The sequence below is a fragment of the Python bivittatus genome, unplaced genomic scaffold (assembly GCF_059951505.1).
Source record: "Python bivittatus isolate LINGU-HERP-01145 unplaced genomic scaffold, Pbiv_v1 ctg000530_np1212, whole genome shotgun sequence".
NCBI lineage: Eukaryota > Metazoa > Chordata > Lepidosauria > Squamata > Pythonidae > Python > Python bivittatus.
The window spans coordinates 7,437,152-7,581,330 of record NW_028277085.1 but is presented as its reverse complement, the minus strand read 5'-3'; the positions used below and the strand labels follow the sequence as shown (position 1 = coordinate 7,581,330).

Here is a 144,179-nt window from a genome sequence, read left to right as displayed (position 1 = left end):
AGGGGGCCTTGCTTGCATTTTCCAGAGGAACCAACCATCCAATGGTGATGAATTGTGGGAATTTCAGATTTAAAAAGGGGCTTCACACAACACACAGCTGAATTATGGAATTCACTTCCTCAGGTGATGATTGAATGAATGAGGTACAGTATGTCTAGCATCCTTCATATACATGAAGGGATATCACAGAGAAGAAGGCTAAATCCTATTCTTGATCATCCCAAGATATAGGAGTAGAAAATGAATACAAAGTAAACTTAAGGAAAGAGAAGAGAATAGGAAGAGAGAATCAAAAGTGCAAGAAGAAAGAGAAAAAAGAAGAAAGAGAAAAGTGAGAATATAATAAAGAAAGAGAAAAAAATCTATAGACTTCCAATCTTCATCACAACAAGAATAAACAAATGTAGTGGCTCTCCACCCTTATAAGATTACAAGCAAGTATCTCTTCATCCTGTATCCCATCTCTTATCTATAGACAAATCCATAAAGCATCAACTTTTCAGGCCAGACATCAGCAAAAAGTCCATAAAGGGTTGCCAGCTGTGTAACAACATATGTTTTTTTTAATCATGATCAAATAAACCAACTTTATATTCCTTCCTTTTAGTTCTAACAGTCTTAATGTTTAGTTCATTCAAACATTGTCATAGGATTTGATTTCTCTCCAATTCTTCGTTGTCCCATTGCACAAATTTCTTCAAGGCTTTAATAAGACTCTTTTGTAAATACAATAAGAAAAAATCATCCAGGTCACTCTCTTGGTTTGTCATTTGTTGATTTTGATTTTTAAAACATCAGCCGGTTTCTTTTGTGTATCCAATACAGCATCCTTTCCCAAGTTGTTCTCTTGGTCTTTCATTTGTAAATCCACTTTTGGTACCACCTGTATCTTGTCAAACAAAATTGGTTCCACATCTATCATTTCTTCAATAATACCTTTTGGACATAGTCTATCTATAGAGGCAGACATCTTTACTGACATTGATGACATTGTGGCTACTAATTTCTGGCTCCATTCTTCAAAAGTTTCCTTTAATATTTTCAATGTTGTAGCATTTTACATCATTTTGTAAGTCTCAGTAAATAAAAGCAGGTTTGTATTTTTTTCCCCCCCTCTGCTTAGGGACTTTAGTTCCCTCTAGTGTCCAGTTTCTAAAATCATAAAATTACTTATCTTTATTATGTCTTGCAGTAACCAAAACAAATCTATTTCCCAAGAGAAGCTGTTTATTCTTTATAATTAATTCCAAAATCTTATAGTAAAAGTCAATATTCCAAATTTATCTGGACCCTTAATCCATTTATAACTTTCTTAGATCAAAATCTTATTTAGGTTTTTGCTGTTCATTTCAAATTCTTTAAGTTCTGAAGCTTATGATTAATTTTTCTTTTGTTCAGAGTTGAAGATACACTCACCCGATGTTTTTCAAATCTGTCCTTCCAAAGGTCTCTAATAGCTTTAAGACAGTTAGCAGGCAATTTCTGAAAGGGATTAAAAAGTGAGGTTTGAGTGTCCTTTAAAAGGCTTCGCCATAGTTGCAAGCAAGATGGCTGATCCCTTTGTCCCCCAGCACTGTCCTAGGTTCTCCTCGTGAGGCGTAGCCATCCGGAGTGCATGTGGGCAATCTCCTGTCCTCTCCTTGTCCAGAGAGATTCCAAGGAACCTGTCTACTGAGAGGTTCCTTGGTCTTTGCTGTGGTCATCAGCTCCACTTTCACAGAGCCATCTTCAGTTCACCATACCTTCCCTGGAAGCTTCAGGATTAGACAAATTCTTGAGGATAAAGCTATAATTAGCTACTATCCAGGACAGAAAAATGTTACCCATGTTGTCTTAGAATTCTGGAATTTGGAGATCCAAATATCTGGAGAGCATCAGGTTAGGAAAGAGAGATTTCCAGAACTAGGAGGGGAAAAAAAGATGTGGAGAATTGACATAACATCTCTTTGCAATGGAACATCTGATTTAAGTGGATAGCGAGAAAAAAGCTAACGTTGTAAGTGAAGCATCTAGAGAGTGCCAAAAAGCAAAGGTAGGAAATAGCTGAGGTGCAAGCCCTATGTATGGAGAGAAAGAAATATGAAATGACAACCACAAAAAAAATGTTTCATAGAAATTCAGACCTAAGTTGAGACCAAAAGACCCAAGAGATCTGGTCAGCGCTTCACTTTCTTTGGAGAAACAGGTCACATCCTGTATCAGTTCTTTTGACATGCATCAGTGCTCATCTGTAGCATTCGGTGAAAAGTTTGACAGCCTGACAGTTGCATGGAAGATGGTGCCTTTGAGTCAAGAACCTGGTAGCCTTTAGTTCACTGGGGAAGTTGCTGCATTCAAGGAAATGCCTCCTCCTTTGTCAAGACAGCAAGCCATAAATCTGTGCATGGTGAATGCTGCCTGCTTTTGCCAGCCAGCAGAGTTTTGTCACAAATCTTTGTTGGGGAGGGCCGATGCTGATTAAAGGACAGGTGGGCACAATTTGTTGCCTTGTTCCTGCCATTACCCAAGGACAGGCAATGATTAAAGGAATGTTGATATCAATTTGAGGCTGAACTTTTAAAACTGGGGGATTGCATTTGTCAAAGCAGGTTGGGAATTATTTATTGCTTTAAAAAAAAGAAGATTAATTGACGAAAAAGAAGGCAAAGAGAGGATGGGCAGGTATTAAAAATGTCTGTCAAACTCTCACTGTGGCTTTGTAGCATTTCTAGCGAAATTGCTGTGTTAATCCACTGCAGCGAGGCTCTTGTGGCATGATAAAGACAAACAGATCTGTTGCACTCCAAGATTTCATGACTGTGCTTCCATTGTAACCCATGCGTATGACGAAGTAGACTATTGTCCATGACAGCAATATTTTGTTAAATAATATAGTTACTTTAAGATGTGACCCAACACCAAAAGAGGAAGAGAGAGGAAGAAGATGGGACCCTGAAATCTAATTCTGGATTGGGTAGATGTTCCAGAGCAGCTTTAGTCAAATGGAGGCCTCCAGATAAGTTGCATGTCAAATCTCATATTTCCTAATTCCAATATGGTGGCCATCAGGTTAGGAAACATTATTCTAAACCAAGAGCAAGCAACCTTAAGCCTCTAGATATTTTGGACTATCACTTCCACAAGATTCACTCAAGATGGCCAGCGATCATGGATCATAGGAGTTGCAGTCCAAAGATCTCTAAACTACCTATCTTTATTCTAGTATATACTCAGGAAATGAATTATTGCCATTTTGGATGCATGAAAGTAGAGAAAGAGATCCATCTTTATAGCAACTCAGTTATAATTGTGCAAATATTACAAGCTATGTTGATCAGAAAAAAAAGCAGAGTCTAATACACTTTATTCACGTGTGCGCATACACGTTTCTGAAAATAGTTGTGGGAGTAATAATTTCCCTTTGTGATCTTTTCCCTAGGCATGTAAATGTAGTATGGGAAGGAAGCTGCAGGTCATGTCAGAGGTGCATATCTGAAATATTCTATCTCAGTTCTCACTGGAAAAGAAATCAAAATATTGAGAGGACGTTGTCATTTTTTTACATGTTTCTTTCACCATGAAGTCATCTCTCCAATGGTCTGCAGCCTTCCTGACTTTCCCCATTTCAATCTAACAGTCTCCAGCCTCCCTGGCTTTCCACACTTTGATTCAATCCCAAAGGCAGTCATCAGGAGGTGACTTGGAGCTTTCTCAGATCGTGGGCAGCCAAGGAGGCTTCAGAAAGATGGAAAGATGTATCACAGGATGTCTTTCTTTACAGTGGTCTATAGCCTCCATGGCTTCCCATATGTCTACTAAGTCCTAAAGGAAGTCATCAGGAAGGACCATCTCCCAGGAGACTTTTTCAGATTGTGGAAAGTGATGGCAGAGCAACCAATAGCAGCAAGAGCACCTGCTGGCACCTCCAACCAAAAAATTAAGCTCAGAAACTTCATGACAACAAATTCTAAAACATTCCATAATACTCAGAGAATGAAATAGGAGAAAATAAAGTTGTGGGGGTTTTTTGAGGAAGACAATTTGGGTGGAACCAGGTTTAGCCCATGTTAGATTGTGGGAGAAGTTCACCTCAGAACACTGAGTGTGGTATTGAAGGGTCACTTAAGATCTACTCTCTGATCATTCACACCACCCCTCAGGTTGAAGTGCTTCTACCCTACATATTCCGGGCATTTAGACCATTGTCTCTGCAGTTACCAAGATGGTTTATTCATTCATTAGTTGCCTGAATTTAAGGATTCCTTGGATCAGTGAGAGGGGATGCTCAGAACGGTTCCTCCAGTATTGGATTAAATAGTTATGCATTCAGGAATAAGAGGCCCAGTGATTAACAAGATTGGACAAGAAGAGGCGAGGTCAAAAGCAGTCACCAGAATGGAAAAAGAATTGCTTTGTTACAGGAGGCAAACCTTCTGTTCCTCATAGCAATTCTGCTTTCTCGACAATGGCTTCCGTACTTGTTGATTTCCTCCAACTCCCTGCTTCCCCTCCTTCTCACATCTTAATATCCTGTCCTTGACGGACCTCCTATGGTCAAAACGCTTCTTTCAGAGAAGTGCAATATTAACCAGCTCTTCGTATCAGTTCAGGCCCTTGTGAGCACGCCTCTGACTTGGCTATTAAAATTCAGGCAGGGTGACTGAGTGCTGTTCTGCCATGCAGGCCTTTCCACTTTTGTCCCTTTGCAAAATGCAACATGAAAGTTGTGTTTTGTTCTCAGCGCCAACACAAAGTGCAGCTTTGGGCTGAGGGACAAGGTTTGCATACCTTTGTGGTTTGCGGTTGATTTTTTTCCTCCTCTTTATATTACACCAAAACCAAAGTACATTATGATCAAGAGTGAGGCACGATTCAGCCCTTGGTCTCAAATCTTTGAGCTTTCTTCAGTGAAAGGCATTCAGGCTTCTCTTTTCTTCTGGATGCTGTAGAGGTAACATCAGGATTAAATTTAAATTATCCTATCTGCATAGCTGATTTATCATGTAAATGTCTGAGGAACATAATAAAGGGATTTCTTAATCAGTATTTTAAAACTTGGCATGATTCCATTGTGAGGTTAGATGCCACACCCGTTAACAGTGAAGTAGAACTTGCAGGTCCAAAGAGGTGTTCTGTACTAAAGATTTATTTCCCTATAATTTTATGTATAAATTAATTTATATCTCACCTTTCATTCAAGGTCACATATCCAGTGCTTCCTCCTCCTATTTTTTTCCACAAAAGCAACTCCATGACATAGGTTGGGCTGAAAGACAGCAGTGATCCAAGAAACTTCTTCTGTGGTTGAGGGGAAACTAGAACCTGGGCCTAACACCTTCACCACTATTCACCACCTTCTTCCTAAAAATGTTACCAATCAGGGCTATGAAAGCTTTCTTTCATGGATTAACTGCTTCCAGTCCAGGTTAATACCAGAAGCTGGAAAACTTTCAATATAAACTGTTTAAATTAAATTAAAAATTAAATCTTCCAATATTTGTACTTAAGGATATATGGCAAGAGATGGATGAATTATTGTATCATGTCTTGCTTATAGGTTTCAAGAAGTGTCTGGTTGATCCCATGGCAAACACAATGTGAGACTAGGCAGATCTTGATTCTGATCCAGCTGGGTTTTTCCAGCTGATTCTCTATATTGTAAGTATTTATTCGAGTTTGCAAGAATCTAAAAGATGGTTAAAGCAAAATAAAATGCAGAGTTTATAAATGTGCAACCTGTGCATGTAACGTGGTATTCTAAGCCTTTTTATGTGCCCTCCTGAGTTTGGGTCATTTAACATTAAAATGTGTGATTGTAGGATCTGATATAATGAGATTGGGTGGATTGGACAGAGGAAATTAATTCTGGGAAAAAAAGTAAATGGAGTTTTAAAAAAATGCATCCATTTACTTACTGTCAGCCCCACTAGGTAGATCAGACCAGAAAATCAGCTCTACAGAAGGCTAAAAGTACTTTTATTGAGATTAGCTATACAAGCTTGATTGTGCTGAACCTCCTCCTCCTCCTCCTTATATTCCTGTGAATTAGGGAGGTATCTGTTGAGCCTCTTCCAAACGTTATCTCTTTGCTCTAGACTTTAAAAATGTTTCAGCCCCTCTTGCCCAGGCAACAGTTCTTGCATATTTCCATCAAGGTCATCTTCCTTACTCCTCATACTTAACTATCTGATGAAAAAGGCGACATGGTTTTTAACTTGCTCACGAACAAAGTACCTACCTTCCTTTCTCAAATTCAAGACCACAAATCTCAGAAATACTAACTGTGCGCTGATTGTGTAAGCACAGATCAAGAGCTAATCCAGAATGTAAAGACAATCTGTTGGTTGTCTGAGAAACAAACTGCCAAACGCCAGAAAGGTCAGCAGTTCACAAATCCCCAAATTTCCCTCACATTTTTGGCAAGAGCCATTAAATATTCCCAAAGATGATTGGTGTCGGGCCGATGCATCCATCGAACCCAAAAACATCTTGATGCCTCTGGCAACTTGCTGTCTAACTGCTGAGTTGCAATTGGAACCCAATAAAATATTCATAATGACCTGGTTTCTTTTGGTGGCCAACTGCAGGGTCTCAAGATTCCTAGAAGATCCTGCTTATCCGTTGAGCACAACAGGCATGATGTGAGCAGGCAAGAGTGAGATCTGCCAATAGACCAGCATAAGATAGCATGAGACAGCTGGCAGAAGATAGGGAGTGACAGTGGAGTATTGCAGGAGAGAAGTGTGGATTCCCTGCACTGTCCATGCAAGCTTGTGCCCTTAATAGGGTGATATCCCTTGGCAGCACCAGTGATGTAAGATTCAACTCTCACTCTTGTTGGTTTCTGTGTCTGAAATGGGTATGTGCAACATTTGATGCATCACCTTAGGCATGACAAACCATATGAAAGCCTTGCAGTTGATCTCTGGCTGGAAATTGGAAGCTTTGCTATAGATAGACAACACACTCAGCCCTACGTTCAGGTGAACAAAACATGATTGCTGTATTCATATAGCATCCTGTACCCAAAGAAGTGTCATAATAGCTTAATATGATGGACTGGTTCACATGGCATGCTAGGCCAATGGTTAGGTTCCTTGCAATACTCTGAGCCACAAACTACCCTACAGCATTTTTAGCCTAATCTATCATGTAGAAACACAACCACAGTGTGGGAGATGATTTATAAAGAAGCCAATAAATCAGTGGAGGGGGTACATTTAACCCTACCGGAGAGGCCAGGAATTAAATCAGAGACTCTACATAATTCAGTTAGTGAGTTATGGGTCTTCCACAAAGCCAGCATTCTGTATGCTGCTTGATAAGCTAAGTAGAACTCAACAATGGTTGTTGAGGTTCTTCAGCTCCCAACCCAATCTGCTTAGTGCTTCTGTGAAGTCAGACCCCTGTCACAAAGCTGTGACTTTTGCTGAAACCCTGTGTACCCTTGTCTTTCCAAATCTGGGTTCAGTTCTGAAGAAACACCTTTTGAGTCAGGTTGTAAGATTCCCAGGAAGAAAATTAGAAAAGAAAACCCAAGCCAGAATGGGCCGGAGGCCAAATCAAAGAATGAAATCAAAGAACGCCAGTTCTAAACTAATTACGACCATTGAAGTGTTTAAAAAATAATTATCAAGGCCTATCAAGAATAATCCCAACTTGGCTCCAGGAAATAAAGACAATTTTTTTTCTTGGAAGAAAGCCCAGGAAATAATCACTAATTTTACTTTTTTTTAAAAGTCTTTTTATAGGGTTTAAATTATTATTGTCTGACAATCTAGGATAAAAAAAGCATAGACCTTTAGAAATCCTTGCTCAGAAACTTCCTTGAAAACCATTTTTAAAACAACAACACCCCAAAAACCCTCAAATCACAACAGAAAGAGGTTTTTAGGAGTTGCTTCTCAGGTTGCCAATAAACTCAGCAATTGCTTAGGAAGAGATACCCTATATTAACCTGATCAAAAGGAAACACTGCTGGCCCACATGGCTATCATTTTTAATACTTTCCATTAGGCCTTCTATCCCTTTACAAAAATCTCTTGTAGTGCAACTTACACATTTCTACTAAAAAATAAGCCCCACTGATTTCAGGGGGACTTTATGAAAAAAGAGGGAAATCTCTACTGAAATGCGTACAATATTTTGGAAGTACTTTTAAAACATGGGTTTCCATGTGCATCTTAGTACGTGTTGTTGTTTCACAAAGACATGTTCATGTGAGAGTCAGAGAGAGTAAGGGAGATGACTTTGATGGAATTACAGATAGTCCTCACTTAACAACCACAATAGGGACTGGAAAAGTGGCCATTAAACGGGGTGGTCATTAAGCAAGTCACATGACCAGACCCATTTTACAACCATTTTAATGATGGCTTGCGATGGTCGTAAGTGCGAGTACAGATCGTAAAGCACTTTTTCCAAGGCCGTTGTAACTTCGGACCATCATTAAACAGTTGTTAAGTGAGGACTACCTATATGCAAGTTATCTAGGCAAAGGGGGCCAAAATATTTTTTAAGTCCTGCGAAGCAAGATAATATTTGGAAACACCTCCAATAAACACCACCCTAATTCACCAGTGCATAAGAAGGAGGAAGAGGTCCAGCGTGCTCAGACTTGCAAGATTCGATTTTTATAGCCAATCTCAATAAAGTATAGTTCTAGTCTTTCTGTGGAGTTGATTTTCTGGTCTGGTGTACTTAGTGGGGCTGATAATACCTTGTGGGCACCTTGTGTGAATTCCGCAAGCATCTCCCGTGTTTCTCAATGGACACCCCTCTGAAACCATTTCACTTCTAGACTTACAAGGTAAGATGTTCGCCTGACTATATATGACACCGTCTCTCTTTTTCTGAGCTCTTCTACTTACTTATCTGAAAGCTTAAGCAGGTAATTCAGAAACCCGGTAGTCTGGATCAGCTAGCTGGGACTCACGCTGTGCAGAGAAATTCTTCTGCATTTTTTTCATCCATTCTCATTCAGTCCAAGAGGGGGGAAAGTGCTTTTCAAAATCTATTTCCCAGGACAAGAAAATTTCAGTACCTTTGTCTTGGGGTGGAATAGGGTTTCCGTGTTTATTTAGTAAGGAGAGGAACAAAGGTTCGGGAAAGTGTCCTACTTTCATTGTACAATCCGGTTTGCTTCGGTCCGCAACTTCTTCGTGATGGCAGCATGTGAAATTCAAGACCCCAAAAGCAGCGTTTGTGCCCACCAGCACCTCCAAGGAAAATAGTCAGCTCAGAAACGTCCAGTGCAAAAAATTAGATAGAAATTCTCAAGCATCCTGAGAATAAAGTAGAAAAACAAAAGCCTCAGGGGAAGAACATTGTTTTGCGAAATTGCAGGACGCATTATCTGATACTCACTCAATCCTCCCCATTACTGGAAACATTATTGATTGTGGGACTTGATGTAGAATCTGTTTCATTGTTCTATGGGCTCCCCTGTGCCCAGAGAAAGCAACCTGGACATGGCATAACAATTTTGCAATGCTACATAAATTAATCTCTGGGGACCAATTAACCCTGTAATGCCCCCTGCCCTGCAATTAGTCTCAATTGCTGAGCATCAACACTTGTAGCAAGGTCAAAAGCTCCTATGTCTTCGCCACTGTGTTTTCCAAAAGAATTCTGAAATTTGCTGGTAGGAGGAAAATGGTTCAGCCAAGTCTAACTCACATCAAAGTTGTCTCCAAGTGCTCTACTTTAAATTATGTGCCATCAAGTTGTTGTCAACTCTTAGCAATCACACAGACAGATTTTCTCCATGACAATCTGTCCCTAACCTGGTCTTTCAGGTCTTCTAATGGTACACTCCGTGAGTATCCTGCCTTTCAGGGTGCAAATCTCTCTCGCCTCACTGGTTTCTCTGGGTTCCATGAAATCACAGGTCAAAACATCTGGGGGGAACTCTTCTTAGGGGTTTCATTCAGTCCCAGGACAAGACATTATGAAGGAATTCCTCCAGGGTCTCTTCAGTGGGATGGAAAGAAGGGCTTTGGCAGAGAAGTGGGTCAAAAAAGTCAAGATGACTCACATAACAAAAGGGTAAGACACCATCTTGACTTTTTGGCCTTGCCCCCTGTGGATACCCCTGGGGAGAAGGCTCACAGAAAACAGAAGCAGCAGTTTTATCCTCCATCCCCTCCAATGATAACGTCAGCTGAGAAATTCCATCAAGAGAAATTCTAAAGAAATTGTAAAGCATCCTGAGAATAAAGCAGAAAAACAGAAGGGTCTTTTATGGGGCAGAGCGGAGCGAATGGTTTGAAGAAAATGAGCGACTGAAATTGGATTGATTCCAATAAATGCCCTCTTCCCTGCCCCATGGCTTCTCCTTCTATTATCCATGTTTTCATTTCCAAATGAAATGGCTATACTGAAGCTTAATAATCATTATTGTTATTAGTGCATAGCTAATAATTAGATATCTGAACATGAATAGAGTTGATTGGTACAAATCCTTTGTCTGCAAGTTGTGAAATCATTGCAGAGTCTGCTGACCTTCAAAGATAATTGCACATATTATTTTACACTGTTTTATTGTGTATCCCCCCCCCCTTCCATTTAAAGGAAATAATAGTTAGACATGCATTGTTATGACTTTCACTTCAAGCACCTCTCTTTGTCCCTTCCTTGTAGATTAAAGACAAAAAAGCTCAATCAGAGAAAACTATTTTGCATCAGACCTGACTATTACGAGTTTGAAGAGGATTGTCAAACATGCCCTCAGTTTAAAAAAAAAAAAAAAAAAAAAGCTTAATTTTTTTTCCTAAATTCCAAAATAGCAATAGTACAAAATTAGTGACAGCAGAAGCTGCTCAGGAAATTATTGTCACATTAGGTGAGCGCAGGAGTAGAGAAGAATGTGTTGCTTGGCAGAGCAACATATTTTAGAGTTGCCAGCCCACGCTGGAAGATTGCACGCTTTACCCTCCTCTCTGTGTACAAGAGCAAGGATTTAAGGCGTCCCTTCCTGGTTTATTCTATATTGCAATTGCCCGTTTGGTCTGAAAGCACAGTTAATTAGCAAGCAAATACTGATCAAACCAAGATTTTTCAGTTTAAAAGTCTCCAATGACAAACTCTCTTCGTAATTTCTCAAGTTCACTTTCCCTGCAAAAAACTAAAAGAGGAGGCGTCTGATTTTCTACCTTGTTGTCAGTAAGCTTTAGAATTTCGTTCAGCCTCCTTTGTTGTTGAGAGATGATCGTTTGACAGCCCCCATCACTCTGGCTGTCCTTGCTTCTTGATCTGAAATCACAATTCCTAAATCCTTAGCCCATTTTAATGTCCTTCGTACATCAGTCACAAAGGGGAATTCAACAAAATTCCCTATGTGGAGAGATTATGGTCCATGCAATGTCAGTGTGACCCCATATCAACAGTTCATATCTTCCTTTATTGCCAACTTTATAGTGTCATTCACCTCTGCCTTTTATACCTGTTGTTCACCAATTACCCCAGGCATTCACTCTTATTTTTCTTAAACCATCCATCTCTCTAAATATGGCAAAGTTTTGTTCTACTAGAATTTCCCCAAAATTTCCTTTTCCTTGGGAGGAAAAAAAAATCGAGACCAACTTCTTTTCCATCAAAATTCATATGAACGATTGAAACTAAAAAGCCAAACACTACTTTAAAACAAGCCAGGAACAGAATGATGAAATCTTTTTTGAACAAAAAGGTGATGGAATGTGTTAGCCTAAATCTCATGCCAGCTCAAATTTTGAAAAAATAATAATAATTGTTACATTTGAATACGCTCACATCTTTTCATTTGACCCACACGGGACACTGAAGACATATATAATATTTCTCTGTCTCCAAGAGCTGTGCAGATCTTGGAGAGGGGATGGAAGACCACCAGGAGAGTTTAGGCTGGAAAACTGAAAAACACCCCAGAAGGAGTTGATGACAAAGTCACTTCCATATTGTTTCCAGGAAATGGGCAAAGATGCAATCAGCAGGCACTAAATTTGACCTGATAGTTTTGCTTCATCATCAAAAGCAGGACACCTTCAGTGCTACTCAAGCAACACCACCCCATTATTTGGTTTCACTCTGCTTCTCTCTCTAATGAGCTTCCCTTTTACCAAAGCCAGAAGCATCTTCAAGCACTGCACTGAATCAAATCACAGTGGTGCCACTTCACTGCAATTGTAGCATTTTCAGAGCGTGACGTCCCCAATCAGGGAAAATTGGAGCGGCTTGCACAGCTAGGACACGTTTCTCGGCCTGGAAAAAAAAAGCGATTGCATGGCGTGGTGTTTGCCTGGCTCGTGCGTAACACTTCACTGCTTATGCATAGAGTTTAAGGTCATGACTTCTTAACCCAGACATAGATGGATGCTTTCTTAATGAACGATGCCCTGACAGCTAATTGAATTTCCTTTTGGCTCAAGAAGTGTTTTTGCAAATGCCTTAGAAACTGAAGCCTGGGGAGTATAAACATCTGTTGGTCAGAATCTCGTAACTGACACTGATTTTTCAGAAAGACCAGCCTTAATGTGCCAGGCTCCATCCTTTTCTTCCAGAGAACCTCAGATGTTCTCCTTCAATGAGGATCTTGAACTCCCACAATTCCAAATCGAGGGGCAATGATGACATGACCTCCATCTCTTGGAGGTGACATTTCACTTCTCTAGAATACAATCCAGTGCAGGTTTGTTTGTCTTTATGATGTGCAGAGATGCACCCATAGAAGTTAGGGAGTTGACATCCTGACTTCCCCTGTACTCTTGGAAATAACCCATCATAACCTTGGTTGCACGAACTTTTAAGTTTTTTCTCATTTCCCATGCATCTTATGAGGATGAGAGTCTCTTTTAATGTCAACTGTAATCGGGTGGCCTACTAAAACTCATGCACTGATACATGCCCGGCTATATTTTGTTTGTGGATAATGAATGATCTGGAAATGTGGCTTTTTCTTTTTTTTAGGGTAAGATATGGAAAGTCAGCATGCAAATACGTTGGGATAAGGTGTTATTCAGTAGGATTTGCCAGACACTGATTATTGGATGAGTTCAACCAGTATAACTATTCACACATTACATTACACTGGATTGTTTACCAGTGTTCAACCTTGGCAATTTTAAGATGTGTGGACTTCAACTCCCAGAATTCCCCAGAATACTGGGAGTTGAAGTCCACACATCTTAAAATTGCCAAGGTTGAGAAACACTGGTAAACAATCCATGTGTGAACTTCTTGTCAATCAGTGGACTAGGTTACCGTAGGGAGTGATGTCTTCCCCTTCACTGGAGGCTTTCAAACAGTGGCTGGACAGTCATCTCTCAGGTTTGGTGTAGTGAATCCTGCCGTGTCCAGGAGGTTGGACTGGAAGTCCTCTTAGGTCCTGTCCAACTCTATGATTCTATGACTCCAGGCTGGGGACAAGGTGAGGACCACATCACAAGGATAAGGGGAGGAGGGGGAGGAATAAACGTTTCAGGACACGATTCTGCTAGGAGTCAAAACAAGCAGAGATGCCATTTCTGCCAAGATAAGAAGCATTTCGACCCAAGGATGGTCATCCCTTATCCAGAGCTAGTAAGCTTGAGTCTCACCTCTGAGAACACACAGGACCCCAAGATCACTGAAGCTAATCAGGGTTCCTGTTCAGTTGAGCGTTTGGGTAGGAGATTCCGGAGTTATTCATCTGTCTTGTCTTGAGTTCCACGATGGGGGGTAAAACACAGAACAGGCACATCAAAACCCATATAGTCATTTCTATGGAGTTTACAGAAGGAACATGGAATGTGTTCCCAATTTCTTCTACGACTGCATGCCTGGTCTCAGTCTAAAGGCTAGGAGGCACGCAAGGAACCCATTTCTTAAAGAACATTTTTGAAAACCTGAAATCTTTGCACATCGAGTATATTCATCCTCCTCTCACTCATGCTGTGTAAATCAAAGCACGCACCTGTCCAAATCGCTGAGATCTTTTTCCCAAATCATGCACAAAACCAACACACAGCAGGACTCAGTGCCTAATTATTAATTCCAGCAGGGGAGTTTTGCATGCGTGAATAGTCTCTACATTAGTGAACTCCCTAATCCCAAAGTTAACCTTTTTCCCCTCTCTAATTTATCCAGAGCTTAGCCAGTTGGGTGTTTCATGCTGTATATTTTAGTTTCTAGAATCTGCTAACAAAAGCACTCCAAAGACATTTCCACATTTAGCAGGCTGCAGGGATAAAGCAGGATTGCACATCCCACCGCACATCTCACCACGGCTGTGTTCACATGACACACAAATCTATCATGAGATAAGATTAGGGCTTAACATGATGTGTAAAAGCCAACCATTATGGTTAGTAAACCTCAGATGATGGCTTAATGGTGTGTGAAGCTAGCTAACCGTGCTTTATCCAATAAACTGTGATTAAATACAGCACAGCTCTAGCATGATGTGTGAACACAGCCACCAGGGTGGGTAAACCCAAGATTATGACTTACAATGTTGTGTGAAGCCATCTGATGGTGGGTTATTCAATAAGCCATGTTAAAGGACTCTAGCATGATGCAAGATTCCAGTCAATCTTCAGCCAGTTCTCCTAGATGGGTCTTTCTCTGGTCAGAAGAATTCAGATTTCCAAATTTTTATGCCTCGTTTTGTGTTCATTCAAGCTGGCCCCCAAAATGTTGCAATAGGTGAACCTTGTGAAGTGTCCCAGAGATCAAGAGCTGTTCCTTTGGTTCTTGTTGTTCATCAGAGGCGGCTTCCAGTGGCAGTCCCCAAATTATTTCTTCCTGAACCTGGCAGAACTAGACCATTTTAGTCTTTCTCTTAAGTTTCGTTTTTCTCCTGCTCAGCTTCGTGCAGGTTCCCCTGCATTATAGTGTCAACTTTGGTGTGAGAACATGAGCAGATGTGAACCGTGGTGAAGCCAAACCATTTTCCCCCACAGGAGCTTTCAAAAGATGGGGGTGGGGGTGTGTATGAAAACCAGCCATGTTTAAATCTATTTGCTGAAGCGGTGGAGAATGGTAAATAAAACAAGGTCAGGACAATGGTTGACCTGAGCTGGCTGCTGAATAGAAATGAGCATCTTTGCAAATTTGGGGGCAGTAAGTCAAATCCGGGAGGATTTCTGATCCATCCCATTATTCCACCTGGCCAACTTTTCTGCATCCCCATTTTGAAGTCTTCCAGCATTTCCACTGCCCTCCATGGAGACCCAGGTTTCACAAATTAACTGCAGAGTTAAAGGAAATTATTTCAACCAGCTGATCCAACATGAGTCCTTCATTCTGCAGTTCTGTATTTAATAGCAGACTCTCAGTAGAAGAGGTCAAAGTCCTAAAAGCCATCTTGGCCCAACCTGGGTGACTTCTAGATGTGCTATTAATGAACTTTCCAGAGTTCTCAGCAGAACTGCAGTCATTACAGCTCCAACAGGTCTTGGGAACAAGAGAGAAGGAACATCACACATGTCAATCTTGTGGACACTCTTGCCAATTTTGCACAACACCCCTTGGATGCCACTGATATGACCCTACCTACTGCGCCTTATACACTGTCATCTGTGGCTTAATATTTATGTAAACCTTCTATATTTAAATTAACCATGGCTTAGCACACTTTATGAGCTCTGCTACAACCTCTTCAAAAAGTAAACCCTGCTACTCTTCCCTCAGTCTAGCATAGTTCATGCATCTTTTAACCATGGTTATTGAATATTGTAGTTGGCTGGGTAGATATCACTTTGTAAGAGATAAACCACAGTGGAGGCATCAGTATGGGGAATCCACAGCGTCAAAATGGCAGACGTGGCTGGGTAATCTAAGCCCCTTTTCAACCTGGGTTGCGTGCACTGCACACATGAAAAAGGGAGACGTTCAATTGGCCCAATTGCACTTGCCGTCTTGATGCTGTGGATTTATGGGTGGCTTGCTGGGCTTCCATTTTCAAACTTTTGCTATGGATTTGCCCTCCTCATCTCATGTCAAATCTCACCATCTGCTTTCCAAATCACTGGGTGGATACCTAAACTTCTTGGTGGAGCACATACCACTCATGGATGCTTCTGTGTGGTTTAATAGGCTGGTTTGCTTCAAATTGGTTTTGGATATTTTGTTTGGTCCTTATCTTGGTTATTTCTCCTGGCAGAGAAGTGGGTATTAAACTGCACCCCAAGGAGGCATCCACTCCAGAAAGCCTTTGGGAAGGCAAAATTCCTAAGAGGACTTCCTTTGTTTCCATCATGGAAACGACTTTGTGATAACACCGGCTATGCATTTTCAAACGCTAACCAATGTCTCTGTAGAAATAGATTTGTTCTTAGATATTGCATCTTTAAGATATTTTAGATTTTATGGTGCTTTGTTTTTATGTCAGCTCCTTTGAGTTTAGGAAACCAACTTAGATAAACAAATACAGTTAAGTATCTCTAAACAAATACACAAACGTCATTTGGTTTAAGAATCAAAGCAGCTCGCAGATACGAGAGTCAGAGAGTGCCCTCTGGTGGTCCCAGAGCAGCACAACAGTTGTCAAGATACAATACTGTCCTAACGACACAATCTTTGTGTGTGTTTAATCAGAAATAAGTTCCCCAACGTAAGTGCTGCATTACGTGCTGACCTCATGTAGCCTATCACAGAGGCAAGATTCGTAAAATGCATACCATGATCAACAGGGATTGCCCCCCCAAAGTTTGAAAAATGAAAACTTAAATGCCATTTGCATAGAGTAACGGACAGGCACGGGGTCCTTTGAGATTTGATCCCCTCATTATCCTGCAGGTTTGTTAACTCTGGATTATTGATCAAGTCACAGTTGGCTGGGTTCACTCAACCCAAAGCCAAATAAGCCACTTTTTACTCTAGTGTGTTGCCCAAACCCTATATGGTTTATTAAACCACATATTTATGTGTTGCATAAACTCTACATGATTAGTTTATAGTTGTGTATGCTGTGCAACCTCCATTGTTGGTTTAACTGAATAAACCAGGGCTAAGATAATTGTGGGTGTTTGACAAGCAAACACATCTTCTGACAATGTGGTGATCCAGGAAACCCTACTGGAGATCCACCACCACAATATCCTCAGAATCGAGCTCCTGTCTTCTTCCCTAGAGCAAAGTTGGGCACATGAGAGCCTACAGCCCTCAACCTAGATGAAGCCATAACTGCAATCCCAAGAACTTTCCAGTGGTAGCTTTGTTGACTGCTCTACTGAAGACTTCAGTCAAGGTATCATAGCAGGAAGTCCAAAAAAGTCAAGATGGCAGCCATGACCCCACATTCAAACCCCTTCCCCTTTTTTCTACAGGTCACAACATACATAAAAACAGGGTGGGGATTCAATCACACAGACATAGCTGCCTTCTGGACTTTCTGCAATACCACCACACAGATGTCCCTGGTTTAATCTACTCTGGATCGGTCCTGAAGTAACCACATTGGCTGTATTCACACCACATTCACACCAAGTTTTCTAGGCTAGCACAAATTCACCAAATGGGAAGAGTTCATACAACGTAGAAGGCCACCAGAAATGTAGCCAATGCTTCTCACGCATTGCAGGTTGACCGTATGGAGCCACGTGGGCTTTGGCTGGGCCGATGGAGTGTTGTTTAGACTGAGGCTGTGTGTGATGCCTCACCTGGTTCTCAGCTGTCTGGATTGCTTGCTTGATCGCTGACCCCTTGCTACTCATCCTGACATTTTCTTCTACAAGGAACATACCTGGGTTTAGCTTCAACAATGCTCCCTTTCCCTATCACGGTCATTGGCAGCTTTGAGAGTTTGGATCATGATTATTTCTTGGTTATGCTGAAAAAAAATATTTCAATGCATCTCTTAGTAGTGCCATATCAAAGCACTGCAGGAAGTTTAAATTATAAGCCAAAGCAAGGGGGTGCCATTTCCCCCCCCCCCCCCATGAAGAAAAAATGGCAAATCCCAGTGTTGCTTTTTCCAGTATAGGCTGCCTGTGCACAACCATTTCAAGCCATGGTTAACTGCATTGCAGTTTGCAGAATTGACCGACTTGGCTTGGGTCACATAGCCCCAGGTCAACCCAAGACCCTTTAACCTAGCTTGTCTTGCAAACCTGAACATTGGGAGTAGGAGCAGCGAGAACACAAAGGGAAGGAATTGTGTTGGTGAAATTGGATTTCTGGATGAAATGCATGTATGTGGCCACAGGATGGCACTGTTCCTCCACAGAAAGAACCCAAATGGCAGCCTTGAAGAAACTGCATTTTGAAAATATTCTGTGCGTTGCCACCTAAAACAATGATGCCTGGTTATAGAACAGCTTGGCCAGGTTCATCTTGGGCCACCAATGAGCCAAACAAGTCTTTGCTGTGGGAGCCAGGCTGTGGGTGAAATTATAGTTCCCCATGTAACTGAACAAACCAGGGGAAGGCCAATGAGACATGAAAAAGTGGATCTATGCAATCCCAGCCTACAAACTCTATTTTTAAACTGTTAGAATCCTCTTATACAGTTAAACTCTTGGAGAAAAATTAAGAATTTGATTTTTTTTTTTCCTTAAGAAAGAGGAAGAAACAATGGCTAAAGAGATTTGAACCTTGCTTGGTTCAAAGACAATAGTTATCGTGTTAACTCTATAGGGTTAACTAATATAACTGAACATAGAGTTACATTTATTGTTATTAGAAGAAATCCATGTATGTTATGAAGCTTGGGTATAGATAATCTTTTACAATCCAACATGGGGCAGCAGAACTCAGATCAAAGCTATAGTTGGACCAAGGACCAGTAGGGTGGCCAGCTGCACCCTCTTTTGAGCGAGCCCCAAATTTTGGACTTTTTTCAACTCTTATTAATTTTTTTTATTTTTTATTATTTTATTAGGCTTATATGCTGCTCCAGTCATTACTGAATGACATGGGCATCCACAGGGGAGGTCAAAAAATAAAGATGAGAAACACTGGTCTAAACTATAAGTGTAGCTCCAAGGGGAAGGAGTTGCTAGTTGGGTTCAGTGAAAGACTGTTTGGCCATCATTGGATGCTAACATTACATGTTGCATCACTGGATCATTGAATGCCAACTTAAAATATTGCATGCTTTAATTTGGACTCCTGCATTAAGCAGGAAGGGGGGATGGTCACAATCTCATACAACAAGGGAGACTAATTTTTCTTTGTCATCTCATGGATAAGCCCACTGCTTTCTCCTGCCCACTCCAACTGCGCTCTGACCTATTTCCTCCAGCAGCCTTCCTTCCCTTCGTGCGGCACGCCAAACCACAGCACGCTCACAGAGACTTCACCACATCTTGTGCCATGAGCAAATCGGACTTGAGACATATGGGACCTGGAATGCCAGCTGAGGTCAAGACTAGAGGGGGCACTTCAGAAAGCTAGAGGGGGAGAAACGCTCACCATTTCTATTTTTCAAAGAGAAACGTATCCCCAGGGCATCACTGCTGGAGGGAGACAAAGGGTTTAGGGGAGATACTATTTGCATTTTAAACTTAGTAATGTGTTTGGAATTGGATCTCCATTCCCACCTTTAAGCTGTACAATAGGTGTGAGAACACATGGTGATCTACTCACACCTTAGTTGCAATATTAATGCCTTCTCTCTGCTGCTTTGCATAGATATTGGAGAAATGTTGCCCAAGATGGAAAGCAAAAGATCTAGGCAATCACTGCAAAAAGAGGGAACTGCTAGTTGTTACATGGATGAAGGTAATAGACAATGTCCTCTTGGGTACCTTACATCTACAGCCTTCAAGTCAGTCTTGGATCCTGGCAACTACACGGACTTACCCATGCAGTTTTCTTGGCAATGAATTTTTCAGAAGTGGCTTGCCATTGTCTGCTTCCTAGGGCTGAGAGAGAGGGACTGGCCCAAGGTCACTCAGCTGGCTTCATGCCTAAGGCAGGCCTAAAATTCACATTTCCCAGTTCCTAATCTGGTGCCTTTAACCACTACACCAAACTGACTCTTCTTGTGTGTTTTAAGGCTGATTTTATTCTACCTTTACAGAAAGTCACCAAGTGTTTGAGATTAGGAAGGCATTTGTGACACCAGCTGCTAAATATTTCTAGTGATAGTTAAGGCATCAGGCCAGAAACTGGGAGTCAGTTTTAGTCCTACCTTAGGCACAAAGCCAGCTGGGTGACCTAGAGCCAGTCACTCTCTCTCAGCCCTAGGAAGCAGGCAATGGCAAACCACTTCCAAAATCTTCCCAAGAAAACTGTCCAGGCAGTCCTCAGGAGTCAACACTGATTCAAAGGCACACACACAAAAAAAAAGTTTAATAACATGTGAAAGTAACACGTACTTCCTACATTTTTGTTCTTAAAGCCATCTGAGAGGCCACTTAGATTAAAAGAATATCAGTTCGTTCCCAGATAAACTGTAATTTGGACTCTGGGTTTTCTCAGGTTGAACTGAATTCAGAAATTGGGGAATGAACTCTCTGGTCATTAAATAAATTCATATTTTTCCCCATGCAAAATATTCTTTTTTTTTTTAATCTGACCAATTATATAGGCAAGGATAAAGTTTAACGGCTAACTCTAAAGGACGATGTGAATCCCTTTCAGTAGCCTGCAGGGAGCGTGCTATATACAGTAATAGGATTATTCTAGAACATTAAGAGCATAAACATTATCAGCATTTAATCCCACAAAAAGTTTCAAGTTTTAAAAGTAAATATTTGGTTTCTTTACCACAAAGTGGAAACAAACTGGATTTCTTTACTGTTATTGATTAGTCATCTGACTCTATCAAAAAACTATAAAACCAATACAGAGAAAACAGTAGGATATTTTCGAAATAAATCATCACCCCTGCAGTCAACCCCAATCCATTCTAGGTAGTCAATCTTCTTTGAAGGATTTCTTTAATACCTGAGCAGAAGTTGGCATATCAAGCCAAACATTTTATTTGGCAAAATCCTGGAACTAAAAGATATATTTGCAAGGTACACCAGTTCCTCAGGAGAATTCCAACTGAAATGATAAGTTTTAAAGTGAAGTCATCAGACAAACATCTTCTGGAGTCTTCTATTTCCTAGAGGAAGGACACAGTTATGAATATAATGGCTGGTGTGGTCTTCCGGGCTGTATGGCCGTGTTCTGGAAGTTTTGGTTCCTAACGTTTCGCCAGCACCTGTGACCAGCATCTTCAGAGGGCAGGAGCACAGACAGGAGTTCTCTCTGTGCCCAGGATGAGGTGACCCTGTTGTGGGTATTTATAGAGCTATAAATTATTATTATAAATTAAAGCTCTATAAATACCCACAAAAGGATCACATCACCCTGGGCACAGAGAGAACTGCTCCTGTCTGTGCTCCTGCACTCTGAAGATGCCGGTCACAGATGCTGGCGAAACGTTAGGAAACAAAACTGCAAGAACACGGCCACACAGCCCGGAAGACCCACACCAGCCATCATATTCCCGCCGTGAAAGCCTTCGACAATACAGTTATGAATATACTTTGCTGTGGCTTTCTTTGTCTCCTTAACAAAAAAAATTTCTGGCCTCTCAGAAATGTCAACTGCAAATCCCCCCAGCAAAATTATTTTAAACACTTGCAACTTAGTTTTGCCAAATAACTATCACTAACTTATGTAAATCCAATCCCCCCAAAAAACCTCACATGAAAATATATGTACATCTTCCTTCCTTCCTTCCTTCCTTCCTTCCTTCCTTCCTTCCTTCCATCGTCTTTATGTTATTTATTCCTCCGGCCTTCAAAACAAATTCTCTGTGTGGCTTTCAAAACAATGATTAAAGATGGACCTTCCAGGCAAGAAATGGTGGACTGAAGACAGCTGCATGAAAAGTAGAGCCAGCAACCGCAGCGGAATGAAGAGCCGCCAAGTAGATTGACGCTTCATAATTCCTCTCTGGACAAGGAGAGGACTTGAGATCACCCACAAGTATTCCAGACAGTTGCTCCTCACGAGGAGACTGCAAGACAGCAGTCTCTGGCAGGTTTAGAGCTCTGGGAGACAAGGGAATAGCCATCTTGCTCAAACTGCGGTCGGTGCCTTTGAAAGGACGCTAAGTTTGCATACTTCCTTTTCTAATCACTTTTGGAAATTGCTTGTTAACTGCTTTTCAGCTATTAGGAACTTTTGGATCAACACGTTTTGCAGCACCGGGTGACTTTCCTTCAATCCTTAGCGAAAGAACTTTTAAATACAAGTTTAAGGACTTAAAAAAAATTTGGGGAATAAACAGCAAAAGAGTGATTAAAACTTTGATTTCAAAAAGTTACAAATGAACTAAGGGTCCAGATAATTTGAAATAAGATTTTGGAATTAATTATAAAGAACCCTTCCCGTGGGAAAATGCTTTTATTTTGAATTCTGTTAAAAAAATATTAATAATAACATAAGACTTTAAAAACTGGACACTAGAGGGAACTAGAAGAAGCTAAAGATTACAAGTAAAGAATAGGAACACTCAAACTTGACTTACAAATATGGAATGAAGCAAAATATTTTAACACTGGACATATTGAAGGATATTTGTTAACAGAAGCTAATTTCTGAAAGTGTCTGCCTCTGTAGACAGACTGTGTTTAAAAGATGTTATGGAAGAGGAACAAGTTTTACCTGACAAGATTGAGACTGATTTGAAAGTGGATTTAAAATGACAGGCTACAAGAATGACATGGAAAAAGATGTTACACTGGACGTACAAAAGAAATCAGCTGATATCTTGTATAAGGGATTGTATAACCCTTTTAATTATTAAGGGTTATACAAACCAAAGAGAGTGACCTGAAGAATTTTCCTATATTTAACAAAAGAGGCTTGTTAAAGCTTTGAAGAATTTTGTGAGAAATGACAAAGAAAAAAATGAAAGGATAGTTCTAGGACATTATTTATAAGTTATTTCTTTATATATTTCTTTTCTTTTTCTTTATTCTTATTTTTCTTTCTTTTCTATTTTCCTATTTTTTCTCTTTTTTTCTTTTCTGCACCTTCTATTTCTTCTTTTTCTTCTTTTATGTTTTTAGTTTCTATTGGTTTTTATTGTTTTAAACGCATTTTTAATAAAATTATTATTAAAAAAAACAAAACGATGATTGAAGCTGAGGAAATACCAAAAGTGAGGACATTGGGTCTGCATTCAGCAGCAAACTAAGTTGCCCTTCTAGTTGCAGAGGGCTAAAGGATCTTGGGTGAGCAGGAGTTAAACAGGAAACAACCTGGCTTTGGTGTAAGGCAAGAAAGGGAGGGAGAAACTTTCTATGTTCGCAGCAACTAGAAACCTTGGTGCACCGTAGGCTGGCCGCCTACCAGAGGAACAGTTCTGAGCCTCAGAGAAGCGCTGAGTCACGGAACAGACAGCGTTGCAGGACCTTGGACAGCTCCTATAGTTTCTCAGTGCCTGAAGTGTAATGGCGATCCGCCCTGGGAAAGACTGTAACTCTTGAGCCCTAAGAACAGAGCCCTGCAGGAGTTGCTGAACTACAATCCCCAGCACTTATCATAAGCTATGTAAGCCAGGGGTGTTGGGAGTTGTAGTTCTGCATCATTTGGAGAGCTACAGGTTCTCTACCCCTCCAGGTATGAACTTCTAGACTTTCTCTCCCTCATTTCTCAACCAGCTGTCACCTTGTATATTACCTGGGCTGACTATTGATTCTGATGAGAACTTAGTAAAAGCAGCCTGAGAAATCCGTTTGGGGATCTCAGTCTCCAGATCTGGGCTCAGCTCTTCCATAACTCCTAATCCAGCAGCTCTGCCCCCAAGATATCACTGCAGATTTGGGTTAGGGCAGTGGCAGGGGGACTCTGTTTTGGCTTGGCTAGGCTCAGTCCAGCTCAAAGCTGAAGGCCAATGTCTAAAGCTTAAAGCATTCAAGGAGTTTCCCCTAACTGCAGGACTTTAGTGAAAGCCCCAATCAGGAAAATTATCCTGCAGTGGAACTCTTGGCAAACATCTTCATTACTGAGTAAGAGAAACTGGGCTCAGCCCCAGCATCCTTGCTTCGCCCACGTGTGTGGAAAGAAGCAAGTCATTCTCACTATGGAGGGCCCCTGTGCCAAACACCCACAGTGCATTAGTAAGAGCACTCTTGCTAAGTGGAAGCCAATGTTGCTTATAATTCAGGTTTTTGCAAATTTGCTTGGGATCTGTTAATTCCAAGCCACAGCTTGGAAGAATGGAGAGACCTCCATTACAAGGAAGAGTATGCAAATGCTCTATCTTTCACTGTAGAATCATTTCTCCACCGGGGATCCTCCCTGATTATCCATGCTTCATTTCATTCCAAAGGAAGATAGAGAAAACTCTCCCCATGGGGCTTTTCCAGATTGGGAAATGGGGGGGGGGGAGCTTCAAAATAACAGAATGTTGTGTAACAAGAAACAGGTGCCATATGCCAGGACCCCCAGCATGCAAATTCAAAAACACTACCAAGAGAAATTGGGAAGGAATTCTCAAGCAATCTGAGAAGAAGCAAACATCTTTGGGGGGTGTCTTGTTTTTAGCCAAGGGAGAAAAAAAAATCTGGAAATGGGAGGATCAGTGTCAGCAAAATAGTTTCAAATCACAGCCCATCTTCAATCAACAATGGAAAACCTGTTAATCTGCATTGCATTGTAAGGCCCTGGCAATTCTCTTATTGAAGCATTTTTTTATCTTGATCAGTTAACTCTTCATTTGTTGTTGATGCTGCAAAGACAACATGCCTCATATGTTAAGGCTACATCATATTTTTTAAGTCCTTTATATAAACAAAGCCAGATTTGGGGCTTCTTTAAATATTTATCCAACAGCTGGCAAAAGAATGCATATCCTGAGAACAACCCTTGGGGGCTGTTTCTTCAGGAGCTTTAAAGGAGAAGCTGCTTCCTTCGTGCAACCACAGATAAATGTGATCAACCAGTAAACCACTCGAAAGTCCAAGTCAGAAACACCCAATTCTACATCTCCCCAGCATGAAGAAGGACTGGAAAAAAAACTCCATTATGAAACCCTGAATACCCACAGCCAGTTGCTGTAGGTACCATGGCCTACAGCAGTGTTGTCCAAACTTGGCCACTTTAAGACGAGTGGACTTCAACTCCCAGAATTCCCCAGCCAGCTATGAGTTGAAGTCCACTCATCTTAAAGTGGCCAAGTTTGGACAACACTGGCCTATAGGTACTCAGTTTCAGACCCAGCAGAAGAGAGTCCGGTATTTGTTTGATCCAGACCACCAGATTCTCCAGAGATGGTACACACTCCTTCAACAGGCACCAACATGCAACACGATGTAAACCTCTGATGACATTACTCTTCTATTTCCCAGCAAAGCCACATGAAATCAAATGGCTTCTATTCACTATAGCTGGATTAGTCCATGACATGTAGCCACCTCCTTTCTTAGGTTTATACTCTACCTTAACTCTTTGGATCAGTTACGGCCTCTCAGCCCAACCCACTTCATAAGGTTGGTTGGGAGAAAAACATGGAGGAGTCACTGCTGGGTAGGTTGCTTTTTGCTCCTGGAGGAAGCTAACAAAGAAAGGATTTGAGGTAGTGTACACCAGGGTTCCTCAACCTCAGCAACTTTAAGATGGGTGGACTTCAACTCATGGCTGGCTGGGGAATTCTGGGAGTTGATGTCCACCCGTCTTAAAGTTGCTGAGGTTGAGGAACCCCGGTGTACATAGCACTGGCTCCTTTGATGGTCTTCCTACCACAGCTCACTGTGAGGACTGTTGGGCTGAGAGATAGTGGCTGGTCCAAAAGTCACCCAATGACCTTCATGGCCAAGGGAAGATTTGAACTTGGAGTTTCCCAGCCCTGATCCCACCACGTCCAATCACTGCACCACGCTGGCTCTCTTCTGTGATATGCTAGAAGTTGGCTGTGCTATAGACACTGTTGTCTATAAACCAGAGTTTATTATTTAGTGCCTGGGCCTACACTTCATATTTTGGGAGGGCTGAAGGTCAGCGGTGGCTGAAACCACATCAGGATGTGGCAAAAACTCAGGAACCCGTCTAGCCCCTTTTCCAACATTTTATTCAAAGGCATCAGCTTTCCAGAGCTGCAGTTCACTTCATCAGCGCATCTCTGCAGCTGACAAAAGCTGATACCTTTTAATCAGATTTGTTACCCAGAAAAGGTGCCACAAGACTCCTGATTTTTTCCCACCAAAGATTAATACCGATCTCTTCCTACAAGATCACAAATGTGGATGGAGCTGGGTTTGGTGGGGAATGTCTTGGCTTCTTTTGAACCCGTGGTATTTAGGGCTTGAATGACAGTTTCCATCTGTTTCCTACCTCAGAAAGGAAGGAAACTGTCAACTTTGTTTCCATCAGCCATCTCAGAGGGTCTCCAACAGCTGCCAAAAGGAACTCGAAGCTGCACATTGCCTATCCTGGCTTAGTGTGTCCCGTGACCTCAGCTAATTTTGCTTATTAAATAAACCACCACGCAGCAACCCAAACCAGGAAGCCCAAGTGTGGGTAACAAGCCATAATATCCTCAAAATGACAACCTGCGTGATATTGGGGGAGATGGGCGGCATACAAATTTGAAAAATAAATAAATAAATAAATAAATAAATAAATAAATAAATAAATTACAGCATTGCACAAGTAATTTTGTGGTCGGACAGGCAATGCAAGTATGTAAGTCCAATCGTTTGCAAGAGGAAATCAGAATGCCCCGTTATTTGACCTCCCTTCGTGGACATCACAGCAGCCAGAGAAACTGGGCCAGATGACCACTGGGGGACCCTGAGGTGTGGCTGAACCTCTCGAAAACTTCCTGTTCTCTTGGGTCCAAGACAGAGGGTGAAATATGAACGTGCTTGTAACTGCTGTTAAGATTGGGAACTGTTTCTTTATAACTTCTTCTTTTCTTTCTCTTTCTTTCTTTGCACCTTTTTTCACCTACTTATCTATCCCTTTCCTTTCCTTTCCTTTCTCTGCTCTTTTTTGAAAACGTGCCTTGTTTTTATCTTTTCAACAATTTCTTGAATAAAAAGTATATTAAAAAACACCCTTCCTGTTCCTTCTCCCATCTCAGAAGTGTAGGACTGTTACCTGAAAGACACTTAGGTCGGGACAAGCCCCATCCTAGCAATGTTGGGGTTGTTTCTGGCCGCATGTTTTTCTGCTGGGGGGGAGCTCTTCAGTTAGGAAAAGTCTGAAGAAGCGGGGGGGGGGCATCATCCAAGGGCCTTTGGGGTTCCTCAGAAGCAAGGAAAGCCAAACTCCAAAGCCGTGGGGCCTTGCAAGCCGAGCGGTTCAACATTGGGGCTTGCTGTTGCTATCAAGAAGCCGTGTTGAATTGTTTTGGGGATCAGGGATTGATCCAGTGCTGCTCAACCTTGGCCGCTCTAAGATGGGTGGACTTCAACTCCCAGAATTCTTAGAGCGGCCAAGGTTGAGCAGCACTGGATTAGCTGGCCGGGGAATTCTGGGAACACAGCATGGCTGGCTGGGGCATTCTGGGAAATAGTCCACACATCTTAGAGCGTGCTGGCCGGGGCATTCTGGGAGTTGAAGTCCACACATCTGACAGCCGCCAAGGTCGAGCAACACTGGATTAATATATGGTTACGCCGGATCATGATGAGCTTGGCTCACCTTTCCTTTTTGCGAACGGCGAGGGTATTTTCCTCTCGTGCTGTCCCACTGCCTTCGTGGCTTGGGGGTGGCTTAGAGCCGCAAGGACCGAAGCGGCACGAAAGCCCCCGCAAAAGCGAAAAAGAAGAAGAAACAACCCACCCACCCCCGCACGCACGCCTGCCTGCCTGCCGCGGCGGACGGAGCGCAGCGGCTCGGAGCGCGCCGCGCAGCTTCTCCTCGGCTCCGCGCCCGTCTTTTCCGCTCGACTTCCCGGCGGCGCGCGCCCCGCTCGATCCCCCCCCGCGCGCGCCCGAGAGGGTTCCCCGGGGGAGCGGGCGCGCGCTTCCCCGCGCGCTACGCCCCGGCCCTCCCTCCGGACTTCCCCCGCGCGCCGCGCCGCGCCCGCGCGCCCCGTCTCTGCCGCTGCCGCTGCCGCTGCCGCTGGGAGCGCGCGCGCCGGGCCGCTGGCCAGCTCGCCTGGCTGCGCCGCGGTGGCCGCGAAGAGGCTCCCTCGTCCCTCCCTCCCTCGACGCCGCCGCCGCCGCCGCCGCCCCCCGCCCGCTCCTTCCCGGGCTCGTCCCGGGGGAGAAAGAGGGCGAGACCGACGCCCGCGGGCCTCGCCGGGTGGCCGCCGTCCTCCTCCGCGGCACGGGAGCGGGGCCGGCGCGGAGGGCGACCCTGCCCAGCTGCCGGTGCCCGGCTGGCGGCGGCGGCGAGCGAGGCCGGGCGCGATGCATCTGCACCAGGTGCTCACCGGGGCCGTCAACCCGGGCGACAACTGCTACTCGGTGGGCAGCGTCGAGGACACCCCCTTCACGGTGAGGCGGGCCCCGCGGCCGGCGGGGGCGAAGGGGCCGGGCGGGGGCGGGGGCGGGGGCGGCGGAGGCTTCGGACGAAGCGCTCCGAGGAGTCGCCTCGGCGGGGGCCTCTTCGCTGCTCGCCTGGCCAGCCCGCCGCGCCGCGCTCTCCTGGGGGCTGCAACCCAGGGCAGGGGGCGTTTGGCACCCCCCCCGGGTGGGAGAATTGGGGAAAGCCACGAAGGTGCGGGCCGGCCTTCTCCCCCTCCCCTCCCCTCCCCTCCCCTGCCGGGACACCCGGGGTGCAAGGCTAACGCACCCTGCGCTGACGTCTGCGCACGCGTGTGTGCGGAAAAACGTTGCGGGCATACGGGGGTGGAAGGTGCGTGCCTGCCCGGGTGGAATAGTGTGCCTGTGTCAGAATGTGTGTGTAACCCAGAGCCTCATGGGAAGGGGAAGTGTGCAGGTCAACTAAGCGTGTCATATAATACCTTGTATGTGGGAGAATTGCTTTTCTACGTGTGCATAGGCTCTCTTCCTGTTCCAGGGAAATTGTACACGCGGGTGTATTTGATTGTGAGAAATGGGGTTCAGCAAATGCGTATGCCTAGTCTCTCTCTGCCTGCACTTGCGTATCCATAATGCATAATATGTTGGGTGCAAGAGGGAAATTGGGCATGCACGATTATTTGTAAATAGCACCCTCCTATATAGAAAATATGATTAAATACATATTTTAAAAATATAAAAAATATATTTTTATAGAAAACATGGTTAAAATTTTCCCATCCCAAGAGGCTTACCCTGAGTGTACTTTTGCATTGTGTGTGTTTTTGGGGGGGGGGGGGGTTATCCGAAAAAGGTTTTGCTCTCCTGGTGCTGGAGAAAAGGTGGGATAATTTGGGAAGGAGGCAAGATCGGTGTGGGAGGGACTATCGCAATGTTGCCAGACGCCAAAAAAAAGACTCCAAGACCCAGAAATTGGGATCTGTTGGCAAACATGGCCTGGTGGTTTTCAAAAGGCTGGGCCAAGTGGGTGTTGGCCCGGGTGACAGTGTCTGCTGGTGGTTTGTGTGTCTCGTGACCTTTCCCCAGAAGAGGAATCACTATCTTTAGATAGGGGAAGGTAAATATTCATGAAGTTTGCAAAGGAGTCCTGCTGACCTCTTCCTTCTGGGCCAAATTTGTATAGGTAGAAAAATGGGATTCCCAGCTTTCAAAAAAACCCATTGGCCGAGGGGCATCGGGGTTAGTAAGACCAGGAACCAGGGGGTGCTGGTTGCTTGGGTTCCTTCCGTGGGGTTTCCTGATTCACAGAATGGACCCCCTGGTAAGTTATTACAGCTCCTCGGCGTGTGTTTCTAATACAGTAAAGACCCTGAGACTCGTGCGCTACATGGCCGTGACACCTAGGATCAGGCCTGGTTAGTGCTGGGGTGGGAGACCACCCCAAAAATCCAGAGTTGTAGCTAGATTGAAAAAAATCGCAAATGGAGACAATGGCAGACCATTTCTGTGTTGTTGCCAAGAAGGCTACAAGGACATGTCCATGTCGAGCTCAACTGGAAAAAAATACATACCTCCACATAAATCAAAATATGAAGGCATTTTCCTAAACGTAATAAGACTCTGTTTTAAATGCTGGCCAGAATGCAGCATTTTGTTTTAGTCTGTATGGTTTTTACTTGAGTTTTTATTCTCCGTTGCTCTGAGAGCTTTTCGCTGTAGCATAAAATAGTACATTTGAGAAATAATCAAGTCTGTACTTCTGATTTCGGCATTTAACGACCGGATCTAGGAGAATAGGAAGGATTTTATTTAGGTATTGAAGAAACGGCTTAATTCTGATTCTATAAAAAGACTGGCCTCTTTCCTAAGGAAGAGAGTTGGTGGCAACCATCTTCTCAACTGCCTCCTTCCCTGGCTGTGGATGAGTGGTTTCTGTGTGACATAAAATGGAATATTAATATTCCTTTCTAAAAATTAATGAAAAAGAGGGTAAAACCGCACTCTGAACAACTTCCCAACAGGCTTGGTTTCTAAGTATTTACTGGTTTGTAAAATTATACCAGTAAGAGCAGTCTTTAGAGCAGTGTTTCTCAATCTCAGCAACTTTAAGATGTGTGGACTTCAATTCCCAGAATTCCCCAGCCAGCATGCTGGCTGGGGAATTCTGGGAATTGGAGTCCACACATCTTAAAGTTGCTGAGATTGAGAAACACTGCTCTGGAGGATGAAGCAGGACCCTCTTGATGTGCTGTCCTTAAGCAAGGAAAGACCCCAGTAATTATTTTCAAAACTATGCAAAATATACTTTGCATACCTAAGTCAACCTGAGGGCCTCTTGATGAATTTTTGTAAGACTTTATGAGAGCAGTGTCTTTAAGAGTGATGAAAGAAAGCCACCGACATAATATTTGGGAGAGAAAAGGAACAAGTGGCAAATTATTGTGCTTTTTTGCTGCTCTGCAGCTCTGCTGACGTCGAAGGACGCTGGAGGACCGCTACCAAGTTGGGCATTCGTTAGCCCCTTGTGCCAGACGATGGCATCTCTTTTAACACGGGGCATTCGGCTCCAGTTCATAATATAAATGAACTGCATTGTGTAGTTGCTGGTGCCTCTTCTCTCCCCCCCCCCTTCTGGCTTGAATGCTTCCCCACATTTTTATCAGATCAAAACATGGAGACTCTATTGCAGCTCCAGACGATTGTTGTAGTGCCAATTTACTAACAGCAGGCCAGGAACTGAGACATCAGTTGCATTTCATCTCTCATTCTTAGCGTCAGTGTGGTAAGTGCATGGACATCTTGGCTCAAGAACTGGGCGGGTCTGAGGTTATGGTTAGAAAGTGTAAGCTAATTATGACACTGATATAATCTGTTGAGCCATAAAGGATAATACTGTTTCTCAAGGTCTTTGAGTTGTTTTTCTCTTTCAGTCATATTAGATTTTTGGTTCTGCTTGCTGGGCTTGATAGCGGTTATTATTCCTGTATAGCACGTCATCTCTGGTAGCAGAAACCTGGTCTTCTGGTAGTATTGAAGCTGCAGGTAATAGATTTTTAAATTTTATACTGGGCTAGAAGTCAGAATGCATAAGACATTAAAATGAGAGATGTAGAGCACACAACCTGGTTCTTTTCTAGAGTTATTGGACATCAGTTCCAATAATGATCAGCCAGCATGAGCCAATGATCAACATATTTTCCACACAGCTGCCAGAACAGTCGTTTCAAACTTGTGGAACCTGTTTGAGCCCTACATATGGCAATGTTGACAATATCTCTAGGAACAGATGTGCACTGAGAACATTTGATGACCCAGGTCTTTGGCGAGGCAAGTTCATTAGTTTTTCATATGAAGTCTGTACAGTCATTGAATTTGGATCTTGCCAACAAGGTGGCACTCAAAACCTGAAAAGCATGGGTGCTGCAGATACAGCTTAATTTGAATGAAAATTTCTCATGAACTTCAGAATTCAGCCAAGTCGCCCAAATCCTTTAAAACGTAGCCTGGACAGAATCTCAAGACATCTGAATAATTAAATCCATGGCACTAGAGAGCAATACGAAGACCTCAGGAGAGGTTAAGTCAGTAGCTTATCTCCTGTTACGTGAACTCAAGGTCACAAACCTGTGTACAAGCTTTTGAATTCTCCACAATGTCTCATGAGGCCAAAGATTGGGAGAGGACAAGGGGAAGGGATCAGCTACTATTGAAGCACTTCATCTGAAAGTGACCCTCCTCTGCTTCTTCAGTGCTTACTTCTGAAAAAACCTGCTTGCAGTGCTGAATATCTAAAAAGAACAGAGTTTAAAGCAGAGAGTAGGCAATCGGTGATCCCCAAATTCTTCTGGTTGAATGGACCTCAGGTTAGTGGACTTTGTATACAACAGACTAAATTTGAATCTGGTTTTCAACCCCGTTTAACTCTCCAGACTTACTGGATATCTGTTCAATGAGGATGAAGTGTGGAGTCAAATTTGGTAGGTGACATACATTTAGATTTAACAGATGTTTGGATTTTAATGGTCTCATTTTCCATTAAATGGTCCATTCAATCAAGATTTTACTAGTAGACATAGTTTAAAGCGATGGAGCGTTAGCAAAATATATTTCTCTTCTCCCATCTCAGTCTTATTTTAAGTCAGATAATCTAGATTTTCTACCATTATGCAACGCTTGGCTGATTACCTAGAATTTTATTCTTTACTTCTAGTAATAGGGCACTGGTCTACATTTGCTGCTCTGTGTTTGAAAATCATAATGGCTGTAGTAAGCCAAAACAAACCATACAAAACAAATCTTGAAGCCAAACAAACCATATCAGAGCACAGCATGACATCTGGGAATGGAGTCTTTTGTAACTGCTTGTTTGTGAGTTGAAGATCCAGTTTGGGACTGCTGCTGTCGTAAAACAACAAAATCTGAGGTTTCTTTGTTTTTTGGGATGAGAGTAATGACATATTTGAGACTGGGAAAAGTGGTAATTGCGTCAAACACTTTAAGGACCACTGCACTAGGTTTTTCTCTGTTTTCTATCCATCGTGATTTTATTGATGTCTGTCAATGTAATGGTATGTGGGAATGACCTTGGGAGACAGGAGGAAGAAGACAAGGTCAGATAAGAGGGAGCTTAGCCCACAGAAGAAAATGGGGTGTGGCAAACATCCCAAAAAGGACCCCCCTAGTTTCTTGGAGAAAGATGTACTTTCAGACTTGCAAGCTTCTATTAATGTAACCTTACAATAAAGATAGAGCTGATATTTTGGGGTGTGCTTCTTGTCTGGACTACCTCAAAGGGCTGACAGTCATGCTTTCCCTCCAAGCGAAAAACCACCCAATTTGGTAGTCTTCCCGTGTAGGAGAATAGATTTAGTTTCCTTCTCCTCTAGGTTGCTTTTCTTGGGCTTCCTCGAAGAGTTCTTATTTGTCCTGGGACAAGTAGAGGTTTTGGGGTCTCTGTACTATTTAAGATATGCTGTCCTTAGGGTGTTTTATTTATTTATAGCTACCTGTAATGCAGATGAGGCTGGGAAATTGAAACTTCCCAGAAGAAAGGAAATCACTTCTGAATTGCTGCCAAGAACGCTGCACAGATGTGAGCCTCTGGAAGTCAAGCCCAACTCAAAGACGCTTTCACTTTAGGGAAAGCAAGGTCATAGCAGCTGGTAGTGGATAGCCAACATTAGTCGATCCTGAAAAGGTTAAACCTAGATAATATTTGGACAGAGGACCAGCTGGGAAGGTTGCAAGTTAGTCTGTGAAGTCGGAAAAGCACCCAGAAAAAGACAATAGGAAATCACTTCTTTAATACTTCCCAGAAAAAAATGAATGAGCTCAATTGAAGAATGTCATTATCTTTTACTGCATGTGGACAGATCACCATCCTTGATTAGGATAGATCCACGGGCTTGGACTTGTTAAAGGTTTTGCAAAATACCATTTCCCCCACCTCTGAGGATCCTGCAAGTCATTCTCCTGCTTCTGGCAGCTTGCAAATTCCATCTCATTTTCAACTGTAGGTAGCCGAGCAACTAAAACTGGCATTAAATCTGTGTGGGTGGTACTAGGCTTCGTGCTTCATGCTTCTGAAAAGCCGTTTAGTCTGCAGAACCTGCCTGCTGCTGTCATAATGGTTGCAGAAAGACAATTCGACTTTCCTCCGGGCTTCTGTGTTTTGAAAATACCCTTAAGTTTCTCTCTCTCCCCCCCTCCAATCCCTTCCCACCACTGCCTTTGAAAATTTCTCCAAAATGTATCAGCCTTACTATTAAGGTGCCTAGGACTTATATAGAATGTGAAGAAGGAATGTCATGCTTAGAATTTCCTGCAGCCATGCAAATTTTGCGATTTTTTTTTTTTTAGCCCCTCGGTTTTTAACTGGCTTTGCATATGATGTGTACGTCCACGTGCTTGGCAAATGTGATTTTTGTTCACCCTTAAGCAGTCAACAAGTACTGCTTTTCTAACCTGATTTACTGCATTACAGCATCCTGAATATGATACTCGTTTTGATTTAATGTTAATGGTTGGAAGCTTAGCCAGCATTAGCAAATATCTTTTTATGCTGGTGGTAGCCTGGTTTTGATAGAATGAGACTCTCTCCTTAAAATATCACCACAGAAAAGGACCGTATTGATAATAACTCAGAACAGGCAGGCAGGAAAATGTCAACAGAAGCAGAGTGTTTTTGGCCTGAAAAATGACATTGCTGTAGTTCAAGGTTAGGCAAACAGGTTATATCCAGATGTTTTGATTTCAGGCCCTGTCGGCATGGCTAATAGCAAGGGATTGTGGGTATTGTAGTCTAAAGATTCTTCTGAGGACAAAGATGCCTGGCTTCGTAGGGTCCTTACAGAAATAGTTTATCAGAGTATCATAAATCAGTCTCTTGCCTTAAAGCATTTTGGTACATTGGATTTTGGTCTTAATCTTTCCATGCTTTGCTGATTCCCCCAAAGAATAGCACCCCCTTTGACTCAATATAACAGACAGAGGTGTTGATTCACTTTAAGGAGAACAGTAAAGCTAGAGGTTTCTATTCCTTTTTTTCTTTATGATTAGCAGATGTTGTTTTATAAAAAAAATAGCTAATTCATGAGAGCCTTACAAGGAACCAAATTAAATAGATTTTTTTATGCCTTTGTCCCTAGGTCCTTTTCAAGCAAATAAAGACAAGACATTTCTCTCCCTCTTCCTTTGCTTTTTTCTTTTAGGCTTATGGCTCTGGATGTGATATTGTCATCTTGGCAAATGACTTTGAATGTGTGCAAATTATTCCTGGTGCGAAGCATGGAAACATCCAGGTCAGCTGTGTGGAATGCTCTCAGCAAGGCAGGGTAAGAGACGTGAAGTGTTGGGGTGTTGTGCTGTTAAAAAGCAGCCCTGTTTTGAAATACTGAGGTTGAAGCTTGAAACAAGAGTTGCATCTCCTCTTTCAAAAGAGATCAGCTCATTCCTGGTTGAATCGTGCTTTGCTTCTATGGTTTTGTTAGGAAAAACATGTTGAATCTCTGGATGCTTTCTTTCTTTTAATTACTCCTGTTGTATTGTGTGTTTAAATGTGAATTCATCTTTTGCTTTTTCCCTCTGCTCAGATTGCAGCCTCTTACGGAAACACCGTGTGTATCTTTGAGCCCCTTGGGGTAAATTCTCATAAGAGAAATTGTGTAAGTGTTACGTGGTTTTTCTTTGTCTTTCTTACCTGCTATTGCCCGTGGATTCTTTCTTTTGGAACGTCATTTTTAAAGCCGGAATGACACATTTCACAGCCAACTCTCGTGCTCAACTCTTTTTGTCTGAAAAATAATGCTTTAAAGAGCAGAAGTTGCATTTTTTTAGCTGAGCTGCCTCCAGATCTTTCTCCAACTTCCCAGCTGCTTTCTTCCCAACCAGGGTCTCATATAAAATAAATCTATACCATCCCACATGCAGGTTTGGAAGCAAAGCTGAGGAGTACAAGGGAAAACAGGTGGGAAGAGATAGGATAAAGGATCATTACAGGTAGTTCTCATTTAATGACCACTCGTTCAGTGACCGTTCAACATTATGACGGTGCTGAATGAGTGGTACTTACAATTGGTCCTCATAATTGCAGCCAATGCTGTATCACCGCGGTCATGTGATCGTGATCCAGATGCTTAGTGACCAGCTCGCACTTACAACGTTGCAACATCTTGCAGTCACATGATCGCCATTTGCGACCTTCACTGACAGCTTCCAATAAGCAAAGTCAATGGGGAAGCAAGCAGGAGGTCCCAAATGGTGAACATGTGACATCACACTCAAAATGGCACAGGATTCACTTAACAGTGGCAACTGGAAGTGCTGGAACTGCTGTCACTAAGCAGTGTAGTCACGTGACATTGTGCTTTATGACCGTGTTGCTTAGCGATGGAAATTCCGGTACCAATTACCGTCATTAAGCGAGGACTACCTGTATGGGAAACATGTAGATTTTGCAATCTCTGTGCCCTCTAGATGTGTTGGACTTCCACTCCCATGAGCCTTTGACCATGTCTTACGAAAGTTGAACTTCAATACATGCGATGAGAAGGCTCCTTTATGATGTGGTCTGCAGGGGTATAGTATCAGCTGGTCTTTGACCGTAATAAAGATTTGATTGATAGTATCAGCTGGTAAGAGATGTGCCAAGTGAAATTGGCTGTAATAAAAGGTATAGGAGGTATTGGGAGCATGGAGTAAGAATATGCTGAATCCTCCCTCTGGCCATTGCTCCAGATCTAGAATGTTTGTGAAACTTATCCATCTGATCTAAAATTAGGTTTAAATATTTCTCAATGTTGTTAGGACAATAGATAATTGTCATTAACTAAGTCATACCATTGATCAGTTTATATTAGTTTAGGTAACACTGAATGGCAACATATGGGATTTTATTCCTTGCAACTCTACCAGAAGATGCTGGGTGTTGAATAGACAGATAAATGGACGGGTTTTTTATTGTAATCCTAGAACACTGCAAAACCAGGATATAATAAAATTTGCAACCAGCTCAATTATATGTGGGCATTCTTTATGTTAAGCAACTTTTCTACAATGAGCTTCAGTTGTCCTTAAGATAGTATTTTTGTAATCATCTTTTTGTGGCTGGGAATTCATGTCTATTTGTGTATGACTTCTCTATGCAAATCTTTAATTTCACTCCTCCTAATTAAGCAAGGGGGCATCAAGCTAATTTTCTCCGCCTTTTTCTTGATGTACTGAGAATTAGCTATTCATGGAGAACAGCGGGGTGTAGGCCCTTTTTTCCCTACTTGTTTTTATCTCAGAGCTGTGATTGCATTCCATTTCTGAAGGTGCTTAGTTTATGTATGTGGTTGGCATTAATTATTAGTGCTTAAGCATTCTCTTGGCCAACAGCGTGATTGCTTAATTTTGTCAGCCAAATGTGGTCCAAAAGAATGATGTCTGAAGCTGCCTCACTTGTCCCCAATGATTAATTTTTGCCATTGTCCTACAGCAACTGAAGTGTCAATGGCTGAAAACTGGACAGTTTTTCCTCAGTTCCATGACCTTCAACTTGGCATGGGATCCTCAAGGTAATCAGGTGTGAATGTGGTCACATCTCAGTGTGTAAAAGTACAAGAGGCTAACCTGGGGTATCCTCAGGGAAAAACCTGTTCAGCAATCCATATACATGTGGCTTTATACTCCTGATGCAGCAGACAGTGATCTGTGAAAGCTTCTACATTAATACATTTGTTAGCTTTCCTGGTGCCCCTTAAAAAATATTTTTAAGATATTTCTTGTCTGAAACAATAAAGAGCCATTTCCTGTTTTGGAAGATAACACTTCTGGAAATGCACAAACCACACCCCAGATATTCAAATGGAGTTGTTTTGGAGGACACATGAAGTTCTGAAGATAAACTACTCTGTGGCTGACTTTCATTGCATACAGTGATAACAAAACCACTCCTCGTGTTAGTAGAATTATTTTCTATACTGAAATGTATTTATTTTTTCCCAGTATTTTATTTCCTCCAATACTATCCCAAGCTATAACCAGTAACCAGGCTATTGTAGAAGCTGATATGTGTTAGATAATCTGTTCTGTGTCCCTTAAAACATCCTTCGCTTCCAGGTAATCGCTTGCTCACTGCAACGGATAATTTGCAACTGTGGGCCCCTCCAGCGAACGATGTGCTGGAAGAAGAAGAAGAGGAAGGGGAAGAAAATCCTGACATTGGGATCAAAGATGATAAAAACCATCCTGTTCTAAATGACTGGAAATGCATCTGGCAATGCAAGTAAGCAACCCGTGGTGGAAAGAGAAAAAGCAGTGATGTTGCTTCGGGAAACATTTGTGTATTTAGCTTACTAGCAATCTAGTTACCCAAGTGCTGTTTCAAATTTGCTGCTAGAAGGGCCAGTTCAGGGTAGCAAAAAACATCTATAGGAAAGGTAGCCAATTCCCAGTGCATTTCAAATTGCAAAGAGTTTTCTTCCAGAACAATGCTATTAAAAAACCCTGGCTTTTTCAGAAAGCCAAGGCGTAAAAACAAGCTGCAGGAACTTCTCTATCCACTTCCAGTTCTGTTAAAACTGTAGTTTGTGTGGATCTTCAACTCAGAAAAAGGTTGGAAGCCATAGTTTTAAGAGAGACTCTGGTTTAGGAACATGGAGGAAGAAGAACAAGCTATGTGTGAATACTTGGGACACTATATCAGCCTGTTTGTTTTTTAAGCTGGAAGAGAAGATACTTGATAAAGAAAGAAGTCAGTGGGGCTGCTCTTCAGTCTGCCAAACCATGGAGATTTTTCTGAAAAGTTCACAGATTAGCCTGATTGTATATTTAATCTTAGTTTGTTAAATAAACCACAGCTGGATGTAGGTTTACACAACATTCTCAATCCTTTCTTCTGTACCATTGACAGCAGTAGCAACAGATCTCTCAATGCTATTTGAGTGATGAGGGGTTAAAATTGCTAAAGTAACAAGGCACCATTTCACTATTCTACCAAGCCACCCAAAAAGATTTAGGGCGGATCCAGCTTTGATGATCTAATTCGTTTTTAAAAATGCATAATGTCATGCAGCAATTAATTCTGTGCAGGTAACAAGATTTTGAGCGTGTCCATGAGCATAGCCTGGCATAGATCACCTACCTTGACATTGTAAAGCTTTGTGATATTTATAGTAATGGCTACTTAAAACCACCATATCCCCTAAAGTTGAGAATTGCCTTCTTGGATTGTTTTTTAGGACAGCTGTTTCTGTACACTTGATGGAATGGTCCCCAGATGGTGAATACTTTGCAACAGCTGGGAAGGTAAAGGTTTTTTTTTTTAAAAAAATACTGTTTTGAGTCAGGCTCTGTGTCATATTACTTGTGGTCAGTAAAATAGAATTATTTTATGGTGGGTGTGGGTGTGTGTGTATGTATGTATGTATGTATGTATACTAATACATATAGTACTAAATAGGCATATGAAACTAATGCAGTGGAGGACATCTATAGAGAATTTGCTGGACTGCAGGTCCAGCACCTACAACTAGAAGAACCAGTGGCACGGGATTATGGGAGTAGTGGTTCATCAGCAGTCATCAACAGTTGGACCCATTGATACTGATTTCCTCTGTCCATCATGGGTTTGGTCAACCCAGGCTTCCACATGCCACTTTTTAATCAGATAAAGTTGTAGATTAAAGTTTAGTCATACTGTGCTACATGCTGGATTTCCTACTAACTGCATGGCAAACCAATGGCTACTGTTCACTTCCCACCAGCTAGGAGGTACATGGGGTGTCCTGACACACACTCAAGATGCAAGTTAGTTTGACCATGTAGGTCAACTAAGGCATGAACGACAAGACAAATAGATGAAGGAAGAGTGAATTGGTTAAGAGGTAGGGGAAAACTGAGAAAGGTGTGGTTGGATTAAGTTGCTGAGATCCTCAAAAGAAGAGAGGCGAGAAGTTGAAAGAGCAAAAGGAAGTCTATGAAGATGTCTGCAGATAAGGTAGAAACATGGATGGTGTGCAAGGATGGAATGGTATGGAGAGAGAGAAACTAAATGGTGCTGGAGTAAACTAGATTTAGCTATGTTTCCTTTTGGTTTGCTTTTCTTATTTCTTTTACATTTCTTTGGCTTGCTGTTTTTTACTCCTTTTCTCCACTGTGCGTAACATTGCTTACAGAGGAGGGAATAACACAATGGGTATGAATAGAGGTAGTTCATTAACATCTGTAGAGTGAAGATTTTCCACCCCTGCTCTAATTCACCAGTGTTGTGGGGTGCTTTGGATTCCGTTTCAAAAAGATGCTTCAGACTATGCTGATTTTGGTTGGTTGATTGGTTGGTTGATTGATTGATTGATGCTTCAGTGCTTGTGTGTGAATGTGGTTCCCGCCTATGACTCTTAAAAATTGCCATGTCATTTCCCAGTATCACATGACATTGCAGAAAACAGTCATAACTGCAGGAAAAGAGGTGGCTTCTTCAAAGGGTTGCAGAGAAGGGCCACCTTCATGCTCCTGTAGATTCCAAATGACCTCTTCCACATTATTTGCAAAGCACAGGGCAGGCCTTAATGCCCAACTTTTCAAGTAGTTCAAGGTGAAGCAATCTGTGGCTTTTCAGGGGATATTTCCCTGAATTCCAAACCATTGTTTGTTAAGGCTTATGGGAGTTGGAGCTCATGACAACTGCAGAGCAGTGATAGCTTGCTTCAGAACTATATTTTTGCTTGTGTGTGGCATCCTCTTAATATTGCATTTTATAAAGATTCTTGCTAGGAGCCCCTGACATAAAGGGAAGTTCCTAAAGCTCCTTTTCTCATTTGTTCCATCTGTTGCGAATGTTCATATGTAACTCCCAAGCGTTGTGATTAAATAACTACAGCAGATGGTCTTGGGAGCCAAATTCTGCTTTTGCCAGAGAAGGTTTCCACTCTAATTATTACTGTGCATAGCTTCATCTGACTTACCCTGGAGGTTGTGGCTCTTAGCTTAGCAGATAGATAATGCCGGTATACAAAAACAACAAACAGCCCACGTAATGCTCGATGATGAAATGCAGAAGTTCAGTAATGGAGCAGGAAAGACGAAACGTTGATCTTCTGGCTTGGAGAGGAAGTTGCTTTTTTGTGAGAGAATGGCAGGGAACTTCCTGAAGCAATGTCACAAGAAGCCCTGTTTGCAAGTAAGTTTACATGCCATCATACGTGATCAGCTGAACTCCTGAATTTCCATCTTCACTCAGATATGTCCCCTAGTTGCTTCAGTTGAGAACTAAAATAAACACTGTGGTACCACTGGTGGCAGATCATTTATGGATCCCTTGATTTGTATCTCTCTAGATGTGGTTTCTGACTTCATATATCTTATCTTCTGCCAGATATAACATCCGTTTCCTGAATATATTCAGCCAAGCGCTTGATCATTCACAGTCTGCCAGTCACATTTGATTAATCAGGTTCTCTTTGAAGGCAGGCTCTTCCCTTTTCACATGTGTTGTATTTGGGAAGTCTGTTTTGTTAGCTAGAGCTGTAGAATTTCTTTGAAACCTTGCCATCTTGCAAATGACCATTTAAGGTTGGAGTGCATAAGGTTTTGCTAACCCAAGGGCTGCATCAGCTTGGTGTAGCATGTCAACAAGGGTGGGGCCAAGACTTATTTGAAGGAAACGTTCGGGAACCCTCGGGGCTGAAATGGGTGCTTTAAGCTTTGGCAAGCTAAAAGCACCCATTTTGCACCACAGCCTACCTCTAACTTTAAAAAGACACACAGAAAAAAAGACCAACTCTTTTGGACAAAGCTATTCTGAAGCTGAAGGTGAAATGAAAAAGGAGAAGAGGATGACCAGCAGCAAGGTGGATAGACTCAGTTACAGTACTGATGAGTTGCACCCTTGGGAAGGCTGAAGGACTGGATTAGGGACAGATCATCATGGAGGAGATCTATCTGTGTGGTCACTAAGATTCGTCAATGGCTTGATGGCATGTAAACAATTCAGAGGATGTTCTGGGGACCACAGAAGGGATACAGGGCCTAGTAAGCAGCCCCTGAGGTATGCCTTTTGCTCTGTTTGTTTACCTGTACTTAATTCTGTTCTTCTTCTACCAGATGCTATAATATCCTCTGTGGGAACCAGAGTTTCAGCCAGCCAGCGTAGTGCTCCCTTGCATTTTGATGCTGTAGGGTTTTGTGGTTAGCTGAGCTCTTATTTTCCTTGCCTTGGAGCATGAACCACCTTGCCGAGGCTAAAAACAAGTGCAGGGTATTCAGCTTCTATAATGCGGTTGCTCCTAAGCGTTGGATACTAGAGCTCAGCCCTAGAATTGGCCTTTCTAAACTGCATTTCACTGAATTGTACTGGGCCTTTTGGACTTGGTCTCTCTCTTTAAGCCTGCAAGGATTATGATTTTGAAAATGATTGACGTAGAGCGGGGCCAGCGTCCATCCCATTTTCTGAACCCTGTGATAAACAACTTACTGTAATAAATGTTTGCAAATCCCGTAATCGGTTGAACTGGAAAAGGTTTCGTTTAATGTGCTTGACGCATGTGATTGACTTATCCAAATGCTCTGCATGAAACATTAGCAGCTTCTCTCGTGAGGCTAATTCACTAGCTGAAGGAGATTCTGTATCTAGCAATGATATTCAAATTGTTTATTGCAGCCACAAGGCCAGATACAGTAAAATACATGGATGGATGGATGGATGGATGGATGGATGGATGGATGGATGGATGGATGGATGGATGGATGGATGGAAAAACAATGAGTACAGTAAGATCTAAAGATAAATAAGTATAATAAAATAGAGTAATTTTTTTAGTTATTATGTAGTTATTATTTCTGTTTCGCAGATGGGAATGAGAAAAGCCTTGGGGCACTACCTCTGTTCTGTGCAGAACAAAAGCTTTCAATAAACTATCAGAAAACTATCAGAGAACCAACATTTTCATTTTTGCCCGACATTGTCATATGCCGGTGGCGTAGTGGCTTAATGACGCTGGAGTTGCTGGCCAGAAACGGTCGACGCTCCAGTGGTTCGAGCCCAGCTCCGCGTGATGGTGTGAGTTCCCATCATTCGTCCCTAGCCCCTGCCCACCTAGCAGTTCAAAAGCACGCCACCTGCGAGTAGATAAATAGGTACTCCCATTTCAGTGGGAGGAAACGCTGGCGGCGCTCTGTGCGGGGAGCAGGAACCAGTGCCAGACCTGCCTAGACGCGATTGGCAGAAAAAGATTGGCAGATGAAGAAAGCCCGGATGAGTCGACTTCCTGCGACCGCTGCTGGCAGAAACTAATAATTGTGTTGTGTTAATTAAAAATAATTAATGTTGTATGCCGCCCAGAGTCACTTGTGCAAGACGGGCAGTTAATAAATGTGATATATTAAAAAAACAAAATTCACAAATGGCAAATAAATGGGACTCCAATGGAGCAAGCGCTCATCCACAAAACAATGATATACTTGCCGATTTAAAAATTCTTCACTGTAAGAAAGGCCTGCTATGGGGCCGCAGCAGAAATAATTCCACTGAGTTTTTCTTGTTCTTTCTTTTTCCTGTTCTCCTACAATATTAGCAGCTGCTTTAGGATGAATGGAGATTTGGAGTGGCTAAAAGCATCAGAGAGGAAGGGTCCTCTCCATTTCCTTGGCTCCTGCAATGCAGCTTTAATCCAGTTCATGCAAGAGTTTGAAATGCAAATGTCCTTTTCTATATTTTGTTTTATTCAGGATGACTGTCTCTTAAAAGTCTGGTATGCAAAGATGGGCTGGAAATCATCTCTCCTTCCCCAGGAGGGAGATGAAACCCGAAAGACTTCTCCATCTGTCTATTTTGCATTTGTCTACCTTTCACATCCTCGAGCAGTGACGGGATTTTCCTGGCGACACACTAGCAAGTTTATGCCCAGGTTAGAATAACTCTGGAAGAAAATGGTACCCTCTCCCCCAAAAAAGAAGAGACATTTGAGTCCAATAACCTAGGGATCTCTGTGCTGATTGTGTTTGATTGGTGTCCTGACCAGGTGACATTCAAAGTGGATAACTTTTGTAAGTTGGCAAGCGCATGCAAGAGAAAGAATGGTTTCCTTATGTGCATTATTATCTGTATTAAGGCTTCTCTATTAAGGCTAGGAAAGCTACAGTGGATGGATCTGTGAAGTCACCGGGGATTGAGCACAACTCAAAGGAAACTTTCCTTTTCGATTCGTCTCTTTTTACATTCCTTTACATCACTTACTCTATCAAACATATATTGAAAGAGAATTAAGCTTCCTCAGCGGGGCTTACTCCCATAGGCTTATGCAGCTTGAATTACTCCCATGAAATTTTGTCTAACTGGCTTCAGTGCTGGATCAGAAAATGCTTTTTCTACATAATTCCTTTTTTTTTTTTCAAAAGCATTCTTCCATGGGGCATGAGTCTGGCTGTTGTTTGAAGAACTAGGGAAGAAACCATCCGTGGAAGCCACTTTCCGCTTCTTGGCCTGAATTTAATTAAGGGTTGGCCTTAGCAGGACTAAGCACCCATAATTCAACAGAGCTATGAACAACAGCAACAAAAGTCACTTCAGTTGTGAACTAAGTGCTGATAGAATTGGAAACAGAGAAATCTCACAGAAATCAGAGGAAAATATTAGCATGTTTGGAGGTGGTACGAACAAGGTTTTTTAAAGAACAATTAAGGGGTAAGCTTCCTGTGCAGATCAAGAAAAATAATGAAAAGTGAGCCTACACAAACCCTATGAAGTGGAGGAGGACAACAGGCTAAAATAGAGAAATAGCAGAAGGCCCCATATGGGGGAATAGCTTTCTAGATGGGACAGATTGCCCACCCTTGAAAAAGACCAAGGTGGGAAAAGGCAACCTGATGTCTTCCAGGTATTTGGAATCCCATGCTGTTGACCTTTGTGCTGGTTGGGATAGGTGTCCAAAACATCTGGAGAGTCTAGCTTGCCCATCCCTGCTCTGATATTTTGTGGCTGGCTGTTTTCATCTGTGGACAGGTCAGTTGTGGTCCAACATAGTCTTTTCCTTGTGCTTCTCAGGGGGTCTGTTTGCAACGTTCTCCTGACTTCGTGTCAGGATGGCATTTGCCGGCTCTGGGCGGAGACGTTGCTGCCTGAAGATACGCTTCTGGGGGAGCAGATCTGTGAAACAAGCACGTCGAGCATCAGCTCCAGCACCAGCTTCTCGCGTTCAGGAAGGCACAAGGACAACATTCAGCATGCTTTAGAAGTACGATGGAAGAAAGCATGGGGTGCCAGATATTCCCTTTTACTTCTCTGGTGTTAAAATCATCTCTTAGTAGCAGAGATTCAAAATTGGAATGTCAAAATCTATGAAAATGTATGCCTGCCTCCTTCCTTCCTTCCTCCCTCCCTGGGAGGTGACCTCAAACTAAAAGGGGGACAAGAGAAGACAGCAGGCAAAATAGCTACTGGACACTAGTTCTTAGTGACATCTTCTCTATTTTGACATTACTAGTTTGGCCCAATTTTAGCAAGAAAAGCGGCTTATGTTTGGGAGGTAAATGCTCCTGACTGAAATGACTTTCCTGATGGCGTTTTGTTCTGTTTTTTTTTTTAATTCTTTTTGTGGTCTTCTGTCCTGTTCTTTCTTCTCTTCCTCTGCTTCAGACAATCCATCATCTGAAAAACTTGAGGAAGGGTCAGCGAAGATCTTCGGTGCTTATCACTCACGCAGAAGACCTACCCAACCAATTGGGAATCCATGAAGTGCAGCGACATATTTCTCACCATGCTAACGCACTCTGCCATTTCCACATCGCAGCAAGCATTAATCCCAACACTGGTGAATTCAGTATTTGTATTTCCTGTCTATCCTGTGGAGTAAAAGTTTGTCAATTTTTTGGTTTTTGCACACTCAGTAGAAGAACTTAATTTTCTTTACAGGACAAGACCAGGCTTGTTGATTCTTCAAACTTTGTTATGAGCTTTGAAATTCTTTCATCTCTCTTGTATAATTTCCACAGTGCCTGAACTGGCAGACTTTAATTGGTCTTTGCATTATGAGTCAGAAATGGAAATTGTTGTTTAGGAGTAGCTTTTCCTTGTAGGCTTGGAGTGATGACTTTTTTAAAAAATTAAATGTTGCAAAGAAAAGAGTAAAACAATAGAAAAAGGTAAAAACAGGAACAGGAGAGGTGGAGAATATTATATATATAAAGGCTTCCCCTACCTACATATATTATATAGTTTTACATGCAGTCTCCATAAAAGATGGCCATATTTTATCGTAGTCATCCATACTTCATCAGCATAGTGGCTGTGGAAATAACCATAGAATGCTGAGTTTGATGGCATGGAGAATCTGTTTTGCATTAATTTCATCTTGAAAGGCAGGTTTGGAACTGGGGAAATGGTTCATTTCCAACCCTCTGAGCTAAGGTCATAACAATTCCAAGATGTTGTTATAGGTAGTTCTCAATATATGACCACAATTGGGACCAGAACTTCTGTCGCTAAGTGGAAAGGTTGTTAAGTGAGTCGTGCCTGATTTTATGACCTTTTTTTGCTGTGGTCGGTAAGCAATTTACGTGGTCGTTAAGCGAATCCGGCTTCCCCCATTGACTTTGCTTGTGGGAAGCGCCCTGGGAAGGTTGCAGATAGCAATCACATGACCCCAGGATGCTACAACTGTTGTAAATACAGTGGTACCTCGGGATACGAACTTAATCCGTTCCGTGACTCTGGTTGCAACTCGAGTTGGTCTCAAGTCGAGGTAAAGTTTCCCATAGGGTTCAATGTAAATCCGGTTAATCCGTTCCGCCCTCCGAATTTGGTCGCAACCCGAGGCAAATTTCCCCATAGGGTTCAATGTAAATCCGGTTAATCCATTCCGCCCTCCGCCCGAATTTGGTCGCAACCCGAGGCAATTTTCTCTTCAGAGCCTTACTCCCGCCAAGCCTGCTCTGCATTTTCTTTGGAGCCATGCTAACACGCACAGCAAAAACCTTCGCAAAACACCGCAAAACACACCACAAGCCTCACCAAACGTCTCCTTGCTACCACGACCTCGCCCACAGGAAGCCGCGACCGCGTGGCAGCAGGGAAAACGGCCGTAGATCCGGTTCGTAACTAGAGGCGAGTTCATAACCCGAGGTAAATTTTTCCTGCCGAAGCTGGTTGTAACCCGAAACGTCCGTTAGTAGAGGCGTTTGTATCCCGAGGTACCACTGTACATGCTAGTTGCCAAGCGCCCAAATTTTGATCACATGACCACAAGGACACTGCAACGATCATAAGTGCAAGGACCAGTCATAAGTCATTTTTTTCAGCACCATCATAACTTCAAATGGTCATTAAACGAATGGTCGTAAGTTGACGACTGTCTGTACATCCTTTTAGGCCAACTCATTTCCCAAGTACCTGAAACACTGAATAACGCTTTTAATATCTAAATCAAGCTCCTTTTTCAAAATGTCCCTTCTTCAGATATTCCACCAGCATTGGTGAAGACTGCTTTACATTTAGACGAAGGCAACGAAGGCTTTGTGGTTCATTGGCTAAATAATAAGGAATTCCATTTTACATCTTCAACGGAAATATTTATGCAGCACTTGCGAGAATTGACAGACCAGCAGATCAAAGGAGCAGAAGAAGATGCTGTTGAAAGAGAAGATGAAGAGAAAGAGAAAGGTTTACTCATGAAACTTGATCATGGTTAGTTATATGCATTTTTCCTTCCCTAACTCCACCCCAGTAGTTATAGCTGAGAAGTCAGAATGGTTACACGTGAACGACGATCTTGCTCTTGAGTTGTAATAGTGAGGAATGTTCAATGATACTTTGAAAGATTCAGATTTCCTGACCATGGTGCACTTTTATGAACAACCAGCTAAAGCTGTAACAAGTCAATGAAATAATAATGAAAATTGTTTCTTTCCTTGTTTCTCTGTATTCCCTATCAGAAGCTTGCATTGAACCTTTTCCACAGCAATCAATAATTCAGTGCTCAGAATGGGAAATGTTGAATGAGGCTAGCCTGGTATTTCGTATCCAAGATTCTTTCTTTTTTCTTGTCCACAAGCTTTGTTATGATACGACATCATGCAACACAATGGCTCCTGGTCTTTTGATCTTTTGTTTTAGAGTTGTCTCTCGACAGAGAATCTGAAACAGGGACTGGATCTTCAGATCATGATGATGGAGACAAGGAGGGAAGTCCCAAAATTATTTCTCCAGCTGCTTCACCGGTTCCACTTCCTACTATCTTACTCGACCGAAAGATCGAGTTGCTGCTTAAAGAGTGGAACCAGAATCCAGATATGCTCTTCACCATTCATCCCGTGGATGGTACCTTTCTAGTGTGGCATGTGAAACATCTAGATGAATACAACCCGGGCATCTTTCGACAAGTTCAGGTAGATGTATTTTCCAAGACATAATTCCTGTATTAAGAATGCAGGTACTTATTAACATACAAACATAAAACTTCAATATAGATCCAACCTTTTTGACAATCCAAAAAGTTGTTATATTAGTTAATACAGAACCAGGGATATTCCTCTATAAGAACTTTGTAATTCAGTTTATCATTTCCATTCCATCCATATCTGTTTTTCCTCCATCCTTTTTCCCTATGCCTTTTTGATCGAACACTCCACAGTGGAGACTGGTTGACTCTTCTTGATCTCTGTGAACTAGATGTGTGTAAAATGTTTCAGATCCAGAAGGGCTTTTTTGACTTGACAAGGTCCAACCTTATGGGGAGCGTTTCAAGCTTGGAACATGTCCAGTGAAGTCAGAAAGTATTGGACTGCTTTTTTTTTTTGACGTTAGGATAGCTGTGTTGAACCCAAAACATTTTGTATGCCTCTAAGTCAACCCATTCTTATACAGAGCAGAGTCAAAATGATTTAAGTAAATATCAAATGTTAGCATAAAGTTAAATAAACATTATTTTTTTAATTTATTGTGTTCAATGGATAGGTATATTATCCTGGGAAAAATCTCTTTGCTGAACACAAAACTGTCAGATTAGTAGATGTTCAACCTCTGCATATTGTTCCCCCAAAACCCATTGTTCTTTCAGATTTCAGGCAGACAGATTTTCCAATCTTACCAAGGAATTCTGAGAATTATTGTTATTGTTGTTATTATTATATTTATAATAATATTTATATTTATTGTGTTGGTCACACAGTCAGGTGTTTAGACTGGGTTATATTATTATTATGATGATTGGTCACACAGTCAGCCAGATATTTGGACTGGATTTGGCATTTTTATCCACCTATTGAGTCCTTCCCAGGGACCTGGGATAAGCAGATGTTGTTGTTTGATGGTTTGATGGTATTAAAGGTATCATCACAGGATATAAGCTGTTCCAAGTAAAGCGGTCTTTTGCAATTGACTGATGGTGGTTTTGTGAATGCCGATGGTGTTCAAGTGGTGCTCCAGATGTTTTGGGATTGCACCCAAGGCGCCTATTACTACTGGTACTATCTCTGCTTTCTTTTGCCACAGTCGTTCTATTTCTATTTGCAGGTACTGCTGTTGTTGTTGTTATTATTATTATTATTATTCAAAATGCATCCTCTACAGCTGAGCCATTGTCTCCCTCCTCTGAAATGGCCAGTGATGGGGCATTTCTTTCTAGTGCAAATTCCAGCTGCAGAACCACAGCAGAGAAAGAAAGAATTAAAATCCAGTTTCCTCTTGATGTGTTCTTTCCAGTTGATGCTATTTGCAGATTTTCTGAAGTGCATGTTAAAGATGACAGTGCATTTTACAGCCACATCTTGTTTTGTCCTAACGTTTAACAATTCATGGGATTTTCACATAACAGGGAAAGAGGCGGTTTGGCCTTAAAAAAGAGGATGTTTCTTCTGATCCTGTCCTGCCATTTCCTTCCCCTTTTTCTAGGTTTCGTTTTCTTCTCAGATCCCTGTGGCCTTTCCATCGGGCGACGCCAGCTCCCTCAGCAAACACATCATGATGTACGCCTGCCCGACCTTCGCAAAGGAAAGCAGCAGCGTCCCAGCACGGAAGAGAACTAGCATTTCGGGCAGCCTGTCTGGATGCAGACTGAGCAGGTTTCAAGATCGGTCAAGTGGAAACCTGTGCACTCCCACAGTCATGATGGTCTCCAAACACATCGATGGCTCGCTAAATCAGTGGGCGGTTTCTTTTGCAGATAAATCCGCCTTTACCGCTGTCCACACTGTAACTCACAAGTTCCGGTATTGCGGCCACCGGTTTCATCTCAACGGCCTGGCTTGCCATTCGGTGCTGCCGCTGCTGCTGACCTCATCCCACCACAATGCTCTCCTCACTCCCGAGGCGGATCCCCCGTGGGACTTGGGAGGATTAAATAAAACAGTGGATCCCACATATCCCATCCTGAGAGCCCCATCCAGGCAGCATTTGCAAAACGCAGCCACCCGTGCGTTCCACAACCCCGATGCAATCTACAGTGAGCTGATTCTCTGGCGAGTGGACCCCATCGGGCCTTTGTCCTACACAGGAGGAGTATCAGAACTGGCGCGCATTAATTCTCTCCATACCTCTGCTTTCTCGAACGTGGCCTGGCTCCCAACTCTTATCCCTAGTTATTGTCTGGGTCAGTATGATTATCTCGCATCTCCCAGCATAGGAAACCGGAGTGTTATTAATTTCCCCCTTCTGATAAATGAAGTCCTAAACTGTGAATGTAGAAGAGAGAGAACATGCTGGTTGTATGTCCCTGAAGCTTTCAGACTGGGAGCTGACATACCCATATTATTATTTTCTCTAAAAACAGATCCTTGCTTTATTTGTAAGAGGGGGAAAGACTGGTATACTTTGGCATTTAGATCTTTGGAATGTTTTCATTTGCCACACAGTAGGACATAACATAATAACATAAAGCTTTTCCAGCAATAGTTATTGAACGGTATGGCTCATATTCGGTGTTAAATGAACACTTCTTGTTGTCAAATTAGGGACATACTGCAATTCTGCCAGTGCCTGCTTTGTGGCATCAGATGGGAAGAACCTGAGGCTGTATCAGGCTGTGGTAGATGCCCGGAAGCTTTTAGATGAGCTCAGTGACCCCGGGGCCTCTGTAAGTTTCATGGGCTGTTTGACTTGACTTGACTTGACTTGACTTGACTTTGACTTTGACTTTGACTTTGACTTTGACTTTGACTTTGACTTTGACTTTGACTCTCTACACTCTACACTCTACACTCTACACTCTGCTCTACTCTGTTCTACTCTACTCTGCCCAAAATGTACCTTCAGACTCAGTGCTGTTGTTTCAGTTAAATTGGCCTTTAAATTGTTTTCCATCAGATTTACCCTAATAGGATGACTAGCCTAGTTATGGGAGAAGCCAGAGAAGGCGTTGTGGTTTGGAATGTGCTGAGTCCTTTGCCAATCTTGTTTTGAGACTATTTCAGAACATCTGCCCATCGCCTCAGTTTGCTGCCAGTTATAGCCTTCATTCTGTTCCTGCAGTAGATGGATTCAGATGCAGAGCAGTAAAGATGCCCCCTCCTTTACTCCATCTCTCCAGTCTTGGTACATACAGTAGTATTGATTTATTAAATTTAGAAGGCCACCCAACTCCATAATGACTCTGGCTGCAAATTATAGCAATAGCATCATTACTAAAAAAAAAAAAAGATGCAACTTAAACCAGAGGAATGTGAAAAAAGAAAGACCATGCATTCTAAAAATAATACAACACAGAGGAGCCACCATCCAGTCTAACCCAAGGCCTGGGGGAACAGCCAGGTTTTAAGGGCTCTTTTAAAAATGGTCAGTTGGGGGCCAGACAAATCTCAGTGTGGAATCAAAGTATCTAAGGTCAACTGGTGTTTTGGGCATATGAGGTAGGAAATCTCACAACTCCCTCTCTTAATTGTAATAAGAGGATCAGAGTACTTCCTGCTTTTCATTGGCACCAAAATCTGATGATTGGGACAATGCTTTACTTTGCCCAACAGTATGGCTGGATCCACTCTCAGTGTGAAAATGTTACGAGAAGAGGAATGTCTTAGTCATGATGATATAGATCTCTTCTGATGTGTCTTCCTGGAAGGCATTCTACAAATATAGAAAAGGCTCCCTTCCTTAAGTTAAGTAATAAGAAACTTGGGTGCTTAAGAGAGATACCCTGAGCAATGAATCTCAGAGTGCCCAGGCAGGTTTGTTTGTTTGTTTGTTTGTTTGTTTGTTTGTTTGTTTAATAGACTTGTCCCTGCCCATCTCCCCACAACGGGGGGCCCTTGATTTTATAAATGATAAAATTGACAAAGCACTATTATCATGGGATCTAGAAGGCCATGGTGCAATTAAGCATTAAAATAACTGACAATTCCAGGTTTGCTCATGTTTTCTGTTTTAGAAACTTATTGGAGAAGTGTTTAACATTGTAAGCCAGCAGTCAACAGCTCGACCAGGATGCATTATTGAACTGGATGTCATAACTGACCAGGTAAATAACTTACCCATTATAATATGGACTAATACCTTGAATTGTGCTGTAAATAATTACTTGGAAAGTTACAATTTGCTCATTTTTCTTGATGCTGCTTCTAGTGTGGTTCAAACACACAATTACTTCACGTCTTTCAAGAGGACTTCATTTTGGGATACAAGCCGCAGAAGGAAGAGGTGGAGCGGAAGGAAACAGAGATATTTTTCCAACCTTCTAAAGGTCTTGTGATGCTCTTTGTAAGCTAATTGTATCTGTAAACTCGGATTTCCAGAATGGTGGGGTTCATACATAATGCTAAACTATAATGTGGTTTGCTTACTGTGGCTTGATAGGAGGTATGAAGGCTACCATTGTGAATGTAAGCTTTATGTGAGATTTAGTGAGCAAATCATGACTGATTCAAAAACCATGATTTAAAAATTGCTGTGAACCCAGCCCACTGAGCCCTTGTGATGGCTGGAAAGGAGAAGAACTTGCTAATAGTAGAGAACATCTGTAGCTCAGGGTTGAACTGTGGAGTCCTTGGGGTTCTCTGAGCTGGGTTGTTTTCTTACAGTCATTTCAGTACCTGCCTAGGTAACATCTTCAGTGCTGTTCATATATGAAATGTATGTTCATATATGAAACAGAATCAAGAAAAGGTTATTTTAAGTTTGTTTCTCATGCTCCTTCTTTCCCAGGACTGAATTGTGATTTATTTTCTCTTACCTGTTCTAACAACTCTTGCACTGTTATTTTTTATAGGTAGGTAGGTAAGGTTAGGTTAGGTTAGGTTAGGTTAGGTTAGGTTAGGTTAGGTTAGGTTAGGTTAGGTTAGGTTAGGTTAGGATGGATGGATGGATGGATGGATGGATGGATGGATGGATGGATGGATGGATAGATAGATAGATAGATAGATAGATAGATAGATAGATAGATAGATAGATAGATAATGTTGTCTAATGAAAGGGCAATATACTTATTTTTTATTGCAATATCAAGTATGTAATGTATTTTATTTTTCAACAGGCTATCGGCCACCACCCTTCTCTGAAAAGTTTTACCTAATTGTAATTGAGAAGGACACCAATGGCTACTCAATACTTCACATGTGGCATTTACACCTTAAGTCTGTCCAAGCATGTTTAGGTGAGTGAAGCTGTTCCACATTAATACATCTGAATTCCTGATCTCCATAACTATAGGTATTCCATGCTTTATTTAAGCATTCTATCCTGTTTCTGATCTGAAAAAGGTCCCCTGCCCCCCAGCAATTTAGAAAACGAAAACAGAGCAGTAGAACGAATCAGGAAAACTCAAATGCAAAATCATTTTTCCCTTGTACTGAAATAAGAGCAGTGAAAGTACTGGGTGGGCTTGTCAAAGCAGAGGGCTCTGTAAGTGGGTCACTGGAACAGAAAAGATTGCTCCAAGCTTAAGGACAGTTGGAAAAAGCATTTAAAATATGCCTAAATTGGAAAAGGCAACATTTCCGGTCATGGGACCAAAGACTAGGAGAACATAAGAAATTCGTCTCTCTTGTTCCATATTGCTCACATTCATTGAAAAAATAAATCCAGAGTTTCAGCCTGGAGTATTTCCCAGCCCTACCTAGAGATGTTAGAAACTGAACTGGGATTTTCTTTCAAGCCAAATAAGCATTTCACGCTGAGTTTTAGCTGATCTCCCTAAGACACAGTTCACATGGTTTGTAAGAAAAAAACTCTCTTTTTCTGTTCAATCTTCCATCCTGTAACACAAAACAAAGAGTATGCTGCGATGGTCAATGTACTTTACTGTCTTGAATTTGATGAGCGTTTTAAGAAGAGTTATGGATCAAATAGGACTAGTGATGACTTGCAGGAAAGTCCTGTTAAATTTGAACATGATCAGGCTGCTGAGGTTCTCTTAGGCTACAATCCAGTGGTCATTAACCTAGGTCAGATTGTACCCAATGCACCTATGGAATGTTATTACCTCGATTGTAGTCTTATGCACGTGTATCAGGGGAATAACTTCCATTGAGCATAGTGTGAGCAAGGCTTAGTTCTCAGCATATAGATGGAAGTACAAGAAGCTCATCCATGAAGTATATCTGCAGATAGTTCAAAACCAATAACATAAATGGAATTAAACGGTTTTGTTTTGAACTGTTCACATATACCTTGAATGTTTGCCTTAAAAAATAATAAAAACAGTCTGTCCTTGTTCCACTAAAGTTGTTTGTCTATTATGCTTCTTTCAAGGACCATCTGCTGATGTTCATTCAGTGGGACACCAATTAGCTGTTCCTGGGCAACCAGTAGCTGATTCTTCTCCAGAGACTTCACCTGGCACAACTCCAATGCTGCGTTCTTCATCGGTGGCTAACCTTCAGACAGCTAGTAAACTTATACTGAGTTCTAGCCTGGTTTACAGTTACCCATTGGATCTGCCACCTGGTGTGGAGGTTGTACGAGCTACTCCTTCTGCAGGTAAAATGGGAGGACGGACAAACCAGTTAGTGATAACCCTTCTTGGATGGAAGCTTGAGATTTCCAACAAATTATGCAAATGCATAAATTTAACCACTATAAACTTATATAATAATGTCAGGGTCTGCATTCTCTCAGAGATAGTCTGGAATTATGCAGTAGGGCAATGTTGAAGCAAGTAATGAGTGGGATCAGAAGAAAGAGAAAGGTGAGGATGCACCATTTATGATCTGACACCTCTTTCTTCTCTTCCTGACATCCCTCTCCCAAACTTCAGGCTCCATCCATCTCAAGATGGTTAACGTTTTTTCTAATGAAAAATAAATCAGTATAGGGTTGGCACGCTGCAAAGCAAAACATTAGCCTCCAATATAAGTATTACAGCCGTGCCTTTTGTGCCCCAAAGATCTTATTGAGAGGGTGGGAAGCATCCTGTAGGGTTCAATCATTTTCTGGTAGGAGAGCTTTTCAGTTGGCTGGGTTCACCATGACAGCCCTTTTCTGAGTGTGTTCAATGTTTGAAATATGCCCTGACCCCAAAAAGGTTACCTACCCCTGATTTAATCTCATTTCTTACATGAGTTCTGTCTGCAGGGAACCCGTAGTAAGGCCTTCTCAATGGTGCCCCCTCCTGTAGAATAATTGGATGCCAGTTTCCTGATGAGTTTCTGCAGAAAAGTAAAAACCTGGTTTTGGGAGAGAACATTTGCAGGATGTTCAGTTCAGGATCTGCCCCTGCTGAATTATGCTATTATGATTTATGTTTTAAATTTGCTCTGCTATTTTTAATCCTCCTTTTGGCTGTACCTGGCTCAAAGCCACTTCAGGTGGAGCAGCTCAGAAACATGTGTAATAAATGATAATTTAAAAAGTGGTTTTGAAATTACCCAGAGAACCACATATGGACTCATACTTACCCTTGCTATAAATGGTATTTATAATAAATTAACTATTGATGCAATTGTCAGATCACTATATCAACAATTTCAGTTAGCCTAAACCCAAGATAGGCTTGCTTTGAAGTCTGCGTTCATGAAATTGTCATTCCGTGGGATCCTAACACTGAATAATTCTCTGATTTAATTCAGGGCATCTAAGCTCATCGTCCATCTATCCTGTCTGCCTGGCCCCTTACTTGTTGGTAACGTCTTGTTCAGACAACAAAGTACGATTCTGGAGGTGTTCCGTAGAGGCTACAGAAAACAGCCAAGGTGAAACAAAAGAAACCTATCACTGGAAACAGTGGCCTTTGATGAACGAAGAGCAAGAAGATGCCAGCAGCACCGTTTGCATAGTGGGAAGACCAGTAGCAGTTAGCTGTTCTTACACTGGTCGCTTGGCCGTAGCTTACAAGCAGCCAATTCAGCAGAGTGGATTTGTTTCCAAAGAATTTTCGATGCATGTGTGTATATTTGAGTGTGAATCTACTGGAGGATCAGAATGGGTTTTGGAGCAGACCATTCATCTGGATGACCTAGTTAAAGTTGGGAGCGTCCTGGATTCAAGGGTTAGTGTAGACAGTAACTTATTTGTGTACAGTAAATCCGAAATCTTTTTGAATAAGGACCGGTACCTTATACCAAACATCAAACATCTGGTACACTTGGACTGGGTTTCCAAGGAAGATGGTTCACATATACTTACAGTCGGGGTCGGTGCAAATATATTCATGTATGGACGGCTCTCGGGAATTGTGACTGAACAAACCAGCAGCAAGGATGGTCTGGCTGTCATTACTTTACCCCTAGGTGGGAGTATCAAACAAGGCATCAAGTCCAAATGGGTACTTCTGCGATCCATTGATTTGGTGTCTTCAGTAGATGGCACCCCGTCCTTGCCTGTTTCTCTTTCTTGGGTAAGAGATGGTATCCTGGTTGTGGGAATGGACTGTGAAATGCATGTCTATGCTCAGTGGAAGCATGCCATAAAATCAGGGAACGGGGAGAGCAATGGTTTTCTACCTGACAGTTCCCCTGCTAAGGACCCACTCAAGGCTAGCTTTCTAGCCAAAAAAACCAGCATCATTGATGGAGCAGGCATTGTGGATGATGTTTTTGGAACCCCCACCGTCATTCAGGATGGCGGCCTTTTTGAAGCAGCCCATGTTCTTTCACCAACCCTCCCACAGTATCATCCCACCCAGCTTCTAGAGCTGATGGACTTGGGGAAAGTTCGCAGAGCAAAAGCTATTCTGTCCCACCTTGTAAAATGCATTGCAGGGGAAGTTGCTATCGTGAAGGACCCAGAATCCACTGACGGTGGCTCCAAGCGCCATCTGTCCCGTACTATTAGTGTAAGCGGCAGCACGGCTAAAGATGCAGTCACCACCGGGAAAGAAGGCACGCGGGATTATACAGAGATTGATTCTATCCCCCCACTACCATTGTATGCCTTGCTTGCCGCAGATCAAGATTCCACATACAAAACTGAGGAAGCTCCTAAACAAATTCAGAACCTAGAAGATCGTACTAAGAGGAAGGCTGAGGATCAATACTCAGATCTTTTCCAGGTTCAGCAGGTTACAACAGATGACTTTGTAGATTTTGAGCCAGAGAGAAGAGAACATAAATCTAAAGTGATTAACCTTTCTCAGTATGGCCCAACATACTTTGGCCAAGGGCATGCAAGTGTGCTATCAAGCCATTTAATGCACTCAAGTTTACCTGGACTCACTCGCCTAGAGCAAATGTTTTTGGTAGCCCTAGCAGACACGGTAGCCACCACAAGTACTGAACTGGATGAAAACCGAGACAAGCACTACTCAGGTAAATAAGTGGTCTAATTTCTTAGGATGCTACATTGGTTTAGAAGAAATAAAAATGGGATGGGATGGGATGGGATGGGATGGGATGGGATGAGATGAGATGAGATGAGATGAGATGAGATGAGATGAGATGAGATGAGATGAGATGAGATGAGATGAGATGAGATGAGATGGAATTATGCAGGAACATTGGGTTTGTGAAAAGACAATCATAATGATCTTGGGGAACTGTACCTTCTTATACAATTCTCTGTTAATCATAGGTATCCACAGGGTGATAAATGTCATGTGTATCATGGTGAATTTGAGGTCATCATGGCATGTATGATGCTTTGATGGCTTTTAGCAGAGCCTTATCCTTTTAATCATCTAAAATGTCAATTGGGCCAGCTGACTCTAGCTCCTAAAATTGTTTGCAACACAATAGATAAAGCTTTTAGGAATTGATGGGGGTATCTTTAAGCTGCAGTTATATTTTCTGACTTGTGATTCAGTTTTAGGCACCTTTAATAAGCATATCATGAAGACTTATATGTGTGGGAGCATTTCCATGTCTTTGTCCAATTTCCCTATTAAACTAATATATGACCTTTCTTAGAAACAATTAAATCACTGATTATAATTTCATGCTTTGGATTGAATAGGACGCTATAGTTAACTGTTTTGGAACAAACTGAGATATGAACCTCTGGTTTGTTGATTAGCTATCCTTGCTTATTTCAAGACTTCCTAATTTGTTTACACAGTTGTGAGTGTCTATATGCATGTCTGCATATATAAGTTGCTCAGAAACTGTTGTATAACTAACTTAAACAAATCACACAGATCTTTGATTGCACCATAGTAAAATATTTTGTTTGCTTTTCCAGGGAGAGACACTTTAGATGAGTGTGGTCTGCGGTATTTATTAGCAATGCGCTTACATACCTGCCTTCTGACATCCCTTCCACCTTTATATCGTGTTCAGTTACTTCATCAAGGTAATAAGGAGTTACACTTTTTATGCTGGAACAATCCATTTTAAAACATGAGACATCAGCCTCAACAGCTGGGTTCTTGAGCGCCGCCTATCATGTTTGCCTGTTGACATCTATTACATTCTTTACCAGGGGCGTACAGGGCTCTGGATTCCGTTTCCAAAACGTACTTCAGAAATGTATGTGAGTACAAACTGAGCACATTTCTGCAACACCTGCAGCCCTGCCCTTTGCCAGGATCCACACATTTGCCTGTGCGTTTTGAAGAATCCTTTGGAGATCAAATCGGAAGCGTTGCACAGCCTTACTGTTTGCCACATTAGCGAACTTGGAAACGTTTCCTTGCTTTCTTAAATCTCGTTTCCTGTTCCATAATTAATCAGCAAGGTGGCAAGATTGTATCATTCTCAGCAAGTCACGAACAGCTGTGCTGATATGCCGGGTACAGGTAGTCCCTGTTTAAGAACAAGTTCCGTTCCCAAGGTCTGTCCTTAAGTCGAATTTGTATATAAGCCACAACAGTATTATTGTATAGTATGGTATAAGTGCTATTGTGTAATTAACTCAATCCATTGTGTAATGAACTCAAATCATTGTGTATTTAACTCAAATTTTGCTACAGTAGGCTCTGTTCCTAACTATGGGTTGTCTGTAACCCAGGCGTTCTTAACCCCAGGACTCCCTGTACATACATGGGTAAATAAATTAATACATTGTAGGAATAGTTTTTTACCTGTTCTTCCCCCTCTAGCCAGGTCTGATGCATTATTTTGCAATATTGGGGGGGGGGGGCAGGTTACTTTTGTTTTTAGCCATGTTTTTATGGATTGTTATGAGTCACCTAGAATCATTATATGGGATAGGCGGCCATATAAGTCCTGTAAATAAATATAATTTATCGGCGTTTTTTTTTTTAATTTTTTGGTAGAATTTTGGAATGCAATAGAAGTATAAAAAAGAAAAAGAAAAATAAGAAAAGAGAAGCTAGGAAAAAAGAAAAGATGAAGATAAAGAAAATATAGAATTCGGACTTCCGCCATTCTTCTATTGAGCAATTGCTCTTTCCCCTCCCTTTTTAACCCTTTCTAATCCCCAAATCCATAAATCATCAATTCAGTCTTTTTTTCTTTCACCCAAAAGTCCATAAAATGTTTCCAATCTTTCAAAGAAGTCCACATTGTTTTTCCCTGACCATAATTTACCAGGTTCTTCCTTTTTATATATATAAATGTTGTTCAAAGTTTTAAAGAGAAGATAAAAACTAACAGACCCTAATACAGAATGACGAACACAAAGAGAGAAAAAGGCACACGTGGAGGAAAAAAGATGAAAAGTAGTAGAAAAAGCTTCCGATTTCCTTTGCAGCTGTTACAAGTATAATTACAAAGCAATCTCTTACTCTGGGGTTACAAAAAAAACCTCACTTTTTTCTATTATCTTTTTTTTTTCCTAATCATCAAAACCACAAATCGTAAGTGCATTTTTTTCTGTTTCATGCAAAAACCTCCAGTTTTGGAAGGAAACAGAAGTTTCCAGTCAGCCATAAACGTAGACACTGTCATTTCTCTAATCCAGGAAGTCAATGTAGTCATCTCTGCAACTCTCATCATCTTCACCACCCGTTCCTCTGTTGTGGTAAGCTGGCAACGATTACTTACCAGCTCTTTCAAAGGTTTTGAAAACAGGTGTCCTTTTGTCGTTGTATAGGAGTTTCCACCTGCCACTTTGCTTGGGCTTTTCATTCGGAAGCAGAGGAAGAACTGATCAACATGATTCCCGCAATTCAAAGAGGAGACCCCCAGTGGTCCGAACTGAGAGCCATGGGGATCGGCTGGTGGGTCAGGAACATTAACACGCTTCGGCGGTGCATGGAAAAGGTAATGGCAGCTTCGCCTATCTCCACGTTCCATGAAAGTCCCTTAATCGGCCACCTGATTCAAAGACAACTCAAAGCACGTTTTCTTTTTAACCATGCATTTTTGTGACCTTCCATAGTAGCCTGATTTTGTACATCACCTTAAGATACCAACGTTAAGTTTGAGTTACCAAAAGCAAACTAACCATATGATGCTTATTGTGATTTATGATTCTCTGTAACCTCCTGCTTCAAGAGTTCTCAAACTTCGGACTCTCTTAAAAGGGTAACTGAACAGGACTAACTAAGGATTTCATGGCAGTTAGGACTGGCCAATAAATGTCTTTTCTTCTTTCAGCAAAAAGTCCATCTCTGCAAGCTCCATCAGTTTTATAATCCAATCCTCTACTGCGGGTATTTCATTATTCTTCCATCTTCATGCGTGCAATAACCTTGCCACATTTACCACCCGCATAACACATTAACTGGTACGAACTATGCATTGTGCATTGTTTTCCTGGAGGATGTAGAACCAGAGTATTTTCAGTTACAGTGGGGCAAAAAAGTATTTAGTCAGCCACCAATTGTGCAAGTTCTCCCACTTAAAAAGATGAAAGAGGCCTGTAATTTTCATCATAGGTATACCTCAACTATGAGAGACAAAATGAGAAAAAAAAATCCAGAAAATCACATTGTCTGATTTTTAAAGAATTTATTTGCAAATCATGGTGGAAAATAAGTATTTGGTCAAATATCAAAAGTTCATCTCAATACTTTGTTATATATCCTTTGTTGGCAATGTCAGAGGTCAAACATGTTCTGTAAGTCTTCACAAGGTTTTCACACACTGTTGCTGGTATTTTGGCCCATTCCTCCATGCAGATCTCCTCTAGAGCAGTGATGTTTTGGGGCTGTCGCTGGGCAACACGGACTTTCAACTCCCTCCAAAGGTTTTCCATGGGGTTGAGATCTGGAGACTGGCTAGGCCACTCCAGGACCTTGAAATGCTTCTTACGAAGCCACTCCTTCGTTGCCCGGGCGGTGTGTTTGGGATCATTGTCATGCTGAAAGACCCAGCCACGTTTCATCTTCAGTCCCCTTGCTGATGGAAGGAGGTGTTCACACAAAATCTCACGATACATGGCCCCATTCATTCTTTCCTTTACACGGATCAGTCGTCCTGGTCCCTTTGCAGAAAAACAGCCCCAAAGCATGATGTTTCCACCCCCATGCTTCACAGTAGGTATGGTGTTCTTTGGATGCAACTCAGCATTCTCTCTCCTCCAAACACGAGGAGTTGAGTTTAGACCAAAACGTTCTACTTTGGTTTCATCTGACCATATGACATTCTCCCAATCCTCTTCTGGATCATCCAAATGCTCTCTAGCAAACTTCAGACAGGCCCGGACATGTACTGGCTTAAGTAGGGGGACACGTCTGGCACTGCAGGATTTGAGTCCCTGGCGGCGTAGTGTGTTACTCATGGTAGCCTTTGTTACTTTGGTCCCAGCTCTCTGCAGGTCATTCACTAGGTCCCCCCATGTGGTTCTGGGATTTTTGCTCACCGTTCTTGTGATCATTTTGACCCCACGGGGTGAGATCTTGCGTGGAGCCCCAGATCGAGGGAGATTATCAGTGGTCTTGTATGTCTTCCATTTTCTAATTGCTCCCACAGTTGATTTCTTCACACCAAGCTGCTTGCCTATTGCAGATTCAGTCTTCCCAGCCACCAGGTTGCAGGTCTACAATTTTGTTTCTGGTGTCCTTCGACAGCTCTTTGGTCTTGGCCATAGTGGAGTTTGGAGTGTGACTGTTTGAGGTTGTGGACAGGTGTCTTTTATACTGATAACAAGGTCAAAGAGGTGCCATCACTACAGGTAACGAGTGGAGGACAGAGGAGCCTCTTAAAGAAGTAGTTACAGGTCTGTGAGAGCCAGACATCTTGCTTGTTTGTAGGTGACCAAATACTTATTTTCCACCATGATTTGCAAATAAATTCTTTAAAAATCAGACAATGTGATTTTCTGGATTTTTTTTTCTCATTTTGTCTCTCATAGTTGAGGTATACCTATGATGAAAATTACAGGCCTCTCTCATCTTTTTAAGTGGGAGAACTTGCACAATTGGTGGCTGACTAAATACTTTTTTGCCCCACTGTATCCGTGACCTGTACAGTTTAAGGACTGGTGGCTTGCCCTGCCTGACCCTGTCTGATGATGGCATGTGTCTTTGTTCCCTCCTTTTAAATACAACAGGTTGCAAAAGCCGCCTTCCAGAGGAACAATGATGCTCTGGATGCTGCTCTTTTCTATCTTGCCATGAAGAAGAAGGCTGTGGTGTGGGGACTATTTCGGTAAGTTCCCACATGGGAGGAGCTGGTCAGGTCTGGCATGGGTTGCAAGAAGCTTCTGCAAAATTATAGAAACTTGTGCTAGTTTTTGGTGCCAACAGTGGTGTAACCCAGGGTATGTTTACTCAGATGTGAATCCTGTTAAGCTCAGTGGAATCAAATATGCCTACTATCGCAGCTTGAAATGCAGCTGAGTCTCTTTTCATACAGTTCCCAGCACGATGAGAAAATGACCCAGTTCTTCAGCCATAACTTTGGTGAAGATAGATGGCGCAAAGCCGCCCTGAAGAATGCCTTTGCTCTTCTGGGGAAGCAACGCTTTGAACAGTCAGCAGCTTTTTTCTTATTAGCGGGGTCGTTAAAGGATGCTATAGAGGTATTGATTCAAATGCACGGTGCGCTCTGGGAGGGCGGGGTGGGTGGGTGGGATCGATGGATGAATGGATAGATGGGTGGGGTGGGGTGGGGTGGGGTGGGGTGGGGTGGGTTCATGAATGGGTGTGTGGATGGATGGATGGATGGATGGATGGATGGATGGATGGATGGGGTGGGTTCATGGATGGGTGCATATATGGATGGATCGGTGCATGGATGGATGGATGGATGGATGGATGGATGGATGGATGGATGGATGGATGGATGGATGGATATTGGGTTGAACACTCATGGACTGAAATAAGTATTTCAATCTTACGAAATAAGACCTTCACCTAACAGTACATCTTACAACAGTACAGCTATGGAAAAAAATGTGGGCCATCAGAAGCATTAGTCATTGCAAATCCATATAGTTGGGTTATGCCTTTTTAATTACATTCCAGTATACTGCTTCAGAAATGGCACAGCTGTTTATGCTGCCTCAATATAAGAAAAAAATTCAAGAGCGATTTGGCCTGATTGATTATTTGATTGTCATCTGGCTATGTCATGGTTGGTAATTGGCTGTTAAAAGATAACTCGCTGACCTCAGCAATAGTCCAAAGAAGGGTGGCCGACTTCAGCTACCTCCTGTCTTTGTGGCCAAATTTTAGATCATTCTGATCTAGCAAGGCTTTGTCTAACTTGGCTCAGGTGCATTTTAGGGTTTGAGTTAATCATGTAATCAGAGAATGGAATACATGATAGATTTACTGCATTGAGAAACAACCTGCTGCTCTCCAGCTTCTGACTTCAAAAGATTGTGGAATTGTAGTCCATCTGGAGGAGATTCACCTTCGTGAATTTAACTGAGAGATCAAGTGACCAGCGTGAGCATCCAATTGAAACAAATGATTTGTTTTAATTGTATTAGGGACATAGAGCAGACTTTCTTTTACTAATCTCTGTCCTTATTTTAATGCCGGCTTGTGCGTTATAATGTTGTGGTTTTTTTTAATAAATAAATGAAACAGTATTTAGGAGACCTTATTTGTACTCCCCTCCCCACCACCCAGGTGTGTCTTGAGAAGATGGAAGACATCCAGCTGGCTTTAATAATTGCTCGCTTGTATGAGTCCGAGTTTGAAATCTCGTCCACTTACACAGCCATCCTTTATGAAAAGATTTTGGGCTGTAAGAAAGATGGAACCGGGTTCTGTTGCACAAAATTGCATCCAGATCCTTTCCTGAGAAGTCTGGCCTACTGGGTAGTGAAAGAGTATTCAAGAGCCCTTGATACCTTACTGGAACAAACACCCAAGGAAGAAGATGAAAATACAGGTGAAGAAATGCCAGATTATTTGAAGAAGCTCAGTCTTGAATGGGGAATGTAGAAAGATATATTTCTTTTACTTGTACAAGATTCTGACAGTCATACTGTATATTCATCAGAGCACCTAGCGTGGTTTACTTTGCTAGTACTTTGCACTAACTCACTTAGATTTATGTAATTATGGGCCACTTCAGAGAAGATCCTTGGGGATCTTCCTTCTTAACTTTATAGAAGGGGTTCATTCATAAATGGGTTCAGAAACATACCTTAATCAACAGGTAGGTTCATGTGGGTGAAGGCCTACTGCATTGTCTACAGATCATCAGCCTTGCAGAATCTACCAGAACTGCAAGATTGTGTAATTAAACAACTAGCTATCTATCTGTCATAGATCATGCAGAGATCTTGCAGCACTTCCAAATAACAGTGTCTTTCTTGATTTGAACACATAGGACACAGTCCTGAAGGGGCACTGAGCTGCTAAATTCGATGTGACAGATGTTCAGTGTAAACCTCAACAACCTTGTTTCCATTTTCTCTAGTTATTGTCAAATCCTGCAATCCCGTGGTGTTCAGTTTCTACAACTACCTGCGTACCCACCCTTTGCTCATCCGAAGGAATTTCTGCTCACCCGATGGGACATTAGCTACTTTGGGATTGCAGGCAGAGAAAAATTTTGTTGACAAGATTAACCTCATTGAAAGAAAGCTCTTCTTCACCACTGCAAATGCTCATTTTAAAGTAGGTTGCCCTGTCCTAGCCCTGGAAGTCCTTTCAAAGCTTCCCAAAATAAGGAGCAAGTCCATGCTTTCACCCAAGAAAGAGGAATCCAGTCTGAGTCCAGTAATGCAGAATGGTGTGAAAATAGACCCAAAGGTATTAGATGAAGGTAGCACTGTAGGTTGGTCACAGCCAGTGGACACTACAGAATCTTCATCCCTGATTGACTGGAGCAAACCAGTGATAATGTTTGAAGATGAACCTCTGAAACTTGACTGGGAGAATGACCAAAGCAGTTTGCCTGAGGAGGAAGAGGAGGAAGGTTTGCTAATGAACGATTTGAAAGCAGACCTGGAAAGTAAAGAGCAAGAGGGAAAAAGCCCTGACCCCAGTCAAGGCGAGGAGGGTGAAGCCGACAAAATGGAGGTCGATGTGATTGCTGAACAGCTCAAGTTCCGGGCCTGTTTAAAAATCCTCATGACAGAGCTGAGAACGTTGGCCACCGGCTATGAAGTAGATGGTGGGAAACTCCGCTTCCAGTTGTACAACTGGCTGGAGAAAGAAATTGCTGCCTTGCATGAAATTTGCAACCACGAGGCCCAGGGCAAAGATGACTGTCAGACCGATAGCCAGGTCAGCGGGGATCTCTTAGGTCACCAAGAGATGGGGGAGAAGATGGCAATGGGCTCCTATGAGTGGCATCAGATTGAGCGGCGACGGTTACAAGCCAAGCGGGAGCATGCCGAGCGGCGGAAATGGTGGCTTCAGAAAAACCAGGCACTTCTCCGGGTTTTCCTAAGCTATTGCAGCCTTCATGGGGCACAAGGAGGTGGTCTGGCTTCCGTAAGAATGGAGCTGAAGTTCTTGTTGCAGGAGTCTCAGCAGGTAAGAAGGCTTATCCTAGATTTTAGTATCATCACTACATTTCTGCTTTGGTTCCAGGTTGGACGCTGGTGCTCGTTTCTGTTCCGACTGCAGCAATGGGAGGGGACATCAAAACAAACACCGATGGTCAGACGCCTCTTAGGCTGCCCAGAAGAGCAAAATTGTAGACTTAAGGCACATAGCATGCCAGTTGTAGATACATCCCATGGCAACATGATCCCCCAACTTTATTTTTTATCTAGATTTTCAATTTTGTTTTTAAAGATAATTGGGAAACCTATCTGCTACTCAGGAAAGCTTCAGCCTCTATCTCAGTCTTTATTTCCAAGAATACCTTTGGGCCTTGTTTAAAGATATTGTTCCCCAAAATGGACTTTTTTTTTTAGAAACATGCTCAAAAAAAAGGGCTAGAGTGGGTAGCAATAGGAGCCTTTCCATTTTATCTGCTCTTAGTGGTATTTTGTAATTGATCATGTTTTATACTTACATAATTTTATTTTATTTATTTATTTATTTAATTTGTCCCCGCCCATCTCCCCACAAAATTCTCCATAAACATTTCAGTGACCATAGTTCATTGTAAACATCCATAGCTAACTTACATCAATAAGTAATCGATTTGTACGTTGCCCAAAACATCAGTTTTGCAGACCATTGAGTATTTGGGGCCATATGCTAAAACATAAAATTTTTATTAGAGCTAACCCCCAAGAGTCACAAGATAGGGTGGTATATACCTTGATGGATTGAGTCAGTCAATCCATCAAACACGCATACATTGATTATCACCCCTTTCATCCATTCCTAAACAGCCATCTTACATTTGGAAGGAGATTAATCTGGATCTTACGTTCCTCTATTGTTGGTTTCCCACTTCGGCTTCTCAAATGTCCATCTTTTATGGAGAAAGGGTAGAGGGTTGGCCAAGAGAAGTGTTCAGCTGTGTGAGCATTCTAAAAACTGTAGTCCTTGTGCAGTGAGCTTGGCCATGTACATGGTTGAAAAAGCTTCATTTGAGAAAGTTTTTTTCATTTGAGTCTTGAGCACCAAACTCAATGAAGGAAGGAAAAGGGAACTCTATTTCACTGTTTTCTGAAATTTGAGAGATGTATTTATATCATCTAAGAGCAATGGTATATTCCCGGTTCTGCCATTTTATTTTTCTTGTTTTCCTCCTATCAGGAAACTACTGTCAAACAGCTACAGTCACCACTTCCACTCCCCACAACATTACCACTACTTTCAGCCAGCATTGCTTCCACAAAAACAGTGATCGCCAATCCCGTCCTCTACTTAAACAACCACATCCATGATATCCTCTACACTATTGTCCAGATGAAAATGCCCCCACATCCCAACGTCGAAGATGTCAAGGTAATAAAATGGGAAAATCTACCTTTAGCGTGGAAGGGACGTTGCAAAAATCATTATCTGCACAATGACATCACCACTCTGAATAGCTTTTCCAAGGTGAGGTCACCTAAGGTTAGGTTAGCTGGGCATGCTGGGAATGGCACACCCAAAATGTCTGGAAGGGGCAGATTCAAGAAAGTGGTCGTGGAGCTTCTATGTCTATGAGTTTGGGTGGGGTCTGCCTGATCTCTTCATGTTGCATTGTATCAAAAACAGGAAACACATGGTCTTCTGTGTATTGCTGAACTATAGCTCCCAGCATTCCTCATCATTGGCTATATGGGCAGGGGCTGCATGGAGCTGTAGTATTGGTACAGCTGAACCATAAAACCATAGGATTGGAAGGGACCTTGAAGGTTTTTTCATCCAATCTTCTGCTCAAAACAAAGATCCTCAGACTATCCCAGACAAGTGGCTGTTCAACCTTTGCTTGAAAACCTCCAGTGATGGAAACACCCCAGACTCCAAGAGGCAGGCTCCTTCACTGCTTAATAGCTCCCAAGGTCATGAAACTCCTCCTTATTTCAAGTTTGGATCTCTCTCCCTATAAAGCTTCCGCCAATTATTTCTCATCTTACCCTCGGGCACCCCAAAGAATAAATCCACACCCTCTTCCCTTAGGATAGCCCTTCAGGTATTGGAAAACTGCTCTCATATCTCCCCTTAGCCTTCTGCCTTAAACATACCCAGTTCTTTTAGCTGTTCCTCATAGGGTTTAGCCCCCAAGCCCCCCACAATCTTTTTTACTCTTCTCTGTCCTCTTTCCTGTTCCTTGGCGTCCTTCTTGTATTGTGGCAATCAGAATGGGATTCCAGGGGCCGTCTCACCAGAGCAGCCTAGAGTGGAAGTGTGACTTCCCTCTGGGCTCCAGTTTCCCAACCCTGACTTAGATTCCTTCTTTTCCCACCCTACCTCCAAAAAGGGTGGCTCACTTCACCCTCCTTATTTCTTCACCAGAGCCTTGAATGAAAGACTGAGAAAATGTAACCAGTCCAATCACCCAGCATTATTGTTACATACGATTTTGCATCCCTTCATTCCCGCTCCAAATCCAGGTTTCCAATCGATGCACCAGGTCAATTCCTATGAGGGATGCCATGCTCTAATAGGAAGCATAGATCCTGCTGCACTCTCACACTAGTCCGTGCACAAACACACCCACTTGCATCTTTTATGGAGCACTTTTGCTCGGAAAATCAAATTGTGCAAAAATTCATTGGAATGTATTCATCATATCCTAACCATTTTTCTGCCTCCTTTTTAGGTCCATACTCTCTATTCTTTAGCTGCTTCCCTTTCTGCATCTATTTATCAAGCCTTATGCGACAGCCATAGCTACAGGTAAGATTTTCTTTGCTCTTTCTTCTTCCCAGGATAGCTGTATTGTTCTCCTTTGTGGTTCAAAACATGAGGTTGCTACAGATTAGTTGTAATCCTAAACATGCTCACCTAGAGCTAAAGGCAGGATTTGATGGCTGGGAGGGTGGAAACCAAATTTTGCTTTTGGTTGAGTGGTAAACATGATCTAGTTTGATTTTTTAGTTTCATGAGTTGAGTTGATTTGGTTCAAATTCAAAGCAAAACAGGGATTCAGAGATTTGAAAAATATCTGTGCACCCTTCTAGTGGTGTCTGTAGTTGGTGGTCAAAATCTTCAGGATGGAAGGCATTGTGGCATTGTGATGCAAGCCCTGCCCTTTGGTATGCGCAATAAAAAGGGGTGTGACTTGAATTGTAACACCATGCCCCGCATCTTGCAGATTTTGACCCACCTAGTGGAAGCCTTACATGGAAATCCATTAGATCTTCTAATTAATTAGAAGGCATGCATTTGATTGAGACAAAGGTTGGGTTCAAAGGAATGTGTAATGGGCTGTGAATAACCTTGAGGAACAAGAAGAAGAGCCACAACCAAGACAATGATCAGTTAAGAGAAATCTGAGTCCAAAGCAGGAATGTAATTTCAGAACGTGTCTCAGACTTCACCCTTCCTAGTTCTCTTGAACATAAAGGCAGGGAGGGGAGTTGCACATTCTGACTTGCAAGGTTTTGTTACTATAACCTTATGATAAAAGGGGTATTAGCATTCATAACCTTGGTTTCCTGGTGTGGACTACCTGGAAGGGCTGGCAGGATGATGTAGTCAAATCACCTCTGAACAGAATCATCAGATCATAGCATTGCACATCCTAGTCAATGAACCAGTGGAGCCAGGTCTGTGGATGTTTCATCTGCTTCTGCTTGCAGAAATATGCAGGTTGCTTGCATTGATAATCATGAAGGATTCTGGCTTAGCACAACATGATAATGGAAAATGGGGAAAGGGGCTGGATCATCCAGGACAAGAGCAAAAAACCATACACACACACACACACACACGCATACATACATATACATATACACTCGTATGTGTATGGTTTTTTATTTTTTATATAATTAATAAATAAATAATCAATCAATCAATCTTCTTAAGGCCATTCTAGAGCTTTTGACTCAAGAGTCTTTGTGCTTAGACCACTGAAATACCCCCTGCAACTAATCTGCCAACTTTGCTTTGGTGTAAGATTTTCTATTCTGAGGTGAAGAAAAAATTAAAACTTCTTCTTAGCAGTCAGACAGAAACAAATCAGTTCACAGGAATGGTTTACCAAGGGCTACTGCTGAGCGACCGTCGCCGTCTGAGGACAGAGAGCATCGAAGAACACGTCACACCGAATTCGTTGCCTGCTCAGTGGCCTGGTAAGAAAAGCCATGCGTGTCTGTGATTCCATGGAAGTGTGTCTATGTCAGTCAGTTAGAATTTGAGCCGGCAGGAAAGTTCAGAAGATCAGCTCAGTCCTTTTGTATTGGAAGAAAGATCTGTATAGATTGATGTCTCTGGGAATACGGCAAACAGGACTTCAATGTGTTGCGTTCTCCCATTCGTAATATCTAGCAAGTAACAGTCAGAAACTAGCAAGTAACATTCAGAAACTAAAGATATGTGGCTAAGCCTTCAGTTAATATTTACACCATTTTGGAATCACAGCACAACAGAAAAATGTTTTATGACCGAACCCTGGATCTTAAATTACAAAACTGGAAACTGAATCTAACTGCATTCTTTATTTTCAAAAGAAGCAGGCTTGTAGAATTTCTTATGATGATATAAAGATGCTCTTCTTTGAAGATTTGTTGCCTTGCATTCTATCACTCCTTTGGGTGCTGAAATTCTAGGAGAATTAGGTTCCTATGGACTGCATTCGCCATGATCTTGCAGTGGCCAAATTATTTTCTTTCATTCATTCATTCGTTCATTCATTCATTCATTCATTCATTCATTCATTCATTCATTCATTCTGTTATTGCAGTTGCTTTTTGAGTATGGTGCAAAGGAGTCATTTCTTTGGCTCTCTTCCCATGACATAGATATTGCTGGTTCTTTCATAAATAGTTCAGCACCTCTATTCTTACAACTGCTTCTCTTATTGTGCATCTCTGAGCAAAACCAACTCACAGTGCAATCCAGTTCAGTGGGGTTTAATTGGACATAGGGGTCCGTTCATGCTAATAAGGTAGCTAAATCTTTTAGAACAAAGAACATTAGACAGCACAGTATACTATTTCATTATAACATATTCAATACTTGAATTTTTTTTAAATTTTAAATACCCCTGTGGCTTTTACAGGTTTGGGCTGAATGGCAGACACAAAACTGTTATTTCCCCATTTTTTAAGTCTAGAGTCATTGTTCATATAGTTTTTAGATGTAGACTGTTTCTGTGTTATGCCTGTTAATTCCATCTGTGTTTTTATTTTATTCTGGTCAAAGACCGAAATAAAGCTATCACGTTGCAGTGCTAATAAGGTTGAATTGCATTTTCTGTTCAACAAATTAATTTCTGGCACTGGGCATTGGCTGGGCTCCATGTCCCATCCTGTTGACCTGACGCTGTCCAGCACAGGTGTGTCACTGGCAGTCAATCCATCTTTGTTTTTGCTAAAGGAAAAATGCAGGCACATGGGAAATGCAGGCACTTGTTGGAGCCTGCTGCACATAGAGTGGAGGAAGAATAATACTTTGCTCCTAAAAAGAATTCCTTGCATACCCAAAGGTGTGGGAAGCAAAAGGGAGCAGTAAAGACACTGCTGAAGGATCAGTTCCACTTCAAAGGGGGTTTTAGGGCAGATGAATAACTGAGTTAAGCGTCATCTAAACACTGATCTGTATTCACAGAAGCTGCAGATAGACATGGGAAGCCATAGGTGGAGCAAGAGAACCACAGGTCATGGGAATCCCCAAATGGCCTGGGAAAGCCAAGAACAAGCCACGGCTCTTAGTCTTAACCACATCATAGCCATGTACTTGCATTTGCATGTGTAATGGCATGTGGGAAAGACCTTGGGAAACTGGGCAGAGACGCTGCCGAAGGAACAGTCAATTAAGAGACAGCATAGCCCACAGCTGGACACTGGGTGGGGCAAGAAGCTCAGAAGAGATCTTCTCTACTAGTTTCTTGAGCAGTAAAGGAGATGGTGGGGTGGGGGGAGAACTGTACTTTCAGACTTGCAAGATTCTGTCAAAATAGCATTACTATAAAGTCGAATTAGCTCATCTGGTTGCGATTCCTATCTGGCTTAACCCATGAGGCCGACATCAATCTTGCAAGTCTGAAAGTACAGTTCTCCCCTCCATCTCCTTTACTGCCCAAGAAACTAGGAAGAGTCTCTTCTGAGCCTCTTGCTGCACCCACTTTCCAGCTGTGGGCTATGCTGTCTCTTATCTGACCATTCTCTTGGCACTGTCTCTTTGCCCAGCCTCCCAAGGTCTTTCCCACATGCCATTACAGCATGCCATGCTAAATGGGAACACCGATTGTTTAGTTGATGGTGCAAACCTGGTCTGTCATCCAGTCCAGCATCCAGCCTTCACACATTCAGTAGGATGCTGCCCAAGAGCCCATTCAGTGGATGTGAAGGCCCTTCACTATTTTGAACTGGTAATGGTTCGAGCTGAAAACAAGTACTTTGAGCTGAACTAAAACCATTTTAAGCTCAGAACTTTCCCAATAAGATTGAATCAACTGTTTCAAGCTTGAAACATTTTGAATTTGAAACATTTGCCCACCCTTATTCTTATCTTCTTGATTGTTCAGTAGCATCCTTTAAACTTCCAAAGAGCTATTATGAAAAGGATCATTAATCGATCTATCTTCCATGAATTTATGCCACCCTGTTTTTGAATATGTGAAGCGTGTGTTTAACTCCCTTCTTTTGAAATGGGTGAGATTTTGAACGATGCTTTGGTGATGTCCTGTGGTTGTCCTTAGTGGCTAATATAGGTGAAAAAAATCACACCTAGACGCTCCCCATCAGAAGTTCTCCTGTTACCTTTTTGCAGGTGTGAGCTCCCTACTCAATCTTTTAAGTACAGCTCAGGATGAAGATCACCCAAAGTTAAATATCTTGCTCTGTGAAGCTGTGGTGGCCGTGTACCTGAGTCTTCTGATCCATGCTCTTGCAACAAATGCTTGCAATGAATTATTCCGGCTGGCAGCCCATCCTCTGAACAATCGAATGTGGGCAGCAGTCTTTGGAGGAGGAGTGAAACTTGTGATTAAACCCAGACGGCTATCAGAAAATATTCCAGGTAACTCTTCAAGGATTATGAATGTGGGAGAAGTTCTCACAATCAGAATAGAGCCCTTCCTAGTCCTGAAATCAAAGTTGAGCAATCTCCCTCCCCAGGGCTGTTTCGTTGTGGTCCCTTGACTCTTCTCCAGTTGTACCACCAAACTTTGACTTCTTGCTACACACATGCAAGTTGTAAAATATGCCTAAAATAAGGTGTGCACAGTTAGTAAAAACAGTATCTCCTTTTATTGGAGGAGATAGGAAACATGGAGCAGGCAGCAACCCTTTTAATCATTAATGCAATTTTTGAATTTTTTATTATTTTTTATTTTTTGAGGTGAATGAGTTTCATTTCATGCTACCTCCTCCTTGTAGTCTAGCCTCTTCTCAGTGTCCTGCCATGCAGGAGGAGGAAGCAGCAGGGAATGGGAGAAAATCAGGTGGGGCATCTGGCAAAAGCACCCATATAAGACACAGCGTAAATCAGGGTTAGACTTTGTTCAAATTTGGATGGGAGGACACTAGGAAACTGGAGGGCTATCAGCTGGTCTAGAGTTGAAAAAACTTCCTGGAAGAAGGCAGTGGGAAACCACAACCATATGTTTATGGAGAACTGATGTAGGGGTGAAGGTGTGAAACTAGTAACAGGGAGACCCAGGTTGAAGTCCACCTTAGTCATGGAAGCTTACTGGGGGACTTTGGACCTACTCCCAAGTCTTCTTGTTGTGGAAAAAATTGGAGGACTGTGTTCCACCATCATGAGCTCCTAGAGGAAGCTGAAAGAATAAACAATGCTGTCAATAAAATAATAGTGTCAACAGACTGTCAATCAAGGGAAATGTTAACTACTGTCAGAAGATAACAGTATTGGGTATGGAATTTACATATCATTTTTGTAAGTTTCTAGGCCATCTGGCAGTAAGCAAAAATTCATATAGAGGGAGTTGGTAGAACCTCAGAGGAAGCTAAGTAGGAAGTCCGGTGGGGTGGGCCACAACTGACATCATGCTAAGTCCTGTTTTCCTTAAGCGTGAGTTCTTAAGCAAGCCACAGCCTCCCAAACCACATTGTGGCTTAACTGAAATATTCTCTCCTAAACATCTGACAGAAGCAGGACAAAAGAGTCAGCACTTCGACATGCATCTTTGCTTTTCTTACTCTTAGAGAGAGTTTGTTGTTTGTATTGTCGAAGGCTTTCACGGCTGGAATACAATGGCTGATGGACAGGAGCACAGACAGGAGGGGCACAGAGAGAACTGCTCCTGTCTGTGCTCCTGTCCTCTGAAGATGCCGGTCACAGATGCTGGCGAAACGTTAGGAACCAAAACTTCCAGAACACAGCCACATAGCCCGGAAGACCCACATCAGTTTGTTGTTTGTTTATTTGTGGGGCGGAGAGATATTGAGTTTTTAACTGCTTGATCCCAACATCCCTATTTTCTGCCCGTTCTCACAATGCAAGCATGTACAGTTCCAACCTGCAGAGCTTCTTAGAATCATCCACCTTCTAATCTGTTCGATTCAGATAAACCGCAGCACTTCACCACCCACACAGAAACCATAGCGCCCTTTGCAAATCCAGAGTTACCCCAACACACTACTTTATCAAGCACCGACCAGATCACTGCTGGCTGTGGTAGTTGGCCTCTGCTCCAGCAGGATGGTGAGAAACCTGTGTGCTGGTGGGCATGTGGTTGATAGTTGTGTAAGAATAGGTCCAGTCCTGGATCTGTGGCATGGATTTTAATCTTTCCCTTTGTTTTGAGACGTGGCTGTTCTCCTTTATCTGTTGTTTTTTCTTTTTTTTTCATGAAGGGAGATTTGATGAGCCAAAATAGAGACTGTCTTCAAATCAAGAGATTGAGTTTGTTATCATTCTTGGTTCACTAGCAATCTTTTATTGTTCCTACATTATCACTTTTTTAAAATTAGATATTTTTTTTTTTAAATCGAACTGTCCCATTGGGGCATTCACAAAGGTCGCATTCCTTCCTTCAAACAGTACACTTAGATTTCAGTATTCCAGATCAGTGCAGCCTAATCCAGATTCAAGCCAAACACAGACTCAGCACCATAGGACAATCCTGATGCTGCAGAAACTCTCAAATTACAGAGATTGAATTAGTCAAGTGATGATTTTGACATGTGCTTCAACCAACGGCTTCTTTGCAGACTTTAACCCAAAAATGAGTGGTTCAGATGTAGCTTGGATTAAAGGGGATGCATCCTGAACACTGAGCTGAAAATATTGTCTGATATTTTTTAAGCTTTCACATTCAGTTTAATGAGAGACAGAGTTGCTTTTGAAAGAACGTTTTTAGTTAAATTTTCAGGGGCATAAAAGATGTGGCTGCCTATCTACCACAGCTGCAAGACATTGAAAGGGTATTTTCAAGGATGTTGAAAAGAGGTTTTTCAATTTAAAATCTCTCCAGTAGTCTATAGCCTTCTTGCTTTCTCTAATTTTGATTTAATCCTAAAGGAAGATTTCAGAAGGAAATTCTTCCTGTGGGCCTTTTCCAAATGGAGACATTTGCCCAACCAGGGAGGCTGTAGTAGCACACTCTTTTCCAACAACATAATTAGCTCATAAAACCCCTGAAAGAAATTGGAAGGAAATTCTCAGGAGGAAAAAAAAAAAGCTAGAAAAAGACCCCTTTTTCAAGAACAGAAGTATGGAGAAATCACAAGATCGATTTTGGGACAGCATGGCTGATTCTATTGACTGTTTAGCCATAGTTAAAAAAGATTTGAAACAGAGCATGGATTGCATGTTATTTTTCTATCCTTTCTCTTGCAAGAATCAATGGAGGTATCTAGGCTTTTCTTTCCTCTGAAATAGAGATTGGGATGGGTTAGCAAACCCTGACATATGATTAGACCATGCTTTCTGTTGACAAGGGATATGGGAAGTTCCAAGATGAATGTGTGAATTTGTCTTCATGTATCGGTGTAGCTCTTTGAACTCTCTCTCCCTTAGCCCCTCCAGTCCCTTCAGAAGACACAGATAAGCATCGCCGGAGATTCAACATGAGAATGCTGGTGCCTGGGAGACCTGTCAAGGAGAGCGTGGTCCCTCCCCCGGTCCCTGCAGAAAGACCTTCTTACAAAGAAAAATTCATCCCCCCAGAGCTCAGCATGTTAGACTATTTTGTGGCTAAGGTAAGCTCCCACTGAATATCAGAAGTAGGCCTGACTCAGTTCTGTGAAGCAGGAAGTCCATTCCCATTTCCCTTCCAACCCTTTTCATAGAATCCTAAAAGGTTAAGGGTTGGAAGGAAACTTAAGCTCGTCCAACCTCTTCCTAATGTAGGAATCCATGATCATGGTGTCCCTGACGGTCATGCAGCCGCTGAAGGAGAGTCCGCCATCTCCCAAGATACCTCTTCCACTGTTGAACAGCTCTTCCCATTAGGGAATTTTTTGTGACATCCAGAATCCTCCCATGTCTCTGAAATGAATGACTTGCGTGCAAGCGAGGTCTGGAACATGATGGAAGAGCCCATTTTGAAGCCTCTCTTTGTCCTTCCTTTACAGCCCTTCCTTCCTTTTTCAGACAGTGGGGTGATGTACGATTCTGACGAAAGCATTCATAGCGAGGACGAAGATGAGGATGCTTTCCTCTCTGATATGCAAATTCTGGAGCACAAGGATGCCAGTTCATACAGGTAGCAAACCCCCGAGCTGGAACATTCAGAAGTGCACCCAAGGCCTTCCGTTTTTCTCCTGCTGTAAACGATACATGCACTTGCCTTTCTAGCCCACCTTTGTGTTGTACACTTGGTGGCAGGAGTTGGAAACATGGCACCTGTAGATACAAGAGCATCAGTCATTCAAATGAATAAACATACATACTTTATGAGGCCAAAATATCACGAGGTTTCACTGGTTTTCCAGGAAATGTTGGAAGTCTCCCAAAGTTAAATTATCTAGCAAAGCTTCAATTTTGTTTTGTTTTTGGGGGCGAGGGACTTGGAAAGATCAAGTACAAATACTCCTCACTTATTGACCACTCGTTCAGTAACCATTCAAAGTTACAACAGCACTGAACAAGGAGACTTAGGACCAGTCCTCAAAGTTGTGGCCATCGCAGCATCCCCGCAGTCATGTCATCACCATTCTGGTGCTTGGCAACCAGCGCGTATTTACAGTGGTCACAGTGTCCCACAGTCATGTGATCACCATTCGTGACCTTCCCTGCCAGCTTCTGACAAGCAAAGTCAACGGGGAAGCTGGCAGCAAGTCGCAGTCATGTGACATTGCACTTAACGATCCGCGGTGATTGGCTTAACAACCACAGCCGGAACTGACAAACTGACATGATAAGTTGGGCGCAGTCAAGTGACTTTTCACTTTACAAGCACATTGGTTAGCGTCAGAGTCGCCAATCCCAACTGTGGTCAGTAAGTGAGGACTAGCTGTATCAGAATAGGTGGTTGCTGACAACACGTCCATTATGAAGCGCTAAGCATTGGCCAGACTGAAACCTGCTTAAGGGCTGTGAGGTTGTCACCTAACATGCTTCAAAGCCATCCTTTACTATAGCTGTATTCATAGGCTTGTGGTACCCTTGATAGTCAGCTTGGATAAATAATGATTTGTAGTAACTCCCACTGAGTTTTACAGGGTGTTTCCTTTATAACAAGTGCACTTTGTAATCCTTGATTCAGTTAATGTTGGAAAGTCAGTGTCTTGTGCTTCTGACACTTCTAGCTCTCTTCTTCAAATGTCTGGCTGATGGGTTTAATTTTTACAATTACAGTTTCCTTTCTCGGTCCAAGTATTGGAAGAGGATGATTTTTTTAAAAAAAGAAAATCTGGCTTCTTTTTGGTTTTTAGTTATTAAGATACAGTGACAAGGACATGTCAGTCAGTCAGTCAGACAAGGACATGTCCTTTTGATACTTCTACAAAACCACCTATTTTGCTACAGCCATATGTATATTCCCCTAGGAGAAAGCCTGTCTGTCAGCCAAAGTAGGTGGGTTGTAATTATTTAAGTTTGAAAAAGCCTGGTATATAGGATTGGGATGTTAATTAGCTTGTAAAAGATGGAACATCCAATCATAAGGCATAACCTTTTGGCAAGGGACCAAAATCTAACCTTAATATTCAATTTCTTCCTTTATTTATTTTTCCTTTCAAATGTGGTTGGGGTGATGACCCTTGAACACTGTATATATCTGATTTTTTTCCCCTCGCTACATAAACATTTATATTTCCTCTTTTCTGCAGCTGGGGCCTTATCCATTTGGCAATGGTAAAACTTGCTCTGAACAATATTAAGAACTTTTTCCCCATTACTGGCTTGGAATTATCTGGTGAGTTGCATTATCCTTCTGATGATCAGACGCACACACTCTGTATTCTTCAACCTGACAACTTAAATATAATGAATTCAGTGAAATTTGTGTATTATTTTTGTTTGTCCTGCATTACACTCAACCCAACGCCATCCTGAAGACCAGATTAAACTGCAAAGTAGAACAAACGCAAAATAATGGAGAAGAAGCCAGGCAGAGATATCTGCCGAAGGGGGTCAAAAAAGTCAACGTGGCAGTTGTAACTATACGATCAAACCCCTACCCCTTATTTACATGTATTGTGTATTTAATGCACATTAGAAAGGGTGGGATTTCGCCCACGGCCCTCCTGGCCACACCCTGTTCATGGCAATCATCTTGACTTTATGGACACACAGACACCGCTGCAACCAAGATGAAGCGGCCTCCACTAGTCCAATAATAAATTGTGTATTTGGAAAGAAGCCGTAAAATTAAAAGAATTCTAGGAAACAAAATAGGAACAAAGGAAAAAGCTTGAACTGGGCAGGGAAGAGAAAGAATATCCTCAAAGCCATAAATAAGCCTTGTCTGGCATCCAGGAGAATTTTTTAAAGAGATGTCAGAATTTCTTGTGCTTGATCAGGGAACGATCCACATGACCAGCTTGCCCCAGGATGAGTTTGAACCAGTGACCATTGGTCCATTTCTGCCCTCAGCAAACTGGGAATACCACCTCTGCTTGTCTTTCTGTTGTATGGCCACAGGACGGTTTCTGATTGGGCAAACCCTCCATTCAATTGGCTACTGTGCTCTGTGGCAGGAAGGCCCCTTCCCTCCCAGGCCCTGATCCCTGTCCTCCATGGCCCGTTTTTTGTTTTAATAATTTCATCCCTCAAACATTGGAAAACTGGGCTCCACCTGTCTCCCCCCCCCTTTTTTTTTCTTTAACAAGTTCATTGATGAAACAGTGAAACAACAGGTTCAGATTCATTGATGGAACAGTGAAACACCTGTCCTTTTTTTTTCTTCAAACCAGCTGAAATGGATAAGACTTCTGCCACTTTCCCCTTTAGCTTAAGTGACTAGAAAAAAAGTGGTAAAACTGGTGTTTTCTTTTTCTTTTGGACCGGTCTAGGAAAAGTAAAAGTAGGTAGGTCTACTTTATTGATTAGTCAGTGGACCATATCCAAGCCTGGACATCAGCCACAATAAGATACAATAAAATGGAGTGAAGTGTAATACAGTAAAATGAGATAAAATAGACTACGATGAGATAAAACAGATAAAATATAGTAAGTAGGAAAGGTAAAGGAGCAGGGGAATCCATCCATTAGGGGCTGTGGTAAACCTGGATAGAAAATTGGGCCATCACCGCAACCAAAGCAGAGGAAGGAGTAGAAATCCAAAGAAAGCTTTCATAAACCAGGTTTATTTCTAAGTGATATATCTATGAAAGGGAAATAGCTTGAGGCTGCAGCATGGAAAAGCCCTGAATCTTCCTCAAAAGGGGGTATCCAGAGCTGGATGCATGTTTTGTTTGGGATAAACAAACAGCAAAAACGTTCATGTTTCAGAGCTTCCCGTCACGTCACCTCTGGGTACTGCTGTGATTAAAAATTTGGAAAACTGGGAACAGATCCTGCAAGAACGAATGAACCACTTTGAAGGTCCCCCACCAGATTACATCAATACCTGTTTCCCTGAACTTGGGACGGGAGCCGGAGCAGCCGCAGCCCGAATTAAAGCAATGGTTGATCCTGAAAACACACCATTTAAGTATGAAACATTTTATTTCATATTTTATTTTATTTAAAGGAGGAGGAGACATTTCAGGCTGGTCTTCCAGATGTGTCATGTCTCCAATTTCCAGATTTCCTAGCTGACCTGGCTATGGCTATTTTCTCAGCACATCTGGAAGGGACTTGTTAAGGAAGCCTTTTCTAAGCTTTGATAAGAATCAACACTGTCCAATCATTCTTCTCCAGATGTATTGGAGATGCAGCTTCTAGAATTCCAATTAGCCTGGCCTTTGACCATAGTGGCTGGAAATATTGAGAAGTGTGAATGGTCTCAACACACTAGAAGGGTGCCAGATTGAGGAACATTGATCTAGGTTTCCAAGAACATTTGAACACTCAACCTGTAGTAACTTAACTCTTTTACTAGCAGATGTAAAGTCATGATTGAATGAAGACAGCTCATTAAAGTCATTTGTTTATGGAAATTCTTCGTAGTCAATCCCACTCTGGGGATGCTTAGAACTTCCTTATCAGCTTTGATCATTTGTGAAAGTACAACCTTCTTGATCTTGTGCAGGCAGGATCTTGATTTTTAGACCTAATTACCTCCAGTTATTTAATCTCATGCTTAGCAGTGAATGATAGCTTCTTAGATGAGACATTTCCAAAGAGGAAATGGTGTTTTTAACAGCAAAAAATAAGGACCATCCATGTTAAGAATTTGCGACAATTTGTAACTGTGTTTTATTCTGATTCTGTCCTTTCTTGACACGATTGAAGAAATAAAATACCGTGGTAACACCTTCTCTTCCTTCTACCACCTCATAGATCAAAAGATTATTCAGCATTGCCAGCTAAGAGACTGTGGCATTTTCTGGTGAAACAAGAACTATTGCAAGATACTTTCATTCGATACACATTCACCAAAAAGAGAAAGCAAAGTGAGGTTAGTGAAAGAAATCAACATATTAAGTTCTGTTTTGCAGTGACACTTTGTTTCACCCTTATTTATTTCAGTGGCTGTCCATTTAATTTACATTACACTATTCCCCAACTTGTTGTCCTCCAGATATTTTGGACATAATGCAGCTGTATCCTGGGTCTTCCCTGATGGATTATAAAACAGGAAATGGGTTGAGCATATTTTCATTAGAAGCATTTATTCTCCCTAGATTTCATTAGATTGCAGCACTAAACTTTCTGTGAGTCAGTGCTGGTTGACGGGGTGATAGAGCCAGGAAACAACATCTGAGGATTTGTGATTGGCATTGATATCCTATGATTTAAAGAAAAAAGGGGAAAAAAGTCTTCCTTCCAGCAACCTTCAGAAGTTTTCTTATAGTTTTGCTCCAGTCATCCTGTTGCAGGTGATACATTTATATGGCATCATTGGATTAAAGATGATAGGGAAATCATAGATCTGTATGGAAAGCCTCCTTGTGAGTTGTGATGGTTGTATGCATCTGAGCTAGGATGGTTAGGAGAAGAAATATTGGCAAAAGTTACTGGGCTAGAGCCACACAAGAACTTTAGGGATTTCCTAACACTCACCTTAAAATAAATTATAATAAATGCTTACAGTGACAATGCCCGAATCGCCCAACCATAAAGTTTGGCAGTAGGAACATGCTGTGTTTGCATTTTTGGCATAGTTTATCCAGTTTAGGGCACTCAGCACCCTTTCAGTTTCAGAAATAAATAACATATTAATCTTACACTTATTTAGGACAACGCTTCCTTTTTTAGCCACCCACAGTTTGAGTAAAACATGGGATACTGGTTCAATGTTATCCTCTTTATTCCTATATCAAAACGGAAGGAGAAAATTGATAGGTATGAGGGGCCCATATGTTGGGCAAATACATTGGGCAAAGTTTGGGAAACTACAGGTGCTCCTGAGTAACTCCCAAAAGTCCTAATCAGCCTGACCAGTAGTGAGGGATGCTAGAGTTCAGCAACATCTGGATGGCCTAAAACTCATCCTTCCTCCATCCAGATGAGCCGCTGAACGTTGGTTTGATGATACATTGGTTTGATGGAGGGCGTGCATCCTGCATGCAATCCATTCTCAGAACACGAAAATTGGGCCCAGCAAGACTATAGATTAAAACATCCTGCTAGGATGAAATTTGCCCATGTTATTTTGCTTCGTTTTGCTTGTTGTATCTTCTGAGTTTCCATTCATCCACCTGGCACTGCTTTCAAAATAAATCCATTTCAGTCCCCTTCTCCTTAAAAAAAAAAAAAAACACCATGGTCATCAAGAACAGGTATTATGAAGAACAAGGTGTCCATTTAACCACTGACATGGAAGGTTTTTCATTTTCTTTTCTTTTTATATATATATGTGTGTGTTTGTGCATGTGTTTTCATCTGTGACTGTGTGCTGTTGTGTAGTCTGTGGAAGACCGTGAGGAGCAGGTCACAAAACAGAGCAGCGTAGCAGAAGATGGCAAAGCCAAGGTATTATCCCATCTCCCTAAATGTTTACTATCACTTTTAAAAAACCGCACCGAGGCTCACTTTCCTGCCTTGCTTTTCCTAATGCAAAAATAACAAGCACGCTGAGATTCTCTCCCAGATGTTTAACCCCCTCTACTAACAATTGGAGGTGATACACGTGGGGGTCATGTGAAAACCAAGGATCGAGTCCTCTGCGTACCAGCCTGCATGCTGGAGCGTGGGATGGAAATGTCTTGGCTTCAGAGGAATACGTGCTGTGGAAAGACCCATTTCTCTGAAAAAGAGCCACAGCTGCTGGGCTTCTCTTGTGTGTCTCTTTCTAGACTGTCCGCTCGCTTCTGTGTTGTGTTTTAATGCACCTGTTGCAAAGGATGGTTTCTGTTTTCCAGGTGGAGGCAGAACTAGGCTACCCAGGAGGAAGAGCCAAAATTATACACAAGGAATCAGATATGATCCTGGCATTTGCAGTGAATAAGGTAATGCCCTCTGAAGGTTGCTACCTTTCTTGTGTTAACCTTTTGCTCAACTTAAACCCTCTAACACCTAAGCTTTGGCCTGGGGGGCTGGGGTTTTGTGCAGGCAAACATCAATGAGATCGTTTTAGCGTCTACCCACGATGTGCAAGAACTGGACGTCTCGGCTCTCTTGGCCGCGCAGCCATACATATGGATTGGAGAAGAGTTTGACAGGGAATCCAAAAGGTTGGATGGTCTCACCAGTTTTTACTGATGTTATCCTAATGGACCCACCCCCCTTTTCTTCATGGAGTTCAAGGGAAGGACTCCGCTCCTCTTGCCAGCCCTGTAAGGTAGCTTGGCCTGCTGGTCAGCCCACCAGTTCCATGGTCAAGCAGAGATCTGAACCCAGTTCTCCCTAGATGCAGTCCAACTTCTTAACTCTTACAAGTCTTAGGGAAATCTAATTAATACCTAAAGTGCAAAAGATACGACTTTCCAATCTTTTGTTTTGTCCACCACCATGTTCAAATTGCATCTTTGTCCTACTCTCGCTGTGCCTCCTCTCCTCCCAAAAAACTTAATTTTGGTCCAAATTAAACATTGGTCCTTTGTTTTCCCGAACTGTCCATTTTTTAAAGATGCTAAGCATTGCTTAGGCCCATGAAGTCTCACCAGTTACTGAATGCTCAATTTTGGTACTCTTTCAATCTCAGCCGTGTAAGATTCCAATATCCCATTTTCACCTTTTTTTGTAGTTCAGATGATGTTGATTTTCGCGGTTCCACCACCACACTTACCCAGCCTAGCGCTGCATCTTTTGCAGTGGCTCAGATGCAGCATGTTTCAAATTTGTCAACTTCGTCAATGCCGTGGTTGGGGAGTGGGCAGACTAGTACCGGAGCTGGTATAGTAAGTAACTTCACCTTTGCACGTTCTCCTCCATTTTAATACTGTCAAATATTTTTTTTTCCATCTTCTTTCCATAAATGAGAAAAAGATCTGGTACAGTGATCACTGGGAAGGTAAATCTCCCCCAAAGCAAACTCCAGTCTTGGTGACCCACATATTTTTTCTTGGCAACCATGTAAAAGAGGTTTACCAAAGACTTCTTCCATGTTTTTTGAGTTCTCAGTCCAACCCTGGGATCTCCAAGCACTAACTAGTCAAATCAAATCAAAACCTTTATTATGGCCTTTAGGGCAGAGAACACTACAATAAAAATACATAAACCTATAATTATGAACTATTGTTAATAAAACTAAAAAGTAGACATATAATACAATAACATTACCTAAAATACATTAATATAGTAACAGTAATACACATAACAGTGGCCATCACCAAAATTTGTACTAATCTTCAGTTGTAGGTGGGATGGATAGAACAAGATCAGGGGCAACCTGGAAAGATACATCAGGGTCCTGGTCAGATAGAAGTGACAGATAAGCATTGTGGGTAGTTCTTTAAAATGGGATAGATATACATAGGTTTTACGGGATTCCTTGTAAAGAACCTCAAAGGAGCCTATGGCTTAGGGATTCCACAGAGCCACCTCCACGTGGGCATAAATGCTGCTGAAAAGGAACATTTTTATACCGCCCCCATGGGATTGTAGAGGGTAGTGCATCGATCTGATCCTGTAATCTCATTGGGATTAGATGAGGTCTGCTAAATGCCATCACATGATATACATCTAGGAGTCACTAGATGGCACTAAGTACCAGATTCTTCCTTTTATCATTCGTGTCCCTGTCCTGATTATACAGGAGCTGTGTGCACTTTGCTTGTGTTAACAGAATCCACAAATTCAGAATGCATTTCTGTATGTTCATCCCTAAACTGTTCCTGTCTTTGCTGCTTAAAAGCTCAAGTAATCTCGGAGGGGTTTTAAAATATTTCAGTTGCACAGTTGCCTGGTGGTTGAGGGACACTTTGCACGCAAACTCATAGGGTCAGTACAGTTAAAACTCTTGTCTGAAATTTAGAGCATTGCTGACAGTGATTGGAGCTAAATTAGCTTCTTCTGCTCCATAACTTGCCCATGGAAAGTTGGGTCAATGGCCTGATCTAATGTGTACTCCGCCACCAAGTTGCAGTGTTTCAACACACAGTTCTGGATGGAGCACTCCAGACGTTTTGTCCACACTTCTGCAAGAGGCCCCCTTTGCCCCTGCCCTCCTCCCCAACCCTAATGCAAAAAATCTGGAAGTTGCTTTGATTCTTCGGTGGAGCATGTTTGCTCAGCAGTAAATAGCCCCAAGATCCACTTCAGTGTACATCAGGAATTCAGTATTAAATATTGCAAGGACGTACACTTTTTTTGCTGTGAAAGCAAGCTATTCTGTTGGCTGGGGAGCAACAAATCTGACTGTGATTTTAATTTCTTTTGCCTGCAGCTCATCAAACGGAATTTGAACAACGTCAAAAGAATGACTTCTCACCCGATCCATCAATATTGTAAGTATTTTTCTGATTGACAGCTCGAATGGCGGAGAGACAGTGTAGAATGTTGATGAAAGGGTCAAACCTAAACCCAGAGAGAGCCATTTGGTCACAGAGTTCACTGGGTGACCTGGGACTAATCACCCTCTTTCATCTCAGTCTACTTCTTAGAGATCAGATCAGGGAACTCGATGTAGGCCACCTTTAACTCTTGGAGAAAAGGTGGAATATCAGTTCAGTTAATTATAGCAGTCTAGTGAAGGGCCTTGAAGATAAGATCTGTTCATGTTTCTCCTTCCCTTTCACTAATTATGTGTTAATAACAACTTGTTTCTGCCCTTGGGACGGCTTTCCAGATCTTACTGGAGCCCAGGATGGCAGCGTCCGAATGTTTGAATGGACCAGACCCCAGCAGTTGGTGTGCTTCCGGCAAGCAGGCAACGCCAGGGTTACTAGAATGTATTTCAATTCTCAGGGCAATAAGGTAAGGGCTTTCAGTTGCAAAACAGTTATAGAGCCAGAGAGAGAGACAGAGGCAGACTGACTGACTGACTGACTCTGTGTTAGATCCCGTGGACAAAGGTTAAGACAATAACTGAGCAGAAAGGACCCTTTGAAATTCTCTAGCAGAGAAAGTAGTTGGATTTCTTTCAGCTTCTCAGCTGGAAAGAGAAATTCTCTAGCAAAGCAGCTCTCCCCCCACCTCCATGTTATTGCACCAAGAGGGCTGCTGGGAGGAGTTGACTGTTGATACCTTCCTTGGGGGTTGAAAGAAAGTGAGGAACCAGAGAAGCTGCAGACCCCTGTGGGGGAGACAGGACTGAAAGGCAGGACGATATCTCCCTCAGCCTTTGTTCAGACAACATCACAAAAATCAGTTCTGGAATATTATGCTCCCCCGCTGGGACTTTCTGTAAAATTCTCCTCTTCTTGAATGAATTTCTAAAGCAAATGGCTGGCTGGGGAATTCTGGGAGCTGAAGTCCACATATCTTAAAGTTGCCAAGGTTGAGAAACATGGATATAGAGGATGAACCCAGCACTGCATTAGCTGATAGGGACCTTAGATGTATTTGTTGGCCATGATGGGTAGTTAGAAATAGGTCCCACTGTTGATTTTTAAAAATATATATATTAGTAAAATTACCCTTGATGATTGAACATTGATGAGTGGCTCTTTGGAACATACTCACAGAGCCACTAATGTGTGAAATTTGTCTCCTACAGTGTGGGGTAGCCGATGGAGAGGGATTCTTGAGTATTTGGCAAGTAAACCAAACTTCAAGTAATCCTAAACCCTATCTGGTAAGTAATCAGGATAATTCTGCACCTTTTTATTTTCTACTTGTCTGTTTTGATTAAGGTGGGCATCAGCTGGATCAGGAAAGTAAGATTGCTGGGCAATTTATATTAAATCAGCATCATTTTCTGACTCCCTCCTGTGTAAGAACCATATAAAGACCCCCCTACCCACTCTCTGTGCTGCTGGAATCTAGATCTGGTGACTCCTGGGGATATCGCAGGTAATTGGCTGTTATTTTGAATTCCATTCTTTCCCGTCTGATAAAGTGTCCATTTGATGGACTTTGGAGGTCAGAAGACCATTGCGGAGGCTATACCTGTCCTAGTGAGGTACAGCTTCACTGGAAGATGTATACCTTTAATTTAAACCTTGTTGATAGAGTGCTGAAGATCTAGAGGAGCAAAAAATTGGGAAAATTCAAAGGAGGGAAGGAACGAATCACCCAGCATTGGAAGAAAAATGTTATTTCTCAGGTTTTTCTGCCTCCCCCCACTCAAAAAAATTCTTTGCTTGCTTGCTTATTTATCTGGGCTTTCATAACTCTCCATACGGACCCTATCTGCTACACAACTTACAGATGGCTAATTGTGCATTGATTTCTAATCCTTGAAATCCATTTAGATGGTACACAGAGATGAGGAAAAACATCTTGTCCTTTCCAAGTGTCAGATTTTAATTAGATTGCTAGCAATTGCAAAAAAAAGATAATTATAAATAAATGTGTTAATTAAGCTCCTTTTCATTTCCTGTACTTTACAGCTGATAATATACTGGCAATTTTTAATGGGTTTTCCAGCTGTTTGGCTTGAGAAGATATGATGGCTGGACAGTCTGAACTTCGTATTGGCAGTTTGTACCGTACCGCTGATCACCCTGTATCTGTTGCTGCTGTTCTTGTTTCTTTTACAGAGCTGGCAGTGCCACAGCAAAACCACAAGTGACTTTGCCTTCATTACCTCTTCAAGTCTAGTAGCCACATCTGGACAGTCCAATGACAACCGGTATGTTCAGAAAATAAAGTGCAGGGCAGCCAGTCATCCACCATGGGCTTGGTGACTGTTGAGTACTAACTGTATTTTTCTTGGGTATGTCTTCTTCTATAGGAATGTGTGCTTGTGGGACACCTTGGTGTCATCATCCAACAACCTCATACATGGTAGGTTTATTGCCGTATCTTGATGTAAGTAACGTGATCCAAAGTGAATCCTATGCTATTCGTAGGATCTTTCTGAAGGGCACAGTGAAGCCTTGCTTTGTCCTCAGCCAGATACTTTATGGAGATTTTCAGTCAAGACTGGCTATTTTCTTCAAGCGTGTTTTTCTCCTGTTCAGTTGGCCCGAGTCAACTGAAGCTTTCAAAAAAGCTGATTCTAGCCATGAGCTCTGAACATTCAACGCCTTCTCCCCTGTGACTTGCCATATGCAGTTAAGATAATTAATGGAGGGCTTGCTCTAATGCCATTGGTAATCAAGTCAGCTCTATGATGAGCAGGGCCTTCTCAGTAGCTGTTCCCACATCCTCCCGCCTCTTTAGGCATGTCAGGTCATTTAGTAGCGTTACAAAGAAACTGTTGTGGTTATTCCTGCCAGCATTTGAGGACAAGGAGCATTGTTTAGGTTTGGAAGCTAAGCAAGATTGGACATGGGAGACCCACTAGGAAGTTCCACAACATCTGGCTAGACTTAGAAGTTGAAAAGTATCCCAGGAAAAAGCAGTGGGAAACTCTTTCCATCATTTAGATGATTCACGGCACAATTCTACAGGTGTCTTCTCAGGAGTGTCCTATCAAGTCTTAAGGGACATGAAGCAGAGAATGGGGCCCAGGACTGCAACTTCTGTTAGATCTAATTGACTAAGAAGCTATCTCTGACCTGGGTGGAACAATGGAAAGTTTTCATCCTTTTTTCATTTTCATGAAGCATCCTGGATGGATGTTGTGTGTGCTGGTTTTGGGGCATCTGGCATCTAATAACAATACTTACTCTGCATTTAGCTAAAGAATCTTTGAAGTTAAGAGGACCTTGGCAAATCCCGTGTCAGCCAGTGTGAGAAGACTGCTGCCCAGTTCTGCAGTTATGCTGCAAATCAAGCATGGGGGTCCCCTTTTCCCAAATTGGCTTATAATTGTATGACAGCCCTAAATGGATAGTCATTGTTGCTTTGATGTAATTCAAAGCATTCAAAGCATTGTTGCTTTGATGTAAGTTTGGTGGCATATAAATCCTCTCAAATCAATAGGATATGTTGTAAAATGTCATTATAGAACTTGGCACATACCTACCGCCCCCTCTCCTCTCGTCTCCTCTCCTCTCCTTGAGCATGCCGTTACTTCGTGCCCCCCCCCCAGCCTGAAGAATGAAATGGCCTCAAGAGTTTGCAGAATTTGCCTGTCCCTGAGCTAGACTAAACATGAGCTAATCAGCTTGATAAGAGCCCAAACATGGCTAAACATGTAGGAGGACATAGTCTCTAGCACAATAATCCGTGCGTGGCCAGAGAATGTTAAAATTTATGAGAGCAACCAGGTGTCCGAAGAAAAGATGGCTGCTGGATTTTCTTCTGAAGATGCAGAAGAATTCAGTAGAAGCAGCAGCAGAGTGGACTCCAGGAATAAGCTCCATCTTCATTGATAACAAGTCTTTCAATTACACGTGGACCCTTTTTCCTTAAAAAAACCTCAGTGTGCAGGCTTACCCTGAGGCAGAAATGTATAGAATTAGAATGTATTCCTTTAAGCATCGTAGTCACGAGGCAGATCCATTTTTATTATTAATTTTTCTTGCTCCCTCAGCCTGGAATTTGCATTTTGGCACAGCTAATATTAGAAGAAAGGGGAGTATAAAATCTAACAGATACAGCAAATAGTCACACTATTATGTAACTTCAGCAATCTGACAGTACCCCTACCCCCAAATATTGGTTACCCATTTTTTTCCTACCTGCTAGCAAGTAGAATTGCCTTCTGCATGTAACCAGGTCCATAAAGCATCCTAAGCCATAAGGTGGGTTTGCTTGTTTGTAGATTTATGTGTTGTGTGAATCCTACCACTCTAGTTTATCATGGTTTATGGTTTAGTATGTTGTATGAACTCAGATTACTATGGTTTAATCAATAAATAATGGCTAAACAAGCCATGTTGTATGAATATTACCTCTGATTTATATTCCAAATATATTTCAAAGAAGTAGTTAGAAAAAAAAGATGGTTGGGAGAGATCATTTGGAAAATGGGAATACAGATTTCAGTGCTTGTTAGTGCATGGATCAACCTTTGTCAACATGCCACCCTCCAGATGTGTCAGGACTATTGTCCACAGACTATATGGCCCAAAGATGCTGGCTGCAGAATTCTGCAGGTTCTTTTTCCAACATATCTGAAGGATACCAGGATGGGAAAAGCTGATATAGATATACTAGTTCTACCCACTTGGCTATTCCCGATTTCTCTTGTTCCTAAGTTACTCAGCTGAGGCTAATAACAATTTGTAAGAACTGTCTGGGTGTTCGTCTTTCCTCTTAGCCTTCACATGTCATGAACATGGCGCCACAGTGCTTCAGTACGCACCAAAACATCAGCTGCTGATTTCTGGAGGCAGGAAAGGACACATATCCATCTTTGATATCCGGCAAAGGCAGGCCCTTCACACCTTTCAAGCCCATGATTCTGCAATCAAGGCCCTCGCGTTGGACTCCTCAGAAGAGTGTTTCTGCACAGGTTCTGCAGAAGGCAACGTAAAGGTGAGCTTGCCCTCTTTCCTGTCCAGGAAAGGCAACAAGAATGGTTGAGGGCTGGAAGCCAAGTCACAGGAAGGAAATTGAGGGAATTAGGGGAGTTTGGCTTTGGGAAGACCAAGATGGCACTTTTCATGTCCCTGAAGGGATGGCACGCAGAAGAAGGTCAAGACTTTCTACCAGTAAGAGCAATTTGATCATGGAACTAATTACAGGGAAGGTGACAGCCTCTTCTTTGGATATTTTCAAGCAGCTCTGATAAAGCCAACAGGTGCTTGGTCCTATTGATTAAACAATGTCACCTGGTGGGATTCAGGAAGCAGATCTTCTCCGTCATGGTGCCTGTTCTCTGGAACTCTATTCCTCCTGAAATTTGTACAGCCCCCATTCTGGTCCTATTTAAATGAGGCTCTTTAATTCCTGGGTCTGCCCCCAGGCCTAAAGTTAGAGTGGATGGCTGACCCTTGCCTGTTTTTTTGGTCTTTTGACTTTTTTCAGCAATCTATTTCATTGTTGTTGTTTGCAAGTCACCAAGAGTCATGACCAATTGGGGTGGCCTATAACTCTCATAAATAAATAAATAAATAAACTTGGCAGGAGGAGAAAGTTGTTAAAATATATGGGGAGTAATCCTATCAACTAGACTTACTGAAGTGAAACCAATTTTATTTCTCTGAGCTTCACCCTCAAAGGGAAAAGTTGCAAATTCCTGAATTTGGACAAAGAGAGGCCTGAATATGTGGAACTGCCTTGTTTGTTAGGCTGCCACAACCAGAAGTCCATATTGTGGTTTCTTTGAATATGACCAGTGGTGAATAGTGTTGGTTAAACATGGTTTATGGCTCGACATGAGGTCTGAACCAATCCAGCAAACAATAGTTAAACAATAGAAAAGAATATAAGTAGCTCAGGGTTGAATTGTGGAGTCCTTGGTGCTCTCTGAGCTTGGTTAACCACAAAAGTTAAACAACTCAGCTCCTAGATATTGACTATACCGTTATCTTACTGTAGGTCTGGAGACTAACTGGCTATGGTTTGATCCATTCCTTCAAACATGAACATGCTAAGCAGTCAATCTTCCGTAACCTGAGCACAGGCGTCATGCAGATCGAAATGGCCCAAGGCAATCGCATTTTCTCCTGTGGAGCAGACGGCACTCTCAAGATGCGGGTTTTACCCAACGCTTTCAATATTCCCTCAAACCTTTGCGACATTATGTAGCCTTTGCAGTTGTCCCATCAGAAGAAGGCCTGACCTTCCATCAAGAGTTAAAGGAATGCTTCCCTACAATTGGCTTTCCAAGAAATTATTGCAACATGTAATACCAGTATTGAATTAGCAGGAAGAGCAAGGTTTGGATTTACACACGCACGTTTGTCTTGGTCCAAGCACTGCAGCAGTGCTATGGGGTCTACCAAACAGAGGCTGGTGGGGAAAGCATGCCCTGTTTCAGAGTTAGATTTCCCAGGGGACCCATAGTTGGCCTTCTGACTCAAAGCCTTGTTCACTCACGTCAGCCCAAAGAGGCTTACAGTCTTGTAGTTGCAGCAAATATCTAAAATAAGCTTTTTTTTCTCAGTGTCCTTCTTTGAACTGTCAAATCCTACTCCCTCAATTGAAGCATGTCCGTTTCTTTTCTGGTTTTGAAAGGATATAAGGATGTTTTGAGGGAGTGCAGTTTTTAGGGTGTTCTTTTTATTCATAAACATTTCTTTGGGTCATATGACAATGTGATGAATGCACTATTTGTGGGCTAATGTGCAATGAGAAATGATCTGGTGGCTCATGAGCTTTTTTATTTAATGCTGAGATCCTTCCTCTTTTCCTCCAGTGACTCTCAATGCTGGGGTGCTCTACATCACGCAGTTCACAGAATCAATTTTGTGCAATATTTTGACATGAGCTGCCTCATTTCACCATGCCCTTGAGGGATAGAGCTGGAAATTAAGCACTGTAATACTCTCAAGAGAGGGATGTTATAGCAAATGTGATGCAGGAGAAGAGGACTTCTCTCTGTTCTGAAGACTCTTCATCTCATAGCACATTCCACTTTTTGGATTCCTCCTTTTCCCCCTATTTATTTTCAGCCTTTGCATCAGGAATGTATTATGGGCACCAAAAGTTTGCAAGAAACCAGAGCTTATTTCTCACCATCAGTTGAGTTTTATTTGGGCCAGAAAAAAAACACACACATACACACACACAACACTTTACTAAATAATGCTGTGGGAGAATCCAGTAGCAAACCCACCTAATGCACATTTGATAAACATCAGCCTTCCACACGGCCAGCTAGTAAGTAAAGAGTTGACAAATTTAAACCGATTTCCGCAGCATATTGTATAAACTATGCAGAGGTCAATCTTGTTTGCTTGTAATATATTAGCTCGTTTGTCAGATGTATTTTTCTCTGTTCTAAACAAGCCAACACATTCTTACTAAGATAAACAGCTGATGTCTGTGTATTTCAGTGTTGACGAATTGTATTTTTTTTCTTCTCGTGTTTGTGTCTGTGCCGTACTGTACAAGAGAAACAGAAGCCGATAGGATAAATTGCACCTTTGTCTAAAAGCAATTTTAACTGCAAGCTGTGAAGTATGTATATGAGAAGAACGCAAATCTCATTTGTTAGTTTTATCTTTGTAAGTTAAATAAATTCCTTTTATTTCACAGAACTCAGCTCGGGGGTGTGTAGCTGGCATTTTATCAGGAGGCTTTGGGCTATTTTAACACTAAGACCTGCTTTTGATGGGGTCCTTTTTGCCTAGAAAAAAAAAGTGAATTACTTACTTCAGAACCCCAGTTTGTTAATGGAATTCTTGCACCATTTTTATCCGCATGGGAGGTTTTGGGGGCAAAAACTTTCCTCTTATTAGGATAACCTTTCTACCTTAAACTTCTGCTTTTTATCAACTTCCAGCTGATACCATGTTAAACTGAAATTCCTTCTCCTGGTGATGCTATTTAGTTTTAGTGTTTATTTTTTTAAATATAGCTAGGTGCTGGAGGAAAGAAATATGCAAGCCTGCAAGCAGAAAGCTTTGAGCCAGTCTAAAGCAGATTGCTCCCAATATAGTACCCCCTACATGCTTACTGGAGAATTCTGGGACTTGTAGTCCCAACCTATTGGAAAGGAACCCAGCTGGAAAGGCTGGTCTACAGCAACTGGCAAGATGATGGAAGCTCCAAACTGATTTTTTTAAGTCATGGGCAAGAAGTCCTTGTAGGGAAAATAGGGGAGGAGGGAGTTTGACCAAAGAAGTCCAGAATTAAGGAGCATATCTTAAAGAGGCTCCTAATTGATAAAGAAAAGCCACTGGTGGTGTGTTTAACCCATGTGAATACAACTGCATGGTGGAGAAATTTGCTTTGACCAACATGCTCCCATGCCCTGGGGTGGGAAAAGCACATTTCTACAGAGCACTCCACTAATGCTTTAAGATTATTTCTTTTATCCCATCATAACCTTGGCTTTGTAGTTTGGTGTGTTGCAAGCATGTGGCCTTTGCGGCAACACAAACGCAAAGATACTTATTGGATGGCATATGCCTGCCTTGGATCATTCCCCTATCAGGCAACAGTAGGATTACAGAGTATGTTCATGTGAAATTCTTATCACAACTGCCTTAATAAGGGCTGATTGGTACAGATTCATCCTCTCTCTACAAACCAGGTCACGAGATCATCAAACTTGCTCTGCATCCTGACATAGATTTCTTCCAAGGGAAGGCCCAATGTTAGGGAAATTCAATTCTAGCCTGGTCCAACTAAGTTAGCTACAGAAACTGCAAACAAAACTCAACAGTTCAGTAAGAAAAGGAACCAAAAAGGACTTCTGCGAGCTCTTTCTCAAGGCTTATTCGCTGAGAGAGAAAGCTGCTTTTGGCAAAAACGGTATTCAAGACAACAAAGCTAAAAACCGAACTGTAATCACATATCTACAACATATGAATTAAAATGCATCAAATGCAGAACAACACCCAACTGGTTAGATGCAGACAAGCCACCTTAAATACCAAAAACCTGTCTGGATGAAAAAAAAACATTGTCTGCCAATGGAAAGGCTATGGGAAGGAAACTAGCCTTTCTGAGGAAATCTTTTCTCAAAGAGTTGGGAGCATGTACCAACATAGTCAGGTGGCCCTGTCTTACATTGGATGTGAGGAACTGGTGGGGCAAGAGCAGGACGCTCACCACAGATCAGCACTCAATTCCTAGATCTCTCTTTCAGTTGACTGGGGGTTCCCTGGTTTGTCTATTTCAAGCTACAGTTTGTTTGCCCTCATCCAGTCCATCCAACAGTCATTCAGAACAGCTTTCTGTTAAACTCTGAATTTAAAACCACTTTTTTCTAGACCAAGAATCACGCTTGGTCTTTGAGTGGCATGCCTGAAATTATCTCACACAAAATAGTGGGACCAGGACCAAAATCACAAGTAGATTCCATTGACATTTAAAGTTAATTAACATAAAATATAGTTAATAAAATGACCCTCCAAGCATGTGATGGATTGTTTTCCCCTTCTGTCTCAGGTGGTTAAATTGGTAACATTTTCTGGAAGATTTGGAAGGCCAGCAGCACCCAGGGTTGCTGAGCGCTTCACCCAACCTTGAAAACTCAGGTAATGGCCCTGAGATCTAACTACTCTCAATGGACACACCAGCAATTGTAATTTGCCCAGTCTGTATCCTGATACATTCCTTGTTTGTCTCTCTCGAACCAGGAGATGGGAATTAGAAGAGCAATTCTCAAAACAGGACCTCTACTTAACGGTAGAGGTGGATGACCCAGTGGCTGTCCCATCTTAATACTAGGTGTGTTCAGATGAGAAAGTGGACAGGGTACTGTATCAGAAACCCATGTTCCCAGGTATGTAGATGCTTATTCAACCAATTGTAGGAGAGCATGGCCAATACAGGCACAAAGGTTGCATTTGAGGCTGGAGACACTTTCTGCTCAAACCCTTCCAGGGAGAGGGACAGTTTCAGCTCGAAGCGGGCATCAAGCTGCTTCTCTCGCAAGAGGTCAAAAGCAAATGCCACATGCATGTGGTTCTTATCAGTGATATAGAGCACCCCGCAGGCAACGAAGGCATTGCCAGCCTTGGACTGCGGGTAGGTGGTATTGATGTGCCGCAGCACGGAAAATGTCTCCTCCTCAACTTCTGCCACCATGATGTGTTCATCAGGCCGGGAAAGGTACATCACCCAGAGTCCATTTTCATCTACCGCAATGCTGAAGTATGACTTGGAAGTACTGAAAAGATACATGCGCTCGTAGTACCAGGAGTTCTCAATGAACAATGCTTTGGATATCCCTGTTTCAAAGTCGTACCTGCAATGAACATTGGGGAAAAGAGCAAAGAACAATGACCCAAGAGGCTAGGAGAGCACACTGGTTTTAAAAACCAATGAAAGACACAACAAATGCACCTCTCACGAATTCCTTTCTATCTTCTTTAGATGTAAGTGAAGAGCCATAATGAATCAAAATCTATTTGTTTTGTTTTTCATCGAATCATTGTAAGAAAGGTCTTACAGGTCATCGAATAACAGTGTTTCCCAACCTTGGCAATCTCCAGCTGCGTATGGACTTCAACTCCCAGAATTCCACAGCCAGCAGGGTCATTGGTGAGAATGCTGGGAGTTGAAGTCCACACACCTGGAAGTGGCCATGGTTGGGAAGCACACAGATCACACAGTGCTCAGGAATTCAGCATGTGACTCCTAAATTTTCCTGTGAAACTCCCTTGGCTCAGAGCCGTATAGGAAGATTAAGGAGGCATAATACTCATCTTTAAAAAGAGGTGAACATAAGATACCTGTGAATAATTTTCCAGACATACTAAAACTTGGAACCTTCTTCAGTGTCTTGCCCCTCTATGCCCCATCTTCCTTGAAGTCATTGGGCAGCTCACAGACCAGCATCAGCACTTATGTTCTGGCCATGCTTCAGGGAAACTCCTCTGTCCCACCTTTCTGATGCCCTTGTGACGTAGCCTTGGGAAATACCAGTATCCTAAATGCTGCCATTATTGTTGCCCTTGAGAAAACTATTTCCCCAAAGGTCTTCAGCCCCCTACACTGGGGAGAAGAAACCTTCTGTTCTTCTTCCTGCAGAGAAGCTGAAATATCTGTAGGACTGGCTGGACTGGTTGGACTAGCAATTTCCAAGTTCTGTGAAATAGTCGAGGAGTAAAAATATTAACTCCTTCTAAGCAACTCCTGACTGTCACAGAAGGTGGCAAGACACATCCTCTCAAAATGGTTCACCGTGCCATTTTCTTAGCAACTGCTGAACATTGTCGATGCCTGAACAGCTGGAGATCTGCAAGCCACGAAACGCCATTCAAAAGATACTCAGCTGGAATTGGGTTGCACTATTTTAGGAGGCTTGCAAGCCTGGGCCTAATTTAAAGAGACAATCAGATCAGAACATTCTGAGAAGAGCCGATCTCGCAGCGCGAACCAAACCTGCTATTTAGCTTGCTAAGAAAAGAAAAAGCAAGCAATGCCAAACAAAGGAATCCTCTTGCATTTTTTTCCTACTTGAAAAGGTTTGGTCTCGAAATTTTATTTCCAAGGAAAGGAAAAGGGGAGGAAAATTCTCATGGGTGGGAGGGTGATATCATGGCACTTATGTATTGACAATGCAATCCAGGTGTGTGGATGAATATCCTGCTTGTCACTGCATTTATCCTCTTGCTGGCAGCTCTCCCTCACTTCTCAAGCTTCTAATAAATCCCAAGGAAAAACATAATGAATAAATTCCTCCCCAGGAGGTTTTTTAGACTGGGCTGTGAAGGCAGCCAGGTGGATTTCAGAGCGATTGAAAGATGCATCATAATAAACTCCACCTTGCCCCCCCCCAACTGGAAAATCAGCTCAGAAACTTCCTGAGAATCAGGTAGAAGATATGGTCCTTTCATGGAAGGGGGGTTGAGAAACAGCAGGGGAGGGTTTGGCTCAGCATTAAAAACAACACTTGGAGGACAGCTAAACATCTGAAACAGAGACAGCTCGTTTGTTCTTCTGAAGAATGCAGATTCTACCCAAAGCTTCACCCATTTGCTCTTCTGTGCCTCCTGGAACAATTTTACAAGTCTGAGAAGACACCAGTCTTCAAATGCGTCAAAATAACAGCAACCAAAACTTCCTGCTTCACATGAATCATTAATTTTTTGGCTGAAAATTCCTGTCTGCGGCTTCTTGCATGGCCAACTGGCAACCCCTTCTAAGAAGGCCAGGGATAACTAAAACATCTTGCTAAATAATCAAGTCTGCTTTCTAACAGATCAAATTAGGCTCTCAGGACCCTCCTTCATTTCTCTGCTAGGGCCCCCTCTCCAAGGGGAGAGACCTAGGAGTGACCCACACCTGCTTTCAAACTGGGCGATGTTGTTCTTGGCTCACACATCAAAAAGCGAGTAGAAAACTACTCATGTTTTGCACCTGAGACCTTGTGAGCCAGGAGCACTGAAGCCAGAGCTCATGAGCTGTCTCAGCTCCCACACAATTGCACACAGACAGATCAGCCCTGCTTGCTACATGGAGCTTTGAATCAACTGTAGAACGTCAACCCAACATTAAAAGAAGGGATGGATCTTTGGCAGTTATGGAACGAGGGGCAGGTTACAGCAAAGGGCATTCTTCTGGCTAAGCAAATGTACACTTCAGTAGAGAGACAGTTGGATATGTGGTAGTGACAGATGTGTTCTCTGCATAACCCAAATGATTCTGACATTTGGAATCTAAACTCAACCTCTGGAAGGAGATCCATAGGTTATATACATCAGGCCCAGGCTTGAGCACTTGAATATGGGGGAAGAAGTCTGTTCTGGATCATTTTTCCATCTAGTCTCAGCAGACTTCCAGGTTCTGATGCATGTTCAGTTTCTGCAGAGGAGGAAGCAATAATACTACACAAGCACATGGCCTCTCAGTGGACAATGGGACATAGAGTCACAAAGCTAGAAATGACCTCTTGAAGGCCACACAGTCCAAGAGAATAGGAACAGGAGAAGCTGCCTCACACTGAGTCTGATCAAGACTCCATTCAGTCCAGTATTGCCCACACTGACCAGCAGCATCTACCCAAGGTTTCTAGGCAAGTGTTTTACCTGGACATGCTGGGGGATGATACAGGATCTTCTGCAGACAAACAGGTACTTTATCATTAACAAATCTAGGATATCCCTGAATGAGACAGTCATATGACTACCCCCAACGCAACAGACTCACCAGTTGAACATTTGCCACTGCTTAAATAATGCTTTGGCACTATCTCCTGCCCCCTTCCAGAGATCCTCTCTTGCCTTACCTGTGATGGTCAAGCTATCACTGCTACTTACTTCACAACGATGTTGCGTCCCACCCGCTGGTAGTACAAGGCATTGTTATAGATGGTGTGGCCACATCCATAATATGGCCAGGGGAGTTCAATGGTGGTGTAGTTGCCATTCCACAAGGCATTGAGGTCCTGGTACTCCTTGATTATGTGTCCTGTTCACATAAAGTGTAGAAGTTGAGTAGGAGCTCATTGAAATCCCTAGGCTTTTCTAAGCCAAGATAAGATGTTGGTCTACCCTAGACCTAGGAAGGCCCAACCAAGTTCACCCTCAGATGAGGTAATGGTATGTGGGAATGACCTTGGGAGACAGTGGGAAATGGTCTGATAAAATATATTTAGTTCATCTGGGCATGCTTCCTATCTGGACTACCTTGCAAGGCTGACAGCTACAGAAACTCACTGAGTGACTTGAGGCCAAGTCAATCTCACATAGCCCACCTACCTCGCAGATTAATTGTTAGAGAGATCAAAGGGAAGGGAGATCCCTATACAAGTTATCTTCAGCTCCTGGGGGAAAAGCAGGATATAAATCTGGCAATACATACATAGCTCACCTACCAGAATTAAGCAGTTGATGCACATGTTCACATTGGCTCGCTTCACACATTGTACAAAGCAATGATTTGTCAAATAAGCCACAGTTGACAGCATTTATGCCACACCAGAGATGTGCAATTTGGACAGTATACAAATAATAAATGCTAAACCATAAATCATGGTTTATAAATCCCAATGGTGAGGTTTATCCATTATGCTTAACCAGGGTTTCTTGAATAAGTCATGATTGGTTGAGTTCACGCAGCATGCTAAGTCATAAATCATAGTTGACAAGCCCCAGTGGATGGACTCCCTCAATATTTTAAGACAAAAACCGGATTATGGCTTAGAGCGATGCATGAGCCTAGTAACTGAATGCAAAGGGGGAAACCAAGCATTAGATCTATGGCTTAGATCACTACCTGGAAAATGTAACTATTTTTTACTTTCTAGGAACAGGAGCACCAATGAATCTGGGCAACGTCTGCACTGTCCTGCTTCCACACTCATTAAGAATTTCTCTTCTTTTTGAAAAAAGGCATATTTTAAATCCCCTTCACGGATCACTGCCTTGTCGTGGCGAAGGGGCTTGCGTAATTCAGTGAAGCCATGAGCTATACCGTGCAGGGCCCCCCAAGACGGACAGGTCATGACAGAGAGTTCTGACAAAATGTGGTCCACTGGAGAAGGAAATGGCAACCCTCTCCAGTATCCTTGCCAAGAAAACCCCATGGACAATGTTAGAAGGCTAAAAGATATGACGCCGGAAGATGAGCCCCTCAGGTCGGAAGGTGTCCAATATGCTACTGGGGAAGAGCGGAGGGCATTTCCAAGTAGCTCCAGAAAGAGTGAAGCGGCTGGGCCAAAGCCGAAAGGACGTTCAGCTGTGGATGTATCTGGAAGCGAAAAGAAGGTCCGATGCTGTAAAGAACAATATTGTATAGGTACCTGGAATGTAAGATCTATGAACCAAGGCAAGCTGGATGTGGTCAAACATGAGATGACAAGACTGAACGTCGACATCTTGGGAATCAGCGAACTGAAATGGACGGGAATGGGTGAATTTAATTCGGGTGACCATTATATCTACTACTGTGGCCAAGAAACCCTTAGAAGAAATGGAGTTGCACTCATAGTGAATAAGAGAGTGGGAAAGGCAGTAATGGGGTACAACCTCAAAAACGACAGAATGATCTCAGTGCGTATCCAAGGCAAACCATTCAACATTACAGTAATCCAAGTCTATGCCCCAACCACTGATGCCGAAGAAGCTGAAGTTGACCGCTTCTATGAAGACCTACAACACCTTCTAGAACTAGCACCAAAAAAAGATGTCCTTTTCATCATAGGGGATTGGAATGCTAAAGTAGGAAGTCAAGGAGTAATCGGAATAACAGGCAAGTTTGGCCTTGGAGTACAAAATGAAGCAGGGCAAAGGCTAATAGAGTTCTGTCAAGAGAACAAGCTAGTCATAGCAAACACTCTTTTCCAACAACACAAGAGACGACTCTACACATGGACATCACCAGATGGTCAATACCGAAACCAGATTGATTATATACTTTGCAGCCAAAGATGGAGAAGCTCTATACAGGCAGCAAAAACAAGACCAGGAGCTGACTGTGGCTCAGATCATGAGCTTCTTACTGCAAAATTTAGGCTTAAATTGAAGAATGTAGGGAAAACCACTAGACCACTCAGGTATGACTTAGATCATATTCCTTGTGAGTGCACAGTGAAGGTGATGAATAGATTTAGAGGATTAGATTTGGTAGACAGAGTGCCTGAAGAACTATGGACGGAGGTCCGTAACATTGTACAGGAGGCAGCAACTAAAACCATCCCAAGGAAAAAGAAATGCAAGAAAGCAAAATGGCTGTCTGATGAGGCATTACAAATAGCTGTGGAAAGAAGGAATGTGAAAAGCAAGGGTGAAAGGGAAAGATATAAGCAACTGAATGCAGATTTCCAGAGAATAACAAGGAGAGATAAGAAGGCCTTCTTAAATGAACAGTGCAAAGAAATTGAGGAAAACAATAGAATGGGGAAGACTAGAGATCTCTTCAAGAAAATTGGAGATATCAAAGGAACGTTTAGTGCAAAGATGGGTATGATAAAGGACAAAAAAGGCAGGGACCTAACAGAAGCAGAAGAGATTAAGAAGAGGTGGCAAGAATACACAGAAGAACTATACAAGAAAGATCTTAATGTCCCTGATGTCCTTACTGGTGTGGTCACTGACCTTGAGCCAGACATCCTAGAGAGTGAAGTCAAGTGGGCCTTAGGAAGCATTGCTAACAACAAAGCTAGTGGAGATGACAGTATTCCAGCTGAGTTATTTAAAATACTAAAAGACGATGGTGTTAAAGTGCTACACTCAATATGCCAGCAAGTTTGGAAAACGCAACAGTGGCCACAGGATTGGAAAAGGTCAGTTTATGTTCCAATTCCAAAGAAGGGCAACGCCAAAGAATGCTCAAACTATCGCACAATTGCACTCATTTCACATGCTAGCAAGGTTATGCTCAAAATCCTACAAGCTAGGCTTCAGCAGTACGTGAACCGAGAACTACCGGATGTACAAGCTGGGTTTCGAAGAGGCAGAGGAACTAGAGATCAAATTGCCAACATTTGCTGGATCATGGAGAAAGCACGAGAGTTCCAGAAAAACATCTACTTCTGCTTCATTGACTGTGCAAAAGCCTTCGATTGTGTGGATAACAACAAACTGTGGCAAATTCTTAAAGAGATGGGGGTACCAGACCATCTTACCTGTCTCCTGAGAAATCTGTATGCGGGCCAAGAAGCAACAGTTAGAACCAGTCACGGAACAACCGATTGGTTCAAAATAGGGAAAGGAGTATGACAAGGCTGTATACTGTCACCCTGCTTATTTAACCTATATGCAGAGTACATCATGAGAAATGCCAGGTTGGAAGAATCACAAGCCGGAATTAAGATTGCAGGGAGAATCATCAATAACCTCAGATATGCAGACAATACCACCCTAATGGCAGAAAGTGAAGAAGAACTAAAGGGCCTCTTGATGAGGGTGAAGGAGGAGAGTGCAAAAGCTGGCTTGAAACTCAACATTAAAAAAACTAAGATCATGGCATCTGGACCCATCAATTCCTGGCAAATAGAAGGGGTAGAAATGGAAGCAGTAACAGACTTCATTTATTTGGGCTCCAAGATCACCGCAGACGGAGACTGCAGCCATGAAATTAAAAGACGCTTGCTCCTTGGGAGGAAAGCTATGGCAAACCTAGATAGCATATTAAAAAGCAGAGACGTCACCTTGCCGACAAAGATCCGCATAGTCAAAGCTATGGTTTTTCCAGTAGTAATGTATGGCTGTGAGAGCTGGACCATAAAGAAGGCTGAGCGCCGAAGAATTGATGCCTTTGAACTGTGGTGCTGGAGAAGACTCTTAAGAGTCCCCTGGACTGCTAGGAGGTCAAACCAGTCAATCTTAAAGGAAATCAACCCTGATTGCTCATTGGAAGGATCGATAATGAAGCTCAAGCTCAGATACTTTGGTCACCTAATGCGAAGAGAGATCTCTTTGGAGAAGACCCTGATGCTGGGAAAGATTGAAGGCAAAAGGAGAAGAGGACGGCAGAGGATGAGATGGTTAGATAGCATCACTGAAGCAATGAGCATGAAACTGAGCAAACTCAGGGAGGCAGTGAAGGACAGGAAGGCCTGGCGCAATATGGTTCATGGGGTCACGAAGAGTCGGATACGACTTAACGACTGAGCAACAACAAAGCAAATATTTTAAATCCCTGGGCTTTGAAAATAAAAAGGACTGTGTATTCTTCACATGATTTCTGAACAGCCCTTCTGAAAGCATAACCGGATATCCAATTTACAGGGCTGAGCAGGGACCCCAAGCTTACCCGTAAAATGCTCCGCGATCCAAATCTTCTCGTCGCTGCGGTTTCCGAGATCCATCATCCACGCTCCGTAACTCTGCCTCAGTTTGATGATCTCCTCAGGGCCTCCAATAGAGTCAATCATGTTGTCTAACAAGGAGAAAAGAGTCAGCACAAGAGGCAGGCGTCGACAAGCCCAAAAAGCTTTCAAGAGGGGTTTGGAATGAATTACCGGGTTTTCTGCGCTGATAGAGATGGCCTTTTTCTTTTGCTTTCCCCACCAGAGTATCATCATTTGGAATACTACATGCTTCCCCTAAAATGGTGGGCAGGAGAGAAAGACAGAGATTGCAGCTGAGTTTTTCAAAGAAAGGCATCGTTTCATGATGCTAAAAAAAGACTTTTTTTTTAAATGATTATAAAACTTTTTTCGACCCCCACCTTTCAGGTTTAAGAGCTTGACAGTTCACAGCATAGGTGCGCAACCCAGGGCCCTCAGCTCCTTTCTGGCCCCCCACGAAACCCCCAGAGTAGGCAGGGACACACATTCCAGCCCTTTGGCAGTGGTTGGAGATACAGGAGAGTGGGGGTCTTCTGAAGCATGCCCACTCGAAACTCCAGACTGAGAAACGGTTATTCCCCACCTCCACCCCCCAGTCTTGCACTCAGTATCTTCTGGCTTTGCTTACCCCAGCCTCTATTTTCGCTTCGTTGCTTCTCAATACCCAGTTTTCAGATTGTCTTTTGGGAATAAAGACCAATCAGGCCACTTTGCAATAAAGCAAACCAGGGAGCACACAACCCAAAAGATCTGTTCTGAGAACTGCCATTTGTTGATTACTGTTAATTGCTGATGATAGTCTACCTAATTCCCTTTTATACCATCCATTATCACATCCACACTGGCAGATGATCCAGTGAATGAATTCCAGGTTCCAACCTCATGTTGGGTCAAATCTCAGCTACCACCATTGGCTTGAGGGCCACATCTGACTTTGCCTAGCATATCAAGGGCCACATTCTGGTGAGGCTCAGACCTGTTTTGAGGGGCATTTAGGGGTTCAAGGGTGCCTTAAGCTTCTGGTCTGGAGGCCAAGGCTTATGGGCTGTATTCCCACAATATGCAAAGACCCACAATATGGGTCTTAGCCCATAATCCTAAGGTTCATTCTCTCACTGTACTGAGTGAGAACTTCCTTTTCCTGCTCATCAGTTTCATTGCACAACCCAAGCGACTTGTGCTTATAGGGGATGTAGGGGGTGAAATTTTTCTTGAGCCATTTTCCCCAATTCCTTTTCTTAGGAGGGCAAACAGCACCCTTTAAACCAACATTTTTATCTTTTTGTGTGGAAGAGTCAAGGCCCAAACTAGCATTCTCGCCAAAGACAAGAACAGGATTTGTGACTGGCCATAACCTTTAACGAAAAGAAACAGAAAGTCTAAGGCCGCCCATGTTTCCTTTGGAAATCCTCGACTTTGTGAGATAGCCTGGGCCATCTGTCTCGAACCAGAAGCAAGCTTCACACTTAGATAAGCTCTCCCACCCCCATCCCCACACCACACGCCACCTCGAGTTCAGGGTGAAGCAGTATTGTTTCAAGTAAGCCTCCATGAATCCCACTACAACTACTTCACAAGGCACACCGCATCCTCTCCTTGTACAGGAGCAGAACAGCCTGCAGATATGGAGTTCTCCTTGTGTATTGGAATCCCTGCCTCAGTAAAAGAACATTGTCAAGTGGTCCCCTTCTCACAAAGCACTTTGAAGCACCCTTAGGTGCTGCGAGTTTGCTCTAAGTGTCAGCTCTTCTCCTACTTTCCAGGTCTACCCTGATTGTCCATCAAAGCTGTTCTTCGGCCTAAAGGGAGGGGAGGGAGAGATGTTGCTGCATCTGATTCTGGGTTCACACATAACATTCTTTCAATCTCAGAAGTGATGCTAGAGGAACAGTCCAAACAAACCTCTAATGCCACTGCTCTAACCTAGTTCGGACCATCACTCCCTTCAAAGTAAGAAAACGTCAGTTCATGCAATCACAATTCTCTCCCCTCCTATTTCTAGCCTTCCTTGCTCTCAGAACTTGGTAGCTTCAGGCAAAAGAGGTAGAGGAAGAATCAGGGAACAGCTACTTTGACCCAAATCAGATCGTTCAGCCACATCTCTTAGTAGCCCCATCTTGACAGCAGCTCTCTGGGAATTCTCCCCCAAAAAGTTGTCCAACCCCTTCTTGGAGATGTCAGGACTGAACCTGAGAGCATTTACCCATAAAGTCTGAGCTGGACCATTTACTAATGGACCTTCCCTTCCATCAAATCAGGCTCTCCTGAGTTTCATACAAGGGTTTTGCCCAGCTTGTCCTGGAACTAGCTGGAACTGAGCCTGAATACAAAACTCTGTGCTCTATCACTCAGCTTATGGACTTAGAGATGGCTTTAGGCATTGGTCTGGGTTCATTTGAGTTCCCACAAACCAAGGCTTACCTTGCAAATGACTGCTCACATCCCTACCCACCCCCAATTATCTCCTCCTCGTCACATAAGATAAGACAGAAGCTAGACACAGCAGGAGATGGAAGCAGTAGGGCGCCAGCTCCTATGGCGAGCTAATCAGGCAGCCCCCAAAATAGTACAAAGAGGAGAGGGTGAAAGCAAGATTCCCTCCAGCATCCTTGAAGTGGCACGTTCTGTTCCAAGCATTGGAAGAGGGCCATGTACCCACTTCACAGGCTTGTTACAAAGTGAGCAGGGTTTACCTTCAGAAAAAAAGACAAAAAGGTGAGACCTACCAGAAACAGCAGAATCAAACTGAGCTTTTGGGGGGATGGGGGGGAAATGGGGGAGATACTTCACTGGAGCTACCTAAAAAATGATCCAGAAATGGAAAGAGGAGAACTTGGCCAAAGCTTGAAAGGAGAATGCAATTATGACAATAGCTCAAGAGGTCTATTTTCTCAGCCAGCCTGATCTGAAGACAATGGTGTAATCCTGGAAGATTTGGCCAGGACAGGGGCTGGAAGAGGGACTGTAAACCTGTTGCAATAACAGTCATTCCACTAGGACTGGAAGAGAAAAAGGCTTCATCAGATATCCTCATATCTACTCTCTCCACTTTGTTCCAAGGTTCTCCCCTCTCATTGGCACCCACTCTTTCTCTTCCCACTTTCCTTGCTACCCAGTTGCTGTCCTGGATCCCCAGAGCCAAATAATCCAACCCCAATAAGCTCCGAACCTACTTGGATGAAGGGATATAAGCAAGCAAAACCACTTAAACATGATACTACACAGAGAAGTCATCATCTAGCAGAGGCAAATAGTTTTGAGAGCCAGAAATCTCACCTCCAGTTTAGAGACCCTGCTCAGTCACAGAAGACTGAGAATTAAGAACATGTAATAACCAAAGGGTTCTGGCACCTCATTTTGTTTGCCACTCTATCAGCCAATCTTAGAAGGGGAGGAAAGGTTTGTTCTCAGCTACCCCAAGATTAGATCTTCTGGGTAAGCTATGGGAGGGAAGATGTCTGACATCCCAAGAACCCTTTAGATGGTAAGAGCACTTGGACAATGGCATTGACTGCAGGGCAAGGAAGCAGTCTTTAACTAGGTCCTCAAGTCAAAATTAACCAGAGACCAGATCACTTTAGATGCTCTGACTTGAGCAAAAGCTCCTGCCCTTTTGCACCAGTGAATTTGCCAAATTCACCCAACTGTCAAGAAGCTATGAGGTAGTGACATGGATTCTTCACTCAAACACAAGCTTAAAAAGGGATACATTTGTGGACCAAGCAGAGGACCACCAAGGGAGTTTTTCATTTTTGTACGACCATGGAGGTTCCAGACCTCTGGGTATAAACCTGAAAAACATTTCTGTTGTTGTTGCCAACACTTTGTCTCTACACAAACCAGTGTGTTCTGCATCCCCCATGCTGGCCAATCTTCCAGAGGATGTTCTAATGCTTATTTCTCCCCTCCAGCAAACATGTACCAATTGCTAACTTGATTCCCATTCAAAGATGTAAAGAAGAAGGTGGGGAAAGAGGTAATCAATCATGCTTTGCAAAATACTGGAAAAGAGAAAATTGAAGAGGAGGTGTGTATGAACATTGTAAACATCCATGAAGGGCTGCCATACCAAACAGTGTGAAGGCAAGACTAGAAAGAATCAGCTTACATTTCAGAAAGATTCATCTGGATTGAAATGTTAGGGGGAAAGTTCATGAAGAACTACAAATATGAAACCAAGCCCCAAAAGAGAAGGTGGACTTGCCCTCACTGCAGGACTTCAAGCAGAGACTGGAGAACTGCCTCATGGGCAATATCTGACTTGTGTGTGTGTGTGCCTGTGAGTCCATGTTGACTTTTGGCAACTGCCTGGACTAGTCCCCGCAGTTTTCTTGTCAAGGTTTTTTGGAAGTGGTTTGCCATTGCCTCCTTCCTAGGGCTGAGAGAGATGGACTGGTCCAGAGTCACCCAGTTGGCTTTGTGCCTAGGGTGGGACTAGAACTCACAGTCTCCTAGCTTGTTGCCTTAACCACTACTCCAAACTGGCTCTCTGACTTGGCACTGTGCAAAAGTTTGAATATGGTTGACGTGATATGCCTGGAACACCTGTGTCACCCTCCCTTTCATCACTTCCCTCAAGGCTCTGAATTTTCAGTAAATGAAACTGGATTAAAAACTATGTATTTTCTAAAAAAGGCCTTTTATGCATCCAGCCCTGGCCATTATAGCAAAGAGATAATCTGAAATCTGAATCAGAAACAAAGGGAAGAAAAAGAAATGGAGAGAAAAAGCAGCAGATGACCTGTAGGTGGCATCCAGAAATACTCACCTATGCATTCGGTGTTGTAGATCTTCTCCTCATTCTGGGACTTGGCTTTGCGCTTCCCTGGAATTCCTGGGGGACCTGGAGGTCCCTGAGGCCCTGGGGGACCTGGAGGTCCTGGAGGACCAGGTTCACCTTTCTTACCTAGAAGCATCAATCCAAAACAGTGAGAAAGAGTTACTCCTGCTGAGAGCTTTGCTTGCTGCTGTGATGGTCTCCTCTCCCTCCTCCTAGAATTTATCAGAACCCAGAGGCTATCAGCATCAATAAAAACAATGTGGCCAGCTCCACCGCCATCAGGGCTGCTCCAGACCATCTCTGCTATCACAGGAGTCACTTGAAAACAGTGGACTCCAGGGCAGCTCCAGAAAACCCCACCTTGTAAAGTTGCAAACTCCTACCTGCACCTTAGCTACTTCCAAACTAGTTCTCAAAAGCTGTTTTTTAATGAGCTGTAACAGCCTGCAGAAGAAGGGCATCCTGTCCTGAAGAAGGACCATCTGAACCCCACTCCCTAGCTCTGCTTTCCATGGAAAGGTCAAGAAGATGGCAACAGGTTTTCACTCAGGACCAAAATCCCTGAGAACCTCATCCTGTGAGGTCAGCCACCTGCTGCACTGCAGCCACTCTGAGAAGGTTCCACAAAGATGGAGAGCTAAGGGTAGCCAAGAACTAGTATCAGAGTTGTTTCTTTCCCAAATCCTTTTTCCTTTAATGATGTGCCCTTTTAACCACAAGCCCATTATTGCTGTTCCCTCTCTTGGCTGAACAACTGGATTTAAATAAAAGGAGACAGGTTGTTTCAAACAGATGCAAATCTGAGTCTTTAAGCAATAGTGAGAAAGGACCTTCTAGCCTGTTGGTGTCCAGCCCATGCACATCCTCAAAGCATCTTGGCTGACCACATTGGGGAACAAGCCTTTCCCACCCTGATGTCCTCCAGATGTGTTTCAATTACAAATCCTTTGAAGTCATAGTACCAACACATCTGGAAGGCATCAACTTGCAAAAGGCTGGTTTCCAACTCCACCACCACTATGCTTTTTTCAGACCAAAATGTCATCTTACCTTCTGAAACCAGTTCATTATTGGTCTCTCCTTTGTCACCCTTGGGCCCTCTGGAGCCCTTTTCACCTCGTCCCCCCTCTTTTCCAGGTAAGCCAATTTCACCAGGATCCCCTTTTTCACCTTTCTCTCCAGGGTCACCCTTAGGTCCTGGAAAAGACAGGAGAATATTAAACAAAAATGCAATTCAAAGGGTTGGAGGAGATTTTCATACAGACCCACAAAGGATATCTGAATTCAACCCATGATGTTTTTCCCCCCTGGGAGGAGTTTGCAGGGAGTTTCAAAAGGTCACCTGACCCCTTGAAGTTATCAGGGGCATAGTCTGGTCTTGAATCTCAAACCCCTACTGCTTTTGTTCCCCTGTAGTTGGCTCAAGAGAGAGGATCTGGATTCAAGTATCCACCTTCAACCTCCCACGGCACAGGCCTAACTATGACATTCAGTTTGTCGCTCCCCACAGAGAGGGTACATTCAATTTCAGGCAGCCTGCAGATAGCCAATCCTCCCCCAGAACTCTGAACTGGTACAGTCTCTGCCTGATTTGCCTGAAGTTCATCAATGGTTCCAAGGATTAAGCTGGAACAGAGAAGATGGATCAGTTTCGTAACTCATGTTTGTGAATATACCTGTCTTCCCTCTTTTTCCTGGTTCACCCCTTTGTCCAGGAATACCAGGAACACCATCAGATCCGTTCAAACCTGGCAATCCATCAATTCCAGGGGGACCTGATGAAGTCAAAGAAGATTTTTCAGTGTTCTGCCCCTTCCCAACAGAAAATCAGACACTGAAAGACAGAAGGAGGTACTTCCAAGTGAAGATGCACAGGACCATGTTAGTCCTTTACCAATGATGGTCATGGGCAGAAGGGGAGGAGGGGAGGGCCAATTTCTCCATTGCAACCAAGATCATCTGACCTTGTTATTCGCCCCCAGTGATGTGGTTTTCATATCAGGCTAAGCCATGGCGTGTTATGTTGCATAAACTGGTAGGATTCACATATACAACACATTAAACCGTCCACCATGGTTCAGAAGTTGTAAGGGTTTGATTCACCATAAGCCAAAAGCAAGTTTCATGGTTGTCACACCCAGCCATGGTTCAATAACATTATTCTTATTTTTGCTTCCATGGCGCTACCAGCATCCAGGGGTCATTCTGGAGTTCCAAGCAGCCAACTCTAGCAAATTTCTGACTGAAAATTCAGCAAAAGGGAAATAACAGAAGAATGAGAAAGAAAGTGAGAAAGCAGGAGAAAGAGAGGAGGAGTTTGGTGCTTCTTTTTTTTTCAGTAAGACCAAGACAATGGGGCCAGAAAAGAAAATATATATACTACCTGGTAATCCTGGTGGACCTAAACAGAGAACAAAAGAACAAATTACAAATCAAGACTAAACGTAACTTAATACTAAACCAAGAATACAAGTCTTAGGACGATGCCAACATCTTACAGAAAAGAAGAAAAATCTTTCAAAGAGGACACCCAGACTCAAGAGCCATTTAGACACTGGGTACATCTCACCTTCCCAAGCTAAGAACATATTTTTAACTGTCTTTGTACAGAACTCTATGTTCCCAACAGGGAAGGTTTAAAAAAAAAAAGCAAGAAGTTAAAGAGGTCCCTTTCCCTAATGTCAGTGCACTGAAAATCAATCTTTCAAAAGCAAGTAAGCAGACATCATCAAGCCCAAGACATACAACCTATGAAGCTGCATCAATTGCTCCTGGACAACCTCCACCCCTTGTCCTGAAATTCAGGTAATGGCTCCGCTAATTGGAGTGTATCAGCCTTATAAGGTAGTCCAGACAGGAAGCAGGCCCAGATGAGTTAATTCTATTTTATTGCAAGGTTACATTAACAGATTCTTGCAAGTCTGAAAGTACAATTCTTCCCCCATCTCCTTTATAGTCTGAGAAACTACAGAGGGTCCCTTCTGAGACATTTGCAACACTTCAATTCCTTCTGCAGGCTCAGCTGCCACTTATCCGACTGTTCCCCTGGCTGGGGCTCTTCCCCCTGTCCCCCAAGGTCATTCCCAAATAGCACTACAGAGTAAGAGAGACACACCATTACTTAACCCCAGCCAAAGTAACTCAGCAATTATGGAATGTGGGGTTGGAGTCCCCCTAAGAACTGCATAGGCTTATTAATTTGCATCAAATATAAAACAAGACATTAGATCTACATGTCGGGGAGAGAAAGGGAAAAAAACCTGATCTTGATGAAATACATTACAAAGATATGGGGACAAAAATTCATTATCCTGCCAAACTGGTTGACACAATGCAACACAGCATGTTTCATTCCCATCCCAGGTTCACCGAATGTAATCAATCTGCTCACGTAAGAAATAAGAAGAAATAATCCCTATTGTAGCCTAATGTGATGGTCTGGTTCATATATGTGAAAGCAAAGATTGGGTTCCCACCATAAGCTTGTCTAGACCAACAGGTTGTACAAACCCAGCATGTGTTTCATTTTTAACTGTGAGTCTTTCTAAGCTGTAAATAGGCACACAAAGAGATCAGGATGGGGCACCACACACATCAAAGGAAAATAACTCTTTCCTCCAAGACCACCATCACCCACGACCTTACCTGTTAAACACACTCCTTTTGTGCTGTTGCACAACTCAAGCATTACCCGGACCTAAAACAGTAAGACATTCCAAAGGTTATCTGCAATGCATGGGATTTGTAATCTGCACAGATATGTTAGGGAATGTAAATGTAAATCTAAATTTGGATTCCTAGCATCCAAATAATTTTAACAGTTGCAAATCTGTGGTTGTAATCTTGGCTCATGTGAGACTTTTTAAAATCCTATTTTGTACCTTTTGGGTGATGAAAGAAAAGGGTATAAATAAAGAATAACTCTCAGACTGGAGCCCTGCTCATACTTACAGTAGAAAATTCCAGCTTAGAAAGACTCATGCCCACACGTAAGGCAGTTTCATCTGAATTTTAATTCCTAGCAAGCAAGATTTAAGGTTTTTCTGAGCCTAAAGCTCTGGGAGGCTTCTGATTGTAAAGCTTCTGCATTGTGCTGGCAATGAGGGAGAAAATGTTTCTAAAATCCCACTTTTCTTTTAATTCAGGGCCAATTAATAATGATGAGTCCAGACCTTCTGGAAGGGGAAGAGCACTGCTCTTTGTACAGACAATATTGCTTACACTGAGAGAAAATGCAATGTCCCAAATGAGGACAAACGGGGCCCGTGTTCCAAGATGAGAGCCAGACTAACTTTCAAAGTAAGGCCACAGGTTGACCTTACCCACTAAGGTCATGGTGGAAAGAACAGGCAAAGACAGAAAGATTGTTTTAAAGCCAGTCATCATAATGATTAGGGACAATCCACTTCTCAAACTCTGCCCACTCCAAACGTATGTACTGGAGTAAAATCCCATCAACTCTCCAGTGTTGTGACTTGCGATGTTGTGGCTGGGAGCCTGGTGTTCTGTACACTCCAACCTAACTCCTTCTTTGCTCCTTTGTAGAACAGAGGTCCCTAGCATTGATCAGTAGAGTCACAAGGAGTTCTGCTAGAAACCACAGAGGGCTGTCGCATCTTGCCCAGGCCATTTCAATAGAGGTATCTTGAGAGAGAAAAGTAACACTTCTCACATCGATAGTTCTTGGAGAAAGGCCTCCCCTGAAGATCTGAATATGTAAGCAGAACGGTACGAAAGGGCAGTGGTCCCTCAAATATTTGGACCTCAAGCTCTATTTAAAAGATAATCATCAATAACTTGAACAGGACTCAGTAGCATTCCTTCAGAATTAGTATAAAGGAAGTCCTCCAAGAATTAATATAATGAAACCATATAGACCAGCCTTTTCCAGCATGGGTGCTTCTACGTGTGTGGACTTCAACTGCTAGAATTCTCCAGCCACAGCCTCATCTGATTCAGGTAACACTGAGAAACCCCATTGGGTGTCATCAACATATTGAGGATACCCTGGTTCAAATCCAAAGGTGACCTCAACCAGCAGATTCATCTCAGTCAGGAATTCATAACCTGCTTCCTCAGGATCACCTCTACCCACCAGCACCAAAGCCTTGGATGCAACTCCTTAGACCCTTTCAAAAGATGCTGCCCTTCCTGAATTTGACTGCATGAGGTCATGAACGTATAAGGTGCAATCGTACAAACTGCATTTAACTTCTGAATTGGAATGGAACTGAACATTAAATCAAAACTTATTTAGCCTTGGCTTCAGCCACTTCTTTGTCCTGTCTCTGCTCACTTTTGGGTGTGGCCCTGGGTGTAGCATTCAAAGGCCAAAGATGAACTTGAGCTTGAAAAAGTTGTCCAACTCCATATAGATGTCCCAAAATGGAAGCTGGCAGGATCATACAGCTGTGCAACTACGGAGGTACCCATCTGCAAGCAACAGGTAAGACTGGAACATACGCTCCCTTGGCCTCCTATTCTCAACCCACCAAGAAGACAATATACTATGATTGAGAAAATCAAAACTGGCTGAAAGATTAGGAGAAAAAAGCAGTGGGGTCATGCTCCTCTCTTTCCTCCCATACTGGCCATTCACTGACAGCCCAAACCTGTTTCAGAATCTTGGACTGTGGGTGGCTTAGAAGAGACAATGGTGCATTAGCAAGCTTGATTCAGTGAATAAGAAAAATGAATGGAGGTAGCGTGGGTGAACATTACATCCTGAATGTCCACAAAATTGTTTCTTCTGCACTGCACCCTGGGCTTTTCACTTGATCAACAATGGTTAATCATACCAATTTCATGTTTTGTTGCATCTTCCACCCTCATCCAATCCCAAGGCATGTCTGCTTGTGAAGACAGGGACACTCTCTGCCCCAGAATGTTTGTTTCCTTTCCTCCCCAAACAGCCAAGGCTTGGTGCCTAAAGAGAGATTAATTGCCCACTTTCTGCACCCAAAAGAAGACGGTGAGGAAGCTGTGCTATGAGTCATTAAGAGAAGACGCAATGAGAGGGAGGTAGAAATGGCATCTTCTTATATTACTTTGGCACAAACAACCAGGCCAGAACAAGAAAAGGCCCCTCACTTTTCCTTGTTCAGGCGTTTATCTCTGTACTAAAATCCAGCCAGAAAATTAACACGCTGCTATTGAAAACACAAGAAAAGAGGCAACATAGAAAACGTGAGAGGGTCTTCCAGCCTTCTGATCCCATTGCTCTGTGATAAAGCACAACGTAGAAGCAAAAATCTGCAAAACGTAAAACAGAATTGTACAGGAGTCTCTTTGAGCCAAGCTCAACTTGTGGCCTTCATAGACTCATCCATGTAGTTTGCTTAGTAATGATGTGGAATGGGGGGGGGGTACCACTGCCTCTGGGATTATTACTGTTGGTCACACAGTCAGACAGATGTTTAGACTGGATTTGGCATTTTTATCCACCTGTCAAGTCCTTCCCAAGGACTGGGATAGGCAGATGTCGTTGTTGGATGGCATTAAAGATATCGTTGCAGGATGTAAGCTGTTCCCAGTAAAGCTGTCTTTTGCAATTGACTGATGGTGATTTTGTCAATGCCGATGGTATTATTATTATTATTATTATTATTATTATTATTATTATTATTTCCCAGACTATCCAACAGCTCTATGATTTCCTAGAAGTCTCCCACCCAAGTACTAGCCAGGTCCAATCCTGCTTAGCTTCTGGGAAATCAGCCAAGGTCAGCCAGGTGCTGTGTTTAAATCGTTGGCATGAAGCTTGCTGAGTTGTCTACACCATAAGGCTATTAGAAAGATTAAAAAGCAGGTGGAGGAAAAGCACAGGACTCTGACAGGGGCAGATTAATTCAGGCAAATATTGATTAGCTAATGCAGACCAGACAAACTGGGGTCCTCCTTGAGATGAAGATGTCAGGTATCAAATGCTGGACATTCTGTGTGCAAAGCATCGGTGAGTGCTTTGAATAGCTCCGGGCACCAGAAAGGTTAGTATGCTAGTAGTAGGATAGACAGGTGATTGATTGATTGATTGATTGATTGATTGATTGACTGATTGATGATTATGTGCCATGAAGTTGGTGTTGACGCTTAGCAACCACATAAATAGTTTCTCTACAGGACAGCCGGTCCCAGTCCTTCAGCTCTTCCAATGACGCCCCATGGCCACTGTCATTGAGTCTAACCCCCTTGCTGCTGGTCATCCTCTTCTTCTCTTTCCTTCCACCTTTCCCAGCATTATAGGCATTTGAAGCTAGGTCTTCATGTTAGTTAATTGATTATGTGCCATGAAATTGTTTTTGACTCCTAGCGACCGCATAGATCGATTTTCTCCATGACAATCTATCCCTGACCTGGTCCCTCAGCTCTTCTAATGGCGCCCCATGGCCACTGCCATTGAGTCCACCCACCTCGCTGCTGGTTGTCCTTTTCTTCTCTTTCCTTCCACCTTTCCCAGCATTAGAGCCTTTTCCAGGGAGCTGGGTCTTTGCACAATGGGTCCCAACTATGAAAATTTGAGCCCGTTCATTCGTCTCTCAAGTGAGCTACTGCATACCTTGAACAATCATGGCTGACAGTTTTAGAAACATTGGTTACTTATTGATTATGGATTACTTCCAAGTAATCACTTCTGATTTTCTTTGGGGATACCAGCTAACTTGCAGCAACTAATGATCTATCCCAAAGCCAAGATGCAGGAAAAGAACATACTGACCGTGTTCTTTAAAGCAATCCTGGAAACTAGACTCTCGTACTGAACGTCAACAGTGAAGCTTTCAGCCTAACTGCCTCTCCAGCACAGAACAAGCAGCCCTGAGCAAGTGTTCTCAAGTGTGGCCACACCATCATCTAGAGAATCAATCTAGCTATAATTATATGGAGAACTGGAGCATCTCCCACTCATCTTTGGGGGGAATTTTCCAACCACTCCCTGCCTAGCCCACCTAAAATCCAGCAGGCTCCTGCAGAGAGAAGGGCACAGGAAGGAAAAAGAGGGCTGGTGAAGAGGATGGTGAGAGGTTAGGAGGAATCATTTAAATCAGCCTTTCTCAACCTCAGCAGCTTTAAGATGTGTGGACTTCAACTCCCAGCCAGCATGAATTCTGGGGGTTGAAGTCCACACATCTTAAAGCTGCTGAGGTTGAGAAAAACTGATTCTAAATCACCTCCAGCACTCAGATGCGGTTTTGATCGCGCTGATAGTCCTGCCACATCCATCAGAAGTGAAAGCTTTTCTACTCGAGGTCACCTCTTTCATGTGTGTGGGGGGAGGCTTCCCTGACTATGGCAGCACCTGGCCAGCTTCGGCTGTCTTGAAAAAACTGTAGAGAAGCAAGAAGAAAAGCTCCAGAAACTCAGCTGGACTCTTCCCACAGCCCCTGCCACGCACTGCCCTGCGGAGGAGGATTCCAAGAGCATCTTTGTTTTTCGATCACATGGAGGGCGTTTTTAGTTTCAAAGGGCTTTAATGCTCGGGTGGTTCTCTTGGGAAGCAAGATAGAAACGATGTAGGTTTGCACAGCAAGGAATCTCCCCCAGGTGTTCAAATCACTTTCGGGATCTAGTTTCACCATGCACAGCCTGTGATCCTCAGACAGAGGTTTCAACCGCTGCAGGGCAGCAAGGATTCAACAGGTGCAGCACAGGAGTGTTCAGCCGAGGGAAGGAAGCCACACCCCCTGCTCCTCTGCCTTTAAGAGAGCATGGAAGGGGAAGGCAAGACCTCCTTTCAAATGTGGTTTGACTCCAGGCACCAGAGAGGGTTTTTTTTGTAACAATGTGGGAGGGAAGTCAGTGGGTTGACCTTGCCTTTTTCCAGGAAGTTTTTCAGTTTAGCCTGTACTCTCCTGGTGGTCTCCCATCCAAATCCTAACCAGGCATGATCACAGTTTTTTCAAGACAGCAGAAGCTGGCCAGGTGCTGCCATAGTCAGGGAAGCCTCCCCCCCACACACACATGAAAGAGGTTCCCCCATTGTGTTTCTGGTCAAGGCACCGAAGCTTTTCATCAGTTCAGAAACAGCCACTTCCAACTTTGGGCAGGTTCAGCTGGGCGACTTTGGAATCGGCTCCAGAACGGTCTTGCTGCCCCCCAGATGCCCTGAGGAATGCCCCCATCCCCACTCAACAGGGGGCAGGGTTGGCAACTGTCGGCCGCCTGCCCGCTGCCTGCCCACCTGGAAGATGCAAAGTCCAGGGGAAACCCCCCTCCCAGCCTCGGCCCCGCTCGTCCGCCCAGGAACCACCTCCCGCCACAAAGCCCTGACTTCCGCAGAGCGCCCTACCGGCACCATCGAGTAGGTCATCATCATTAGCATCTCCTCGCTCTCGGCGCGGATGTGGCCCTTGGCGAGACCGCGCCGCCGCTGGTGGCTCCGCTTGGCCCGGCCGGCGGGGGCCGCGGCTGCGGGGGCCCCGCCGTCGGCGGGGGGCGCCAGGAAAGCCCGGAGCGCGCTCGAGGGGCCCCCGGAGGGCGGCGAGGGCGGCGGCCCCCGCAGCTGCCTCGCCTCCTCCTGCAGCTCCCGCAGCGCCGCGCTCAGCTCCCGCCACTGGCCCAGCAAGAAGAGGGTGCCGGCGGCGCTCAGCGCGGAGATCAGCCCGGCCGCGGCCAGCGCGCAGCGCAGCGCCCGGCCGGCCCCGCTGCCGCCGCCGCCGCCGCCGCCTCCCTGGCCCCGCATCGCGGCCTCTTTGCCCCTGGCGCCGGCCCGGAGAGGCTGTGCGCGTCCCGGGGCGGGGAAGCTTCGGCGGCTCGGCCCCGGGGCGGCTCTTATGGCCCGTGGGCGGCTGATTCGCCCGTGCGCCAGGAGGGCTGGCGGGCGGAAGGGGACGCGAGCCCTCCGGCCGGGCAGCGCGGGGTTGGGGCCGGCGCGGAGCGGGGACGGACGCCCGGCAGCCCGCGCCCCTTCCCGGCTCCAGAGGCGCGCACGGACGGGAGTCCGCACGCGGCGGGGCTCCGAAGCCCTAGGAGAGCCGCCGCTGGACTTGATCGGGATTAAACCGTGACCGGCCCACTAAACCATGGATTGCCGAAGAACCATGGCTTGTCGAAATTGGCTCCGTTGGCCCCACACGCTAAGCACAGTTTAGAAGCCGCTGTGGCTGAGCACGTTCGGGAGGCTAAGCCAAAACCTGCTTAGTGCAAGGTGTGAATGGTGCCTGTAGTACACTAAGTAGGAGAATATGAGCCGGTTTATTTTCCTCACCTCTTCATAGACCCTGGCTCAACTAGGTGGCATCATAGCCAGCCTAGCTGATTATAAAAAGCTGAGGAGCATCAGACCAGCCTAGGGTTTGGATGGGAGACCACCAGGAGATCCCCACCCCCTAGGCTAGACTAGAAAAATCCCAGAAGAAAGCTTTGGAAAACCAACAGAACTCCGTGGACATGTCTGCAGAAGTCACCAGGAATCAAACGTGAATAAGACTTCACCAAACATGTACACGTTCCAAATTAATTTGCAATATAAGCACTAATAGGCTATGTCAACCCAAAGAACATGACATGGTTAGAAGTCACATGGGTGAGATGGGTGGTTATATACATTTAATAAATAAATACATTTAATAAAAGCAACGTCAGAGCAATAAGGATCTTTCCAAGCAGATTTATGAAAGAGGAGGAAGGAATTCTGTAGTTCAATATCCGGCCCTGACACAGCCTGATTTATATTTGCAAGAAATGGGTCAGATCCTGGACTATTTGGCTGTGTTTGTTTGCTTGATCAGGCCTTGCAAAACAATGCTGGGAAAAACTGATGAAGATTTGTCCACTTCATCTGGCTGGTACCTTGCCAAAGATTCCATCTATGCCTTAACAGTTCTTAAGATCCTGGCTAAAATATATCTGCTTCACCAAACAGATTTCTTCTTAATTGGGAAATAACATATTCTCCATCCTTTTTTTTTTTCCCCTGCAAAAATTCAGGTGAACAATCTCCCACCCATCAGCACCAGCACATCAAAGAAATAAGATGCATTCTGGCATTAAATAAGATTTAGCACATCCTAAACGGACTAGGAAAGATATCCACTCTCACTCTTCAATACACACAAACATAGCACAGGTTTTTTTAAGTGGTCCCTGTTATTTCAGCTCGGACCTTATCCTTGCAAAAATACAAAGTCATGCTATCTTCCAAGCATGCAATAATCAAGCTATGTCAACAGCCAACACCAAGTTCTTGTAACGGCTAAAATGTGGCTTGGCTGATTCTGCTTTTCTTCCAATTATCTGATCTTACTGAGAAACAGAGTCCAGGATTTCAGTGGAACTGACTTTCAGTGAAGGGAGTATAAAACAACAGCCCAAAGGAATCGTCATCTTCCTTTATCGCCATTTGGGGCATAGCAGGAGGGGAAACACGTTCAAGTCTCCATCTGTACGATCCGGTGGGAGAGCTGGGCGATTAAACAAGGTGTTGTTATTCATTCTGCAGATTAAGAAACAACTGCTACTGAACCAACACTGCACAATTAGGTTAAGGCTGGAGCCAGACAGGCACTGAATAAGCCTTGAATAAGCCAACCCTATTTTAGACTGGCATGATGTTGGAACCCAGCATGTGTGAGTAACTTGTGAGTCACTACATGAGATGGGTGGCTATAAAAATGTGGTAAATAAATAAATAAAACTTATCAGTGAATCCACACTACACACACACACACACACACACCACCACCACCACCAAAATCAGGGCAAATAAATGATTTTTAATTTTTTTATTTTTTTTGGTCCCTTCAAGTCATTGTTGACTCCTGGTGACTGCCTGGACTGGTCCCTGCTGTTTTCTTGGCAAGATTTTTCAGAAATGGTTTGCCATGGCCTGCTTCCTAGGGCTGAGAGAGAGGGACTGGCCCAAGGTCACCCAATCAAAGGTGTGGCCAAAGCAGGACTAGAACTCATAGTCTCCCAGTTTCTAGTCCAATACCTTAACCACTAGACCAAACTGTCTCTACACGAAACTTAACCCCCATTTTGTTGTTCAGTCGTTAAGTCGTGTCCGACTCTACATGACCCCATGAACCATATCACGCCAGGCCTTCCTGTCCTTCACTGCCTCCCTGAGTTTGCTCAGTTTCATGCTCATTGCTTCAGTGATGCTAACTAACCATCTCATCCTCTGCCGTCCTCTTCTCCTTTTGCCTTCAATCTTTCCCAGCATCAGGATCTTTTCCAAGGACTCCTCTCTTCGCATTAGGTGACCAAAGTATCTGAGCTTGAGCTTCATTATCAGTCCTTCCAAAGAGCTTAACCTCCACACCAAACTGTTAAATGAACCATGAATAAACATTGTGCAAACTAGCCAGCATATGGCAATGGAAATGCTAGACGTACTGTAAGAAAACTAGGTTCAAGTCAGGTAGCTTGCTGGATAACCTTGAACTGGTCATTATCCATAGCCTACCTCATACAACTGTAATTTTTTATTATTGTTATTGTTATTAATTATGAATCATAAATAATTCAGAGCAATTCCCATTTCATTGGCTGGGTTGACCCTTGGTGCTCAGTCAAACTAGCCACAATTGCTAGTTTTAACCATGACTCAAAATCAAAGCCAGATGAGCCAACCAACTGGAGCTCTTTTGAGAACCCGAAGGCTGGTTTATGCATGTCCTTAAGCCATCGTGTGTTTGTTCACTTTGGGCTTAGCCTGTTGGGTGGAATCCAGCCAATGGTGGATTATTCAGTAATTCAAAGCCAATTATACCTTCACACACTGTGCAAAGTGGGCAATCAAGCTATGTGCAATGAAATGTGTCCACTCTGTACCCCTGGACCAGTAATGGACTGTACTATCTCTGCATCAATAACTAAATGGCTACAAAAAACACGTGAACAAAGAACCCTATTATTTCACCAGATACATCACGCTAGTGAAAGTTTGCTAGAGAGATACCTTGCCATCAGGAAAAAAAAACTTATCTAAAAAATAACTTCTCTTTTTTAAAAAAGGTCCCAATAAAATGTGCAAAGGCCTTTTTAAACAATGTTCCCAGAGGAACACAAGTGGGTGAGCATTTCTTGGGGATGTTGACCAGAAGGGCTACAGAGAAGAGTTGCAGGACAGAATATGCAGAAGTCCCAAAAGCCAAAATGGCAGCCTAAACAATGAAATCAAAGCCCCGCCCCTTTTAATGGGTGTAACGCATGTAAAAGGGGGGGGGTTCATTTGTACAGTCATGGCTGCCATCTTGACTTTATTGACTCCAGGTGCCCCAGGTTGCAGAAACAAAGAAACAAAACGGAGGGTTCCTGAAATGACCCTTAGCAATCTAGAACAAAACTCATCAAAGAAAGACTTCACCAACTGAGTCAGTATGTTATAGGAGGCCAGCCAGTAAGAGGACAATGAACCAATTCCTCTTCCTTCTTTTTAAAAAATAGCACACATGATTCATTTTTCAGTGAAATTTCAGGCATTTCCACCAGCTCCATTTGTACATACTAAGTACAAGTAGATTTCCAGATCTTTTAGAGAAACAACAGTAGCCATTTCCTTCCTTCCTTCCTTCCTTCCTTCCTTCCTTCCTTCCTTCCTTCCTTCCTTCCTTCCTTCCTTCCTGTGTGTGGCAAGAGTTCCTTGGATTTGTCTCTAGTACAACTCAAAACAAACTATTCAATAGCACAAGTGCCAGGAAAACACACATACACAAAATGGGCACACAGCTTGAAAGAAAATGATCGTCTCATTGGCCACCAGAGGACACTTCCCCCACAAACTTCTGCTGAATTTCTTTGAACAATCCCATGATTGTTTCTGGACAGGAAAAATGAATCAGAAGAGCCAGAGAACCCAGGGGGAGCAATCGAAGTGAACTAAAGGACATGATTCAAGTGAATGAATCAAGTAGGATGAAAAGAGAGTGATGATAACAAGCTATTCATTATGCAACCCAACAGGCTAACGTAGCTGCTGTACTACAGTAGATGAAAGCAGCTGACATGACTTTTGTGTGGTATCATGTACTTCACCCACATTGTGACCTGCTATATGGATTGCAAGTGATTCACAACAGCCTGGCCTGGAGAGCAATAGCTGTCACCAGAGACTAAGTCTTCTGTGTTGAGCATATCAATGGAGAATACAGTAACTGGAGTCAGTATCATATTGTTTTATAGAGACTTCTCCATCCAGATGTGGTCATTTGTGAGAATATCCCTGCTTAGCTATGAAGTTCAGTGGGTGACCTCATATCAACTGTTGGTTGAATTAACATATTACATTAAGCCATGGGTTGGTTGGCTTTGGTTTAGCAAGTTCTGGGAACCACTGTTTAGGCACTATGGCTTGCAAATTATGGTTTATAATACAGTGTCTTGTGCAAAGCCAACCATCAAATCATGGTGCAACACAATATGTGAACCTCATCAAAACGGAGACAAAGAGAAAGGCTTAAGAGAAGTGGAGAGGCTAAGAATTCTGAAGTGGAAAGATGGTGTAGGAATGACATGAAAAGATACAGTAAGTGAGGATCAGGTACAATGAGCTAATTTAGCAAGGGGCAACTTGGTCCCACTGAAGAGCACTTTGTCTGCAGAATTTATTCTTTGTGACCACCATTTCCTACCTGACATTCATTTTAAAAAAATCCCTGGGAAGCTGGCATTAGCTTTTATCCTTATCTTTGATTCCAAGGATGTCTTTAGACCACACATAGGCTCACAGGCAGTCTTAGAAAATAAGGATGAGTGGTTGAAACCCAAGGCTTTGTGTGGGAGTATCTCTACCTGCCCAGAAGAAAAGATAACTGGGTGATGAAGCACATCCTTGCAGGGGAATTCATTTGACTTCTGGTGGTTTTGCAACTGACACCTGGATAGCCGTTCGAGTGGCAATGCCCGCAACAGTTCAAAATGCCAGTGGTGCCCAGTAGCTTCTGCTATAATGGAAACAATCCCTTTGGTGTCCAGGACAGCCTAACATTACACTGTTTCTCCTTTACAGCAAATTAAGATACATTTATTGGCTCAACAGGATTTGGAAAGAATCCTTGTTCTGTATTTTTGTTAACTGTTTGCCTGGAGAACAGATATTTATAGAAAGGAGGGAGGGAAGGAACTTGAGCTATCTTAATCATCCCACCCACCATAGCATTGCCTGCCAAACGTTTCACTGTGCCCACCCCACCCCCAACCACCCAAGAATGGACACATCTGACTAGAAAAGAAAAAATAGCTACCCTTCGTAGCTAAACTGCAGAAGTTCTCCTCTTGCCAGCACTGGTAGACTTGGTCAACAGCACACAAGGCTTAGGAGAAACCAAACGATACAACTGTTTAGCTAAAAATATTGGTGCCTAATTTGCACCTATCACCACAGCCACAAAGCATGCTAAGAGGCTGGTGGGAACAAATCCTAAGCCATGGTTTATTGAATAAATCACCCTTGGGTTCACATGTAACGATGAGCTGAGAGTTACATGAGATGAAATCCTATGTAACTGATTTCAAAACCACAAAGACTGGATTCACACAGGCTGTACCCAAACCAAGCAAGCTTTAAGGTTTGTACAAGATATTTAACTCGGTTTCCAAAAGAGCTGGGTTTCAACATCATATTAAGTAGAAAAACAAACTAAAAAGCTAGTATGACTCAAGCAAACTCAACATGTTGTGCAAATGCATCTGCTCTGTCTTTAACCACTATGTTTAAAAATGTTATGTGAACCATTCCAGTTTTTATGTTAATCCTAAATCTAAGGCATGCCATTATATTTAGGACTTACACCACAGACTGAGTACCCAATCTCCCTATTCCTATTCTAGGAAGACATATCCATGCTTATTTCAAACACAGCAGTAATTCCATATTTTGCATCAATGCCTACTAAGTTAATAGCTGCAAACTTTGTACACATCAGCATCCTCATTTTTGGGGTGATGCACTTCCTTTTTTTTTTTTTAATAGCAGGGGATGTTAGAAGCTTTCAGAAGAAGACAATGAAGGGACCCGGTTGTAAGTGAAGTGAGGCTAAACTTCACTCCCTGGATGTTTTCCCAGTTTCCCCCCCCCCCCTTTTTCTGGCTAGTCCAGTAAATTGAGCCAGTCCTTGGCTTGAAAGGTGCTTGTAACTTCATCCCTTTGTAAGCTGAAAATAACAAGTAGGAGTCAGTGTTTAAGGATTTCTAGGAAGAAGGAATGGAGTGGTGGAGGTCTTCCGGAAGAATAGCTAACTCCATTCAAACATTGCCCACAGTTACAAGTGAGTAACTGAGTACATTCTCAGTGCCATGATGGAGAAAAATGCCCTATTCTGCTCATCAAATGTTACTCCCCTCTGTCTGCGTGTGTGTGTACAAACACACACACAGAGTCTCAAAATTGGCAGTTCCTCCAGAAATTGTTAATACTTACCCACACCTTCACCAGAATCAGAAAAGCTATATTGGCTAGTTTGTGACTCAAACCACACTTAGCCTAGTAGGTTGTGTGAATGAATCCCCTGTGTTCAGTTCCTTGTGTCATGCAGATACAGAAAATTAGGATAATTGGAAAAACTATGGTTCATTTAATCAGGGATAAGTGTGTTACCTGAACCCAGCCAACAACAGCAAAAATTTGAAAATAACAACTGGAACAATAACTATTTATTTAAAATCTCTCTGTCTCTCTCTGTCTGTCTGTCTTTTCTGCCCAGCAGGAAAGCAAATCGCATGTCTAGAAATGATCATATCCTACTTTGGGCAATTATGCCCCACATTAGGATTATTGGAATAAAAAGCAATGCATTTTTATATAAACAATCAAATAATAATTTTCTTGGGCAAAGAAGAGAAGTCTTCTTGTAGGATTAAAAACACATCGAGCAATATTTGGGAAGGAGCAATAGTGCAATTCCAGGTGCCATCCCCAGAAAGGCCATGTCTCCTTCATAGCCCCCTTCACTTCCAAGGGGACTTGAAAACAGGCCACCGAGAGGCTGTTGGCGAGAGGCAGAAGTGAGACATGGAGTCAGTGGCAAAGGAGACTACTGGTCATCAGAGACCAGCTGGAACAGAACCTTGGATAGCTCCCAGTCAACTTTGCTGGCAGAGATTTCTCCTCCTAATGGAGTTGTCCAGGAGCTTGTCAGAAATCCAGCACCATCACCTTCCTGGAGCACCCCTGTAACACCTTGAGATCAAAGGAAATCTTATGCATAGACTTGGGCTCCTAAACAGGGGACAGACTGACCTTTCTCCAAGGACCTTTCCTCAGAGCTTTCTACCACACTTCTGCTTCTGCTAACTCCAAGAACTGAGGGCTATGATACCAAGGTTATCGTGCCATTCGTTAATTCCCAACACATGTAGATGAAGTCATAAAGAAAAGGAAAGCCCAAGTCCACTGCCACGCTCCAGGACATTCACACCTCAAGGAGGAGGAGATGTATGTGTAAAGTGAAAATAAAGGTCATGTCTCCTTCAGGGCATACTCAACTTCTGGTGATTTTATGGACGCATCCATGTAGCTTGCGTGGACACGATAAGGAGAAGGTTTTCCATTACCTTTTCCAACTTCCCAGTCTAGTCTACAGTCCTGAGATTTCCTAGTGGTCTCCCATCCAAGCACTAATTAGCTGTGACCTTTGATCCACCAAGATGAACTCAGTTAAGTTATATACACAGCAATTCCCTGGGATTCAGAATCAGAGGGTGTAATCTGCCCCAGATATTATTTTTGACAAAGATGAATTTCTTAATAATGAAAAAACTCCAGTCAAGGCAGAAAAGATGTAGACCGTGCAACTACATTCCCTTTTTTCACATTTCCTTGTTTCGTTACCAAGCTGTTGCAAGAGCATTGGTGGCACAAAGATGCCGGTCTTCCTCGATTCATAATGAGGTCCAGATTCCATACATGTCCTCCCAGTCTTGTTTCCTGAATTTAGACATTACAAAGTATCATCTCACGTACAGGTCTAAAATTGATTTTAAAAAAAATGTTTACAAACTGTTGCAATCCATACAGGCCCTGGATGGTGTACAATAGTCCCCTATACAATTTTTTTAAACAAAAGAAAATTGAAATAATGATAGCAACCAGATAACCGTGACTGTTGCCTAAACAAAGCTAAAAGCCCAAAGTTCTCTGGAACGGTACCAATGGAACTTGCTTCCTAAACGCCCCCACTTCTCGATTTTAACGGCGTCTTTTCAGGACTGTCAGTTTAGATTCTCAGCAGAAATATCCCCTGTTTTCAAAGACGTCTGAAGGAATCTGGCACCGAGGTGGTACCAAACCTTTCTCTCTTTTGGCACAGGAAAAAAATGCTTCTCGCTCAGCCTGTCTGGCCAAATGGCTGAAGACCTTTGGGAGATTTTCTATAAAATGCCACGTTTCTGGGACACTAGCTTTCAGTGAGCTTTCCTTGGAGTGGGATTTGTTCTGTTTTATTTTTCCTCCTCTTTATTTTCGTACAGATCCTGTTTCCTTCCCTCCCTCCTGGCCTCCCCCGTGCTATTCACACACCCAGTGACCATGTAAGGGTGTAATTTAAATTTTTTAAAAAGGGGTGAGTCGATAGGGTTAGGATAATGAATGAGTCATTTTGCCCAGCTGAAACCACTTCCTGCCAGTTGGACCTACTCTTGGCACACTAAATCCAAACTCTGCCAACAGAGGGACTAGCAGGAACAACAGAAGGAGAAGGTGCACCCATCAAGATGCAATGGGAAGAAAACAGCTAGGTGGGGGGCGGTGCTGGAATTTTCTTCCCCTCCCCAGGGTTTCTCCAAGACCCTTTTTCAGCTGCCGAACATTGTTGGGATAGCTTCCTGATCTAAACCACTCCCTGCAAAAATTATGTTTAGCCCCATTGACAAGAAAATATATACTGTAGAGATGATTCAGCAGACTGGATCTTTGATCCAAATGGTAGCGTCTCGGTTGTATGCCAACACGGTGCCTTTTTCTTTCCTCTGGGAGCAAAGGTATTTTGAATAATGGGAATTATTGTGTTAATTTCATCCACTGATCTTTCTGGTAGCTGAAGAAGCTGTGACTGTGTCTCTGAATTGGAGCAGGGTCTAGGAGAAACCCAGATGAACATAAATATCAGAGTTAAACAAGTTGGAGGATTGAGCCAGTCCCTTGCAATCATATTGCTTTTAAAAAATAGGCCGGTGCAGACAGAATGATTTTTGGAAAGGGAAAGGGAGATTATAAATGTAAGTAGGAACAACTGTTAGTTAGAACTAAAGCAAACCCATTGACTAACTGGATAATCTGCAGTTATTACGCAGCAAAAACGAAAACAAGGCATTTATTGATTTATCCACTATTTAAACACTTGCGTCCAATGCTGGCTCCCATTTTTTAAAGAAGGATGTTGACAAAGTGGATCGCATCCAAAGAGGAGCAACAAAGGTACTATAATAAATTAGTGACCACAAGTAAGAATTCAGTAATGGAAAACTGAGGTCGTACTGTGGCAAAACTGGGAAACAACTTCATGAGAGAGACTCAACAGTAATTCAGAGGAAGGTTAGAGGAGACATGAGGGATGAGTTTATCTGTTTATCTTCATCTGTTTTCTTCTGCAAGCCAATACTTTTGTCTCCTGCTTTTCCCAGTTGAATTCACTTTACATTGTCATTATATGCAGCATGTCCCTATTGTGATTTTATACAGTGTTCTTCAACCTTCGCAACTTTAAGATATGTGGACTTCAACTCCCAGAATTCCCCAGCCAGCATGGCTGGCTGGGGAATTCTGGAAGTTGAAGTCCACATATCTTAAAGTTGCAAAGGTTGAGGAACACTGATTTTATATACCCCACAAAGAGTTCCTTCGTGAGCTTTTCAGGTGCATCCATTGAAACATAAGATTTTCCTTCTTTGCACCTGGTTGAAGGAAGCTATCCACTCTGACCAATTCTACTTCCTGCTTTCATGGTGCAGAATTCATTTTCTCCAATCACATAGGCTGCCCAAATGGATTGCACATACACCATGCACAAAGATGGTTGGCTTAGCTGTAGTTCCCAGAAAAAAATCCATAACTGCTTGGGTGGACAATTCACTAAGCTATGCATTACAGCAAGTCACAATGATGGATTTTTTACTGTAAAAAAATACATTAGGGCTTTTTGCAACATATAAATACATCTCAAAAGTCAAAACAGATTTTGAACATGTATAAAAGAATTGCTCTAGTTAAAAAATGGGAGTAATTATACATTTACATCAAAGCATAATGTAAGATATCAATGAACTGTTGGTCTAATCTGGAGATAATGGCAATTTGGATAATATATTGAACACTCAAACTGTCACTAATCTTTGAAACCTCAAGATTGTTGGTTTCTTATAAATAGATAAGGAATGTTCTTCAGTCTGTTTCTGACATATTCACCAGAATATGGTTCGTGGCTGAGACCAAAATATTCTTTAAAAAAAAATCTATTAAACAGAGAGAAAAATTGAGTTATATTTATGCCAAATGGAATCCTCTAATGTGGTATTGGAGAGTGTCATTATTTAATCTGTCTGAAAATATAGAATCTCAAAATAATGCTTTCAGATCTTGTTCATATTTATAAGCATAGTTCTATTGTATTATTTATATGCACATCTGTGCTGGTCATATGCAATATTTAAGACATAGTAGCCTAACATTAAAATTAAAAAAACACTAGCTTTTCCTTCCTGATTTTTACAGAACTCATCTGGGTGGTATCAGAATGCCAACTTTTAACTGAATCATTCTGCGTATTTTCAAATATGTCTTGGAAAAAAGAGGAGTGGGAACATGGAGAATTTTATTTTTTCAAAGAGAGCTCAGTACATTTGGGGATCAGTCTGTCCCTACAAGATTCCCTGTGAATTGCAGGAGGCAGTTAAAACAGCTTGCTTATCCTGGAATATGATTTTATTTCAGTGGGCTTCTCTGCAGCACAAGCCACTAGAGGGTTGAGGTGTTCTGAATCCAATCCAATCCAGATGCATCAGAGAAGAATTAGCCTCTTATGAAAGGCTGGGGAAAATTTGCAAACAGCCTAGCAAAGAGGCCTTGGCAAGGTTATGAGTTCAAGACCTCTTGGCAACAAGAGTTCACAACAGTCTACAAACCAAAGTGGAAATTGGTTTGGGGAAATTACTTTCCCAAACCTTTTGCCAACCTGCAGTGGAATAGTTATAGTTTAAAGCTGGTGGGAACTCTGGGTTTCTTAATAGCATCGATTTCTTAGCTAAGAGGAAGATGTCATAAAGTGGTAGTAGCACAGACTGAATAACCCAACCTTAAATTTGCTGGATGGATTTAACACTGTATCTGGCTGGAATGGATTTTTCTTCCACTGGAACATAGCAGGTGAGAAAACTATTTCTTTTTCAGCTGTGCTGATGGTTAAACCCCACTTAGATAGTATTTTGCTAGCACCAACTTCATAGGTTCACTCGGTGGTCAAGACTGGATCCATAGTCAAGTTTGGAAAAACGGGAAAAAAATGCATGTAAGTCAGCAAGACTAATTTCAGGATAACAATTAAAAAAAAAAAAGGATGGGTGAAAAACATACAATGGAAGGCAGAAGCTAGGTCTGCACTTAATACTAAGATGTAGTGTGGTTTGTTTGTTGGTGGCTTAGTGTGTTATCCAGCTGTTTAGGTTTAGAGCCATGAGTTATAGCTTGGCATGTTGCATGAATGAAACCAAGGGTAACTGATAGCTAGCTGAGACTTCCTTCCTTCCTTCCTTCCTTCCTTCCTTCCTTCCTTCCTTCCTTCCTTCCTTCCTTCCTTCCTTCCTTCCTTCCTTCCCTCCCTCCCTCCTTTTGGAGGAATGTAAAATGGTGAGATGTATAATGAACGTATAAGTTCCTGCTTTTGCATACCATGCAGGCCAGTGAAACTAACAAAATATTGTTTTCTTTTAAGCTTTGTTAAGTATCTTATTGCTAGTCATTAGCTTCTCAAGAGTCCCTTTGTTCTTCTCCAGAACTGGGCTGTGCTTTATAGCGATGACACTCAGCTTTCTAAAGATTTCTGAGGAGAAAAATCTCTCCTTCATCTGAGAGGCAATTTCATGAAGCTCCTTCTTGAGCGATAACGCCTGTAATCACTTTGGATGAGCTAAGAATTAAATCCCATTTAATGCACCATGTTCTTGGATGTAGAAGTGCATGGTGCCCCATTCGTGTTTTCTGAACAGCCTCTGATCTATTCAAGTGGCAGATCTTGATAGTCCTAAGAAATAAAATTGCTGTTGAAAGGAAATACGATGGAAGTCAACTTGCCATCCAGTAATTGGTGAAAACAAACTTAAGAAGCAAAACTGCTTGTTGTTGAGTGAACGCTCTGCTTGTGGTTTTGAACCCATTTTTGCTAGAGTAGTGCTATTAAATTAATCGTTCAGAGATGTTAGACAAAAAACAGTATGTAAAGATCTCAGTCACTGGATAGTATATCCAGTTATCAAGAGCAACTTCCTGCAGAGTATCCTGTAACCGTTTGGTAAGCTGAGTTTCTGTGTCCATAAAGCTAAGAAATCATGTCAGTTGCATGACTCTGCACTGATATATCTTGGTCATCTGTCCTGCTGGAAGGACGGGCAAGAGAGCTTATCCACAAACTGGAACAATGAAGTGAACTGTGATTCAAATATGTATCAAAATGGTTTTAGAAAGCATCATTTCTAGCTGACTGTGGTGTGCAAACTCAATCAACAAACCTTGGTTAAAGAAACCATCGTTTAGCGCAATGTGTGAACCTAGATTTGAATGTAGACATTTCCATAGCAATGGCTCAGCTGATCATCTTGAAGACTCATTGTAAAGAAAAAAAGGGAACAAAGAAAATTATTGCATATTTCTCCTTCTTTCTACAGAGGAAAAAGTTCCTGCAGAAAAATATTCTTATATATTACCTGCAAAAATATAGAGGTGAAGATCTGAAAAATGGCATTTCCCCCCTTTTTAATTTCATGCTTTTCTCTCCCCATGATGGGTTCCTAAAGGCACTTTCTAAGAAAGAGACTTCTAAGTTCTTTGGACATCTGAACTTGAGACCTACTTTGCATCTCAAGATTAATGGCAGGGAAAGATGGAGAAGGTCACAGTTATGCTTGTTTGCTTTGGTACCCAAGGAGATAAATCAAATCCTCCTCTTCTTTTTTGGTGCTGCTGGAGTTTTTTTGCTACTTCTGCAAACAAAAATCAGCAGGGAGAGTCCACAGAATTTCAGGATGCTAAAAATCTCTTTTCAAGTTCCTCAGGTGGGCCTGAAGTTGTGTGGCCTTCGTAGCAACTGCACACCAACCATAGCAGGCCCAGCTATGCTGGGAAGAGTGATAAAGGCCGATTGTGTGTTGAAGTTGTGTGCAGCATGCCAGCTCAGCTGGGGAGAGGCAGGAGTAGGAGAAGAAAATCAAAATGTCAAAATTCTTGCATGCAAAGAACAGGGTGGAGGAGGGAAAGATTTAAGGGGCGTCAAGGAGGTACAGACGCTTGGATCTACAGTATAAATGCAGCAGCCTTTGGGTGGCAACCAAAAGAGCTTTGCTTCTGGGCATCTGTCGGGCAAACTCCTGCAATGTGCTCATAGCTTTGGCTCTCCTGCACATTGTCAGGTTTCCATAGCACAACAAGAAGCTCCTGAATACTACAGACCTTTCTTCTACTGACGATATGTCTTCGCCAGAACTAGAACTTGATCGTGATTTTGTCCCTTGGAAGTGGTATCTGCTCTGTATTGTGACTCCTAATATGGATTCAGCTGCACACACCACCCTTCTCTGTATTAACATGTTTCTTTAAGGAAACGTGGGATTATCAACCATCCTTTTAATAAATGCATGGATAGAGGAGTAAATGAGATTTGCCTCTTGCTTTAAGGTGGATGCCTTTATTTGGGGAGGTAGTCAAAACCAGCCAACCAACCTTGCATCGGACTTCCCCAGTCTGGGGTTCTGCAGGAATGCTGGCACTGAAGGGTTTCAGAACTTCTCGCCAAGACGGTCCTGCTGGCTGAAAATATTTGCATTCCCCAGATATCTGGTGGGCATCTCTTGGGGGGAAGATGCTTCCCTAATTGTGGAATCAAAGCTCAAAACACAAAGCATAGGCCCTCACATTCAGCAGCAGGTCAGTGCTGCAAAATAAAGTGAAGGAAAAAAAATAATAGAAATCCATAAGATTAGAGATTCACTTGATGCTTAGAACTGAGTTCTGGCATAGATCATTTTGACCTCCACTATATTAAAGTTGTATGAAAGTGATTTAGAACAAGATAGGAAAAGGTGATGAGGCAAATGTTGAACAGTGGAAACAACAAATGCATATCTCTATATATTTGTTGTTAGGATGAACAAAAACATTTAAGTGCCATATTGCCTGAAATTGGGTGAAATAAGAGTCATATGAAAGATGCCTGAATCTTTCTTGTTGAATGGAGAGGGAAGAAACTAATATAAGTGGAATCTCTGAAAATATATTAAATTTAACTGTGCTTGGCTGAGATCTTGAAGCTGTTCCCTAAGAGGTGCTCATACAATATCAGGAAAAATATTACATCTGTCCCTGAAATTGAATCATTTTCTTAATATTCAGAAATAATTAGAACTGCCCAGCATCATCCTGACTTTGTACTTTTCTGAGAAATGTACTTTTCTTGGGGAGATTTAATATTCAATGTTCTACCTTATAGAAATTAGTAATATTCTAGAAATACCTGTAAAAAAATGCCATTGCTGTCAAGTAGGTAAATTGAAGGGAGAGTCCAGCATCTATGGGAGATACAAAGTTGACAAAGATCACCCTAGAAATGAGTGACCAAAATGATACAAAGGGTGGTCCTATCAGAGCAAAATTTAAAACATTAACTCTTTTAAACTTAGCAGAAACAGCAGATAACAGGAGCACGAGAAAGACTGATAAAGTGATATAGACATGAATGAAGGTTGCTAGAATGATCATTTTGATTACAAAGAGGGACCTAAGAAAGAGGGACGTGTTATAAAATTCTAAAATAAAATTATCAGAATATTTGGATGAGCATCCTCCAAGAAAGCTGTATGGGAGGAGAGACTGGACAGGAAAAAAATAAATCGAAATACGGATTACCTTCAGCATCGCAATGGGATGCAAATGGAATTCATTGATTGGCTTTAGGTGTGGAGAGAGTTCTAGGTTGGGTTCGTTCTAAGCAGGAGTACCTAATGCCTCTTGATTTGCCACTAGACATTCCAGCTATGCCGGAACTTTGAATAAAAGTAAGACTTATTTTCTTAGAAGAGGGTTACGGGGTGAATAGGAGCTTTCAGGAGCTGCAGAGGTAAACATATCCATTTCACTATGTCATCCTTCAGGGACAACTCCCAAAATTCCTCAGTAGGGCCCAAAGGTTGAAGACATGTGGCAAAATGGCCGGGGTTCTGATCATACAGTCATGGCCTTGATTTTTTTTTTTTTTAAACATTCTCTGTGGACACTTCTAGGACTTCCCTCTATGGCAGTGTTTCTCAACCTTGGCTGCTTTCAGATGTGTGGACTTGAACTCCCAGAATTCTTTGCTGGCTGGGGAATTCTGGGAGTTCAAGTCCACACATCTGAAAGTTGCCAAGTTGAGAAACACTGAACTAACTTATTAAAATAAAACAGAATACAACTGAAATAAGCAGCTTATCTACACAAAAAGAACACCTAAGAGCTCTTTCTTGGTAAATTATGGTGAATATTACAGACAGCAAAATAATATTTGGCTACATTCAGTGAGATAGAGTCAAATTGGCTAGAGAGAAATAGGCAAAAATAAAATGAATCTCTGAAATTTATTTATCAAAATAGCATTTGCTACAATCAAAAGCAGAAGAGCACCCCACATAATCATTAAGGCGTAATTCTGGACGTTGGTCTGCTGCTGAATTACCTTTCTTACATTCTTAAGCAGAGATCCATCCAAGTATAAAGATGGCATATGATACAATACATCCTAATGATGATACTAACTTTCTGCTGAAAGGAAGCATTTAACGTTCATCCAGGAAAGAAATACATCAAATATGCCAATTGCACTCAGTTTACATTTCCTGGTATGAATGGACTCTATTATGTTCTGAATTAGGACTTGGAGAATGTCTCCTAAACTGAACAACATGTTTCTTTCTTGTTTAAAAATGGAAAATAATAAAGCACCAATTTTAATCCCATCCCCTATGTATTGGAGCTGTTAAGTTTGAGAGAAAGGTTACCAGCTGGATTCTCTGATCATCTTGGCAGGAGAACCAAGAGCAGGATCTGCCATGAAGTATCCATAATCCAGCAATCAAAAGTATTCTGCTGTGATGTCTATTCACTAGGCTAGAGCAGGGTTCCTCAACCTTGGCAGCTTTAAGACGGGTGGACTTCAACTTCCAGAATCCAGTCAAGGCTGGCTGGGGAATTCTGGAAGTTGAAGTCCACCCGTCTTAAAGTTTCCAAGGTTGAGGAACCCTGGGCTAGAGTAATTATAGTCTTTCCTCTCCCAAGGCATTCTGGGCACTCTAGTTCTGAGACCTTTGTGGAGCTATAGATCTTGAACACATAATGGAAGTTCTTTTCCCAACATTCTTGGGAGCCCCCTGAATCACACATGCTAATTCAGAATTGGATTACTTCTACCTGATGATTTCTTGAGGGTCCTCTGACTTCATCAAACTGCTGTTGCTTCCTTCTACATTCCCTTTATCCATAGCTGACCTCTCTTAGCATTCAAGCTTGGACCTTTGGATCTTCACGCTTGGATCTTCCTGAACTGCTATATCTTGCAATTGTCCCAAAGTTCTATTTAATAGTCGAGTTGAGTGAAGTTTTGATTTGGAGATTCAGTTTGAAGCTGATTCAACTGAATCTCCATGTCCAATAAACTCAGCAGCCAAGAGGAAATTCACATCAAATCATCAGACTGATTTGGATGTTGTTGAAATAATCTGACAATTGATAAGGGCTTTTGCAAATGGATTTAGAAAATAAAATCAATGCAATTCAATGCTTGAAACTGAAGCATTCAATCAAACCTATTTTCTAAATCTATTCAAATTGTTGAATCTGATCCAGATGACAGTGTTAATCAAATGGACAATTCAAACTAAATTATAGACAATATGTACAACCCTATTTGATAATCCCCATAAAACATGGACATCACTGACCCTTAATCTAGCTCCAGTTGTGCGTGATTCATAGTTGCCTATGAATTCAGAGACTTGGCATTTTTGCAAGGTCATATCTGACAACTGAAATATGGGCTGCAAAATTAAGATGTGGTTTATGTCGATGCACTTTTAAAGACTCAGCAAGCAAATCCACTCTTCAGCTTTGCAGAAATATTTAGACAGATAGTAATATCTTCTACTGGTGCTCTCACATCCAACCAGCTCCCACAAGTGCTACCGACTGACAATTTCCAATGAGAGGAAAGAAGAAATTCTTAAATACATGGGGAGTAGTCAAATTATGATTTAATATTTTGCATGAACCCAACCAATATAATAAAACAATCAGTAGACATCATACTATACTTCCAATGTAGGAAAGCTACATTTTACTATGACATTTGTAAGGCATGATTTATTGTTGAGCATGTTTTCAGGAACTACTCTACTTTTTTAAAAAGTAGGGTTCCTGGGTGTTTCCCCATTCATCTTCTCAGCTTATATCCTTGTAAATAAATTGACTGATTGATTGATTGATTTTGTGCCATCAACTCATTTTCAACTCCTAGTGACCACATAGATAGATTTTCTCCATGACAATCTATCCCTAATCTGTTCTTTCAAGTCTCCCAATGGTGCACTCATCGCCACTGGAACTGAGCTATTAATAAATAGATCTTACCACAATATTATTCAATTTCTAAGCCCTCATTGCCTGCAAAGGAGCTACATCTTGACCCTAGCTAAAAGGTTGATCTAGAAGTGGTTAACCTGATTCTCCTCAGACAGCCTGTCCTACCAGAGTTGACCTGTCTGAGACAAGCTTCCCTGGAGAACAACCGGTGGTGCTCATTTTTATGAAGTGAAGAGAGCTGAGGCCAGAAAAAGTTGTCTTTCAGTTATGGCACCACAATCTCCCTAGATGTTTGCTTGACATCGTCAATCATGGCCTTCCAGAAGCTGGTGAAAACCAAGCTTTTCTGAAGGTCCTTTGGAGAGGGAGTGTGACCACTGCTTTATCATTTTTTGTCTATTTGTATTCCTGTATTGTTTGTGCATGGGTTGGGTTGGGTTGGTGTTATTATTAGTGGTAGGGTGACTAGTCTGGGAGGCAAACCACTTCTATTTAGGTATTCTTAGCTGAGAAGTATTTCTGGGAAGAAAGAAGGTCCATGATTCCTTTTCATAGAAGACCATTTGCCCATTTCTACCACAAAAGTCCATTGTGAATTTAGAAAAAGCCTACCTCATTTATAATGGCATTAAAAAAAGAACTTTGTTAATTCATTCAGGAGCCTACACACAGACTGAAGAATTTGTTAACATTCAGCTAGAGTTCTTTGTTGTGAACAACAGCTCTAATTATTCTGATTGTATCGCACAAAATTCCAAAGATTCTTTGGCATGAAAGGCACTGTTGGTAAATCTATTTTCATTTAAACACATGCACACAGCCACACACACACACACGTTGTCTAACTTCTTTGATACTGACCTAATGAGATGCATTCAAAAAGATACATTTTCCTTGTGTCCCAATGTTTTGCATACAAAACTATTTGCATTGATAAGTAAATGCTGGGCTTAGACGAAAGGAATGCAATACCAACAATTATTCTGTTCTGGCAAACAATTTTTATACAGCTGCTGCACCATCTATTTTGAGAAAGTATATTTCTATAGTATGGAATGACTGTGTGGATCCAGAAGATGTGGACAATAGAAGGAATGATGGGGACAGAGGCTTCCGTTCCATGATGCTCCACAGATGCTGGTGCTTTGGAAGAAAACTGCTGCCCGTCAGTCCCCAAAGTCCATTACTTCAGATGCACAAGATGTTACTCTTAACTGGCTGCAGGGAAAGTGGGCTCTCAAAGTTCAGCTCTGCAGTCCTGGAACAATTAATATAGTCAGCTGTTCTCCAGGGGATTCTAGGCCCAACACCATGTGGGAAAGCTGAACTGACTTTCTGACCCCAGGGCTCTTTTGAGCGGGGAAAGGCAGACCCCTGCCTCTTCTCCTCCTTCCCCCAAGGAGGTCCAGCCAGACATGTCATATGACATCATGGGTGTGTGAAGCCCTGCCCTATTCAACTCCATTGCCAGCTTCATGTAAAGGCAAGGAAAACTGTAACTCAATTACATTGTATCTTCTGCCTTAAGCAGGAAGGACAATGGGCTTCCTTCTCGCAACTAGGCATATATTGTAACAGTAACATCTAGTTCTGTCACTGATCCTCATGTAACAATGCAAGACAATGAAGTTTTCATCAAATTCACATTATCCCAACCCTTTCAAGCCTCACCTTCCCTTTTCAAGCGTTCAAACAGGTTGATTTCTTTTCATGTAGGCTCTTTTCTCCTCTCCTTGGATTTTTAAAGGGTTCTTTGGGCTTAAGTACATTCTGCTATACAGGTTAAATTACAAAAAAATCTCTTTTTGGCTGCAAAGCCCCCTGACCTACCCAAAAAAAAAAAAAACCCTAACAACCTACCAACAACATCTCTTAGCAACCAATCTCTTAGCAACAAGGAGTACCTCTATATAAAAAAGATGCTACATAAAGAGTGATCACTACAACTCTTTTCTGATCTTTAAAAGACAGCATCATTAGCAAAGGTAGCTGGCTATAGACGCTAGAATAAGGCAGTGTGGAAAGGACCAGGTAACTTTTACAACTTTTCTGCTTTAATATTTGTTCCTGTGCATGGTGGAATGAAAAATCTATTACATAAAAATAGCAAAGATTTTGTAAGTGATTTTGTAGATGTCTTGATCTCTTTGTGTGCTAGTTTCTCTCTCTCTTTCTCTCCCATCATGGTTCTTACTCAGGAAAGGTCAGATTTTACCTGCTTCGGCTTCAGATCTTTTTAGTTGAAAGCAGAATCAAAAGTTAACTATTTCCATAACTTTTGACTGTTTAGCATTGCAGGGCAGCTAATGGCTTCCTCCAGAGGCGAATTTGTTTCTCTTTTTCATTCATTCATTCTTTCTTTCTTTCTTTTCTCTACACTGCTTTATACATAAAGGAAGAGGCACTGGAGGTCTTTTTTTCTATGCATCTTCCTAAAATGTAGATGGATTTCAGATGCCCCCAAAAGGGAGCTAAGCAATAATGACAATGACAGTAACAGTAATAATAATAAAGGTTTGCTGTCTTCAAGGAACAACTAATACGATTAAATGAAAAGGTTCCCCGAAGAGCCATCTCCAATAGCTGACCCGGAGAATTAATAATTCTTATTAAAGGCGCTGGAGAAATTCTAACCTTGGAGTGATGTTCTTTTCAGACATTTTGTCTACTTGTCCTAAACAAAATGTTCTATCCTCTTTAGTTAATTGTGTTCTCCTCTGATATTATTGTGCTCACATGCATTAGCCGTATTGGGTTAGTGAGCCCTTTGATTTTTTTCAAGAGAGTATAATTATAACTACTGATAAGATTCGGAACCAATGAATAGACCACAGACCTTCTGGTTTTTCAAGGCGTGGTTCTATGGACCAGAACAATGCCTTGTAACTCTACATGTTGCATTTAATGACTTTTCCGGATCTGCCTTGCTTTCATTCAGCTGATGCTGGTATTCAGGGACCCTAAGAGAGGGAACATCCATTCTACGCAAAGCAAAAGAAAACTTCAGCTTCAAGACATAGTCAAGTAGCACTTACAAAACTTTAACACACTTATTATCTCATCAGCTGATTATGAATATGCTTTAATGAATATCTCAGCCGTTAAATGCCACCAAGGTAATTGATGGAGAGCGTTTTGGTTGGGTTTGAATTTATGTGTGTGTTTATTTCTTTCTGTTGCAACAGACAAACAAGACAACTCATCTAGACTTTTTTACTTGAGATAAGAACAACAAAACACACATTCTAGGATGAGAGAGCTTGATTATTAGTTTAACTGCCTGTGGTAGCATTGTTCATCACAGGGGAGACAGAGCAAACCGTAGCTTGGCAGTTGCTCTGGGAACCATGAAATAGAAAGCTCTAATGTTGGAGCTTCTGAAGAATCCCAAACTTTGGCAGGATCCAGCCTGCAGAATTGAGAAAGAGGTGCTTTGCTTTGCTTTTCTTTCTTATCCATCCCTAGCTGTTTTTTCCTTTCTCTCTTCTGTTTGAAGCCAAGAGGAGAGAAGTCACCTATTATCCCTCCCAAGTAATTGATGCAGTATATCCTGGGATCCAGGAGGCTGTGGACACTCAACCAAGGATTGCCCTTGGTCTGTCCCCTCTTTAAATCCCCTGTCATCAGAACTCACCCTATTCTTTCAAAAAACAGATAGAGGAGAACACTGGACAGCTCTACAAGAAAGTATTGCATGAGCCCCAGAGCAGTCTGTTGAGGACTTCTTCAACTCTTGGCACCTAAGATGATTCTGAACCCTAATCAATAATAGGAAGGGTCTTGAGTTGCTGTGCAGTGTCTATTTCTCACCTGGCCTATGGTTAGCTAAATGAGCCTCTATGTTTAAGAATCAAAGGGGACATCCTCTCTTTCTCTCACTTCCCATTCTTCACAACATATGTTAGCTACAAGTGAGGCTTTTCTACCTTAATCAGTCGCTTCCTTCAAATACAATGAATGTCTGCTAGCATTCGTTGATGGTTGGGAAAGCTCACCTTCTGCTTTCAGGATAACAGTATTATGAACATTTTTATTTAAATGGGATGTTCTGCTACTTAACTATCCATATCTGTCAGCTTGTGCTGAAATTCAGATGTTTATCCTCTAGACAGGGCTCTGTGGAATTCAAATCTCCAATCCAATAGAAGAGAGCCAGAAGCTGCCCTTCTGGCCCAAAACTCTTTTGCCAATGCAATTGAACTTTCCTTCCTCCTCCCCACCGCCGCAAAAAATATTTTTAAAGCAGCTTATTGAAGCCAGACTGACAAAATATGGAGATACTGTGCAAAGGAAAGGCACCTCTTAGAAAGAATAATGCCAGTTTCTCCTCCCACCCTCCCCTCCCAAAAGAAATAGAGGTAGATATTTGCCAGCTGATCTTTCTCATCAAATGAGAGCATATATTTTGGATTTTTTTGCTAGGAAAATTTCAGATCGACTATAGCCCCCACTCCCTCCCCTATTCTTCTTCAGTAAGAGGTGGGACATTGAAAGAGCAGAAGTAAAACCCTATTGGTTTGAGGAACTCCTGATTCATGATGGTTGTTTTTGGTCTCTTTTGGAAAAGAGCCAAAACTGTTGTAATTATTTCTGCTTCAGAGATTGGAGGGAGGAAGATATAACTGGGAAAATGATATCTCAAGATGGAAAGGCACGCAAAGCCTCCAGCTGTAGATTTCTCTCTCTTTTTCTCTCCCTCCCTCCCTCTCTTTTGCTTTCTCTCCTTGGAAGAGATGCTATCATCCAAGAACTTGCCCTTTTAGCTGTATGCATGCAAAAGATGTTATGTTATAGATCCAGGATACAAACAGAGACTGATTCTGAATTTCTACTGTAGATTCCACTCTACTGTTGGGTCACAAATCTCTTTTGCATGATTTTCTTGACTCACAAGGATCCAGCCGAGTTCAACTCTTTGAAGCAATTTCATTTTCAAGCAATCCCATTCAATCTGATAGAAACAAACTCACCCCCAGGAGGAGAAAAAGATGGTGAAACTCCAGAAGGACAGAACTTCAACTATCAGCCCTCTGTATTGCATGTAAACTATCCAAGGCTGGTAGCTGACCTTCAGGACTAGTATCTGGGTTTGACCCTAATTGTCTCATAGTGACCCTCACACCCCCACACCCAGACACATCTCCCCATATCTCAGTATTTTTTTAGGGTTTCCTTCTTCTGTCCCTCCTGCAATGGCTTTGCTTTTGGCTCTGAAGAGTTTCAGCTTCCATTGACTCAAGAAAAGGGGCACTTGTGTGATCTCCTAAACATCTGGCTGTTCCTTCAAGCCTCAAAAATATTGTCAGGAAATGTTGCACATTAAGCAGGGGACAGGCCTGCTCTGTCAACATAGAACTGGCTCATTCCATGAAATTTCCTGACAGTGTTTTGAATGAGGATGTAATAAAAAAGGTACACTCCGTCTTAACGAGCAAATGAGTCATTTCAATATTTTCATGAGGCTAATGCACTGAATGAAAATACAGGCACAGTGGACGTACCAAGGGCAGGGAAGAACTGGCCATGAACTTGTTTTTGCTGCTAAGTAATGACTTCCATATGGGTATGTTTGCCCATGTGCAGTGGCAACTCAGACCTTAAACAACAAATTAAATGTGGACCATACAGGGATAGATTGGCCAGACTTTCCTCAACATTGATAAAAGTCCAGTTCATATATAGGACATGTATCCACGCATGTTTTCAATCAGGTGCACTTCAGACTTTCCATTGGAATCAAACTATCTTCTTAGCTGCAGCTGACCCTTACGTTCTTCATGTTTTCAGAGTAAAATGTAACCTCGCGTTCCTATCTTTAACCCAATTATTACTTCCTCAGGTTGTATATTACGAACAACCTAAAGTCCCACTTTATAGAGGAAAGTCCTCCATTTGAAGATAACATTTCTGTGGGGGACAAGAGGCAGATTTGTAAATATCTCCTGCTAAAGACATGGGGTCAACCTCAGAAACTATATTCTAAATAAAACTGAGATACTGTATTACCTGTGATAGTGAAATATCCTGCAGGTCAGTAGTTCAATGACCCTGTATCTTGTAGATTAGGTGTTCTGTCTAATTTCCTGATGTTCCTTCTTCTTAGCAGTTTCACTGTCTTTAGATTCAGACTCAATTTCCTCATCAGTTTCACTTCTTTAGATTCAGACTCAACACCCCTTCAAGGAAAGGATTGCTCCTGGATAGCTCTTTAAATCGATGACCACCAACTGTAACACAGGATGTGTGACTGTCATTTGGGTCCTATCAAAGGATCCTATCATACTGGCTGGGGAATTCTGGCAGTTAAAGTCCACACATCTTAATGTTGCTGGGATTGAGAAACACTGGACCAAAGAATAAGGAAGAACATACCAAAATTAATTTTTACACACCAGTATCCCGTAACTAAGTGAAGGATGTCAGTTTTGGAAGATAAAATGTACATATTTCAAGGACATCCGATTAGAGAAGTGTTGTAGTAAAAAAAAAGGGGGGGGGCTTTAAAAGGCAAATGAAATTTCTTGAAATTAGCAAATCTTAGCCTGGTCTGTATCTAAGTGGGAGACCACCTGGAGAAGTTGTGAATGCCACCCTGAGTTCCATTCTAAAAACAAATGCACTGGATTTCACAGTGGAAAAAAAGTTGAAAGACTAAATCACATGCAATAATCAATTCTTCCCTTCCCCCCACGTAAATATTTACACATTCTACATCAGGCTCCAAACTTTTTCAGTCTTTCTCTTGGTTCTCTATTATCACTCCTTGTCAAGCCCCACACAGGTGGACAAGATCCAGAAAGCAAGAACTACACATATTTCAGTCAGGCATCTTTCATGTTGCTCTGGGGCAAATGCAGAATCTTGGAAACCGGAGTAGGAATTTCCCATGAATTAATTAAGGTTTGAGAAACTTTGAGATACTTCCTTCCTGTTTTATCCCCACCTGGGCTGATACGCCACTTATAAGCTGTCCACTAACTCATTCATTCTGTCACCTCTATCTTCTTCCACACAATCTCTCTCATTCTCTCACGTAGAGGTCAGCTTTCCCCAAGTGGATATCCATATAGGTGTTGGCACTACCAGGAATGAGAAATTTGGGCAGTGTAATTCCAACACATCTGGAGAAGACTTCTCAAGGTCACCAGGTTCATTTCACTGACCGTTATCTAAACAGTGGTCATCAGTCAAGGAAAGAGTGACTTCTTATTTCATCATTTTAGTGCTGCTTGAGTGAGATGCTCCCAGACAGCAGTATTTCTGATGACAGGATATTGTTTCACACATAAATATTTGATTCACATGCCATACTGATCATACACAGCAGCTTCATGTGATGATATGGGTTACCAACACAGAGATCAGGGCAGAAGATTATCTTTGTCATGTCAAAGAGCTTTTCAATGGTCAAATTCACACTAGCAGATGCTGGTCATCACCTAGTAAATCCTTGGGCGTGTTATTTTTTCTGAGTTTCGTAATGCTTTGGTTTGTATTATGTATATTTTTCATAACTGTATATGCCACCCAGGTCCTTATGGTTGTTGAGTTGTCTGGAACCACATAATAAACAAACAGATCTGTACTGAATTGAAATATACCTTTAGCAAAATCGAATCAGAGGCTTCAGCAAGGGCCAAGTAATAAAGCATTATTATGCCAAAAATGCAATTTACATACTTGCATCAGACATCAGGACACAAGTGGGCAAATTTGCCTTATGTCATCACTGCAGGTTGCTTTGACATTATCTTAGTTAACTACAAGTCCCTATGTCTATAATGTTATCTTATATTTACTCCAACTTCATCTTTCCCCTTGCACAAATAAACAAACTAGAAAGCAATGCCCAAACCCAGAATTATGGTTTATTGCCCCTAACAAGCCAGAAGTGAACTCATTAATAAACCATGATTAGCAGCCAAGATCCATTGCTCCCTCCTCCTTGTTAGGACTCAGATATGTGTGATTAATAGCAAGCAACTAAACCTTTCCTTCTCCCTGTGTTTGAAGCTGCTTCTCCCACCCCCTACATTTCTCTCACATCTATTTTGAATTCAAGGACAAGAGAAATATTTAGAATGATGGTCAGAATGTAGCAGCAAAAAGGGAAAGCAAGTATGGGATATATCTGACTTAAACCTGATGGATTTCAGTTGGTTTGCTCTAACTATGATTAAGCCTAGATCAAACTCAAAATCTTACAAATCACATATACAGATAAAGTCCGGGTGGTTCTATTGCTCATCAGAATTCTTCAGTATTGTATAAAATATGATATATAAATATTCCTAAGCCACTCTTTGCAGCAAACAGCCTTTCTAGCAATGTTCATAGAAGGACAGGTGTCTGCAAGAAATATGTTTCCTGTAATGTAATTATAAACACTTTAGGATAGAAATAGGACGATCCATTGCTCAGTGACAATGCATGTGCTTTCCATGCC

The 144,179-nt window shown here is 42.4% G+C and overlaps 2 protein-coding genes across 5 annotated transcripts; one reads left to right on the top strand and one right to left on the bottom strand.

The window, feature by feature from the left end:
- Positions 1-27,982: 27,982 nt before the first annotated feature.
- DMXL2 (Dmx like 2) lies at positions 27,983-92,566 on the top strand. 4 transcript variants are annotated; one of them, XM_088148534.1, is made up of 44 exons: positions 27,983-28,328; positions 35,027-35,149; positions 35,408-35,479; positions 37,294-37,372; positions 37,917-38,082; positions 39,038-39,104; positions 43,524-43,702; positions 44,839-45,028; positions 45,430-45,604; positions 47,248-47,475; positions 47,905-48,176; positions 49,681-50,377; positions 50,739-50,860; positions 52,148-52,237; positions 52,342-52,459; positions 53,249-53,368; positions 54,466-54,693; positions 55,782-57,458; positions 58,327-58,437; positions 60,142-60,311; positions 62,545-62,642; positions 62,850-63,015; positions 64,073-64,337; positions 64,872-65,935; positions 67,118-67,309; positions 68,613-68,689; positions 69,959-70,086; positions 72,728-72,976; positions 75,941-76,122; positions 76,498-76,628; positions 78,196-78,281; positions 79,820-80,021; positions 80,813-80,930; positions 82,382-82,447; positions 82,837-82,923; positions 83,027-83,148; positions 83,661-83,814; positions 85,302-85,362; positions 85,704-85,831; positions 86,574-86,651; positions 87,559-87,650; positions 87,753-87,805; positions 90,171-90,388; positions 91,394-92,566. In XM_088148534.1, the coding sequence occupies exons 1-44, from the start codon at positions 28,242-28,244 to the stop codon at positions 91,601-91,603; spliced, it is 9,198 nt and encodes a 3,065-aa protein (XP_088004660.1). In that variant the 5' UTR covers positions 27,983-28,241; the 3' UTR covers positions 91,604-92,566. The 4 variants fall into 4 exon arrangements, with proteins under 4 accessions (XP_088004660.1, XP_088004659.1, XP_088004662.1 ...); XM_088148533.1 differs by having other exon boundaries at positions 69,956-70,086; XM_088148536.1 differs by lacking the exon at positions 82,382-82,447.
- A 2,624-nt stretch (positions 92,567-95,190) lies between these two features.
- Positions 95,191-117,764, bottom strand: GLDN (gliomedin). The gene is made up of 10 exons (XM_088148540.1): positions 117,272-117,764; positions 111,634-111,685; positions 110,372-110,389; positions 109,665-109,763; positions 109,039-109,185; positions 107,977-108,114; positions 103,380-103,463; positions 103,172-103,297; positions 98,734-98,884; positions 95,191-95,717 (listed from the first exon to the last, which is right to left on the bottom strand). Exons 1-10 carry the CDS (start codon positions 117,662-117,664, stop codon positions 95,204-95,206), a joined length of 1,722 nt encoding a protein of 573 aa, XP_088004666.1. The 5' UTR covers positions 117,665-117,764; the 3' UTR covers positions 95,191-95,203.
- Positions 117,765-144,179: the final 26,415 nt, after the last annotated feature.

Coding starts and splice junctions, on each gene's coding strand:
- GLDN (XM_088148540.1), bottom strand. CDS start 117,664: ATGCGGGGCCAGGGAGGCGGCGGCGGCGGCGGCGGCAGCGGGGCCGGC. Junction 111,686..117,271: donor TGACCTACTCGATGGTGCCG/GTAGGGCGCTCT, acceptor TTACTGTTTTAG/GTCCGGGTAATGCTTGAGTT. Junction 108,115..109,038: donor TAATGAACTGGTTTCAGAAG/GTAAGATGACAT, acceptor TGATGCTTCTAG/GTAAGAAAGGTGAACCTGGT.
- DMXL2 (XM_088148533.1), top strand. CDS start 28,242: ATGCATCTGCACCAGGTGCTCACCGGGGCCGTCAACCCGGGCGACAAC. Junction 38,083..39,037: donor AAATGCATCTGGCAATGCAA/GTAAGCAACCCG, acceptor ATTGTTTTTTAG/GACAGCTGTTTCTGTACACT. Junction 53,369..54,465: donor GTCTGTCCAAGCATGTTTAG/GTGAGTGAAGCT, acceptor GCTTCTTTCAAG/GACCATCTGCTGATGTTCAT.